The sequence below is a fragment of the Lynx rufus genome, unplaced genomic scaffold (assembly GCF_022079265.1).
Source record: "Lynx rufus isolate CCGP_SWC_20201006 ecotype Redwood Valley unplaced genomic scaffold, mLynRuf1.p SCAF_31, whole genome shotgun sequence".
Taxonomy (NCBI): Eukaryota; Metazoa; Chordata; class Mammalia; order Carnivora; family Felidae; genus Lynx; species Lynx rufus.
In genome coordinates this window covers 2,207,838-2,351,532 of record NW_025814847.1, presented here as the reverse complement: position 1 = coordinate 2,351,532, position 143,695 = coordinate 2,207,838, and the positions used below count along the sequence as shown (strand labels likewise).

The 143,695-nt window shown below is 43.4% G+C and overlaps 10 protein-coding genes across 11 annotated transcripts in view; 5 read left to right on the top strand and 5 right to left on the bottom strand.

Annotated features, from left to right (window-relative positions):
• Window positions 1-2,567, top strand: part of LOC124521726 (T-cell surface glycoprotein CD1b-like) — a 3,772-nt gene extending 1,205 nt beyond the window's left edge. For both annotated transcript variants that reach the window (XM_047092802.1, XM_047092803.1), the window contains exons 3-6: window positions 241-519; window positions 737-1,015; window positions 1,257-1,350; window positions 2,265-2,567. In XM_047092802.1, coding sequence (XP_046948758.1) covers window positions 241-519; window positions 737-1,015; window positions 1,257-1,350; window positions 2,265-2,283 — 671 coding nt within the window. In that variant the 3' untranslated portion in view covers window positions 2,284-2,567. The remainder of the gene's footprint in view (window positions 1-240; window positions 520-736; window positions 1,016-1,256; window positions 1,351-2,264) is intronic.
• Window positions 2,568-15,526: 12,959 nt separating this feature from the next.
• On the top strand, window positions 15,527-18,992 carry LOC124521720 (T-cell surface glycoprotein CD1e, membrane-associated-like). The gene is made up of 6 exons (XM_047092793.1): window positions 15,527-15,662; window positions 15,929-16,225; window positions 16,840-17,118; window positions 17,336-17,614; window positions 18,034-18,127; window positions 18,252-18,992. Exons 1-6 carry the CDS (start codon window positions 15,527-15,529, stop codon window positions 18,424-18,426), a joined length of 1,260 nt encoding a protein of 419 aa, XP_046948749.1. The 3' UTR covers window positions 18,427-18,992.
• An 11,283-nt stretch (window positions 18,993-30,275) lies between these two features.
• On the bottom strand, window positions 30,276-33,058 carry LOC124521648 (olfactory receptor 10T2-like). Its single transcript, XM_047092627.1, is given in 3 exon segments — window positions 30,276-30,602; window positions 30,604-31,323; window positions 33,026-33,058. Coding segments are annotated over 3 exon segments (1,080 nt in total).
• Window positions 33,059-50,996: 17,938 nt separating this feature from the next.
• On the bottom strand, window positions 50,997-51,941 carry LOC124521919 (olfactory receptor 10K2). The gene has a single exon (XM_047093109.1). The coding sequence runs from the start codon at window positions 51,939-51,941 to the stop codon at window positions 50,997-50,999; it is 945 nt and encodes a 314-aa protein (XP_046949065.1).
• A 13,248-nt stretch (window positions 51,942-65,189) lies between these two features.
• On the bottom strand, window positions 65,190-66,134 carry LOC124521912 (olfactory receptor 10T2-like). Its single transcript, XM_047093103.1, has one exon. It carries the CDS (start codon window positions 66,132-66,134, stop codon window positions 65,190-65,192), a length of 945 nt encoding a protein of 314 aa, XP_046949059.1.
• A 16,585-nt stretch (window positions 66,135-82,719) lies between these two features.
• LOC124521890 (olfactory receptor 10K1-like) lies at window positions 82,720-83,661 on the top strand. The gene has a single exon (XM_047093056.1). It carries the CDS (start codon window positions 82,720-82,722, stop codon window positions 83,659-83,661), a length of 942 nt encoding a protein of 313 aa, XP_046949012.1.
• A 6,919-nt stretch (window positions 83,662-90,580) lies between these two features.
• Window positions 90,581-91,524, top strand: LOC124521686 (olfactory receptor 10R2-like). Its single transcript, XM_047092697.1, is given in 3 exon segments — window positions 90,581-90,676; window positions 90,678-90,755; window positions 90,757-91,524. Coding segments are annotated over 3 exon segments (942 nt in total).
• Window positions 91,525-92,487: 963 nt separating this feature from the next.
• On the top strand, window positions 92,488-115,165 carry LOC124521647 (olfactory receptor 10R2-like). The gene is given in 8 exon segments (XM_047092626.1): window positions 92,488-92,610; window positions 94,403-94,600; window positions 106,457-106,535; window positions 106,752-106,878; window positions 109,806-109,893; window positions 109,896-110,280; window positions 110,283-110,766; window positions 115,021-115,165. Coding segments are annotated over 8 exon segments (1,629 nt in total).
• Window positions 115,166-123,178: 8,013 nt separating this feature from the next.
• LOC124521665 (olfactory receptor 6Y1) lies at window positions 123,179-124,156 on the bottom strand. The gene has a single exon (XM_047092646.1). It carries the CDS (start codon window positions 124,154-124,156, stop codon window positions 123,179-123,181), a length of 978 nt encoding a protein of 325 aa, XP_046948602.1.
• An 8,971-nt stretch (window positions 124,157-133,127) lies between these two features.
• On the bottom strand, window positions 133,128-134,081 carry LOC124521895 (olfactory receptor 6P1). Its single transcript, XM_047093064.1, has one exon. It carries the CDS (start codon window positions 134,079-134,081, stop codon window positions 133,128-133,130), a length of 954 nt encoding a protein of 317 aa, XP_046949020.1.
• Between the last annotated feature and the right edge of the window lie 9,614 nt (window positions 134,082-143,695).

Sequence of the window (143,695 nt, the reverse complement as noted above, 5' to 3'; positions counted from 1 at the left end):
TCCCCCCGTTCACCCAGCCCAGCTGCCCCCCTTTCTCTGTTCACACACACACCATCACAACTGCCTCTCCACCGTTGGTGACACGTGTGCCTCTCCCTGGTCCTAAGCTCTCCGAGACCCTGGCTCATCCTTTTACGCCTCACACCTTTTGCCCCACCCGAATCGCAAATCCCAGGTTCTTCTCCCGTCTCTCTCTTGGGTGCGGCTTAATAACCGTTTCTCTGTTTTCCTTCTCTCCAGATCCCTTTGAGATCCAGGGGATAGCAGGCTGTAGCCTGCATTCCGGTGGGGGCACGGTGAGCTTCCTGCGGGGAGCGTTAGGAGGAGTGGACTTTCTGAGCCTCAAGAATCACTCCTGTGTGCCCGCCCCGGAGGGTGGAAGGCGGGCACAACGCATCTGCGCGCTCATCCATCAGTACGCGGGCATCCGGGACATCGCGGGGAAGCTCCTCTTTGAAACCTGCCCTCAGTATCTCCTGGGTGTCCTCGATGTGGGGAAGGCAGAACTGCAGAGACAAGGTCAGTCCTGTCCCCCCCCCTCCCCCCCCACTGAGGCTTTTCTGTTTCACCTGCCACCATTTCCTTTAAGTTCAGGAGTAGGATGTACCCAAGAGAGGGCTTAATAAATTATTTGGTTTCCAAAGGAGGAGAAAGGGCCACCGTCCAAACTTGAGTTTCCAAATCCCTCTAGACTAGAGTCATAATCCTTTGCTCTCCCTGTTCCTTCCCGCCCCAGTGAAGCCCGAGGCCTGGCTGTCCACTGGCCCCAGTCCCGGTCCTGGCCGTCTGCTCCTTGTGTGCCATGTGTCCGGCTTCTACCCGAAGCCAGTGTGGGTGACGTGGATGCGGGGTGACCAGGAGCAGCCGGGCACCCGGCGTGGCGACGTCCTGCCCCACGCTGACGAGACGTGGTATCTTCGGGTGACCCTGGACGTGGCGGCCGGGGAGGCGGCCGGCCTGTCTTGCCGAGTGAGGCACAGCAGTCTAGGAGGCAGGGACATGGTCCTCCACTGGGGTGAGAAAGGGCTGGTGCCCCGCAGGGCCCGGAGAAGAGGGTCCTCAGGCATAGAGGGAGGCACTGGCCGGGGGTGGGGCTTGATCCATGACCAGGAGGGAGAGGGAAGGAGGGACACGGTGGGGGAGGCATGGAGGGCTTGAGCATCAGAAGCACATGACCATCAAGTAGGCAAAGGAAGGTCAGGAGAATCAGAGAATGGGTTTTCAAGGGACGTCCTGTGTCCTTCCCCCATTTTCAGGAAACCCCGTCTCCATCGGCTTGATATCTTTGGCGATAATAGTGCCCTTGTTCATCCTTTTGACAATTCCTACATTGTGGTTTTTGAGGCGCCGGTGAGTTTTTACTTTTAGTCTTTCTTTTCTGTGCATCTGTCCATCCTCCCATTTTATTGATTTACACATTAGCCTCAGTTCTTTTCCACCAGACCCTCCCCTTTCTCCCCAGTCCCATCTCCTTTATGTAAATCCATTGTTTAAGTTGTGGTGAAATGTGCACGACACAAAACCTGCCTTCTCGGGACGCCGGGAGAGGGAGGGTGGTGGTCAGTGGGTTGGCGTCCGACTGCAGCTCAGGTCAGGATCCCACAGGTCTTGGGTTCGAGCCCCACGTCAGGCTCTGTGCCGACAGCTCGGAGCCTGGAGCCTGCTTCCGATTCTGTGTCTTCCTCTCTCTCTGCCCCTCCCCTACTTGCACTCTCTCTCTCTCTCTCTCTTAAAAATAAATAAACATTAAGAAAAAAAATTTTAAAAAAATCTGCCTTCTTCACCATCTCCAAATGCACAGCTTAGAATGTATGAAGTGTGCTCGCGTTTTTGTGCAAGCAATTTCTAGAGCTCTTTTCACCTTGAAAAATGAAACCTTTACCCAATGAACAAGCCCTTCTCAGCGCCTGCTCCCCAGGCCCGGGCAAACACCATTTTGTGCTGTGTCTCTATGAATTTGGTGACTCTGGGGACCTCACCTAAGTGAAGTCATTAGTCGTTGTTCTTTTGTAACTGGCTTCTTTCTCTCAGCACAACACCCTCACGGTTCATGCGTGTGGTTGCACGCGTCAGAATTTCCTTCCTCTTCAAGGCTGAGGAATGATGTTCTGGGGCACGAACAGGACACATTCTGTTTGTCATTCATCTGTCGACAGACACGGGGGTTGATGTCACGTTCTGGCTACTGGTGAACAATGTGGCTATGAACATGGGAGTGTGAGTACCTCTCACGTAGAGCTAAGTTTTGGTTGTGTTCTTCATAGGTCGTATCAGAGTATCTAATGGACTCCTCTTCCATTTGGAATAAACGCTCAGAAGCCCAGAAGCTCAAGTTGTCAGCCTGGGAGATGATCGCGTCGTATTTCATCAAATAATCCTCTTGGTTGGTCACATCAGAGTTCCCGTAGGATGCGAGATAAATCACTATTCATAACTGGCAGACAAATAATAGAAAACCACAAATTTATTACGAGATGGTGTCAATAGTACGATTCACCCTGATCTCCTACGTGTGAGACGTGGGAAAGAATGTGTTTCAGAATAAATGACACATGGTATACTCCTTACTGGTGACGTCCCTTTGGTTTCTTATTATAAAACTTTTTTTCTGCTTCTGCTGAAATGTCATTTGCCAAAGGAAGCTAACGACAATTATGCTGGGATCATCGTATTTGCAGAGATGCTGAGCATGTTTAACACCGTTTCTCTGTCTCCGCCTGGATGACTTTCTAACCCTCAAGGTCCAGCTGGGACGTCTCTTCCTCTAGGAAGCTTTCCTTAGCAGTAGAGTGGAAATGACCCTCCCTTGTCCGGTGTCATGCAGTGACCTACTTCACTCTGTACCCACAACATTGAGTTATTTTTGGTTTTCTTCCCCCTTTACTTGTGAGTTCTTTGGGAGAAGGGCTTGCTCCAGACGGATCTCTGGCACGATCTCTTCTGTGCCTACGCATTTGCTCAGTAAAAATGGTCTAAGTGGATATAACTGCCATGTTGATGGTCTTTTCCCCATGCTTGTCCCCAACCCCGTAGTTAATATTCTGGATTTCCCTCTTTCTAAGATATTTCTCAGTGAGCAATCCTCTCATCTGCGCCGAAGCCTTCTAGCGAAAACCCCTTGCTCCCTTGCCGTGACTATAGCCCACCGGCAAAGCTTCATCTGGACACGATCCTGCTCCTCGATTTTCCAGTGAGAAGGATTAGGCAGGATGGGGGGAGGGTAATAGCACAGAGGGGCTGTTAAATATTCATGCAAAACGATCAAGAGGGCTTTTTAAAAATACCTGCGCTGTCACAATTTAGTCATATTTCTATTTACTTTTATACTTACTCATTCTTTTGCTTATTCCATAGTTTTCAAGAAACTCCATTAAGAAAAAGATTAAACTCATTTTGATTAAAACAGCAGGAGGAGGAGGGGGAGATTTTGAGGATATTTTTATTTTATCATGTTTATTTATTTTTTAAAGGTTTATTTTTTCTTGAGAGAGAGAGAGAGAGAGAGAGAGCATGAGCAGGGAAGGGGCAGAGAGAGAGGGACAGAGGAGTCAAAGCACAAGCCAGATGCAGGGCTCCAATGCATGAACTGTGAGAGCATGACCTGAGCTGAAGTCAGACACTCAACTGACTGAGCCACCCAGGTGCCCCGAGGATATTTAAAAAAAAATGTTTATTTATTGATTTACTTTGAGATAGAGGGCGTGAGTGGGGTGGGTGGAGAGGGAGAGAGAGAGAATTCCAAGCAGGCTCTGGGCTGTCAGTGCAGAGACCCACATGAGGCTCGATCTCATGAACTGCAAGACCATGACCTGAGCTGAAATCAAGAGTCAGATGCTCAACAGGTTGGGCCACCCAGGTGCCCCAAGGATATATATACATATTTTTAGGACTTTGGGAGGGGAGGTCAGAGCAAGCAGAGACCTTGGCGAAGTGGAAGGTACTGGAAGCAATTCTCCCATATGGAAATGTTAGGACAATACAAACTTTAGGATTGAGCAAGGATAGGAAATGGCTGAGGTATATAGCTGTCTCTCCTCTCCTTTAGCACAACTGGTTACTTCTCCAGAATGCATTAAACCTTACCTCACCTTAGAGCAGAGGCACCTTCAGCTATCACCCAGGGCCCTGATGCATGTGTTTTTGGTGTGGACTGTGAATCAGCAGCAGGAATAGTGCCTATGAGCTTGTTAGGCAAAAGAGGTTCTCAGACCCACCCTAAATCTATTGAATCAGCAAAGCCAGGAATGGGAACCAGATTATCTGTATTTTCAACAAGCCTTTCTGGTTATTCTGGTGTATATATTTAAGTTTGAAAAATCCTTCTCTAAAGGTTTCTCAACCTTTGCGCTATTGACATTTTGGGCCAGATAATTCTTTGTTATGGAGGGTTGTCCTGTGCACGGTGGGATTTTGAGTACCATCTCTGGCCTCTACCGGGTAGATGCCAGTAAAAAATCCCCACTTTTAATGACCAAATGCATCTTCAGACATTGCCAAATGACTCCTATGGGGCAAAACTGACTATAGATGAGAACCGAGGTCTAAGATAATGAATACAATTTCATCCCCCTGCTTAGTTAGAATAATTGGCTTATAGTGTGTATGTGACCTAATCTCATCCAATCCAACTGAAGCCTCAGTTTCTGTTTGGTGGTTGAGCGAAGAGGGGCTCTCTCTTTGTCTGGATGGTACGTTGCCTGCAAAGCTCAAGGTTGCAATGGAGTTTTCTTCCCAAAGTTAGGCTGGCCCAGGGTTGAAGTTCACAAATAAAACTGAACAATGAAAACAGGGCCAAAGACCAGATCAGCTGTGCCTGCAGATTGACCTCCCTCTGGGTATGACACCTGTAGGAGAAGACAATGGTCCCGAATGCTGGGTTTACCTCCCAGGACTTCTTTCCTTTCATGGATCATAGTCTTTCCATGCTTCACTGTCTTGAGAGTTCTCAGATGTCTGTAAATAGATTATATTTTTCAAAATCTGTCTTATGAGCTGTTCTTACGAGCAGGGTAATTTTCCCTAAACAATATAACTCATCATTGCCAGTGTTATTCTAGAAGTCAATAAAATTGGTTAGGATTGACCTTGAAAGAACAAAGATTTGGTAATCAGGGAGGCAAATGGAAACTGATTGATTCATGACATGATCACATTTGGGGGAGGAATTATTGTTTTCTCAAGCTGCAGAGATCATCGCTGATGATGACTGTGATGGTGATGACGATGATGATGATGGTGATGGTGACAGTGATGGTGATGATGGTGATGGCGATGATGACGATGATGGTGTCAGTGACAGTGATGGTGACGGTGACAGTGACGGTGATGGTGGTGATGGTGATGGTGATGATCATGATGGTGATGGTGATGATGATAATGGTGATGATGGTGATGATGATGATGATGATGGTGGTGATCATGATGATAATGACGGTGATGTTGATGGTGATGATGATGATGATGGTGATGATGGTGACGGTGGTGATGGTGGTGATGGTGATGATCATGATCACGATCAAGATGGTCCTGATAATTTTTATTGTTTCATGTGTGCTTTTTGCCCCCCACATTCCTCATTTAATCCTTACAATAGCCCCATGAGGGCAGTAATGTAATTGTTCTCATTTCACGTGTGGATGCTGTAATTCACGGAATTGTGCAATTTATTCACGTTACATCCACACGGAGCAAGATGGCCTAATAATTCTCTTATTTCAATTCTTTTTTTTAATGACTCTTGGGGAAAAGATGAACTTACAACATGTTTAATGTAGGATTGGAATAAGGATAGAGATGGTTCTAGAGCTTTAATCACTCTCAATTTGGGAAGATGGTTTACAAGGAAAAGTATGGAAATGGATAACAGAGACAGGAGTGGTCACTGACATGGGTAGGAGAAGAGGTGATAGCAGGTCTTAAAAATCCTAGTGAAACCCAGGGTGTCTGGGTGGCTCAGTCAGTCAAGCATCCAACTCTTGGTTTCAGCTCAGGCCATGATCTCATGGCTCATGAATTTGAGCCCTACTTTGGACTCTGCACTGGCAGCATGGAGTCTGTTTGGGATTGTCTCTCTCTCTCTCTCTCTGCCCCTCCCCACTCATGATCTGTCTCTAAAAATAAACAAATAAACATTGAAAAATTCCTGGTGAAATCCAAAGTGCAAAATAAATATGCACAAGGCCCAGAAACATAAAAAGTTATGAATAAAATTTTAAATGGGAGAAAAGGGATGCATCTTCCTTCCAGAAGAATTCCAAATTATCTATGTAGATATTTCCTTTCCAGAAGGTGGGGCTTGGTTCCCTGCCCTGGAACATGGGCTGGACTCACTTCCAATGGACAGAGTGTGGACAGGTAAAAGGGTAACTTTACAGTGGAAAAACCTGGCAGATGACCTTAGTCAAGTGATCAACGTGAACATTACCAGTCACAAGTCATGTTGATAGCACATTCCTCTAAGATCACGTGAAGACAAGGGCATGCCGCCTCTGTGGTAGTCTTCCTTCAAACCCACAAACCCAAACTGGTCACGAGAAAAACATCCAATATTCCCAAAGTGAGGGAAATTCTACAAAATCTGACCAGTACTTTCATCAAAGTCGTGAAAACAAGACCAGTCTGAGAAGACTAAGGAGATGTGACATTGAATGCAGTGTGGCTCCCTGGATTGAAACTTTGAACAGAAAATAGAAATTAGTGGGAAACTTGGTGAAATCTGAGTAAATCTGCCCTTTATTAATTGGGAAATTAATTAGGTTAATTTCTTAGTTTAGGCAAATTTACCACGGTTACGTAAGATGCTCATTTTAGAGGAAAACAGGTAAAAGATATATAGGAACACTCCATATGATCTTTACACCTTTTCATTAAATCTGAAATTATTCTGAAATAAAACATTAAAGAAAGTTCTAGTACAGTCTTAGGAAAGCCCTGAGAAATCCAGAGTTCAGTTCCTAAAGTATATTCACTGATAAGATGTCTTACACAAGTGTGTGTCTCATGAAATAGCACTTGCTTGGAGAGTGTATATACTCTGGGTTATAAAAACTAAGAACAACTGAAAAAAAATTTCCTAAAGCATGACCAGTAAAAAGAAAAATTTAAATTAGAAATAGATGGACAACACATTGAATTAATTGGGACAAAAACCACACAAGTTGAAATTCAGTATTAAACCTGTTATTCAAGTATTTTGTCATTGGAGGGGTGCCTGAGTGGCTCAGTCAGTTGAGTGTCCAACTCTTGATTTTGGTTTATGTCATGCTCTCACAGTCGTGAGATCAAGCCCTGCATCAGGCTTTGTGCTGAGTGTGAAACCTAAGATTATCTCTCTCTGTCCTTGCCCCCCACTAACATGCTCTCTTTCTCTTTCTCTCTAAAATATAAATAAATAGGGGCGCCTGGGTGGCTCAACTGGTCAAGCATCTAACTTCAGCTCAGATCACGACCTTGTGGATTGTGAGTTTGAGCCCCGCATAGGGCTCTCAGTGCAGAGCCCACTGCGGATCCTCTGTCACCCTCTCTCTCTACCCCTCCCTGCTCTCTCTTGCTCTCAAAAGTGAAAAAACATTAAAAAAAACCCACTAAAACAGGGGCGCCTGGGTGGCTCAGTCGGTTAATCGTCCGACTTTGGCTCAGGTCGTGATCTCATGGTTTGTGAGTTTGAGCCCCGCGTCGGGCTCTGTGCTGATGGCTCGGGGGCCTGGAGCCTGTTTCGGATTGTGTCTCCCTCTCTCTCTGCCCCTCCCCACCTTGTGCTCTGTCTCTCTATGTCTCTCAAAAAAATAAATAAATGTAAAATAAAATAAAATAGCACTAAAACAATAAAAATACAAAAATAAGAATAAATAAATGAATGAAATTTTGTCATTGGAAGTGTCATGAGCCTACTGAGAAGTATCAGTTGTCCTGGCTGGAGATGGTCAGAGAAGCAGGAACGAAAGCAGGGTCACGAAAAACCAGCTTTATGCAATGGTCACTCTGTCTTCTACTCTACTTGACTAACTGTGCAGGGGGTGAAGAAATAGTCGTCGTTAGCTATAGAGTATGAGATATCATGAACGTGGTGGTGGGGATGGAGAAATATAGGATGTTGTGGTGATGAATCCTCCAGACTCCTTAAATGAAGCACTGTGGTTACTGATTAAGTCTGGGGGTGATGTGGGGGGGGGTGTCTGGATCCAACAGCCAAGAAAGAATTCTTGAAGACCTCTTTGGAGCAGAAAGGTGATTTTATTAAAGTACAGGGACAGGACCCTTGGGCGGAAAGAGCTGCACTGGGGTTGTGAAGAGTGTGGTTATATACTGTGGAGCTGGGGGAGGGAGAGGCCAAAGGGAAGCCTCCAGAGGACTTTCTTCTGCTAAAGAGGACTCATAGGATGCCAGGGGCGTTGCTATTATCAGGCTAAGGTTGTTTTCCCTCTAGGAAGGCATTAACATTACGACAGTAGGAGCTTCCTGGAGAAATGTTACGCTCTGCATTTGCCACAAGTATTTGTCAACGGGCTGCAGGTCAGAAGGAAATTTAACTTCACCTGCCATTTCCTTCTAGCCTTTGTTCCCACATCACTATGGAGGGGAGGGTGATGTTGGGGCTCTAGGAAACCGAGTCTATAAGTTCCAGGAGATTCGGCTATTGATAAGATTGCCTTTTTCTTGTCATTTACTAAGACATTTGCAAACTGATGGCGTCTCCTGCATGACTGTGATCTCTGTCAGTTAACCATTTGTTTTCTTTCCTCTCCTTTGTTCTTGGGCAGCTGGGAGTGCCCGAGGAATGTCATGTGTATCCCGCCTGACGGGGAGGGTGTGCTAGCTCGCGCTTTGCCTTCAGCCTGCCTTATGGTCCCCCATCAGTTCCCATGCCTGTCTTCAGGGGGCTCCAGTTTGGGCTGAACAGTGGCAGGATTCAGGATTCAGATGTGAGGGGAAGGTCTGGTTGTTCTGTGAGCTGGACACCTTTGAATCATTGAAAGCCATAGCGATGTGGATAAAAACTGCAAAATCTCACTCACTTTGTACTTTAGACCCTAAAACTGCACTTTCCAGAGTGAAATCAGATAACGTGGCATCCTAGATAGCACAGAGCAGAACACGGCCATTGTGAAAGCAGTTCTATTAGAGACCACTGCTGTAAGATGCGCTTGGCATAACCTAAGACTTCTTAAGATGCATCAATAGAATGCAACTGAACGTGCGGAGAAAGATTTCCATTTGAAGTGAGCACTTGGAGGGCCTCACGGTGTACTGTCCTTTGGAGCGTGTGAGCCCAGTTCGTGTCAATGGCCACCACTGTCTTGGCACATGACAGGTGGTGGCCGAGGGAGACGGGGCTGAGGAGCTTGCACCCAGGTTTTCAAAATGTGGGGGCTACACGGACACATTGGTGAGCTCACAGAAAATCACCACCATGCTCTTGGGAGACCTGAAGGCACAACACCAAGAGGTAAGGGCAGTGATCTGAGCCATGTGGATGAATACGGCCAGGGTCCTTTTCATGTCCTTTTAACTGCGGTTACCTGAGACAATGTCAGCTTCCTCAGTTCATGTGAATGGAATTGCTATCTAGGGGACTCTCTTTGACAAAGAAGCAGACTCAGAGAGAAAATGTCCCTGGGCTTTAGAATTAGATTAGGGAGGAAAAGAGCTGTAAGCTATAAACCTCCTGGAAATTAGCCATCGGAAGGAGCTGGCTGTGTAGGCAGCTAGAAGATTAAGCGTTTGCTGATACATTATAGGTAAAGAAGTCTCAGGAAAGGCTTAGCTAAGTGACCATCTAGGGCAGTCTACACCCTGGTCCACCTTCCTCTTGTAGCTGGGACGGAAAGGCAGCCCCTCAGGATGGAAAGATGAGATTTTGTTACACAAAACTGTGGGTGGCGACAGACATCAGTAAGAATTGATGTTATTTTATACCTTCTGTCAACGTTTTCTTAAGTTTGCATTGCTGATTCCAAAATCACTGAAGTTGTAAATCAGACTTCTTTGCAGGAAAAACAGGAAGGTCATCAGATGTTGGCAGAGTTTCCAGAGTAGATTTAACATTTCCACAAATGTATTCCCAAATACTATTTTAAATCAGTTCTAGGTGATTCCCGCTGCTGCCCTCCAACCATTTTCTTACTTAGGAAGATTAATTTGTCTAGAGCCACATCTTATGGCTTCAAGGGAATGTTTCAGTTTGGGCAAGAAGGTTAACAAAAGGGATCTGGGAGTTTGAGGGACAGACAGAAGTGTAGGAGGGGAAATTTCTTCTTAAAAGGGACCTGGCCACAAACAGTAAGTGTTTTTAGTCAAAAACTGTGGTTACACACTAAGGAAATTTTGTCAAGCGAGGAGGAAATAATTATACCATTTTATGTAGCCCCAAAATAAAATTAATGTTAGATATTTTTCCTGCGGAACTTATCTCCTGCATGATTTCAATTTAGAGGAAATCTCCTTGATAGTTTTGTTAACTGTTGTTGGATTGCTAACAGGAATTTACTTCTGCTATGCTCGGTCCATTGTTGTGACTTGTGGATTTGGTAACCCTCAAATTGCAGACTGGTTTGTGGTTATTTTCACCCATGTAATTGATGAGGTTCTGGAGTGGTGGTGGGGCCCCGAGCTGAGGGCCAACAAAGAATTCCTGAGATGTCCGTGGTGCAAAAAAGGTGATTTTATTAAAGTATGGGGACAGGACCCCTGGGCGGGAAGGGCTGCACTGGGGTTGTGAGGAGTGAGTAGTTACCTACTATGGAGTTGGGGGAAAGAAATGCCAAAGGGAGGCCTCCAGAAGGACCTTCATCTGCTAAAGAGGACTCTTACGATGCCCGGGGCCTTGCTGTGGTCAAGCTAAGGTTGGTTTCCCTCTAGTGAGGCATTAACATTAAGACCAGAAGGGGTTCCTGGAGAAATGTTACCCTCTGCATTTGCCACAAGTATTTGTCAATGGGCTGCAGGTCCTAAAGAAATTTAATTTCGCCTGCCATTTCCTTCTTGCCTTTGTTCCCCACAACACTATGGAGGGGAGGGTGATGTTGGGGCTCCAGGGAACCGAGTCTGTAAGTTCTTGGAGATTTGGCTATTGATACGATCGCCTTTTTCTTGTAATTTACTAAGATATTTGGGAACTGATGGAGACTCCTGTCCCCCATGGCCTCTGTCAGCTAACCATTTTCCCCCCTTTCCTTTGTTCTTGGGCAGCTGGGAGAGCCTGAGGAATGTCACAAATCCCTCCTGGGGGTGGGGGGGCGGCTAGCTTGTGCTTTGCCCTCAGCTTGCCTTATGCTCCCTCATCATAACTGTGAGTTCCAGTGGGATATTGAAATTGTTTTATCTCTAACTTATTTTTGCTTCATTTTACTTTGTAAGTGATCCTAAAATCCCTCAAATTAGTACAGTTACTCATAACACGGGTGGTTGGCATGTCATTCTAACCTCTCAGATGTAGATTTATTTGTATGAGTCTTTTTATTCACACTAAACTCTACCAGTACAAGGAGGTGATAACTTGCTTTCCTGCTCTTTTTTTATTTTTAATTTTTTTTAATGTTTACTTTTGAGAGAGAGAGAGAGAGAGTGAGCAGGGGAGTGGCAGAGAGAGGGGAGACACAGAATCTGAAGCGGGCTCCAGGCTCCGAGCTTTCAGCATAGAGCTCGATGCGGGGCTCGAACCCAGGAAGTGTGAGATCTTGACCTGAGCCAAAGTCGGCCGCTTGACTGATTGAGCCATCCAGGCGCCCCAAGACTTAAAAGATCTTCTAAGACACAGATAATAACACTCATTAAATTTAACTTCAAGATATAATTTGAAAGAGGGACAGATTTCTAGACATCTACACCTCTTCGGATGGCGGCACATGGTCAGCAGGTTTTGTGAGGTCCGAAACCGCCCCGTGCAACAAGGCACACGCTGTGAGCCACCCCAGCACCTGCGTCCCGAGCCTCAGTCTCCACATGCCCCAGACCGAACTGTGCACCTCCACATGGTCCGTCACACCTGCGTCGTCTGCCTTCGTGAATGGCACTATCTCCCTCCTCCCAATCACATCCCCGGTTTGGTTAATCCTGTCACCCCCAGGCTATCTCTATTATCCCCACGCCTCTCCATACTCACTCTTCCTGCCTGTGTCACTGACATCCTCTGCCATCGTGGTGGCCTCAGGCCCTGATACACTCTCCTGTGACTCTCATTGGGGTTTAGGGAATTTTCCTAAATGCCATTCAACCACATCCCTGTCGCATTCAAAATCCTTCCCTTGCTGGAGAAACAACACAGATCTTCAGTGAGGCACACGTCATAGGGGCTTACCAACCAACGACTGCTGGCTTGGCTCCTTTTGCCCTTTGGTGCCCAAGCTGTAGTACCCACCTGTCTCATGGAACACGTTTCTATACATCTGTGTTGACGCTAACTTTCTAGTACGTGCTACTGTGTGGTAAGGCAAATACGCTCTTCATTACTGTTTAGCAGAAATATGTAGGCTCTTACACTTAAAAAAATTTTTTTTAATGTTTATTTTATTTTTGAGAGAGAGAGACACACACACACAGAGTGTGAGTGGGGGAGGGTCAGAGAGAGAGGGAGACACAGAATCCAAAGCAGGCTCCGGGCTCCGAGCTGTCAGCACAGAGCCCAAGGCGGGGCTCGAACTCACAAACTGTGAAATCATGACCTGAGCCGAAGTTGGCCGTTTAATCGATTGAGCCACCCAGGTGCCCCTAGGAGCTTACATTTTTATTTTTTATTTTTTTTTTAAATTTTTTTTTCAACGTTTATTTATTTTTGGGACAGAGAGAGACAGAGCATGAACGGGGGAGGGGCAGAGAGAGAGGGAGACACAGAATCGGAAACAGGCTCCAGGCTCTGAGCCATCAGCCCAGAGCCTGACGCGGGGCTCGAACTCCCGGACCGCGAGATCGTGACCTGGCTGAAGTCGGACGCTTAACCGACTGCGCCACCCAGGCGCCCCAATTTTTTAAGATAAAATGTATTAAAATTTGTTTAATGTCTATTTATTTTGGTGGGGCGGTGGGGGGTGGGGGAGACGGAGGGGCAGAGAGAGTGAGAGAAAGAGAATCCCAGTGCGGGACTCAAACTCACGAACCGTGAGATCATGACCTGAGCTGAAAGCAAGGGTGGGACACTTACCCGGCTAAGCCACCCAGACACCCCTACGATAAAATTTAAAATGAACTTGTCAGATCCACCTGACTTTCCATAGAACGAGGAGGCTGCTACTCAGATTACACCCCACCAATTTCCACTTTGCTGCGTTTGTGACGCAACAGATCTTCGGGGTTCTTGAAAGAACAAAGGAGCTGCTGATGGGGGGTCTAGTTACCCTTGTCCCCAAAGAGCTTGTGCGGTGCCCCTGCGCCTCCCCGGGCAGACACGTGGCTCTGCTAAGAGAGCAGGTCCTGGGTCACTGTCCTACGACCAAGTGCTTCTCCAGCAGGAAGGCTCAAGAAAGCTGGTGTTAGGAATTCTCTGTCAAGTACGATCAAGTCCTGTGTTAGTTACCACATTTTGCAGACACGTTCTTCCAGGTGTGTTGTGTTTCTTCCGCGTGTGTCTTAGGCTTGGCACGTTGAACCCCTTTCTCTTGCTTTCTTTTTCAAAGGACTTTCAAGTTTCTCTTCGGAAGCTGGGCCTTTTCAGCATTTTCCAGCATGATAATGGATTTATGTGTCTTCTCCTTACATACATTTTTTCAACATTTTAAGTGTCTCGGGACTAGGAGCTAAGAGTTCGTGCTCCCTGCCACTCGACGCAATCTAGTTTCCCATAAATGTCATGATTTCCCCAACTTTTCTGACTCCATTTTGCATTGTGCTCTTGGCCAATAAGATATGATTTGAAATAAGCCTGTTTCCCTCTTTCTTTTCATCTCTCTGTCCCGGTTTTGGTGAGGTAATATGGAACTTGATCCTTTGATTATTACCAACTTTTTTTCTGAAATATTCCACGGAGGTGTTAAGTTTTGCAATCACGTTTTAAGCAATTATTTAAAGTTCAGTATATATTTTTAACACACTTTGACACTGGTATGTCTTGCATGATTTCTTGGGTTTTCCATTCAGGTTGATTGTGGTTTTACTCAGACAACTGGTTTTATGAAAGGAGTATGTGGCATATTTTTTGCGTTTTTGAGTGTTCAAATATGGGTTAACTTTGGCCTTGTCAGAGAATGGTAATTTACCTCAGTAAAAAAAAAAAAACTTTTGGGTGATCTTATTACCTCAGAGTTCTGAAGTATTTCCCCGTGGCCTTGCGTGTGACGTATCTGAAGCCAGGACGAGTCTTCTATGAAAGTAGCAAGCATTTTGTCTGAAACTTTGCCAGATTTTTCTTCACCCTTAGAATTCAGAAATAATACCAGGATGAAAGGGTGTGTGTGTGGGGGTGGGGGGCCTTTTCCAATCATTGGCGACTATTCTCTGGTCCTCTCTATAAGAAAAGTAGAGCTTTTAGGTTGCGTTTGTTTTGTTTCCTCCAAAGGACTTCTATCTCCAACATCTTTGTGCCTGGCACATTTCTTGGCCCCAGCTGTGCTCTGACACAAAGTCAGTTGACGAATATAGGAAAACCAAACAGAGGAACAGAATTCCAACTGCCTCCAGGCTGCCCCAGCAAACATCAATGCAGGCAACAAAAACAGAGACCGCACACGGTAGTCAATTCTCCCAGTAACACGCCAGGCCCCTAGCGTTCCTTCCCTGCTCTCGTCAGACTCCTCCCAGGGATCACCAGTGCTCCCAGGCCATGAGCTGAGAGCCCTTCACACCCAGAGTGAGGCTTGCCACAGACCTGTAGACTAATCTGGAGTGTGGGAGGGCTCCAAGGCCCCTGTGTGTTCCCTCCAGACCCACTCACTCCCCAGTGCCTAGGGCAAGCCCACCCTCAGACCCCCGTCAACAGCCACCGATGGTCTGATGGCGGAAGCTGAGCACGAGGGCCTTCTCTTAGGTTATTGGGTCGCCTGCATTGGCACTGATGCCCCTCTTCATGGTGGTGGTACAGCTGCACCCGAGGTGCCCTGTGTCTTCTGACAGTGGCTTGAGAAGAGCGGAAGGTGGAGACAGAAAGGGAGAGCGGGCAGGGCAGCAAGAGGGGCGAGAGCAGACTGGAGAGGGGAAACCGGGGTTAATAGAAGATGGGGGTCGGGGGTCATGAAGAGGGAGAAGCTGCAGCCGCAGGACAAGGGGCTGAAGGCCACGGCCGCTCAGATCACCTGCCATGCCCTCTCTCCACAGGGGTGGGGGGGGGGGACACACAGAGCCCAAGTGTGGACTGGGTTTCTGCAAGGCCAGAAAGGTCTACGTTCTCCAGCGGGACCACAGGCTGCAGCCTGGAGTCCCGTGACGGTGGCTGTGCCCAGGGGTGGGGAACTCGGGGAGAAAAATCTGGAAGCCAGAGAGTGGCAGAGAGGGAGGGGAAATGAGAGCCCCGTGGGCCCACAGTGGGGAGGCGGGAGGGTTTCTCTGACAGGGAAGTGGGCAGAGGGTGAGGGTTGCCTGTGCGGGCGGCAGGGGAAGTCAGATGAAGGCGGGAGGGCCTGGAGGGCAGCGCCACCCGGGTCCTGCTGAGGCATCCTTCTCCTTCCGCGCCGCAATGCTGCTCCCGCTGCTCCTGACTTTCCAGGGACTTCTTCTCCACCATGCAGCAGCCACCGGGGGTAGGAAGGGCCCTGGGAAGATCCCGGGGCCCGGGGGCTGCAGGGTGACCTTCGGGGGGGCCCTGCGGGTGGGGCTTGTGCTCCCACAAGATGCCCTGGGCGTCGCGTGCCAGGCTGGCTCCTGACACCTTCTGTTGCCCCACCTCGCTCTCTCCTTCTGGTTTTGGGGAGGGCTGGCTGGCCCGGGGAGCGGCTGGGGTAAGGGAGTGCGTGCCATCCGTGCAACGGTCTCCATCCCTCCCCCCCATCCCCATCCGCATCCCCAGCGTCCCAGGCCCCCCGTCCCCCTGGTCCGGCCGCAGAGGAGCCGCTGTCCTTCCACGTACTCCAGGCCTCCTCGTTTGCCAACCACAGCTGGGCACACTCGCAGGGCTCGGGCTGGCTGGGCGACGTGCAGACGCACGGCTGGGACACGGCCTTGGACACCATCCGCTTCCTGTGGCCCTGGTCGCGGGGGAACTTCAGCACCCAGGAGCTGAACAACCTCCAGAGCCTGTTCCGGCTCTACTTCCACGGCTTCACCATTGAGGTTCAGGCCTTTGCACACGAGTTCCAGTTTGAATGTGAGTTCGGGGTTCCCAGCTGGGATTTGCCTCAAGGCTCCGGCCCCCTTGCAGAGGGGCTCCGACCTCCTCCGACCTTCCAGACTTGTTCCCTATCCCTGCCCCCTCCCCCGGGGGGTGTGGGGGGGCTCATGCTCTCCCTTCTGTGCCCCCCCAGCATATGCACCTGACGCCTTGCAAGGACACAGCCCGTCCCACCACCGCACACACCTTTGTGTTCTGCTTCCTTGGATGGCTGTCTCCTTGTGATCTTCTGCCCTACACCCCTCCCATCCCCACCCCCCACCCTCAGAAGACTTTCCCAGCCAGAACTCTGCCCTCTTTTCTCTCTGGCCTGAGAGTCCACCAGGCCCGGGTGTATCTAACCCCTTCCAAGTGAGCCCTCCCAGCCCAGCCCCCAACTTCCAGCACCTTCCCATCAGGCACCTGCATGTTCGTCCTTCCTCAAGACCTTCTCACCTTCACGTTTTCTTCCCACGACTGCCCTCCCTTCCCCGACCCAACTGATTCCCCAGCAGATTCCCCTTCCCTTGAATCCCTTTACTTCTAGACGGCTTACGCTTCCTCCCTGGGACGCTTTCCACATAGGTTCTGTCCTCCTTGTCCACCCCCAGACCCCTTCGAGCTCCAGGTGTTAGCTGGCTGTACATGGCGCGCTGGGAAGCCCTCGGGAAGCTTCTTCAACGGGGCCTATCAAGGCTCAGACTTCCTGAGTTTCCAAGGAAACTCCTGGCAGCCATCTCCAGGAGCGGGGAGTCGGGCTCAGAAGGTCTGTGCCGTGCTCAACCGCTACCGAGATATCAAGGAGATCGTGCTGAGCCTTCTCAGCCACACCTGCCCCCGGTTTCTGGCGGGAATCCTTGAAGCAGGGAAGTCCGAGCTGGGACGACAAGGTGAGCATCCCCAGCGCTTAGAGCTTCCTATGGGACTTTGCACTCTTTACCGTCCCTTCGAAACGTATGGCAAGAGGCTAGAGAGTGGGCCATGTGGGGTTCAGGTTGTTTCCCAGACGAGAGAAGGAAGTGATCAGTCCACCTGCTACGACCACTGAGTCGCTCAGCTCGGTCCCAGGTGCCCCCTAAGAGCCACGTCTCCTTGTCTTCTCTCTAGTGAAGCCCGAGGCCTGGCTGTCCACTGGCCCCAGTCCCGGTCCTGGCCGTCTGCTCCTTGTGTGCCATGTGTCCGGCTTCCACCCGAAGCCCGTGTGGGTCATGTGGATGCGGGGTGACCAGGAGCAACGGGGCACCCGGCGAGGCGACGTCCTGCCCCACGCTGACGACACGTGGTATCTTCGGGTGACCCTGGACGTGGCGGCCGGGCAGGCGGCCGGTCTGTCTTGCCGAGTCAAGCACAGCAGCCTAGGAGGCCGGGACATAATCATCCACTGGGGTGAGAAGGAGCCGGGGCCTGGCTGGGAAGTGACAGTCGTCCCCGGGTCCTGGGGCCGCTGAGTGAGGTGCTTGGGAGACAGGTGGGGATGCCACGCACAAGAGAACAGAAGCAGGAGGATGGATCCAAACACGGGCAGAGAAAGGCTGCTGTTAAATTCCAAGCAAAATGGAAGTAGAGAATTTGAGGCACTAAAGAGACAAAGAAGGACCTGGCGATTTGGGGGAAGAGATGTGGCAGGACGGTGGGGGCACAGACGTAGGAGGAGCTGAGTTGAGAGCTCCAGAAAATGCAGAGGGAAGTTTCAGGAAGGACCGCGCCCCCGCGGCCCCGTGGAATGAGTGGCATCCACGGTGGCCGCTGCATAGAGAACCTCGAGGCCTGCGACTGACTGACGTCCTTGTTTTACCCCCAACGAGGTGGAGAATGGGCCCCGTTGACACTGACGTGTCTCGCCGTGCTGGTCACCCTGCCCCTGCTGCTGGTCCTGTGCTCCCGGCTTAAAAAGCTCAGGTGAACCTCTTCTTCTCCTGCTGTCTCGTCCTCTTCTTGTCAACCCATTCTTCTTGCCCCCATCTTCCCCTCTTTCTCTCGGATTTCCCTTCATCGGGATCAATACCCTCTTCCTGTCCTACAGCTCAAATGGGAAAGCCGTGGCGCCCGGTGCACCCAGTCCTGACTCCGCCGCAGCGGCCAGCGCCTGGGGACCCGGAACTTCTGGACGCCAGCTCCACGTGCCCCGGGAATCCTGGATCAAGAACAGACTTTTCAAGAAACTGAAAGCAAGCCTAAACCCACTCTGGCAACGTTAGCTTTCCCTCCCACAGAAAACCCGTTTCTGCTGCTTCTTATGCATGGTTCATACCTATAAACAAAGCATAATTTTGATTAAAAAAGGCTTATTGTGGCGGGCATCTTGACCCCTTCACAAATCTTTATTTTATTTTATGTTTTGCTTTTTCCTGTCTGCCAGCAATATCTTTTTCTTCATTGGCCGTGTCTTCATTGCTTTGGATTCTTTGAACTCTAATTGAGAAGCTTCTTTCTCATAGAAGTTTCCCTAGATTGCCCAATTGAAAGATCTTCCAAGATTGGAAAGATGGACCCAAATACGTTCATCTCTTCCTGCTCTGAACAGTGATTACTGAGGCTTTTGCTTTTCTGTTTTTTTGTTTTTTTTTCTCAGTTGCTTGAAAGCAGGATACAGGTGTTTGTACTGGTACCTGTGACCAAAATTCAGGGCCTGCTCCGTGGGCGTTGCAGTCTTGAAATCCTTAGTAAAACTTGGAGAGACTGTATTTTCATTTTGTACTGGCCCCACAAATCATGTATCTGGTTTAGAGCAAGATGTTTGTCAGTAAATGTTGATTGAAATGAATCCGTTGTCAAGTTGAATGATGCTTTCTTAATCTATTCCCCGTTGACATCACTGCATCGCCTGGCCGTGTTCTTATTAAAACTCCTTCTGTCTTCCTGTGTCTCGCACCATAGCTGAGGGAGGCAGGCGAGGGCTCCAGACTTCACAGTGATTGGGGTGTCTGTGCGTCTTCAGAGATTTTTCAAGAAAATAATAACACAGGAGATGTCGCCCGTCAGAATGAGGGCGGGGCTGGCCTGCCGTTCCCATTTCTCGGAGACTGTGTTGTGACTACGTGTGTCTTCGTGTTGTATGTACCCAGGGAAGAAATTCCTACTTTGAGTGGTCGGTCAGTAAGAGGACATGGGGACCGAGGATGGGCAGAGCCAAGGTAGAGAAGGAAGAGAGTGATCAGACACTACGTGTTTAGTTTTCTTTATTAGTTTGGTTTATAATTATTGTCATCGTTATTTATAGTTTTCCCCTCACTTTTTAAAATACGGATTTTAAAATTATCTACTTACTTTGAGACCCCTGTGGCCGAGCCCGTTGGGATGCGGGAAGCTGTTCAGGCACTGAGTTCACGCAGCTGTCCGGCCGGCCGACACCTTCCCGTAGGTAATTGAGCAGATTGTGCAGATTTCTTAGTGGACACGTGTCTCTCTTTATATGGGGGCATTTTCAAGTTAAGAGACAGGGTTCTGTGACCCTGTGCCCAGGCTGTACTCTTACGCATGAACAAGGTCTCAGGGTCAGGCCATCACCTTCTGCATCGCATGCTCAGACGGCTTATACACAAAGTGTCTGGGGAGGAAGGCAGAATTTCACAGGGCTGTTTGGAGCCCTCTGTGATGAACTTCAAGGTTCCCTCACATGGCAGAAGGCCATAGGCGGTGGCCTCTATTGAAATGAAGAGGCTCATGTAAGGATTTGTCAGTTTCTAACTCAAGTGCACGGTGCAAATAAATATACAGTAAAATCTTGGATTGCTAGTGACTTGTTCCACAAGGTGAGCAAACATTTCTGATAAAGTTTAACTTGATAAAAGAGTGATGTCTTGCAATATGAATAGTACAGGACGCCACAACGTCACATGATTACAACTGAGCCATTGGTTCTTGAAATTCACTTTGATATACAAGCGCTTTGGATTACAAGCATGTTTCTGGAACATATTATGCTCTCAAACCAAGGTCTTACTGTATTTCCGATGTTTCCTATCTGGGAGGACTACTCCCCACTACTCTAATTTTGTGGTCACAATAATTCTTGAACTCCTACGATGCCTCGAGCTAACTTGCCTGGCCTCTCACCCAATCTTCACCCAACTGTGTGTTGTGCCTCCGTGACACATTTCTTCTTTCTGTCCTTTCCTTGAGCCGAGCTTTTTCTCAGCCCAAGGCCGTTATAGTTACTCTTTCCTCCACCCGGGACATTCTTCATTCACCGTGATCTCCTACGGATGATTTTGGGACAGCTGTTGGCTCTGAGCTCAAGCATCGCCTTCATGGAGAGGACTTCTGCGGTCAGTGTGGTCAAGGTGGCCACTCTATCTCCATCACATTCTAGTTGAACGTTCTTTATTTGTTTTGAATACTGGAGTTGGCTGCAATTCTCTCATTTGCTTTTAGGTACTTAGTGTCCTTTCCATCTAAAATGTGAGCACTGTGACATCATGTGTATTATCTGTCTTGATCACACGTGTGTCACAATGCCTAGATTGTAGCTAGACATATAGTGGGCGACTAAAATTATTTTTGTTGAATGAACAAATGGTATAAACTTTGGCTTTCCAGGAAACATCTTAGAGACGCCAGTTCCCTATTTTGGCCATAGGTTTTCAGGAACTGACATGTTTCCATTGTGCTGGTGTCGCTGAAGGATGCAGATTGATCATTGATATTGTGCAAATTGATATCGTGGTAAGATACATTACATATTGTGGCAATACGGTCACTGGAAGTTCTCTCTTTCTTTCAGGCTATTGTCTTTATAAGTGTGGCTAGACCCTAAAATGCCGATAGAAAGGAAGGAAGGAGGGAGGAGATATCAGTAAATCTGGCCAGAGTCCTTTATACTGTAGGCAAAGACCCCCGTTAACCACAAAGGTTTGCTCTCGGTTTCTCTGCTGCTGAATTGTAGTGAGGCTGAGGGAATCTCTTAGGGAAGGATGATTGTGGAGCACAGCAATTTTCAGGAAACTCTGGGTTCCTGAACATGATACCCTAACATGTCCTCGCTCTACTTCTGACAAGATACTGTAGTTGAGAAGTGAGTGTATATTTGGGTGAGACACAAGATATACCCCCAAAGAAGATGGATCTGGGCCACCTATACACATGCATCCTCTTCCCCCAAATTGGCATAAGTGGGTTCAACGTGGCCAGAAATGCCAGGATTTAGGGAAGTTTTAAGGATTGGTTCAGGAGGTTGTCAGAAAATCTCTGTGTCATCCCTGTGGTGTAGACCTTTGGGCTGGGTAGTTTAATAGAATTTGAGCACAGGGTGAGGATCTAGTTAGTATCCAAGACCAAAGTGTGCCACTAAATCACCCCAGACGAGAGTTGTCACCTAGTACTGTTAACCGTGTCATTCTGGCTGAAACCCTGGAACATAAGCTTATTTCTATAAAGGGCCAGGGTGGTGTTTTCAACAGTTCAGGATAACACGTTCCATCCCGTGAGCTATGAAACCAGGAAGGAAATCTGCTTTGCTGTTGGTACAAACCCAGAGCTTACTGTATTCTGTTATGTACACAAATGCAGTAGAAACACTAGGTGATCTTTTGAAAAAAGAAAATGAAGGCGCTACTCTGGGTTGTTACTGACTTCTCCAGAAGTGCTAGCGATTGTTGGAGCTTCAGTAGGACGGGAGGGATCGGTACATGCTGGGCCAGGCCTGGCGGAGCTCAGGAGTCATATGCCCTTGGCCAACCATGACTGAGAGGATGCCCGTCTGCCATCTTTCACCTAATGCATGGACAAAGCTCAGCATGTGCACCACTTGATTAGGTGGAGTGAGGTAAAGTGGGACAGAGATCCAGGCTCCAAGAATATCCCCTGCGGGGGAAGAAAGATATTTGTGCACAACCTGCTTTGGAGCCTGCGTTTGGGGGAGAGGCCATGTTGAAGGCTTCTTCGGGTTACCCACAGGAGGGACCTATAGATTTTGGGGACTTAGCCTTTGCCCCTAAGGAATTAAAATTAGTTTATGATCTTTTCTTTGTTGACTCCTCCCCCTCTCTCACTTTCTTCTGTAAATGGGCCCGTGATTTATTGGTTCCTAAGATCTAAACTTTCTTCTCTTTGCCTCATCGTTGTTCCTGAACAGTGAGGCAGCAAAACCTTCTTTATGACTTCTCTTACATGCCATTCCCCTTTCCATGACCCTGGTCCAAGTGTGAACAAAATGTAATGTAAGTTAACAATCCCGTTGTTGATAATGCGATAATGACCACACACTGACCATAAGCTCAATTCTTACAGCGAACAGGAGAAGTAGCTATTTTATGGTATGGTTAAAACTGAAAAATAATAAACATTTAAATGGATCCCGCTGGAGAGAAGACACTCTCCTACATGCTTTATACATATTAACTCACGCAATCCTCACGACAATTCTCAGGTAGACACCGTCATTCCCATTTTGTTTTATTTTGTTATCATTTTGTAACATTTATTTATGTATATTTGAGCAATAGAGAGAGAGTGGGGGCTGGGGCTGGGGAACAGAGAGAGAAAGGGGGAGACAGAGGATCCAAAGCAAGCTCTGCACCATCAGTGGAGAGCCTCATGCGGGGCTCACACTCATGAGCCATGATATCATGACCTGAGCCAGAGCCGGGCATTTAGCCACCTGAGCCACCCAGGTGTCCCCATTCTTCCCATTTTATAGGGGAGGAGACAAAGGTCACATAACTAGTAAGCGTTGTAAGTTCTGCTCCCAAACCCATGCTTAAACACTATACTCCACATTCAACAAATAATTATTGGAAGCCTACTTCATGATAGGTAATGACATTCAGCAGAGACACAGGGTCTCTTACACCTAGAACATACATGAGAGTGGAGGGCTGGGAGGCAGACAGTAAGCGGATAAAAATACTTCACGGGAGACAGCAACATCTAGTAGGATCCCAGACTGATTCGGGGAAGGAAATCAAAGAGGAAAATGGGCTACTATTGCAAAGATGGTGGACAGAATGGGCCGCTCTGAGAAGGTGGCTTTGGGGAGAAGACCTAAAACAGGAACAAGAACCATGCCACGCAGTGTCTGGGAGGAGCGCGTTCATTCCAAGCAAAGGAACGAGACGAAAGCAGGGTTGTACTGGCTGTGTTCTGGAAACTCCCACATGGCTGGCTACGATGGAATAAATAGGGGAACATGGCAGGAGGTGAGGCCCGTGAGTTGGGGTCAGATCATAAAGGGGCCTCACAGGCCACTCCACCGGGACTGAAAGTCATCGGAGAGTTCAGAATGAATGAAGAGCAGCTATTCGGTAAAGGGAGATGAACTCGTAAGCACAGGTGGTGTGTGGCCTCAACATTGGATGACTACAAAATGGCGCCCACTTGCACACCCACTCACAGCACAGTGACCCTGGTCTGCTTGTCTGCACTGGCACTAATTGAAAGTATGCCTCACACATGCTCACAAACCGTTGTTCAGCATTGCTTACCAAGTGGCACCGAGCCAGTTGCCCTCTCCAGTTCACGCCCCCCATTGGCTAACTGTCTGTGGCCCACGGGGTTGCTTGGAACAGCTTCGGGACTTCCACTGCTGCTGGTACCCAATGCCTCCAACCAGTTGTCAGGTGCCTGTACAGAGGGGTGTTCCACGTGGAGGCAAGGGCGATGACTCCCTCCCAGTTCTTTGTCTCAGCTGATAGTTCCAAATTGGCTAGTTACATCATCGCAGCGAAGGAAATCGTATAGGTTACGGGGGATTCACATAAACTCAGTGTGAACTCGGTACGTTCGAAGACGTAGAAAGTATTCTTAATCTCTATCACAATAAAACTATCGCCCATGTATTAGTAGTGACATCTTTGCTTACCACTGAAATGCCATATGTGCCTCAGAACCCATTTTTACATTTAAGGGGAAAAAAAGGAAATTCCTATGGGAGAGGTAGTTACTTCCATTTCCTGTGTCAAGACAAAAGTAGGCTACCAATATTCTTTAAATGAAGAACAACGATTTTCAAAATGTGAAATGAAAGTGGGACTCCTGGGTGGCTCAGTTAGTTAAGTCTCCAACTCTTGGTTTCTGCTCAGGTCACAATACCAGGGGTTTGTGAGTTTGAGTCCTGCATTGGGCCCTGGGTTGACAATGCAGAGTCGACTTGGGATTCTCCTCTCCCTCTCTCTCTCTGCCCCTCCCCTGCTAGGGCACGCTCTCTCTCTCTCAAAATAAATAAATTTTAAAAATGTGTTTAGTTACAAAGCGAAATATGTTTGAATGTTATAGTATATATTTAACCTTTTATTGACTTTAATGAGTGGTAGTGTTAGATACATGCATATCTACTAATTATAGTTTCATTTGTGCGCATGTCTATTTGCGTAAACAGGCAAGACTGAACAAAAGGCATAATAAGCCAGGTTATCACAGAAAAACTATACACTAAATCAAATATAGGAAAGATTGTTTACCAATAATAATCGCCACATAATAACCAGGTGGAAAAAGGGTCCTACAGTTAATCATTGTAGATGGTCACACATAATAACGAAGCATTAAGAAAGTTGGGAAGTGTGTTCCAACAAGATGATTGAGTCAAAATTTTAAAAAGGAGAAGTAACTCTTCAAACCCAGTTTTCATATCCCTGGAGACATATTTTAGATATCTCTGAAATCTATTAATTATATTATTTTAAATATGTTTTATTAAATTATAATTTCTGTTATATTAAATACTAGGAACTTCTGTATAATAACTGTAATGAATGTTGTAATGTATAAACTTAACCAATGCTAACAGACTAAGTAAATACCCCACAATGATAGTGTAATAGCTCCTCGCAAGTTAAAGAATGATGATTTCATTAAAAACATTAAAATCAGTATGGCAGTTACAGACTTGAAACCCCCCTGGTAAAATAATTCGATTTTTATTCTCGGGTGTACTCAGCTGAGTCTTCATTTCTTTAATCCTTGTTCTTACTCATATTTTTATTCTTAGTGATTTCCTTCTTCCATTTTTATTACAGAAGAAAGTATAAATAACAAATCGAAGTGCTACCATTTTATTAAAGGAGAAACACACAAACACAATTTTATGGAAACTCCTAGGCAATTTTCCTCTTGGATTTGCCTTCCTAGGGTTTCATTAATTTTACTAATTTCACATATTTTCTGCTCCATAATTAGTTGTGTATTTAATGCTTAAATATAGAAAGATTGAGAGGGTTTAATGTTTGGGGAAAACAGTTTGATGTATTTATGTTGTCACTAAAGCCGGTGCGCATTTCAGTTTTTCCATCCACACACAAGAACCTCCCTGGACAATAAAAGTACACGTATCAACAGGTTGAAATTCAAACTTAGGCAAGGAAGCAGGTGAGGATCAGATGTGAAGCCTTCCTTCCCAATGCCCTGTGGTCCCCTCTTGTCCCCTGTTGTCCCCTGCAGATCTCTGCTCTGAGAGTGGCCAGAGGGAGCCTCCAGATACCTGTTGGCACTGCAGGTGACTCCGAGGCGGATTCCCTTCCCTGACGAGGACGGGAACCGCGGGGAGGCTTTGACCTGAGGAGAGATAGACTCTGGACTGTTTTTCAGAGGATCATCCCGACCGTTTTGTGGCAAACAGACGTGGGAACAGGGGCCAGGTTGGAAGTAGCAATGTGCGTGTTCAAAACACATTTAGGAATCACTCTGGGTTTTTTTTGTCCCGAGAAGCTGGAATCCCAGTCGCAATTACGATGAACTAAGAGAGGTAGGAATATGAAAGGAACAGAGTTGGAGTACAGACTGAGAATTTGGTTTGGGATGTTTAATTTGAAATGTCCGGGGGGGGGGGGGGCGTCTGGGTGGCTCAGTCGGTTGAGCGTCCGACTTGGGCTCAGGTCATGATCTCGCGGTCTGTGAATTCGAGCCCCGCGTCTGGCTCTGGGATGACAGCTTGGAGCCTGGAGCCTGCTTGGGATTCTGTGTCTCCCCCTCTCTCTGCCCCTCCCCCATTCTCTCTCTCTCTTTATTAAAAAAATTTTTTTTTTATTTGAAATGTTTGTGAAAATACTCTGCAGTGAGGTAACGGTATGATCAGAGGGCTGGAAGCCAGTGCTGGGGCTGCGGGGCAGAAGCAGGTTCTCTGTGCTGTGGGCTGGGCTGGGGGCAGGAGGGAGGGAGTGGCATTTTTTCCTGCTGGATTACGAGAGACGTGGTAGAGATTTCACCGAAACTGAGAGCTGGCTGACTCGTGGGGGGACTCCAAGCCGAAAAATTACAGGCCCACAGATGGGCAATACTTCAGTTTTGAATGTTGTGGGATTCCAAGTATTTTGGAAATACCAGCAATGCCATTCAAAGCGGGGTGGAAGGAACCGGATGAGAGCAAGAAACATTGTTACTTATCTCTGACAAAAGAAGCATAGAAACTGAAAGCAAATACCTAGAAAATTTTACAACAATTCAACTGAGTAATTTTATGTGTGTTAATCTAACAGTAAGACAAGAAAAGTTCTTGTGCGTCCTTTTGATTTCGAGTTTACATCATTCATTTTCACTGTATTTTACAAAGTCGCTGGCACATAATAAATTTGGGGGGAAATTAGTCTTTTGCCTCAGAGAGATTGAAAAGCACAGTCGTGGAATTTTAAGGGAGCACTTGGCCATAAAATAGACTGGAAATAAAGGTCTTTGCGGGTCATGTTGCATTACTTGGATGTGATCTCATGAGAAATATACTTGAAAAAACTCCCAGAAACATTTAAAAATTTTGTTTTTACATTTATTCATTTTTGAGAGACAGAGCACAATCGGGGGGGGGCAGAGAGAGAGAGGGAGACACAGAATCCAAAGCAGGCTCCGGGCTATCAGCACAGAGCCCGACCCGGGCCCCAAACCCACAAACTGAGATCATGACCTGAGTCAAAGTCCAAAGCTCAACCAACTGAGCCACGCAGGTGCCCCATCTCTTATCTCAAGCATGTGTTAAAATTCACTAATGTACTAACAAGTAAGTCAGCAAGTGGTTCAAACACTAAGGAGTGTGAGTTTCAGGGGTGTTGTGGCCCTGGAGGAGAGACCAGTTTGGGAACCAGAATATTCACAAAGTCAGGGTGGTTGCAATTTTGTTTCAAATGTTCGTGAAAATACTGTGGCCAAGTGGGTTTTTGGTTTTGGTTTTTTACAAGAAAGTCTGCAGGGGGATGATCTGAGGGGCAGGTGTGCAGACACTAGGTCAGAAGAAGAAAAACAGAGAAGCAGCTTCAACTGGAAATGGGGTAACAGGCTGGCTAACAGGCAAGCAAACCACAGGGGCGCCCTGAGTCCTGAAAGAACGCAGCTTCTGATTTTCAACATCCCCCGGGGGTTGCCCCTCGCAAGCTGCGGACAGATCATGCGGGTGACCCACTTCACCCATTTCTCACTTTGAGGCTATTTTATTTTACTTTTTGACCCGGGCAGGAGTGTTTGGTCGGGATGAGCTACAAGGTTTCATTTGAGAAAGTTAAGGGGGTCTGCAATGTCGGGGATGGAGTCAAGGACGTGTTTTCAGGGGTTCCTGTGTGAGTTGAGGGCTCAGCTAGAGCGAGGAGAGAAGGTAAATCCTAGCCGCACACTCGAACCCAAACCAGAAGTGAAGCCGCACGCTTCTGGGTCAAAAGCCAGTTTGCTTCAGGACGAAGAAGAAACCCCGTCTGTGCGCCTTGGTTCCCTCGTCTCCGGACCTTGGCGGGGGTCATGCCAACGGTTACGGGGCAGGGTTGTGACTGTGAATTAAAGAGGGACAGGGCTAGGACCCGGGGAGTACACGTGTCGGGAGCCTCCACTAATGTGGGGGATGCGGAATAACATCCTTCCAAGAGCCACGTCTCCCAGGAAGCCCTCTGCAGTGGCGCGGGCACCAGCCCTGCCCAGTCCTGCCGCATCAGCTCCGGAAGGGCACGGCGCAGGCAGGGGACCCGCAGCACAGCGAACCCGCCTGTGCTCCGCTTTGTCTGGAGACCATTCGGACCCTCTCTCTTTTTAGTTTCTATTTTTTTCTATTTAAGATTTATTTATTTTAAGAAAGAGAGAGAGAGAGGAGGGGAAGGACAGAGAGAGGAGAGAGAGAATCCCAAGTAGGCTCTGCACGGTCAGCGCAGAACCCAACGCAGGGCCCCGACCCACCAACCGTGAGACCATGACCTGAGCTGGAATCAAGAGTCAGATGCTCAATCGACTGAGCCGCCCAGGCACCCCCTGACCCTCTTGTTAAATGTCCCCGGGTTACTGAAAAATCCAGCTTAAGTAACCTCAAGAAGGCAGTGGCGAATTTCTGGCTAACCAGGCATGTGTGAATTTGGGCTACAACTTGGGGAAACAAGGGCTGTAACTACAAACACGCCTGAAGCTAGGGCACTTCTAAGGTTGTACGGCCTTAAATAGCATTCAAGGACAATTGACCAACTCTGCGCCCCTCCCCCCCTTTTTTGGCTTATCATGTCTCTGTATCATCCAGAAGAAAAAAAGGCTTTACATCATTGAAAACACAAAAGAGAAACTCTCTCACCCGACCCCAATAGGGTCAGACAGTTGGTTGATTAATTCAAAAAAGTCTGTCAGGGCAGAAAAGTGGAAAAAAAAATGATGCTGATATAATTGAACTGCTTTATGTAGGCTCAAAATGCTTAAATATACACATATTTATAAATATTTTCATTTAGGGTTAAGGCTGTTACTTTCAGCATTGGCCCCTTTAGAGCATATGTAGCAGAAGTCTACCCATAATTCATTAGAAAACTTGTCATGAATTTACAGATGAACAGGAACTTAGAGACTTGCAAACTAATCTGGGCAAATAACACTTCTGGATTTTCATGATTTCCTTTTCTTCTATGATTTTCTTGCTCATACTTAATTTTTCCAGAATACTCCATCTAGGTGTATTAGAAATGAATAACCTTTGCAGTCATACTTCACCAGGTTCTCCTACAAATTACATTCCACAAGCAGAATAATTGAAGCAATAAATAGAACCGTCACAGATGGTTTGGGGACGAACAGACAATTTCACTTGTAAGGGCTGAAACATACACACACCCCGGAAAGTAATGTAACAGACATAAGCGTTTATTACACTAAGGGAATGAGCCAGGGGACTTTCCACAGGGAAGAGAGTATGTTTGTTATATAAAAATATAAACTCATGTTCCCTGTTTTAATTGTATGATGTAATTTGCACAGTCATACAATTAATGATAAGTGTTTTTCCTTTGGGTGATGAAACACAATTTGAACAAATCAAGAGATTAAAAAAAATTTTTTTTAATGTTTATTTATTTTTGAGAGAGAGAGAGAGAGAGAGAGAGCATGAGTGGGGCAGGGGCAGAGAGAGAGAGGGAGGCACAGAATCCGAAGCAGGCTCCAGGGTCAGAGCTGAGAGCACAGAGCCCGACGCAGGGCTTGAACTCATGAATGGCGAGATCATGACCTGAGCCAAAGTCGAATGCTCGACTGACTGAGCCACTCAGGTGCCCCTGGGAGATTTTTATTCTAGTATAAGTTGGGCCACTGGTCAGAAAGAAAAGGTTTAATTAACAGTAATCAGCTCTCCCAATCAGAAGACAAGCTCTGTGTTCACTAGATAATTCACATGTACATAGGGAAAAACAAACAAACAAACAAACAAACAAACAAACAGTGGTTCAGATGAAAAAAGAAATCCAAGGCTCATCAGTTTGAAGAGTTTTAAATACCATCGCAAATTACATGGCTTGAAATAATAGATTTAAAATAATAAAATAAAATAATAGATTTAAAATCAGTTCTGTTTAGTATTTGTAGGTCCAATCATTACAATAAAGTGTTAGGTTCATGTAAGTTTCACGTTATGACCATTGCAGGGTCGGCCAGCTGCAAGATCTGGGCCATTTCCAACTGCGGCCACCTTTCAACTTGAGTATTATCTGCCCTTAGAAAAAATTATGCTTTTTTTCTTTTGGCCAAGTGTGAATTTTTTTTTAATTATTATTTTTTTTTAACCAGGTGTTGGACAATGTAGCCTGTAGATTCACTCGTGTTTTTTTTTTTTTTTTTTCTGGAATGGGAGGAAAGAAACAGGGAATAGTGGTCCCGGTCCTTGGAAACACTGTCCACATCAGGACTGGATTGGTAAAAAGACAGAGAAAGCGTCCCGCCTTTGATTTCTCCTGTAACTTCCCTCGTTAATTTTAGGGTTTTTTGTTAGATCACCTTGGTGGTTCCAGGGCTTTCCCAAAAATCTTTTCGGGGCAGACTTCACCTCCTGATTCCTCAGAGTGTAGACCAGAGGATTGAGCAGGGGAGTGACCACAGTGTAGGTCACTGCCACCAACTGATCCTTGTCTGAGGCAGACTTGGATCTGGGCCTCAGGTAGGTGATGGAGGCACAGCCGTAGTGCACGAAGACTACCGCTAGGTGGAAGACGCGTGTGCAAAGGCCTTCCCTTCCCCTCAGCCCAGGGGATCTTCAGGATGGTGTTAACGATGAAGCCACAGGAGATCAGAATCAGCAGGAAAGGCGCCATGATCGCCAGAATGCTTCGGCTGAATGGAGCCGGTTCTTTCACATGGGTGTCTGCACAGGCCAACTTAATGACGGGCGCCATGTCACAGAAACAGCGGTGGACTCTGTTGGGACCACAAAGAGTCATGTCACAGATGAGTTTGGTGGCCAGCAAAGCAATGAAGAAGCCTGTGACTCCGGACAGGGAAACCAACCCCAACCCTACCCTCTTGCTCATGATGAGCGTGTAGTTCATAGGGTGGCAAATCGCCACCTAACGATCGTACCCCATCACAGCAATGAGAAAGCAATTGGTGCAGGCAAAGCCAAGGAAGAAGAAGAGCTGCGTGGCACAGGCCACAGAGGAGATGCCCTTGGTGGCTGGGAGCAGGTGGGCCAGCAGCTGAGGGATGATACCAAGAGTGTTGCAGGATTCGGAGAAGGAAAGGATGAACAGGAACCCATACGTGGGAGGGTGTAGAGTCCTGCTGCAGCGGATGACAGTCATGGTGGTGGCATCGGCCAGCAGGATGGTCACGTAGAGGAGAAGAAAGAGGACAGACGGCAGCAGTTGGAGTGCCCCCAGGCTAGAGAAGCCCACCAGGGTGAACTGGGTAACCACGGTGGTCCTGTTGAAGCCTTGCGTCTGGATGACTTCCTTCTGTGAATGAGTTTGGGAGAGACAAAATGATAACCATCTGTGTAGTAAGAACATTCTCCCAGTGCCTTCACTTTCAGTATCATATTTCCCAGCTCAGAATATTGATAGATCTCTCTCTCTCTCTCTCTCTCTCTCTCAACAAAGATATTCCTTTTGACAATTTTTAGAAGAAATTTTTAATCTCCAGTAATGGGAGAATGATTATATTAGAGAAATACACAACGGTTAAAAGAACCAACCACAGAAGCAAGTTTGATATTTCGAAAGGCTATATGAGGTTACGAGAACATTCTCCTACTGTAAGAGAAAAAGCAAGATATGAAGCCATATTTATAATAAGATTAGAGGTGATTTGGGTTTGCTTTCTATTTTTTTTTTTTTTAAATTTTTTTTTTCAACGTTTATTTATTTTTGGGACAGAGAGAGACAGAGCATGAACGGGGGAGGGGCAGAGAGAGAGGGAGACACAGAATCCGAAACAGGCTCCAGGCTCTTAGCTGTCAGCCCAGAGCCCGACGCGGGGCTCGAACTCCCGGACCGCGAGATCGTGACCTGGCTGAAGTCGGACGCTTAACCGACTGCGCCACCCAGGCGCCCCTGCTTTCTATTTTTATGTTTTCCAAATATTTAACGAGAAACATATTTTAACTTGATGATTCTAAATATACTTCACTTTTATGTAGCCCAGAATATTTCCACCTCTTTTTGGCTACTGTCCAAACAGAAATAAGAATAATTTGCTACTTCTGAATGTGGTGCTATTATTTTTCCTAAATAAAAAAATGGCTTTTAGGGGCGCCTGGGTGGCTCAGTCGGTTAAGCGTCCGACTTCAGCTCGGGTCATGATCTCGTGGTCCGTGAGTTCAAGCCCCGCGTCGGGCTCTGTGCTGACAGCTCAGAGCCTGGAGCCTGCTTGAGATTCTGTGTCGCCCTCTCTCTCTGCCCCTCGCCCACTCATGCTCTGTCTCTCTCTCTCTCTCTGTCAAAAATAAATAAACATTAAAAAAAAGGCCTTTGAAATATCTAAATATCTAAATTATGCATGTAATTTATAACATCTGCCAGTGCACATGATTATTGGTAGCAGTCGTAATGGATGGCCTGTCCTCTGACAACAGGCAGTCATCGTAGACGGCCTGCTAGGAAGGGGGCAAGCAAGAAAGCATGTCGGTGACCAAATACAATCAGCAGATGGGTGCAATGATAAAGGCGAACATTATTATTATTATTTTAAGTTCAAGAGCAATTCCTGGTGGACAAGAGTCTGAAAATCCAACTCATCATTCGATCTCCATCAGAAGGCACCTTGGGGAGTTGGGAATGGGGGTGGGGAGGTGAGGGGAAGGCAGATTTCTCTTGCTGTGATGAGGAAATGCATTTCCACTGTTCCCGTTGAACACGGCCGTTTATGGCACTTTCGTTATCAGAGGCAGAGCAGTGACCTCACAGGCCCTGGTTCCCTTCAGGCGACGGACCATCTCTCCAGTGCTCTCTCCACATCACACCCTTGGAGATCTTTCTACTGGCGCATAGTTGAGTTAAGACAGCCCCTATTTCACACCGCAATAACATCCAGAGCCCTAATCATCTCACTTTCAGAATCAGTTCAGAAATTTAGGAGAAACCAGGTTTACGCGTACCCCTCGACATCTCTCAGCTTGTTGGCCTCTCTAACGGCTGTACGTGGAAGGAGTGGCTTCACCTGATGCACTCGTACAAGTTCATTCTTTATCATCTCTGCCGAGGCTCCTTCGCTTAGGTGGTTCCACCCACCTGCCGTCATGACCCTTTCTCTTCGTGTGGCACTTTGCAGAAAACAAGAGGGTTTCACGTAAGCCTCACCACCCGGTAGACAGCACAAGTGTCTTTGTGTCCTTGTTACACGCCACGTGAGTGCACGAAGTGCTTTCTCCTGAGCAGAGTAACCTGGAAGGATCCTCATCTTTGCACTTACGGTGTTAAATTGAACTCATCTCCTATGTTTGGCTCCCTCTATAGATTATTAGCTTCTGTTTACAGGCCGGGATGACATTTTTTTATTAATAGCTGAAACCCTAGCATAAAGTGTGTGTCATAGGCTCAACATTTTTTGCCTGAATCGAATAGAAAACAGCTAAATAAGATGCTTGAGTAGTAGGGTCAGTGGCAAAATTTAAGTCTTTGAACTTCTGATCTACTTTCTATTCTCTGTGTCTTATGCCACTGCCATTTTATGTCAGAATCTGCCCCCACTTTTTCCACGGGACTAAAGCAAGCATGATCCCATGCTGCTCATTCAAGTAAAACTCCTTTTGCCGTTTCTGACTTTTCTGGAATAATCTGATTGTAATTTTCAAATTTTCTTCAATTATCAAATTTTATATTTTTATTCTTATTTTTTAAAATGTATTTATTTGTTTTTGAGAGAGAGAGAGAGAGAGAGAGAGCGCAAGCAGGGGAGGGACAGAGAGAGAGGGAGACGCAGAATCGGAAGCAGGCTCCAGACCGTGAGCCGTCAGCACAGAGCCCGACGCGGGGCTGGAACTCACGGACCATGAGATCATGACCTGAGCCAAAGTCGGAAGCTTAACCGACTGAGCCACCCAGGTTCCCCTAACCTGTTGTTTTCTGCATTCAAATCCCTATCATGTCTCACATTCTCCAATAAACCTTCCTATTAGAATCCACATAGATGCTTTTCCTCTTCATAACATTTAGAGATGTTGAAATCATACTTGTATGTTGAATAAGTTGGATATTATCTTGTAGTTCTATCTATCTATCTATCTATCTATCATCTATCTATCGAGTAGTACTATATACTATACATATAGATTATTATATATACCATATATTCTAGACTAAATACTACATATTATATAGTACATTATACTATATTTTATATATAGTATAGAATATATATAGAATACAGTATAATACTACATATAGTATAGGATGTATATAGAACATAGTACATAATACCACATACAGTAGAGAATATATATAGTTTATAGTAACACACACACATTCACACACACACCTTCTATACGCTGTTTCTTTGAGGCAGGGGCCATGGCGATGTCTTCTGAATGGTCTGTAGCACCCACCACACTACAGGGCACATAACAGGCTCTATAAACAAAAGCTTAATAAGTGATGACATGGCTTAATTCTCCTTTTGTTTCTGAGCTTTCTCACAGACTGTGATTTTATTTCCCCTAGAATGTGCTCTCTGCTCTTCTATTATAATCTATATCATTCCTAAGTTTTCTATTATTCTCCAAGTCACCTTTTTTAAAAAAAATCAAAATCTATGCCGATGCACTTTCCTGCCCTGCCTCTGTCACTTGTCTTGCTTCGTTTCTCGGCATTTCATTTTGATGGGAAATGTGCTATGTGTGCATATGTGTTTCTGTGTGTGTGTGCATGCACACGCCATCAGAGTGGATGCTTCCTTCATTCCAAGAAAAAAGCAAATCAAGTTTTACTTTGGTGCAGAATCTTTTCCATAATAATAAAAAATTATTGTGCAAATCCATTCAAATTTGAAATCCTTGGTGGAAAATGTTTCCTTCTTCAGACAGTAACTGACACAGAAGATCCACTTACCCACTTATGTTCAAGTGATCAAGAAAGTTGACATAAGACTTTGAGTTTCATGGCTCACAGTCTTGTAGGTTTTTCGAATGTTGAAAAAGGCAGCAGTAGAAGGTCACTTGTAAAAGCCATGATGTCCGTCCTGAAAGAAGAAGCAATTGGGAAAAAAAATGCCCTGAAACATTTCATAAAGTGTTAATCTAGACACTTAAATGTCCAAACCTTTTTGAGTCTTAAATAAGAGGTTGAAAATGGCCCATTCTATATTCATATGTCAATTCAGATTCTATAATTAAGTTGGAGAATATTTACAACCTTCTGGGATTCTAAGGACTAGGGTCCTCCAGGTCTTAAGGGGAGCTAATGGGAGAAAGAAAACAAATGGCTGAACTTACGCAAGGGCATCTTATCTAATACAGAAGAGAATAATTCAGATTGCAAAAAACGTTCCCACTCTGTAAAGCACTAAAATGGTAAATAAGTATTCTTTTAGCATGGAGGGAGTTTATTTACTTTCTGACAAAAAGGTTACAAAACACTGAGATGTCAAGAGAAAGCAAGTTTTCCAACCCCATGAAGACTGATTTGATAACGTGTAAGAGGTAAAGGCAGGGGTTGGTGATTATGTGGGAAATCTCCATCTCCCTTCTCTACTCAAAGCCTGAATAAAAGTCAGACAACTGGGTTTTTAAATGTCCTTTGGGGAATTATTGCAAGGGAAAGACTTTTATTCAGCAACGACTCATAGAGTGTGGTGATTTGGCAGGCATAACATTGGGCATCACAGTGATTCAAAGATAAATAGATCACACCGATCGTTCTAACTTAGCAGGAAGACTAATACAAACGTAACAAGAGGCGTGCTAAAGCATGTGCCAGTGGACATCAGAAGGGCTAGAAAGATGACAAGGTCCCAGTGAAGATCCACGAACACAATCAGGGCTGAGATTCATCCCATGACTTTATGAACAAAAACACTGGGAGTAGGAAAGCTAACTGGAAACTACTGAATGTCTAGTGCCAGGACGTTCAAGGGAAAACAAGTGAGGAGGAAGGCTGAGCACCCCTATTTCTGGTAGTAGCCAGTCTGGATATTCCAGCAAATCATCCTTCTGAAAACAACTAAAATTGCCGGGGGAATATTTAAAACATATATATAAATATGTTGACAAGCTGACAGCATAGCAGGAACTTTCAGATCAAAATCTGAAACAAAGCAAGAATCTAGAAAGATGAGTGGGATGTTGGAAGTTCCTTCCACACTGAAGACATTGACTTATCTGGAAGGAATGACAAACCCACGATGCTGATTTGAGGGAATCAGAGGAGGAAGATGTTTGCAGTTAAACTCCAGTGCCCACCAAATGTGAGTCAAAAAATAGATCTTCTACTTTAAGCTCTAACTCTGAAGGATGGTGCCTTAGGATAAGCATGAAGCACAACTAAGCCTGCCCCTCAATTCACTGTTCAGAGACACTAATGGCAAAGTTGCCCCCAGGCTGACCAAAGACATGGGACAGGGTGGGGAAAATAAATCCATTTCAGAGAGGTTGTGAGCAGTAGGCCTTCATTCTGATTTGCAGTTCAAGTTTGCATCTCTGCTTGGTCTAAGAAATTTGAGCCCTGAATTTAATTTATAGTGGATCTGAACTGGTGGTCCTTCTAAAGATCCACCGGACAGAAATACAGATTATCTCTGGAGAAAGGAAACCTGCTTAGCTTCTACATAAGAACAAAATAGAAAGTATAAAAATAAAAACAAGAAGAAAAACATCTCTTCACACGTGGCATGATGATCTACATAGAAAATCCCAGACTAAATCCAAAAACCCCTGAAAGTAACAGATGAGATTAAAGCAAGCTGCAGGATACAGAGTTAATATACAAAAGTCCGTCTTATGAAATTATAAAAATATTGATGAAAGAAATAGAAGATTTCAATCAATGGAAAAAGAGTCCATGTTCATGGATAGGAAGACGCAGTATTGTTAAGATGTTAGCTCTCCCCAACTTGATCTATAAATTCAAGGCAATCCTAATCAAAATCATAGCAACTTATTTTAGGTATATCAAGAAACTGACCATAAAGTTTATATGGAAAGGCTAAAGACCCAGGATAGCCAACGCAGTATTGCATGTTAAGTACATTTTCTAGTTTCTATATCTGTTGTTTTAACATTTGGGGCCTTGACCAGGGAGAGACTGCCCTCCTAGGGTTAAAGTCTTCCAATTCCTGGAGATAACAAATGACTTTACTTAGAGCATGACTTTCATGTGCAAACTGAAGAGTCTAGGGCCCTTACTCTCAAAATGTCTGCTTTTTCAGGCTTTACATCATTTCCCTTTGCTGGTTATCCCAAGGCCATGTTTCAGACAACTAGGGATGGCCCCACACTCAGGAGCTCCCTGAAATTATCAAACTGGCCAGTCCTAAACCTGCTTAGCCTGCTTACCCTGCCTTGCCCTTTCCTTCCCATGAAAACCAAATAAAAAGGTGGGGAGGGGGGGCGGGAGGGGAGATCTTTCTCATTTCCCCTTGTCCTCTCTGCCTGTGACCCAACTCAGTGTTCCTTGGTGTATTGACTTGAGTGGCATGGTGTAACTCCCCACCCCCACCCCCGTCATAGGAATTGTAATAAACTATCTTTTCAATGGCAATTAGCTCCTGATCTGTTGGTCTATCTGAATAAAAATGAATCTACATTTTAAAACACGTTAAAAGAGAGCAATCAAGTGGGAGGACTGATGCTACCTGACTTCAAGACTTAGTATAAAATAACAGTAATCAAGACGGCATGGTCTTGGTGAAGGAATAAATAAATAGAAAAAGAAAGAAGCTATCCTATCATGAAAAGACACTGAAGAACCTTAAATGCGTATTGCTAAGTGAAAAAGCCAGTCTGCAAAGGCTACATACTGTGTAACTTCCACTACCTGACACTCTGGGTAAAACCAAATTATAGAGACAGTGAAAAGATCGGTGGTTGTCCGGGGTTCAGGGAAGGTAGAGAGGGATAAAAAGGTGGAGTCTTGGGGATTTTTAGGGGGGCTGAAACTATTCTCTGTGGTATTACAATGGCGGATGTGAGACATTATGCATTTGTGAAAACCTATAGAACCTATATACAATACAAAGTGTGAACCTCAATTTCAACTATAGACTTCAGTTAATACTAACGTGTTGATAGTAGTTCAACAAATCCGACAGATGTGGGCTGCCTGGGTGGCTCGGTCAGTTAAGCATCTGATTCTTGATTTCAGCTTGGGTCATGATTTCACGGTTCCATGCTGTCAGTGAAGAGCCTGCCTGGGATTCCCTCTCTCTCTCTCAAAATAAATAAACATTAAAAAAAACCCTAATTTGACAAATGTAGTCCAACATTTCAAGATGTTAGTCATAGGGGATGCTGGGTATATTGGTTGGGGAGGGTACATACGGGGACTCTGTGTTTTTATGCATTATTTTCTGTAAAGCTAAAGATACTCTGAAAAGATAAAAACATCAAATTCTCACACATGATATCTGGAGAAATTAACCAGACACACATAATTTCATTGTATAATGACCAAAAAAAGGGCGAAAATTATGGTGATAGAAGCCAGGGTAAAGGTTAGGTTTGGGCGATAATGCCTGGGAAGAGTCACAATGGAGCCTTATGAAGTTCTCACAATAATTTATTTATCTGGTGTGTTTAATTAATTAATTATTAAATTTTTTTTTAATGTTTATTTATTTTTGAAAGAGAGACAGAGTGAGAGGCGGAGGGGCAGAGAGAGAAGGAGTCACAGAATCCAAAGCAGGCTCCAGGCTCCGAGCTGTCAGCACAGAGCCCGACGCGGGGCTTGAACTCACGGAGTGTAAGATCATGACCTGAGCTGAAGTCGGACACCTAACCGACTGAGCCACCCAGGCGCCCCTGGTGTGTTTAATTTATAAAAACTCCTCAAACTATACAACTTCTGATCTGTGCACTTTATGCTTTAGAACATCTACTGTAGTTAACAAAAGAAAATAGGAGTTCCTCTTTTGGGAATAATAGATGAGGAAATTTTGACTCAACCCACCCACCAGGAATAACCAGAAAAGCTACAAGAAAATATTGGAGAAAAATTGGTTTGGCGACATCAGGACCCTAAGGAGCAGAATCCAGGAAAAGCCAGAAACCTGGAGAGATTGTTCTAGTACATGGGGAGCGTCCACTCGCCAGAGAACCTGGCAGTTTTGGAAGAGACTACCAAAAAGTCAAGAGATTGAGACTCATGGAGTTGGACGACAAAAGACCACAATGGAGTGGTGAGCTGGTGAACTCCCCAAGCGTTTCAGTTGAGACCCACAAGAGGAACATAATAGGAATGAGGCAAAGAAGCAATAGACCACCAGCCTTCTCAGAGCCTGAGCCCAGTTTCAAAGAGCCTCAAATCCTGGCAGACCTGAACCAAGACTTCACCTAATATCTGCCCCCCATTGGTTTCTACTCTGACCAGTAGATCATAGTGGCATTCTGAGTCTCTCGGGATGTGCCTAAGCGTACGGACGGTATTTAAGAACCTCCACAAGGTCTGAATGTTTTCCTTTATCCAGTGCACAGGCACTTTGGTAAGTGGTGGAGATCTCTCTGGGAATTACTGGGTCAAGATTTTCGGGATACAATTGTGGCCATGTTGTGTGTCCTTCCTCAAAATTATCCATCTTCTTTTACAATCGAGGAGTTTCAGGTTTGGGAATTGGTGTCGTACTGAAATTTAGGTAAGAGGCTATGAATTACCATACTGGTAACTTGCACAGCCATCCATGAGACATAGACTACGATCAAACAGTTCATTGATTGGCTGCTCATCTATTTTGTTGTCAGAAATCCCATGGTCAACTGGCCGTTTCCACAGATCTTTGCAGTTCATAACACTAATCATCATCACATGCTTCAGTTTATATTGTTTATTGTCCACATCGTATCTCTGACAGTTTTGTGTGACCCCCAGGCTTCCATTCTCCAGAATACTATTACCCATCACCTCTAGTCTATAATAGCAACCACCACAGAACTCTTTAAGGATGTTGATATTCACTACTGCATTCTGTAAATGCAGCCAGGTCCCCTGGGTGTTGGTGGTTAGTGTTGTATATGGCAGTTTTCTATAGTGTTTCTATCCCAACACATTCATTTCCCAGAGCTTTTGGATTCATTATGGTGTGTTACAAAAGCTGTGCCCTTTCCAATGTATTAACCATAGGTCAATATTTAGTTCAGGCTTCAATTAGTTATTCTAGCAGACAATGCCTTTTCTGGAGGCATGAGTCCACCTATTAAATTCTGAATCCCAGTTGAGTGCTCCTGTATCGACGAATGTAACAAGATTGAAATTGATGCGTCTTCCCCTTTGGTCTAAGATCTTCATAGTTCTTTTTTTGCATAGGGACATGGCCTCCTGACCCCCACTGATGCAAGTTGGCAGGACTGATAGGTTTTTGTTTTTTCTGTCTAAGCTACCTCAGAGCTGGCCTTCCACCCTTCTACCCAGATCGCGTTGTGATCTTGATCCTGTTGGGGGCCTGTTAGGTGAAGGGGCAACTAGCCCAGGTGCAACCACAGAGTCTTTTATGCAGAGGACGGTTGATTCCCTTAGATGTGTGGGGGTTGGGGTGGTATCTTCTTCAACAGACAAGGGTGGTTCAGGGGAACTGGAGAATCAAGACCTCGGCCTCACTTAGGTCATCTGAAATGTATTCATCCCACGTCTCATGTCTCCTTTAGCATAAGAGCTCTCGTCAGGTTTATGTTTAAAAGCTAAATACACATCCAGACTGCGGACTTCACCCTCCATGATGGCTGTTGTAAGACTCCAGATGATGTGGCCTCCTTCAAATTTGTTAAGAGGGCGTTCTGATTTTCCACGTCTTTTAAATTGTCTATTCATTACTCATAACTTTGTCTGTGTTCACTCACTCTCTATCATCGTAAGAATACCAGGAGCGTAAAAAGTCTGTATAGTCACTGTGACTGGCATGCCATCTGAGCCAAAGCACATGACTGCCTGATGCTGTGGTCTTCCTCCACAATTCAAACTGTGCCACACTGATGCTTATCCGAGCATGAACTCATCCCTTTTCACACTAGTAAGGAGGTTATCTGTGTCTTCTTAGATAGATAAATAACTTCATCCTGGAAACCCATGTTTTTTAGTCATCTCTGTTCCTAGTCATTGCATCAGTCAAGGTCCCAACGGAAAATAAATGGCACATTAAAATCGAGGAAGTTCGAAGCATAGGAGAATTGCATAGACAACGGAGTTACTTGGGATTAGCAGCATCCTAGTTTTGATGTCCTTCATACTTTTATCCAATTACTGTAATTGATAAGTCAGCTTTCTGGGGAAGAAGGTAGGGTCAAAGATCTGGAGTGAATGGGTGTATTTTGAACACCAGCATGATATTAATTCCTGTTCTTGACAAGGGGAAGAATAACAAAAGAAAATATAGCGAAAGAAAATTTCAGATCATTATCTTCACCATAGATTTCGCTTTCCACGTAACGGTATAAACGCCTCGGTGCAAAGCCATTGGATCTGCAGTGCTCCCTGTGGGGAAAGTGTACTTAGCTGTCTCATTGACATCAAGCTTGACCATGAGACTTGCTTTGGCTAGGAAACGTAAAAGCTGGCGTGGACCACATTTTAGCAGAAGCTTTAAGAACCACGGCATAGATCTACCTGCCTCTTTCCCTTCCACAACGGGAATGTCTGGCCACAGATAAGGGCAATTTCTTCAGCCTGGATTACAGAAAAGAGGAAACAGAGCCTGATATCAAAGTGGAACCACCCGGTATCCAAACACACCAGGCTCAAGAAACAAACCTTTGAAGTTGTCAACCACTTAGAATTTAGAAATGTCTATTATTACAGCGCAACTTAGTAAAATTTGGCTAATATGATGCAAAAGAAATACTCAAGGTTTACAAAGACCAAACAAAGAAATATAGTGCTAACTGTATTAAAATGTGATATTTAGGCTCTATGGCAAAAAGCATTACCAATGATAAAGGAGTTTGGTTTATTTTATATATATATATATATATATATACACACACACACATATATATGTGTATATATATATATATATATATATATATAATATGGTTTAATTCATTATTAGGAAGCTACCATAATTTGAATATATATACATATTTATAATATTTATGTAACATGTATATAAATATTAATAGACTTAAGGGAAGAAACAGAAAATCCACAGTCATTGTGGGGAATTTAATACCCCTTTCTTGGTAAGTCATATAAAAAGTAGAGTACAGATTAGTAAGGACACAGAAACACTGAACAATGTTAAAGCTTTTTATTTAGGAAAAAATAGCAAAATCCTTCAGCTAACAATTGCAGAATGTATATCTACACACTGGACAATAAAGAAAATTTCAACTCACATCAAAGGATTAAAATCACATAGAGCATGCTTTTATTTATTTACTTATTTATTTATTTATTATTATTTTTTAAGATATAATTTATTATCAAATTGGCTACCATACAGTGTGTAAAGTGTGCTCTTGGTCTTGGGGTTAGATTCCCGTGGTTCATTCCTTACATTCAACACCCAGTGCTCATCCCAACAAGTGCCCTCCTCAATGCCCATCACCCATTTTCCCCTGTCCCCCATCCACCCTCAGTTTGTTCTCTGTATTTAAGCGTCTCTTATGGTTTGCCTCCCTCCCTCTCTGTTTGTAACTATTTTTTTCCCCTTCCCTTTCCCCACGGTCTTCTGTTAAGTTTCTCAATATCCACATAGGAGTGAAAACATATGGTATCTGTCTTTCTCTGACTGACTTATGTCACCCAGCATAATACCTTCCAGTTCCATCCACATTGCTGCAGATGGCATGATTTCATTCTTTCTCATTGCCGAGTAGTGTTCCATTGTATATATAAATCAGATAGATCCTCTTTATCCATTCGTCAGTTGATGGACATTTGGGTTCCTTCCATAATTTGGCTTTTGCTGAAAGTGCTGCCCTTCAAATCAGCACTCCTCTACCCTTTGGATAAATTCCTAGTAGTGCTACTGCTGAGTCATAGGGTAGTTCTATTTTTAATCTTTTGAGGAACCTCCACACTCTTTTCCAGAGCGGCTGCACCAGTTTGCATTCCCACCAACAGTGCAAGAGGGTTCCCATTACATAGAGCATACTTTTAGCCTACAGTGCCCATATCAATAACAACGCCAAAAACATAAAGCCCACAAAGGTCAGGGATGTTTCTTCACTTTGCTTCTGATCCATATCTGGTCCTAGAATCATGCATGGTACATAGCAATCAATAAATATTTCCCGAATAAACAAATAAATACAAAGTATAGCTAGAAAATTCCCCATATGCTGGGAATTTAGGAAGTATACATAACTGCTAGTTAAAGAAGAATTCTCTAGTGAGAAAATATTTTTAAAATATTGCATCTGAGAGCTTGTGAGATTCAGCTATCATAGCACTTAGAAGGGAATCGACAGCCATAAGTACCTACAATAGGAAGGAAGAAGGACTGAAAGCTACTTGCACAGCCTTGAAATCATGTATTAGAGAAAAGATCTAAAAATAAACATTAGAGGAAAGAAAGGTTACAGTCAAAGTAGGAATTGAAATAGGTGAAACAGAAGAGAAACTTAATATGTAGACAATTAGCAAAGTCAAAAATTGTTCCTCTGAGCAAAACCGATGTGATAAATCTCCAGTAAGCCTGATCAGAAAAAGACAAATTCAATATACATTATTAGAATTGATAAAGGGGATATGACCACAGATGATGTGGGGAATAATATGTTAATAAAAGCACACTGGGGAGAGTGTGATATCTACATCTACAAAAGTTAGATGAAAATCAATGAAGTCTCAGTAAAATAAACCTTCACACGATCCATTCTGGAAAATACGAGTGTTTATTTAAACATTAAACAATTGAATCATTTATAAGCCATTCAATAAAGAAATATCCAGGCCCAGATAGCCTCCACAATTTCAATGACTCACATGAAGAGACAATACTCCTCAAGTCATTTTATGAGGCTGGTGTCATCTTGATATCAAAACTCAATGATAGATTATATAATGCCAAATGGAACTCCTAAGAGAAGTGGAAATTCATACCTTGTGTATATAGATGCACACACACATACATGCATGCATTCATCAGCACGGGCACACACACATGCATGCACACACACACACAAGACCACATAATGAATATTAGCACATGTTTTAAAAGACAAAACAAAATGACCTACAGTGAGTTTAGCTCCAAAATGCAAGGGGCTCTTTTTTGACATTAGGAAAATTGTAATAAAATTTCCCACTTTAACCAATTAAAGAAGGACAATAATATAATCATTCAAAAAAAAAAACTTGTATCAAATGAGAAAGAGAAAGCTATCTCTTAATCTGGTAAAGTTTATACACAAAGAAACTAGAGAAAATTTCAAATTTAATAGCGACACGTTGGAAGTTGTTCCTTTGAGATAAATACCAATAGCCCATCCATCTCACTTCTATTCAATGTTTCACAGGAGGCTCCAGAGAGCAGAATAAAAGGATAAAAAAAAAAAAAAAAGATTGGGAAAGAAGAATCAAATTGTCTTTACTTGCAAATGATGTTATTATGTGTGTAGGAGTCCAAAAGAATTTACAAGAATTTATTTGAAGTAATCACAATATTTAGCAGTTCTGTTAAACTTTAAAACATTGCATTACAGATCTCGTGCATTTCCAAACATTGCAACAAGGGATTTGAAAAAAAAAAAAAAAAAAAAGAAAGATGCTATGTACAAAATCCTCAAAATAGAAATAAGTTTAAAAAATTCATATGCCAGACTTCTGTACGGGGCAATTACAAAATCTCATCACGAGCGGTTGGAGAAGGAGCTACATAAAGGAAGGCAGGGCAGACCCGGTGCACGTGAGGACACAGCACCTGAGTCAAGCCTATTTCCTATCAGCGGGTGACAGGTGGGTCATGCCGTGACGCGTAGGGCAGATGGTTAATATGTGTAGAGTAATTCCAACAGCATTTATACAGAATGCACTATATTTAGGCATTGTTATAACCTTACATTTATTAATGCAATATAATCGTCACTGTAGTTGATCATACAAATAATATCATGTCACAATTTAACGGATGAGGAAGGCGATGAACAGAAAGATGAAGTAATTTGCCTACGGTCACACAGCCGCGAGTGAAGGAGCTAGACTCAGTGAGGCTACGAATCCATGCCCTTACCCAGTACACTGTTCCCCCTTCGCACGCGCGAGAAGAAAACCGAAGAAAAAGGAAAGTATGAGCTAGTGAGACAGTGCAAGATTGCGAACACACACAAGAATAGTCAATCTCTAGGCGGAAAAGGCCAGCAGAACAGGACATGAGTAATAGCAACAGTATAGACTAAATATCTTCTGCCTTTTACTGGCGAAAGTAGCAGCTGCTACTTTTCATTTCCGGCAGGGACGCTGAGCCTTGACTCTCGCCTGTTGCTGGGGGTGGGGCCAGGTGACACTTCTCTGGAGTCAGTCTGGCATCATCAGCTCCCTCAGACCTCGATGACCCTGTTCCTGCACTCAGCAGCCCGGCTGCAGGAACCCCGGCCACTCTGGGGGTGCGGGGCGTGCAGAACACCGGCTGTCGTCTGCTGGCTGCCATGGGTCAGGAGATTACGAACAACTTCGCCCTTGTCGTGTCACGTAATCCTCGTGACCGTCCTCGGTGCTAATTCGGTGCTAATTCAGTTCCTTACTCACTTGCACGTCTTCCTAAATGGGTTTCATAGAGTGCTAGGTTTTCTTTTTTTTGAATTGCTTGTTCACTCATATATTTTATTTTTTGAATTGTTTGGCTTTATATGACCTTTAAATTTTTTCTATATTTATATTGCTATGAATGAGTGATTGCTTTTATAAGTGCTTAAATAGTTTTGCTCATTTGGCCCTTTATTTTGTCAAAACATCTTTTCAAGTTTATTATTGTTTTTGAGACAGACGGAGACAGGGTGAGTGAGAGACAGGGAGATGGAGAGACGAGAGAGAGAGAGAGAGAGAGAGAGAGAGAGAGAGAATCCCAAGCAGCTAGCACAGAGACCGATGCCAGGCTTGAACTCACGAAACCCCAAGATCGTGACCTCAGCCGAAACCAAGAGTTGGATGCTTAACTGGCTGAGCCACCCAGGTGCCCCTGTCCTTTATTTTAATTAACAGCTAAGCGATATTGTATAAATCATTTATACATTAAAATAATTTCCTGTTTACTATTTCCGTTTTCATGTTTAGAGAGCTCCTCAAGATTGACTGTATTTACTTAAGTTTTCTTTTAAATTCACCATATTGTAAAATGTTGTGATAGCTGATCAATTTTTGGAATAAAAAAGTGTGAAATAAAATCTTATTGGCATTCTTTTAATATTAAATGATGTGCATAGCTCCATTTCTTTTAAAGATAACCCTTCCTCAATTATTTGGCTGCATAATAATGTGACTTTTGGATTTTCCGTTCTGTGCTTTGATCCGTGGGTCCGGTTTGCTTTACTGTCACACTAAATTAATGATTGTCCTTTTACGGTGCATTTTACTTTCAGCAGGGCAGTTTGTACCATCATCTGCCATTAGCCTTTCATTAGAGATGCAGGGGTGTTTATCACACTATTGAAAAAGAGATATTGGCATCGATTTGAAGTTAAAGATGCAAAAAGGATGACTTGGTATCTCTACAGAATTGAGACACCTTATCCTGGTACAAAGTGTACATATTTACACAGGTTTTATTCTGTATCCCTCAGAAAAGAGTCTTTCTTTATATTCTAATAAAATAAAAATTTTATTTTACTAGAGCTCGACTAGAAATTGCTAAATATATTGCGAGACGTTTTGCAAGATCAATAATTTATCGTTCCCATTTTTTGCCAACACCTGTTGACCTTCTCACACAGCTGTTTTGAGCTCCCAGAGGGACACATGTATCCCAGACCTGACCCTTTCCTCTTGGTCTCCAGGATGCATGGTGTTTAAGGATTTGCTCTTAACCCTTCAGAGCCCTGTGGACGCACCCAGTGCAGCCATCGACTCCCCCCCCCCCCCCAACCCCGGCGTATCCCCTCTGCAGAGTTCACTCCTCCTATAAATTCATCCTGAGCGGCTGCTCCCCCGGTAGCTGCCAGCGACGTCTCTCTGTCTCTTGCCCAGCACAGACACAACGTCTGCCCTGTTGTTGTGCTATCACACCCCCTGGGAAAGATTCCTGCATCAAAGTCCTTTCCACCTTGCTAATAAAGATTCATCAGGGGGAATGAGCAACTTTCTTGACGGAGACACCGGAGGGAAAAAGCAAACAGCAAAATCATGTTCCGAAAGGTTTTCCTTTTGGCAAGGTCAAGATTAAGTGGAATAGTTCAAGGAAATAGTGCGTAAAGTCATCTCAGGAAGTGCAGACGTTTTTGGGGGGGAAAAGATAGAGGAAGTCATGTCATGGAGCGCTGAGCGAGTTTGAATTAATAAACAGAAGTTGAGCAGGTGCACAAGGCATAGGGATAATGTGCTAGGAGATGGGCATTTCTGGAACCCTGTTTTTGCCGTGAGATGGTCTCTCTCATCCTGTTAGACAGATGTTGCCTGTATGTCTGGTCACTGGGCTCAACCCCTCACTCAGACTGGTGCACTTGGGCCATGGCCACATTTTCATCGCCAGGAGAGCAGGAGGAGGGATTCACGGCTTGGGAGTGTGCAGGACGCTTTTCTGAGCAATTGTCTTCTCAAAGGAAAGATGTCCTATGGAGACGTGCAGAACTGACCTGGGCCACACAGAATCCCATCTTTAATTTCACAATGGCTGGTTTTCTGAAAATGTGTGCACTTGTGATACCTCATTAAAATCATCAAGGGAGATGAGAAAAGGATCAGGAGTTTAGTGTTGAATTTTTTCTCTGAGTGTAAATACCCAGTCAATCTGATCAATTCTCGATCCTTGTGAATGTTAATATTGTTATAGATCAATGAGTAGGAAAACTAAAATTGCATTTAAAAATAATCTTTCACTGACTTATATGGAACAGAACTCCATGAGGTGGGAGAATCTTGTTGGCGGGGCTCACACTAACTCACCCTCCTCAGTGTGGATGCCTCTGTGGTGGGGGTTTAACCGCTGTCTTCCTCCAGCTGTAATTCACTCTCCTCTAATCTTTCTTTCTAATCTGTAAATACTTTAGGTTGACATGCTTAAAGTTATATTTTCTTGAGTTGTGAATTGAATTGTGAATTGAATTGTCATTGGCCTGCTTAGTGCTACTCAGGATCTTAAAAATCAGTCTTGGGGCGCCTGGGTGGCTCAATCAGTTAAGCATTGGACTTTGGCTCAGGTCATGATCTCACAGTTTGTGAGCTCGAGTCCCGCTAGGGTGAGGCCGCTTCTCTCTCCCTCCCTCTCTGCCCCTCGTGGGGTTGTCTCTCTCTCCTCTTCTCTCTGCTCCCTCGCTCACTTGCGCCTTCTCTCTCTCAAAAATTTAAAAAACAGAAAAGTTAAAAAAGAAAATCAGTCTTAATATGCGAGGCCAGCCGAGAGGCCACAAATCCAATCGTATTGCTATATATTGTCTTACCGCCAAGGTCACAGAAATTCCCTGATCCCTAATTCTGCCTTGGTTTAGCCTTCCCCATGATGTATTCATGGATGACAATCCTGAATAGGAAAAAACACCCCATGAATTTATTATTACTGGCTGAACTAATGCGCTCAGCTCGAATAACAGCTTAATCTGAAGGCCTAAGGAGCTTTGTTTCTCACTAAGGCCAACCCCAGATCTGAAGATCTTACCACTTTCCTGCAAGTTACACAGGACTACAGAGAGGAGCTGCAATTAACCAGGAGCGTCTGTGTGTGTGTGCGCGCGTATACATCCGTGTGTGCATATGTGCATGTGTATGAGTGTGTGCACGTGTGTGCATGCATCTATCTGTGTGTGCATGGGTGTGTGAGAGTGGACACACGTGCGCATGTGTTTATACACCACGTGTGCACGTGTATATATGTGTGCACGTGAGTGTGCACACAGGCATCTGTGTGTGTGTGCACGTGTGTGTGTGAGTGCCCATGTGAGTATATGTGTGAAAGAGGAGGATGGAGAGCAGGATGTTCAGTTCTAACCCATGAGGTCAGGCCCAAGGTCAAATGAATTCTCTGGTCGCATAAAAAAAAAAGTAAGGACGAAAAATTATATAGGATTATATAGGGATAATGTGCTAGCAAATTATCCCAGGAAAAGAGTCATTCTAAGACACGTGACCTTTCTACCCACTTATCAGGGTTCTGCTATCTGACTCCAAGTTTCAGTGTCCACGAGTCTTGGACAAGACCAGAGGAAAGCGGGAGAGGTTTTCTTATGCCACGCCCCCACCCTCCACCTATACTCAAATCCCCTTGCGTTTTAGGAAGGGGATTCGCCACACAGTGTGATGTGCAGGCCATTTATCCCATCCGTGAGAGTTCGTCTTACGCCACATGGTGTCGTCTGCTGCTGCCGAAGACGAATACTTAACGCATTTTACCGTGTACTAATTAATTAAAAAGGTCCTTCTTCGCCAGGGGTCACGTGAGAGCACTGAAGGCGAGCCATTAAAGGAGGCAGATGATGGGGGCTCAGCATTGGCCTTACTCACCAGGGGGCAAGACGTTTTAATTCTCCGACAGCTGGTTTCTTACCTACAAAGTACAGATCCTACCGCGTGACCTCTGGGCTGCCCCAAGTGCACACCGAGTAACAACCTTGAAACAGCAGCGCACCCTGCAGGTTTGAACAATTAATGCACGAGGCTGACTCCTGGGGGTTACCAGTTTATTTCCTTTTGCGCGAGTCACTTGATAGGCTGGGCCTTGGCTGCACAACAGACCCAAGGGAGAGAGAACCTGATGGCCAAAGAAATGAACTTCGCTTTAGTCTCTGTGCTTTTCAGGCCCCACCCTCAAGAAATGGAAGAAGCGAAGTTGACCTAACAGCCCTGCAGGCAAGCTCATCATCCCGCAACAAACCGGGAACTGCAAATGAGACATCCGGGTCCCCTCCCTCCTGCTTCAAGCCCGGGCAGGGATATGTCATGGATGAGCATCTGGTGGAAGGAAAAGGAAAAATGCGGAAACAGATAACTCAGTTAGAAGACCTCAACTGACAGGTGCATCTCAACACCTAAAGCCAGAAGGCAGCTTTCTGCCCAGAGCCGAGAGCCCTGTTTGCTCTCACTCCTGCAGGAAGGAGAGAAAACCAAAATGTCCCAGGCAAGTTCTGGTCTCCAGTGCACATGCAGACTCCTGAGCTGCAGGGAGAACAGGAACTGTTTGCTCGTTACACAGGGATTTCTATTTGCCGAAGAGTTAGTGAAAAAGGTTGAAGGTTAGCCTCCTTTTGTTGGCCACGCTGTGACATTTTAGGTGTTCTCTTTAACCCACGCTTCCAATGGTATCTTCAAGAGATACTAACCAAGTTTACGCTTGTGTCAGTGCATAGAAAATTAGAAAAAAGCCAGCTCCCATAATACATCAGAAACACAGAAACAGATCACTTCTTGCAGAATTTTCTTGAACTTTAGTTGGATGCATCTTAGACGCTGAACATGGTCCCGCTCACTGTGCAAACATTACCTCATTGAAACATTGTGGTCTGCCGATATTGAAAAACCGAAATTCAGGAAATACCCAGAAAGGGAGAAATATGGAAACAGGAACTTCCGCGTCCCTGAAACAGAGAACCAGGGCTACGCAGTATTTTTCAGGTCGGCTTCTCATCTGGCTGAGACTGAATGACAGTATTTGCCGTAGCCTAGAGTTCTGGACACACCCAAGTTTTCCTATAATCGCCATCTATTATTTTTCCCTCAGCTGAAAAAACTTCAGTGAGCAATACTTAATGTGATCACAGCAAGAAGTTGCGTTTTTCTGAATTTTATACTTGGAAATGAAGGAAATGATCTCTGCTCTTGAAAACTGTGCTCACTTGCTCAATCATTTCTGCTCTGGGAATTTTTCCTGGTATGCCTTGTGCTTTAATGGCTTGGGAAGAGCAGGAGCTCGGTTAACATCGTGGCAGGGAAATGGTTTTTCCCGCAGCTCTACGAAGAGCTGACTTGAACTCCTTATTTCTCAAGCTGTAAATCAGCGGATTGAACAAGGGAGTCAGGATGGTGTAGGAGACTGATATGAGAGCATCTCGGCTTGAGGAGTAGTTGGACTTGAGCCGTAAGTAGATAAAGGAGGCACAGCCATAATGGATGGTGACAACAATGAGGTGGGACGCACAGGTGGAGAAGGCTTTGTACCTGCCCAATGTGGAAGGAAACTGGAGTATGGCAGAGATGATGTGAATATAGGACACCAAAATCAGTGACAGGGGGATAACCAGGACCAGTGCACAGAGCATGACGATGACAATCTGACTCAGGTAGGTATGATGAGATGCCACCGTGAGGACAGGGGCGATGTCACAGAAGAAATGATGGAGCTGGTTGGAGGCGCGGAAGGGCAGGTGGAATACCACGGAGGTGATAACCTGTGCAATAGTAAAGCCACAGGCACAGGCAGCAGCCACGAGTCCCACACACACCCCGTGTCCCATGAGCTCCGTGTAGCGCAGAGGGTTACAGATGGCCACGTAGCGGTCATACCCCATGGCCGCCAGCAGGAAGGAGTGAGAGCAGCCGAGGAAGAGGAAGGTGAACATCTGGATGGCACAGCCCAGGAAGGAGATGGTCTTCTTCTGGGCCAGGAGGTCAACCAGCATCTTGGGTACGATGACGAAGGTGTAGCAGGTCTCAGAGCAGGAGAGGACAGCGAGGAAGAAGTACATGGGGGTGTGAAGGGCTCTGTCTAGCACGATGGTGGAAACGATGATGGCATTGGTGCCCAGAGTGAACAGGTAGAGGGGCAGGAAGGCAACAAAGAGCAGCTGCTGCAGCCCGGCCAGAGAAGAGAAGCCGAGGAAGACGAACTCTGTCACCAGGGTCCCGTTGCCCCGCTCCATGGAAGGTACATCATTCAGAGACAATCCAAGAGAGGCGGAGATAGTGTCAAGAGAGACCTCTGAAAACAAGTAGAATCACAAGAAATTGGCCACGATAGAGCAGGTGTTAAGATCCGTGCTCTAAATTCATGATTCCCCCTCCATGCGGTTTAATTTTAAGACAAAAAGGTGCCTAAAATCAGCCACGTGGACAACCAGGTGAGTGTCCAGAGTCATCCTAACAGCATAGGCAAACCATTCTTGACATTTCTCAGACCCAGCTCTCCCTCCGTCTTCTCTTGCAGGTTGCGGCTGTTATGCACATTCGTAACTCCGCGCTCTGTTTATCCCACAGACCTTGCCATCGGCTTCCTGTCCCCACCCTCTCCCATACCGTCAGTTGCAACGTGAATCATCTGAACACACTACACGGAGAGGTGAATTTGTCTATGACTCTCAGCACCTTCCCCTTAGCATTCTTCTTACACTCCGACGTTTAGCTCCCACCTCCCCACGACCTGCACCTGCATTCTCCCCGCCCCCGTTGGCCACACTCTCTGGTGTGGTCATTGCCTCCACCTTCTTGTACTCTGATTACTCAGACTCTTGCTTCCAAGCCTTCATTCTGTTCTCCAATCTGGAACAAGTTTTCCAGGATGGAATATACCTCTGCATCCTCCAATGCCCACCTCAGAGTCCTTCCTCCTGCAGAGAGAACTTCCTCGGGACTCTTGTCCATTTCCATCACTTCTCTTAATGCCTACAGATACCCCATTGAACCCATCCTTCCCATCCCACCCCACATCTCTCCAGTCCGTCTTGCCCCTGATGCCCAGTACAACTTCTGAAATATAAATGGTATCATGTTGCTCCCCTCCTCAAAATTTTACTCATGGCTTTATACTCCAACCCCTTGTTTTGGAAACCAAAATGTTTTTGTGATCATCTATGGCTCTGTATGTGATGCCTCACTATCGTACAGACGTGTTGCGTCCTCTCTGCCTCTATTCCTTGCTGATATTAACTTGTTATCCATTTTTTTAATTTAGAAATGTTTTACCATTACTCCGAAGCCCCAGCCAAATCACGAACTTTCTTGATCTCTCCCCATAAAGGAAATGTTTCTGTCTCAGAATTCATATAAGACATTAATTGCCAGTCTGATTTGTTGTTTACTTACTTTTGAAATATTGTATTGCATTTTTCTCATCTCTCTTTTCCATTGGATTTTGTACCCTTGAGGAGATGATGTAAATTGTATGTATTTTCGCCTGAATTCTCCTCAGTATCTAGAACTGTATTAGGTACCTAACGGCTTCTCAATAATTCCTAGTCATACAAATTAAAAAGTTCACTTGACATGTTGTTACTTACCTCATGATGTCAGAAAGCCTTCCTTCCTAGAACTTGCAGAGTAAGAATCCTCACCATTCTTTCATCCTGGGCATGAGGATTGTACAAGACCAATAATGCCTAAGGATTTCTGTGCTACAGGAGCTAAGTTTTATCTTTCAAGCCAAAAAGAGAAATCTCAGTTTACAATAGGAATATAGTACTGAAGAGAGCATCATTAGAATTCTATGTATTCCCAATCCCTTGGACATTTATTACTCTCTAGAGCATACTGGAATGTAAATAAATGGGAGGGGAATTATAAGGTAGACTTGTGTTTATCCCACTTAAAGAAGCATATCATTCAAAATTATTATCTTAGCTAATACTAATGATAAAGATTAATGACAGTGTACCCTACCTTACCCAAGAACTCCCAAATCAAGAATTTCAGGTGCTATACAACAAGTGTTAAGCAATGTGATTATGACCAGATGCTGTGTGTTAGGGACACACATATGAATGAGATCCAGTCCAAGACCTCATGGTTCAGGATGAGACGTTTGCAGAAGAAGAGATTATTATAAAATGATGTAGTGATTGAAATGACAGATACGCCCCTGTGACTGAAAGCACCGAGGGGACAAATCTTTTGTACATCCTTGGAAAAGAATATTTTTTGTGCTTATTTCTGGGTTTCTTTATATCTGTAACAGAAATGTTGAACTACAGAATTCTTGGAGAAGTATCATCAGTTTCTATCATTTTCGTCCAGATGTACAAATAGTTCGAGGAAGGACAGTTTTCCGACCTGCCCCTGAAGTTTCCTGTTTCCATAGTAACCCTTCCCCCCCTCCCCCGCATCAGACCTTCTCTTCCTCTACGGTATTCCCCTGGTTCTTTGTTCGACGCCTGACACAAGGGTTCTTATTGATTAGAAGGTTTATTTATTACTAATATACTCTTATCTAATTGCAGGATCCCCGATTCTCAGGGCTACTAATGAATTTCCATGGGTATGATCTCTTATAAGCACATGTAAAGTTGAGTAATGTAGGAATAAAGTGTGTTTGGAACTTAAACAGCTGTGGACTTTAATCCTGACTCTGGCATATTCTAGTGGCAAGATCTTAAATTCTCTAAGTCTCATTTTCTCCCATGTATGGTGAGAAAAGCAATTCCTGCCTCCCAGGGCTGCAGTGAACATTCATTGAAATTATGTGTATGAAAGGGTCTAATTTAGTAGATAGGAATGCTCAACAAATACTTCCCTTTCATTACTTTATGGTTGTTTGATGGGGGTTGGGACCAGAAATATTTTCATCAGTGAGATCGTGAGCATTTAACTCATGGCAAGTTGGCGACATTGCCTTTTCTATACTTTTCAAGGGAGGGACGATTAAAGAGGGATTATCATTCCCCTGAGGCTCCCCAAGCCTGACTGAAGGTAATCTGGTTTTCTACGCAGTCCTGCCCTGTGCTGGAGGAAGCCAGGGCTAGACCTTGAAGGACGATGCCAGTCCTTCGGTGTCTGGGTGCTCTGTAGCCAGAGTCATCCATGCGGGTTATTTACGCCTAGTAGAAAGCAAAGGAGGTTTCCTAAATTTTCTATTTTGTTGGGGGGCAGTATGAGACCAGCTTAGAAGATAAATTGTGGTTAATCTTTGTCACATATGAATATAAACTCAGGAATTTCTCCTTATGGATGTTTTATAATTATCAATAATGCACATCTTATATGCGTTTTTAGATAACTGTATCTAGGTATTAAACTCAACTACTTATTGAGCTCCTAAAGACTGGAATACATTGTTCCATAATTCTCAAGTTTTATGATGTCATGATTTCTATTATGTCCTAAGCACTGCAGATGTAAACATGAATGTGGGGCGCACCTGGGTGGCTCAGTCAGTTAAGCGTCCGACTTCGGCTCAGGTCATGATCTCACGGTTCACGAGTTTGAGCCCAGCGCCGGGCTCTGTGCTGACAGCTCAGAGCCTGGAGCCTGTTTCTGACTCTGTATCTCCATCTCTCTCTGCCCCTCTCCTGCTCACTCTCTCTCAAAAATAAATAAACATTAAAAAAAATTTTTTTTTAATGTAAACATGAGTGAAGTCATTGTTCCTTTCTCTGGGGAGAGAGAATCACACAGCAGGCATATTACAAGACAGATCATCATAAACATTATGAAAGACGTACAAGCAAAATGTCCTGAAAATACTGAGGAAAAAACAAACAATTTCTGGAAGGCTTTGAAGAACAAACTGTATTTGAATATCACCTGTAAGCATTTTGATAAAAATATGGGCATTACTGGAATTACTCATGTAAACACTGTGATTGAGCTGAATGTTTCCCTTAATGTTGACTGGCCCTTTAGAATTTTTGAACAAACGTGTGCCGTTCTGTTGTATAAACAGACGCAGACTTCCTGTTTCCAAAGGAAATGCATATGTGTATACAGGTCTGTGAAGCGAGAGACACTGCCTTTCTTCTGTTTCTGTACCATAAATTTCACCATGGGGTCACAAATGAACCCCACCCAAAGTCTACTTCAGTTAGTTCCTTGGCGGACCGTCATCCCAATCATTAGTCAACAGTATTCCTTCTCACATTTCCAGGCAGAAAAAAATAGAACATAATTTGGGTAATAGTTTATCAACTGAAATTCAGAGCCATCTTTTAGCGATATAATACGAACTAACATTTGCATGTTCTCCATCTTCTAGAGTGCCAATAGTGTTTTATATGTAATATAAATATACGCAGTCCTATTTGGTATTCATAAGGAACCCATGAGTAGATATTATTTTTAACATCTCCATTATAAATGATAAGCAAAGAGTTTGAGGAATCCTCTCAAGTTCACACAGCCAGTAGAACTAACACTAGGCTAGAGATCTCCTGATTGGCGTAGGGGTATTGCACATGTGTGCGTGTGTGTGTGTGTGTGTGTGTGCACCCGCACATGGGCTGGTGAGAACAGCAGAGCAGTATTCTGTCACCCTCCTTCCATATGAAAGTACTTAAAGACAGGATTTCTGTTACCCTTTTGCTGTGGGCTCCAGTCCTGACCCCACCACATATTAGCTTTGAGACTTTGATGTGTTTGAATCAATTTACTCATCTTTGTATGGGGTTCACTCTGACAATCAGCCAACTTACCTTTCAAGGTTTCTCCAAACTGAGCGAGAAAATACCGTTGCAGTGGCTAAGTATTATGCAGATATTTATTCTGTAATTATCATTTAGAATCAAAATGGGGCAGATGGTTTTGAGACTGTGACTTTGATAACTGCCTGGCCCACTCCACCGGCATCAGAAAAGATTTAATAGGGTAAAGGTGGTTTCCCTTCACGGGAGAGGGAAAGATATGCTGCATTAACCCTGTCTCTTACCCAGGAGCATCTGCAGGAAGTCAGAGTCATAAATGTCATAGTCCCTGGGGATCTTGAAGCCCCCTACCAGCCGTCTCATCTGAGAGATGAAGGAATCGAGCTTCAGAGAATGCTGCGAAGTCCCCAAGACCAGAAGGCACCTGAGTGGCTGTGTTAGCAGCAGAAGAGAGGTCTTCTGCCTTTCAGAATGTGATTCTCACAGTGTTACGAAGCCTCCTCAACATGCTTATTATGTAGGTACTAACTTGCTCTTTGTGTATCTGTGTGTATAGGAGTTAGTTCCGTGTTCTGTTCCTGACCCACCTGGTCTCCAGGAGCTTGTGCTGTAGTCCGTGTTTCTGACTGGGTCTGACTTTGTATTCCTGGGGGTTTCTGTGTCTTCATCTCTGTCAACCATCATTGTTTGCAGGGCACTTACTAAGTTCTAGAACCTGTACCTAGACCCCACTTTATACAACCATTTCTGAAAAAGGTGGTTACTGAAGACTTTGTATACATAAACACACACACACACACACACACACACACACACACACGTGCGCACATGTGCGCGTACGCCATGGATTGTTATTCAGCCTTAAAAAATGGAAATCCTGCCACTTGCAACAACATGGGCCTGGAGCACATTATGCAACGTGAAGTAAGCCAGTCACAACAGAGAAAAGCCTACTCTCAGGAGGGAGCTGAAGAGTCAAACTCTTAGAAACAGCAGAATGGAGATTCCCAGGGCCTGGGGGAGGAGAAGTGGGGAGTGGTTGTTCAATAGGTATGGATTTCAGCCATACAAGAGGAGTGTGTTCTAGAGATCTCCTGTACAGCGTCGTGCGTGTACTTAACACTACGGTATTCTGTGCTTAACATTTATGAAGAGGGTAGATCTCCTGTTAAGTGTTCCTGCTGTAAAGAACAGAGATTGTGTGATTAAAATATTGTTGAGTGCCCTACTGAATTAAATCAGCACCAAGGCAGTGTCTGTGTAAATCTAAGAAACACCAGTGAGTCAGTCGATTTAGAATATCTATAAAATGTACATGCACAGCTTTACAGAAATTCATTTTAAGGCCTGAATCATCCTGGTTAACATTATTTGGAGTTCACATCCTTCCTTGTGACAGTGTCTGTTTCTATTGGCACTGCACCAGCGTGGGCCCATCGCCCTTCTCTGTGTCTTACCTGAGATGTAAAACCATGGGTCCCACTTACTCTCACTTCCTGTCCATTGTCCGGTTTCTCAGCGTGATGGGTGTTCTGTCCAAGAGGATGTCTGTTATTCGTTGATGGGCTCCCGTCTGCCTTCCCTCTTCCTCAGAGGAAGAGAGGCACAGAGGCTGCCAGCGACAGAACCCAAGCAAAGTGGAGAAAGAGGAAAGGTCAAAATGGGGCCGAGGCTACTGATCTCTACTCAGGGGCAGGGATGGGAAGATGGTCTGGGGACTTAGACCCCGACCAAATGTAACCAGTTTCCTCCCGCCATTTGTGCCACTTGACCAAAGTCCACAGCCCACATCGAACGGTGGCCACTGAAGAGTTGGCACTTTCATTGTATTTATTGGCGGCGGGTTGCTCTTCACTGGGTCTCCTGACGCCAGAGTCGTTGTCATGGCGACGTTGCACTGGGTTCAATTAACGGATGAGTTGATTGTGGAAAATAGAGGCAAGTCACTAAATGCCAAATTGCTCAAAATTGGGGCCAGGCATTAGGGCTTGGGGAACAGGAGGCTCCTGGCCACTCACAGATGCAGCATGCTGCAATTTTAGAAAATTTGGCTAATTTTAAGTTGATTTCTCCATTTTACACATTACTGAAAGGGCAAAGGGGAAATTTATGCAGAGAATCCATGATGATAGGTACATTATAAAACATGTTTGTTTTGCCTAAAATGTGCTTTTGTACTTAAAATTAGGGAAGTCTTTTCCTGTCAGGCTGAGAGGGTGGATTGAGCAATGTTGCTTTTTATAGTGAAGGCCCCGGTAGGAGTGAGCTGAGAGGAGATGCGTTTCACCCCTCCAACCACGTTCCTATTTCCTGCCTCTCTCCTCCATAACCCAGAAACTGATATAGCGCACTGTTGTACGTAGGGGATATTGAAGCGATATGTGCTGAGTGTTGGGTGAATCGATGGTCACAAAAAGTGCCACCCCAATGGCACAACGACTTCTCCGTTTACACAAAAATACCTAGAAGTATTTTCTGATCTCCCAAATCTCTGGTTTCCCCCAGACTTGTGGCCATGCTGGGAATGAGGGTGAGTTCAGCCTCACTTTCCAACCACATGTGGATGGATGTTGGAAACCCCAAACAATGACACGGCACAGAGCAGGACCCACCGAGTATCTGGTAGATGAGGAAATAAGGATACGGAGGACAACAGGGAGGGCAAGAAATAGCTGGGAACAAGAAATAATGCCCAGGAAGAAGTAGGAAGTAAGAAAAGTGGAATTCAGTATTTGAATGCTGAACTTTTTTGGTTATCGATGCCTACTGTTCACTTCCATGACTTTGAAGAAACTACTTTATCAACGTATTATTGACATGTGAAAAGCTGTATATATTTAATGTGGACACCTCAGTGACTTTGGGGATAAGTATCCATCCGTGAAAGCATCACCACCACCAAGGCGGTAGACCTTCAGCTCCCGAATTTCCTCCCGTCACTATTATTATCGTCGTTGTCGTCGTCATCATCATTTTGTGGTAAAAAGAGCTAACATAAGGTCTAGCCTCTTAGCCAGCTTTAAGTATCAATATAGTATTGTGAGTTGTAGCACTGTGTGGCATGGTAGACGTCCAGAACTCATCTTGCATAACTGAACTTTTGTACCCTTTGGGCAACATCTCCACTTTTCCTCCTCCCCCTAGCCCCTGGCTACCATCCGTTTGCTCTCTACTCTCTTCTATGAGTTTGACTACTTTAGACTCCCTTATAAGGAAATTACGGTATTTGTCCTTCCGTGACTGGTTGATTTCACTTACCATAATGTCCTCTAGGCCCATCTGGGTTGTTGCAAATGACAGGATTTCCTTCCTTTTTAAGGCTGAATAATATTCCATTGTACATATATGCTATATTTGCTTTATCCATTCATCCTTCCATGTGGACCTTTAGTTTTCATATCTTGATTCTTATGAATAGTGCTGCAATGAATATGGGAGTGCAGTATCTCTTTGATATCCCCAGTTTGATTCCTTTGGATAAATACTCAGAAGCGGGATTGCTGGACCATATGATTGCTCTGTTTTTAATTTTTTGAGGAACCTCTATTCTGCTTTTTGCAATGGCTATACCAAGTAACATCCTGCCAACAGTGTACCAGAGTTCCTTTTTCTCCACATCCTTGCCAGTACTTATCTTTTGTCTTTTTGGTAAAATTCATTCTTTTAGACATTTAGTTTAGGTGTGAGGTGATATCTCATCATGCTTTTAATTTGCATTTCCCTGATGATTAGTAATGTTGAGCAATTTTTCATACACCTATTGACTTTTTTGTGTATCTTCAAAATGGGAAAAGAATAGTCTCTTCAAAAGATGGTGTTAAGAGGGGCCCCTGGGTGGCTCCGTCGGTTAAGCATCTAACTCTTGACTTTGGCTCAGGTCATGATTTCACGGTTCATGGGTTTGAGCCCCATGTTGGGCTCCACACTGATGGCGCCGAGCCTGCTTGGGATTCTTTCTCTCCTTTCTCTGCCCCCTTCCTCCAAATAAATAAATAAACTTAAAAAAGATGGTGTTGAGGGGCGCCTGGGTGGCTCAGTCGGTTGAGCGTCCGACTTCGGCTCAGGTCACGATCTCGCGGTCTGTGAGTTCGAGCCCCGCGCCGGGCTCTAGGCTGATGGCTCAGAGCCTGGAGCCTGTTTCCGATTCTGTGTCTCCCTCTCTCTCTGCCCCTCCCCTGTTCATGCTCTGTCTCTCTCTGTCTCAAAAATAAATAAACGTTAAAAAAAATGGTGTTGAGAAAAACTGGCTATCTATATATGAAAGAATGAAATTGAACCCATATATAACACCACACACATTGACCAACTCAAAATGGATTCAAAACGTAAACATAAAACCTGAAACTCTAAACTTCTCAAAGAAAACAGGGAGAATATTATCTTGGTATTGATCTTGGCAATAATTTTTTGGGTATGACACCAAAAGCACAAGCAGCAAAAACAAAAATCAGATATATCAAACTAAAAAGCTTCTGCACAGCAAAGAAACAATCCACAGCACCAAAGGGCGATTTACAGACTAGGAGAAAATTTTTGCAAACAATGTATCTGATAAGCGATTAATCAAAATGCATAAAGAACTCACACAACTCAAAAGCAAAACACCAAAAGCCAAATAACTTCATTAAAAAATGGGTCAAGGACCTGAATAGACATTTCTCCAGACAAGATATTTTAATGGCCACTGTTACTACCTTTAGTTTTTCAAATTTTGGCCTCACTTTCATTCATTTGCTTCATTTTAAAGTTCCTGTGGGGAACTATGAGCTGGAGGTGTCGGGAGACTTGAGTTTAGGCTAAAAATGAAGCCACGTCTGAAGAAGCAGAGCTCTGAGACACATCTTGAAGACAGTTTGAGGACGACCTTCTGGAACTCTGCGCCAGCCTGTGCCCGAAAGCATTGCGACACTGGACTTTTCAACTTACCTGAGCCAATAGGTTTATTTTTCATTAATATTAGTTTGAGTTGGATTACTTTTTATTTATAACCCAAAGATCTTAAATTATAAGACCTTGTCACATTCCCGGATGGAGTTGAGATGACTTAAGTATGTGCTATTCAGGCAGGCATAGCTATATTAACATATAAGAAATTAGGGCAAAAATAAAATAACAACACATTAATAAAGTGAACTGGCGAGAGGGAGTCATTAAGGACTCATTTGAAAGGAGGGCACAGAAATGTATACACTGAGGCCACATGTATGTATTAAGTTTGGTTTCAGAATTAAGCACCAAAGTTTACACTGGGTCACTCAAGAGACGATGAAAATAACTAAGCATCATGTTATTCACAAGACATGAAACACATGAGCCCTGTGGTTTCCAACATGGGGGTACTGATCATATTAACAAAGCCATAATTAATTACTGGACATCTAAGCAGAATAGAAGAAGGTCTTTAAAACAATGAGACCATATCACACCTAAAACCTCAGAGTTGGAGCCTAAATGAAAAACGGAACTGTATTTTCTTCATCTCAGCCCACCTGGGTCATGAGTCTAGACTAAGACTGTCCAGACCCTCGCCTGTGCAGTTTACACTCAACTACCTATTCAGGGCCTGGGAGTGAGGGACGACAAAAGGAAACATCCCTGCTCACTTCCTGTCTGTCTTGACCCTGCCATACCTCTCACCCCGCTTCACCCCTTTCGCTCATCCCGTTCACCCTTTCCCACCCACAAGATCATAAATATATTTTTAAATATAAATATATTTTTAAATATTCTAGAAAATGTACCGCTTAACCTTAAACACTTACTTCTAATATGCATGTGGAATTGACTTTGTGTACGATACGTGACACAGATTCTCTTTTTCTGTGGCTATCCACCGATCCTGCACTATTTTTGCAAAGATCATCTTTCATTCCAGATATGAGAGGATGCACTTGAACTTTTGCCATATCACCTTTGCCATCATAGGATGAATATACAGATATGGGCTTATTTCTGAGTGATCTTTTCTCTTCCATTGTTCAAGGCATGTGTTTTTGCACCAGCGTTAGACTATCTTTATCACTGCAACATTATTATATAGGTTTGTTCATTGGAAATGTAAGTCTTCTAGACCAGTGCTTTTTAACGATTGCTTCGACTTTTTGTTCTTTTGCATTTCTGTATTTCATATTCCTAGGTATAGGGATTTTCTTTTCCGCTGATTCAGAGAAATACAATTATTATTTTTTTGTATGATTGACTTTGTAGCAGGTAACCTTGTAAATAGGTTCATTTATTAATTCTCATTTTCATCTGTATATTCTTATGTAATTTCTATGTTCCTAAGAATATTTTCGATGCACACTTTAATTTCTTCCTTTCAAACTACTATTATTTTATTTGTTTCCCTTACACTAGGAAAGACCTCTAGTACAGTATTGACTAGAAGTAGAGAGAGTGGGCATTGTTGTTTTATTTGTGAAATCAAAGGCACATTTCCTCCTCTTTCATCATTAAAAATGAAATTTGCTATCAATTTTTAAACATTATCAGATTAAGAAAGTCTGTTTTTAGTTTTATATATTTTTATTTATAATTGCATGTTAACTGCTATTGAATTTTTCTGCATCTATCCAATTATATCATAAATATGCAAATCATATTTTAAAATAAATTATATATAGAATTGCCTTGACAAACACAAAAAATTACATATATACAACTTATATCCTGTATCTACTCCTATCTGTTCTATATACCTATCTAATTTAATCAATAAATCTACTATTCTGTTGGTCCTTTTTTGGTATGAATGTAGTCATTTTGAAATGTAAAGTATGTTAAGTCAAGCAACCTTTGGATAAACCCCATTTGTTCATATAATTGGGTTCAATATGGCTGCCTTAATTTAATCTGCAAAGTCCTTCCTAATAGGATTCCGTTTCTGCCTTATTTTTGTCACCTCGGTCTGTCACCTTGGAGGTCTATTTCTGGCACACGGAACACATAAATGTACTCATCTAAGCTATACAATCCTTCTCTGAGTCTGTGCACCGGCCCAAAACACTCGTTGCCACTCTTCACTTCCTTAGTTTTTACTTATTTTTCAGGCCTCAATTTCAATAGTACTTACTCCAAGATTGAGTTAGATCTTATTATTATTTGTATTTTTATTTCTCCAAGATTGAGTTAGATCACACATATGCAGCCACTGCGTCCCAAGTAATTATCGCACCGCGCTGTAATTCTCTTTTTTTTGTCTACAATGTTTTTCACCTCTCTGTCTTGATTACCCTCACTGTGCCTATTGAGTGGCAGATGCCAAATAATTCATTGTTTGATAAATGAATGAAAGTAGAAAACACATTCTGAGTCGAGCGGATATAATGAATCTTTATTCAGTATCTCATTAAATCAATAGTAAAGGTACTACTGAAGATCCGGAAAAAAATCCATTCAGTGATGCGATTATTTATATTTACAGGTAAATTAGAAGGCCTCAACGACCTGCCTGTTACTATCGTTTATTAATTGAATAAACATTTTTGAAAGCCTAGTGTGTGCTCAAGTGAAAGGCTGAGAAATGAAAATTTGTGAAATTATTAAATAAAATTCACTTGTTTTATTGAAACTCGCCTTCAACCAAAACCACAGTAAATTCAGTGGAATATGTATGAGGTACTGAAACAGGTGACTGAAAGTTGGTCACTTCCTATAATAGGACATGAAGGAAAGAAGGGTGCACCTCATTCTTTGCCCACAACACTTTACTGCTTTGCACACAGTAGCAGGTGCATCAACAGAGCTTTCATTTCATTTAAAAATTTTTTTTAAATGTTTCTTCATTTTTGAGAGACAAAGACAGAGACAGAGCGCGAGTGGGGAAGGGGCAGAGAGAGAGAGAGGGGGGGGGGAGACACAGAACCCAAAGCAGGCTCCAGGCTCTGAGCTGTCAGCACAGAGCCCGACGCGGGGCTTGAACTCACGAGTCGTGAGACTGTGACCTGACCTGAGCCGAAGTGGACACTCAACCGACTGAGCCACCCAGGTGCCCCAACAGAGCTTTTGAGTGTTCAACTAAAATTCCCACTGTATCTGACATTTAGTACAATCATAGTTTATGGAAGTAAGAAAGGAAAAGGAAGGAGAGGTGAAAGAGAAGGAAAAATGTGAATACCCATGCCTTCTATCAGACAAGCATGGGATTGCTTTGCATTTTTAATTTATTGAGTTCTTAAAATGCCCCACTGAAGAGGTGCTAGGAGTCTCATGTTACCCAGGGGATAAATGACCATAAGAGAGGTTAAACCTGCCTCAGGGCATTTAGCTGGAAAATTATCCAAATCAAGATTCAAATCCAGGATTTTGTGAGTCCAAAGGCTGTGTTTTCTACTCTACCATTGGTCATTTATCTATAAGTGAATTCATTTCTTTTTACCTATAAATTTTTCTTTGTAAACCCCAAAATATATAGAAAAGCATCCAGAAACTTAAAAGACCTTTGCCACTGGTTCCTTCAGTGTGAGGAGAATATCACAAGGCTGGGCATTCTCAGAAGGATAATGTATCATTTGTCATGAAAGCCAAGAAAACCGACATTTCCAGTGCACAAAAATTGCATGACTTGAGTGCTTAAGAGTTTCCACATTCACATAACTTTCTGGGGACCGATTGGCATAACCTCCACAGTGGATAGAGGCTAACCATGAAGAAGGACTTTCCAATAAAGAATCAAGGTACCTTGAAGTCCTCATTTCTTCCTTTTTTTGTCTTTTGGTTTATCTGTTCCTGTTTTGTTTGACCAAGGAGAGTGACGGATCTGTTTATGAAGTTAAATTTCTGTCCAGGACACTTTCACGAATATAACTTTCCTGATTTACCAACTCATACAGTTTTGGGAAATGAGTACCTGCTGAGAACTTTACTCAGAGACATCTTTACTTCTTTATTTCTCAGTGCGTACACAAGAGGATTGAGCAGTGGAGTGATCACAGTGTAGGTCACTGCCACGAGCCGGTCCTTATCTGAGGAGTACAGGGACGTGGGCCTCAGGTAGATAAAGGAGGCGCAGCCGTAGTGGACGACGACCACCGTGAGGTGGGAGGCGCAGGTGGCAAAGGTCTTCTTCCGGCCCTCAGCCGAGGCCATCTTGAGGATGGTGGAGACGATCAGGACGTAGGAGATGAAGATCAGCACAGAGGGAACCAGCAATACCAGAATACTGAGGAAGAAGATGACCATCTCCTTTCGGTTGGTGTCCGTGCAGCCTAGTTTTATGACCGGGGAAATGTCACAGAAAAAGTGGTTGATCCGATGGGAGGCACAGAAAGGCACGCTAAACACCAAGGCATTGACCACCGCAGAGATGAGGAAGCCACAGAAGCCGGAGGCGAGGACCAGCTGAATGCAGGTGGCTCGGCCGACAACCAGTGCGTAGTTGAGAGGGTTGCAGATGGCAACGTAGCGATCATAGCCCATGACAGCAATTAGAAAACAGTTGGTACAGGCAAAGCCCACAAAGAAGTAGAGCTGAGCAGCACATCCGGAGAAAGAAATAGTCTGGCTTGCGGAAAGCAGGTTGGTCAGCATTTTTGGTACAATGACCAAGGTGTAGCAGGTTTCAGAGCAGGAGAGGACAAAGAGAAAGAAGTACATTGGGGTGTGCAGAGTCCTGTCCAGACGGATGACGATCATGATGGTGGCATTGGCCATCAGAGTGGTCAGGTAAACCAGGAGGAAGACGAAGAAGAGAAGGATCTGCAGATTCCCCTGATTTGAGAAGCCTACGAGGATGAACTCAGTGGTCATGCTCTGGTTCTGTCTCTTCATTGGTCAATGGGAATCTGATCCAGACGTCCTGAAATTGCGAACAAAGAATTCAACAAAAGAGAAATGCCCCCAAAGAGGCGATGCGTTTCTGCACAAAGCTGAAAACACTAGTTTGGAAAAACGAGTAACAAACCCTAATCACACTGATCATGGGGTCGGGGAAAGCAGGAGGTGTGAGGAGAAGTGACCTAAGATGTCCCACTTCAAGGACATCTGACGGTTCACACACAGCGTGTTAAATCAAGAGGTGATGATTGAGAGCTCATCTCACCTAATCCTGTCATTTTATGGAAGAAGAAATCGAGGCTCAAAAAGATTAAGCCATTTACTTAACCCACATGAGAGCAATAGCCTTCGAAAAAATCACTTACCTGAAGAATCATCTTATGAGAATCTGATTCAGAAAAAAACCCAAAAACCAATGAAAACAGTTCTGTCCAGTCCCTCAGATGTTTAGCTCAAATACTGTTTGCTTACATGTGATATTTCTCATTTATTTAGAAGTGTAGAGATTTATTGATGATAAATAATCAACTGCGAAACCTTTGGGATGGGCTTAGAATGATCCCACATACTGGTGTTTTCCTTGCCATGAGTGCATGGGAATTTGGGATTAAGAGCCTAAGTATACAGCTCATACTCTGCACAGAGGGTGATGAAGCCTCCATTCCTCCAGCACTGCCTTGGTCTCTATTGCCTCCAGAATGTTCTAAGAACAGCTCTCACCATTATTTGGGGGTAGACCTGTCGTTCGATCTAAGAGCACATAGTACTGAAACGCGAGACAACCAGACAGACAGTCTTTATGTCAGAGAAAGCTCAGGGGGCACCTGGCAGCGGGGCTCAGTCAGTTGAGCATCTGTCTGCCTCTTGATTTCGGCTCAGATCGTGATCCCAGGGTCGTGGGATCGAGCCTTGAGTTGGGCTCTGTGTCGAGCGTGGAGCCTCCTTAAGATTTTCTCTCTCTCTCTCTCTCACTGCCCCTCTCCTCCACTTGCGCACTCTCTCTCTCTAAAAATATAAAATAAATTAAAAAAAAAAAAAAAGCTCGGGAACCTCCTTGGCCAATTTGCACGCAATTCTGTGAATGTTTTGTGGAAATCTGGGAAGTATGTCCTGTCACTACAGTCGAGCTCCAGTTGTAAGAAGCCCCCACAGCCACAGGGCAGGCTGCTCTCTGGCTAGGCGCCTTAATCGTCGAGAACCTCCGGATTCATAGATGAACCAGATATTCCTCCTCGACTCAGCCACCTGTGGGTCTGGATGTGTCCTCTGCAGACACTTGCAAGGGGCTTAATCAGTTTTCATCAAGGATAGCCCTTTAGTTACTTCAGCAGAGCCATCATAATCCTCTTCCGGGTCTTATTATTCTCTTGACTAACACTCCTAGTTCTCTCAATTATTTCTCCTGACGTTGTTTCTGGAATTCTCTGTCTGGATCGTCATCTCAGGTGCTTTGGTCCTGAGCATTAGATCACACTTCTGGCCTCAACTGTAAGACCAGCTGGCTGGTCCACGGCCATCACACATCACTAACTTCTGTCCCTCCGTCTTTACAAATAACATCACATTTCCTTTCCCACCGTCCTTTATCCCCCCGCAGTCAATATTTCTGAGTGGCTAAGAAGGCTTTGATTACCGTGCACGTCTACTTCTCTGTCAGTTGTTCTGGGACCATTGGTTGGAACGGAAGCAAAGAGACACAGGAGCTAGGCCGTGAGGCTGAGACCATGGCTCTGACACCGACCGGCTTTGTGACTCCGCGGAAATCCCATCTTCGTGCCTCGGGCTTCCATCTGAAATGGCAGTGATAAGGGCAGAAACCGTTACGTGAGCACCAAATGGTCACAATCAATTCCCTGACTCATAGTGAATATTGAGGAAGTGTCCGCTCTATCTAATCCACCTGCCTCACGTGACAAGTCGGGAAGCTGAAGCCCGTAGAGGCACCATGTAAAGATCTAGGTGGCTTCGCAGCAGAAATGAGACTGGGTGTCACACATCGTGAGCTCCCCCATCCAGGGCTCTGTCCTGTCATTAACCTGGGTCCTGTGTTTGCCATCTCCTCTGTGCTGTGTGCCTACGTACCGGTGGCTGAGGAGACAGATCAGCGTGTTCCTGACTCTGTGCGGCCCCGTAAGGCAGCCTGCCCCCCACCCCCTCCCGCCTCTTGTTCTCCCACCTTTACGGTGCCACCGATGCTTTCCATCAGCTCAAGTGTAGATCTGTCCTGTCATCCAGGATGTTTCCTCCTACATCTTGGTTTCAGTCTGTTTTGGAAAGCTTGCTGGTTTACATTCGTAATGCTTCCCTCCCTCTGCTCTCTCCATGTTCAGGTGGCAGGACCCGTTCCCCGGCCCGTTTTGTCTTCGTCCCTGTATCTCCCCCTGGATCCCGATGCTCTGACCCGCTTCACCTGTGCATGGTGTCCACCAGCTATGCTGCCTCTGAGTCCTTCTTTGGTGCCCAGGACGTTTGTAGCGTGACTGACGGACGATGCCGCTCAGAGGAAAGGCTGGTGCTGCAGCCCCAATGCAAGAGAAACACTTACATTTAGAGGCAGGGTTCCTGCCCAATCCCCGGTTCCCTTCTAGACCCTGGCAAAGTATAAACGGAGAGACGAATAGGTAAACTGTAAACACATCCCGCAGAATTTTTTCCCCCCAGAACTGATTGCGGGAAGTCCGGGGCTATAAGCCTTTAAAAAGGAAAGACAGCTTTGTGAGCTGGATGGGCGGGAGCCAAGCGGACAGCCTTGACTTCACCAGCTCTGTGTGCCTGATGGCAGACACCCCAGTGAAATCCCTGGGTCTTAGAAAGGTAGAGCAGATACTCTAGGGGGTGAGGCCTCGGGGGGAGGTAGTTTGGGGAACGTGGGCATTAAAACCTTGAGAAAAAAATCAAATACATTCTGTGCTTGACTTGATCTGTGTAAAGGATGGAGAGCTCTGAATCTTATGATTTCCCCCCCCCCCCATAGGTCATTCATTTTGGCTCAAGGTTCCACTTGCTGAATGAAGTAATGAACTGTAACTCTCTTAATCACTGGCCTTGTAGAGTCTAGATAGAGATGAACTGCTTTAAGGGGTTACATAAATGCCATCCTTGACAAATCTCATATGGTTTCTTCCTCCTTCAAGGATGCTAGTTGAACAAACCAGATAATTGTTCCCGTGTCTCTGCTGCTTCAGTGCATCTCAGCTACGCCCGCAACCCAAAGGGGCGGAAATTCTAACCTTTGCGACGCTTCTCTGCTAGATCAATCTTTTCAAATACATGAGTGAATGCAGACCTCCTTTTACGCACCCATCAGTTCGTTGCTTTAATCCTTACGCATTGAGTACTGATGTCGTTCCAGGCACTCTGGTGATTGTTTCCATTGTTCCGGTGCGGAGGGCTTCACAAAGTAGGGAATGGCGGAGTCCACGATGGTGGTGGTTTACAGGCCACCTATCGCGGGATTGCACCCAGGATCCTCTGAGTGAGGACTCTTTGGGGTAGGTGCTGGGACTCTTGAAATTGGCTCCAGGGATCTCTATCATTCTTTTTTTTTTTTTTTTTTTAATTTTTTTTTTTCCAACGTCTATTTATTTTTGGGACAGAGAGAGACAGAGCATGAACGGGCAAGGGGCAGAGAGAGAGGGAGACACAGAATCGGAAACAGGCTCCAGGCTCCGAGCCATCAGCCCAGAGCCCGACGCGGGGCTCGAACTCACGGACCGCGAGATCGTGACCTGGCTGAAGTCGGACGCTTAACCGACTGCGCCACCCAGGCGCCCCATCTCTATCATTCTTAAGTTTAGAGCTACAGCTCTGTGTCTGAAAAGAGGTTGGTGTTTAGAAGGGCAGATGTAGAAGTGAGGCAAAGAGGGCTAAGCCTGAGGTGCTCTCAGGACACTGCACTGGATCGTTACTCATGCTTGGGGTCTCCAACTCCTCACGTTCCTCTTCCGCGTCTCTCCCTGACAACACATCTCTTTCTGAAGGACTCAGGATTTTTGTGCTATTTAAGGAGGGAAGAAATCATGGATTTCTCTCTCATGTTTTAGTTTTGAATTCTGAGAAATATGAGGTTCTCATTGATAGATGTGTGCTACGGGTTAATACAAATGAGAGGGGTGCCTGGGTGGCTCAGTCGATTGAGCGTCTGACTTCAGCTCGGGTCATGATTTTGTGGTTCATGGGTTCAAGCCCCACAACGGGCTCACTGCTGTCAACACAGAGACGGCTCCAGGTTCTCTGTCCCCCTCTCCCTGCTTGCACTCTCTCTCAAAATTAAATAAACATGAAAAAAGAAAGGAAGAAATCGGGCTACTACAAGTAAGAGTCTAAAAGGAAGAATTGTTGGGGCGCCTGGGTGGCTCAGTCGGTTGAGCGGCCGGCTTCGGCTCAGGTCATGATCTCACAGTCTGTGAGTTCGAGCCCCGCGTCAGGCTCTGTGCGGACAGCTCGAAGCCTGGAGCCTGCTGCGGATTCTGCGTCTCCCTCTCTCTCTCTGCCCCTCCCCAGCTTGCACTCTGTCTCTCCCTCTCTCAAAAATAAATAAACATTAAACAAAAATTTAAAAAAAGGTAAGAATTGTTTAAATTCATAGGTCATTTCAGAGAGAGAGGGGTGAAGGACTGTACCAGCAAGGCTTTCTTTCCACTCATTTCCATACTGTAGCTCCGATATTATGAGCACCTTTCTGCGCATCTACTAGGCAAGCATCGGTATCCATTCATCAGTGCATTTAGCTCAATAATGAGCTCATCGGTTGAGACCATATTATGTGCATTTACCGAAGGAACCCAAGGAGAGCACGGTGGTCCTGCTGAGCTGACGAGTGTAAATTGAAGCAAAGTAAGAAAAGCTTGAGAAGGTCAAGCATCTGTCCTCTGAAGGGAGGATACCAGAGAGATGGGCCAGTTTAGGGCAAGTGTAGTCACCCCCTGTCACCCTACAGGGCTATTGCAGTAGGGCCGACTCTCTTCCCCATGCTGTGCTTTTCATCCTTATGAATTACTTATTTCATAACTGGAAGCTTGAATCTCTTAATCCGTTTCACTTATTTCACCCCTCTCTCACCCCCTCCCCTCTGGCAGCCTCCAGTTTGTTCTCTGTATGTATGAGTCTGTTTCCGTTTCTTTTCGTTTGTTTGTTTGTTTTGTGTTGTTTTTATATTCCAGATACTAAATAATTAAAAAATTTAAAATATCATACATGATGAACCCAATTTAGAAACAGAGGACCCGGATACCAAGAAAAGCTACTGAGCAACACTGACCATGTGATATTGGCATAAGACTGAACACTTGAATCAATGGAACGGACGCAAACTGTAGAAATGGCACCATGCACATATGCCCGACTGATTTTCGGCAAAATGCTAAGGTTTTTCAATGAAGAAAAGACAGTCTTTTTAATGCACTGTGATGGAAATATTGGATGTACATATTAAAAAATACAAACCTTGACCTTTACCAAAAGTCATACACAATTTAACCTACAAATATCAAAGGTATGCAAATTTGGGGGGAAAAACTCAGAAATTCTGCAACTTTGAGTAGACAAATAATTAGATCGACAGAAGATAGAAAACATGAATCACGAAAGGAAAAAAAAGTGATGAATTGAACTACACCTACATCAAAAATGTTGCTATTCCAAAATTAGATAATGTTGATGGTTGCAAAACTCTGATTATATGGTCAACTACTGAGCTGTGTACTTTAAAGCTGTAAATAAAATGGCTTGCAAGTTATAGTTCTTTTTTATATTATTTAAAAATTTTTTATTGTTTTTTAATTTATTTTTTGAGAGAGAGACAGAGAGGAAACTGGGGGGTGGGGGCAGAGACGGAGAGGGAGACACAGAATCCAAAGCAGGCTCCAGTCTCTGAGCTAGTAACACAGAGCCTGACGCGGGGCTCGAACTCACGAACTGTGAGATCATGACCTGAGCTGAAGTCAGAGGCTTAACCAATTGAGCCACCCAGGCGCCTCTACAAATTACATTTCATTAAAACTAGTATAGCAGGGGCGCCTGGGTGGCGCAGTCGGTTAAGCGTCCGACTTCAGCCAGGTCACGATCTCGCGGTCCGGGAGTTCGAGCCCCGCGTCAGGCTCTGGGCTCATGGCTCGGAGCCTGGAGCCTGTTTCCGATTCTGTGTCTCCCTCTCTCTCTGCCCCTCCCCCGTTCATGCTCTGCCTCTCTCTGTCCCAAAAATAAATAAAAACGTTGAAAAAAGAAAAAAAATTAAAAAAAAAAATAAAACTAGTATAGCAAAGGCATAATCAATGAAATTGAAAGGTAAACCACATAGTAGGAGAACATATTTGCAAAATCTATATCTAATAATAGACTCTTATCCAAAATACAAACGTATCTCTTACAGAAGAAAAAATAGAAAGGCAGACCAATTAATGAAAATTCAGTCAAAGCTTTGAACACGTACTTGGTTCACAAGAAATTACAAATAGCCAGAAGCACATGAAAAACTGCCCAGCACACTTAATCTTCAAGTACATGCATAATCAAGGTACCGTGAAATGTCACTACCCTTGTGGGCTGTTGAAAAGATGAACAGTAGAAGAAGCAGACAGGATGTGAGGGTGCTGGAGCTCTCCTGCCTTGCTGGTAGAAATTAGTCACCATATAGCCTTTCTGGAAAACAGTTTGACACTTTATAAATGGTTAGATTTACCTCTACCAGCTGGCACAGCCATCCCCTCGTAGATACTTACCAAAGACAAATGAACATATATGTCTGCATAATGAATTGGAGACTCATTTCATAAGAGTTTTACTCTGATTAGCCTCAAACTGGAAATAAGCCAAATGTCCTCCAACAGTTCAACAAATGAATAAATTGTGGTGTATTTGTAAATGGAATGCTGTTAAGCAATAAACAGAAAACGATAAATGCAACAAAATAAGTGAGTCTCAAAAACCTTACGCTCAGTGAAAGATAGAAGACACAAAAATGAACATACTATTTGATTTCATTTTTATGAAATTATGGAAAAGATCAAACCATATCAATAAAAACAAGTTTAGTGTTTTTCTACAGGCGTGGGTTGAGTGGAATTGACCATAAACAGATGGGAAGGAACTTTTGGGGGTTGTAGAAATGTTTTATATCTTGATGGGGTGGTTATTGCTTGGGTATATGCATCTTTCAAAACTCACCAAACTGTACATTTAAATTGGAAACATTTTATGGCATATAAAGGAATCTCTGTAAGGTTAGTTTTCAATGGCAGAAAATATTTTAATAAAAATTTAAAAAACTAGTTGGAACCCTTTTAATTCAAAGTCAAAATGTAATTTGTGAACCACGTAGTCTTACAAATCCATAAAGACCAAAAGCAAAAGAAAAATAAGAAAGTGTTATAAGTAGAAAAATTCCAAAAGTTGAAGGAATACCTGATAAATTTTTGTGAAATGTTTTACCCCTACTAAGATGTAATCAAAGGAATGTCAAAAGAGGCAAATAACATTTTTATCTTTCATCTTGACTAGAACTGAAAGGTTAAAAAAAGCATTATATATATATATATATGTATATACATATATGTATATATGCATATGTATATGGGTACATGCATATGTATATGTATATACATATATGTGTGTGTGTGTATATATATATATATATATATATATATATATGTATGTATGTCATGGAGAAATTGACTTGTCCACAGATAATTAGTGAAAGTATACATTTATAACAATATTATAAAGCTCCCGCATCTACTGCAAAGATTGATGTCAGATCATACATAGCTGTTTTCTGAGAGCAAATCCACTTGAGGTATTTAAAGTAATGAAAGATTTGATAGAGGACTTAGAGATATATATCTGTTGAAGGCCAAGAGAAGGAATGTCAGGAGGGTTGTTCTTGACTTTCAGCATTTAAAAGGATTATAGGGAGGCCCCACCTATGGTTTTGGCTGACGCAGCCCTAGAGAGTGATTCTCAGGAAATCCAAATGCCAAGGGCAAAAGCCCGTACCTACCATCTGCTGGCATAACATGTTCCCAGAAAACACTGCCTTTCCTTCTCTTCCATTATCTATACAGCTCTAAATGTGTCTCAAATTCTCCTGGCAAGTGAAGGGATTCAGGGCAGTCTCCCCCTTCCCTTCACTCCCCCAGAATGTACCACTTTGGCATGTGAGTTATTTTGAGCTGAAGGCACTTGAGACCTTGTGGGCTCAATAGAAACTTTTGTCCTGCCTTAACCACACAGAAGAATCTAAACTGGTGGTGATTCCCCCAAATAAAGGTTATTAACAGATAAATTTGATCTGAGTGACCCATCTACCTGGTAGGGCAAACATATAATTACCAAACATCTGCTCTTTTTATTTCCTTCTGACGTGCATTCCTTTTTTCTGAAATCCCAGACCCCTACCCCTTCTCCTTAGTTGGGAATGACATTATAGACCTCATTTTGCCTAACTGTCTTTGGAATTTCCATGTCTTTGGGGATTCTCCATATGTATACCTATTAATTTCAATTGATTTTCTCCTGTTAATCTATCTCATGTCAATTCTTTAGTCCAGTTAGAAGGACCTTTGAGGTATAGGAATTCTTGCTCCTTGACACAAAGAATCTGGACAGACTCCAGGAATTTGAGGATTTCTGTCCTTCTAGAAGAGTACAGTAAAGAGAGCCTTAGAATTATAACTATGATATGAAGTATCAACAAAATATAACCAGCCCAATTTTTCCTTTTGGATATTCAACATCCATACATAACCTTCTTTTCTTGTTTCCATTTCCAAACAGTAGTAACTAATGTGATGCAAATATACCTCACACAGTATGTCCACATTCATCTTCAAAAAAAGGGGACACGGTGCCACTGGTTAAGTATTCCCTGATGGCCTTGTTTTAAATATTGAATTATGATGTTTATCACCAGCAGCACACCTTATACATACTAGTCTATTAAGAAAAGGGGGAGTATGGTTAACATATACAGATATATACATCATTAGGCAAGCAAGAAAATAAAACACAGCTACTGCAACCCTCATTTCTGGAATTTATCACAAGACTGTCATAGTTATTTATGATTTTTTTCTTTCACCTATTGAACAGTCTTTTGAACTTAGCCAACACCTCAACATTTCCAAACAAACTAGCCATTGTGACTTTGCCTAATTTAGGTTGTTTCAATCAAAATTTGTATATGAAGTAATAAAAGATGTCCTATCTTCTCTCCTAGATTCCAGACACACTCTTCCCTGCCTTAGTAGTGTTCCTTAAAAAACAGTAGCCATAAAGGAAGACAGCGAGCGAGGAAGAAAGGAAGAAAGAAACAAACCACAAAACAATCAGAAGACAATGAACAAAATGGCAAGAGTAAGTCCTTCACTAGTCACTTTAAATGTCAATGGAGTAAATTCTCCAAATAAGAGACAGAATGACTGAATAAATAAAAACACAAGATCCAATAATGTCTTGCCTGCAAATGACTCGCTTTAGCTTTTTAGGACACATATAGGCTGAAAGTGAGGGATGGAAAAAAGATATTCCATGAAAATGGTAAACAGAAAAAGAACAGGGGTGGCTCTCTTCATATCAGACAAGATACACTGAAGTCAAAACTGCTACAAGAGACAAAAAATACCTATTGTATCATTATCGTTACATAATGATAAAAGTGCCAATTTAATAGGAAGATATAACAATTATGGATATATATGCATCCTACATCAAAGCACCTAAATATGTAAAACAAATATTGACAGCTCTGAAGGGAGAAACAATAGCAATCCAATAATAGGAGGAGATTTCAAAGTGTCACCTTCCATAAAAGGATCATTCAGACAGAAAGTTGGTCAAGAAAACGAAGAATGGAACAACAGTATAGAACAAATGGATCTAACAGACATATACAGAACGCTCCATCCAATTGCAGAAGAATGCATTGCCTTTTCAAGTGCACACAGGACATCCTCCAGGATAGATCACATGCTAGGACACAAAACGAGTCTCAACAAATTCAAAATCAACGTCATTCCAAGTAACTTTTCTGACTACAATGGAATGAAATCAGAAATCACTGACAGCAAGAACATGCGAAAATTCACAAATAGATGGAAGCTAAACGAGCACACTCTTGATAATCACTGGGGCAAAGAGGAATTTAAAAGAGCATTTAAAGAATATCTTGAGACAAACAAAAAATGAAAATACAACATAGTAGGGTGTACAGGATGCAGCATAAGTAGAATTAAGAGGAAAGTTTGTAGCCATAAATGCCTAAAGAAGTACAGATCTCAAATAAACAAACTGACACTATACTTTTAGGAAGAAGAAAAAAGAGAACAAACTAAGCCCAAAGTTAACAGGAGTGGAATAATAATTATTAGAGAAGAAACACACCAAAAGGATACTAGAAAGCCAGTATAAAAGAATGATCAACCAAACCAAGTCTACTCTTTTTGAAAACAAAAATAAAAACAAAATTGACAAAACTTTCACCAGAGTAATTGAAGTAAAAGACAGAAGACTCAAATAAATAAAATAAAAAATGAAAGAAGAGACATGCACAACGTATGCCTGAGAATCAGAAAGGATCATAGGGGGCTATTATGAACAATCGTACTGCTACAAATTGGATAAATTCCTAAAAACATATAATCCACCGAAATTGTATCAAGAAGAAACAGAAAGCTTGACAAGCCCAATTACAAATAAAGAAATTGATCTGTAATCAAAAATTTCCCAGCAAGGAAAAGCCCAGACCAGATAGTATCACGGGTACTTTCTACCAAACGTGTGACGAAAAATTAACACCAATCCTTTTAATCTCTTCCAAAAAAGAGAAGAGGGAACAATTTCAAACTCTTTTCATGAGGGTAATATTACCCTGACACCAAAGGCAAAGACAGCACAGAAATATCATGGGCCAGTATCTCTGATAAACACAGATGCAGAAGTCCTCAGCAATTCAGTTTCCTGGGAAACTGAATGCAAGGACCATTACAATTATTACACATTATGATCAAGTGAGATTTACTCTTGAAATGCAGAAAGTTCAAAGTGCACCAATCAGTGTGATAGACCACACTAACAAAAGGAGAGAAAAAACATGATCAAAACAAAAATGCGGAGAAAGCATTTGACAAAGTACAACATCCATTCATGATTAAAACTCTCAACAAATTGGGTAGAGTAGGAATTTACTAGGACATAATAAAGGCCATAGATGAAAAGCCCACAGCTAAATTATATTATCAATGGATGAATAGGTGAAGAAAACATATGTGTGTGTATATATATACAGATATATGTATATATGAAGAAAAAATATATATTGTATATGCTAATCACAAGTGTTCTCACCACACACACAGGTTGTAACTATGTGACATGACTGATATGTTAAGGGGCTTTATTGTGATAACCATTTCACAGTGTATACGTATATCAAGGCATCATATTGTATATCTTAAATACGTACAGTTTTTTGTGAAGTTGGAAAAAGTTTCCAAATCAAAAGTGAAAATAGATTAAAAATGTTTTAAAGAGAGAAAAAATACCTATTGTTTCTGTCATGGGGGAAACAAATGACAGGTAACCTCTGGAACTGATAAGCCTAAACACTGAGGAGTGTATCTTTCAAAAAATCTACATATTCATTGAAATATGTAGCTATGTTCCTCTGCTAAAGGATACTCGCAAAAATCATCTATCTGTAACTTACAGATAGATAAGCTAAGTTTAAATTCTCAGATTGAGGAAACGCGTCCCGAAAAATAAAATCGATTCTGTGGCAAGCATAAGGAAATCGGACCAATTACCCCAGCTAGAGGAATAAACCCCTTTCTGCCTCTAGATCGTTTGTAGACCAAAGCGGACTGAAGCGGCCAAGGGCAAGTCTCAATTTCCCGTCTCGAGTTTCCTGGCACAGGTAACACTCCTGGGAGAAATCATGGCTCTGAACTACAAAGCCCAACCTTATGGGTGTCGGTCAGGGTGCAAAGGAAGGAACTCTTTCCGTCTCCTCTCACACGGATTCCCAGACTCACACGTGCTGGCTGCTGGCCCAGGGGCACGGTTCGTTGTTTGCGAGTTCGGAAGAGACTCACAACTCCATCCAGGGTGGTCACACTGTTGGTGCTGCTAGTGAGGCTGCAGGAAGCCACTTCTTTGTTCTACCAGGACACCTCCTTTGAGTGGTGGGGTACAGAGAGGGAGCCTGCTTGCCAGTATGATTCACTAAATAATCACCGTTTTCTTACTGACGTGAGAGGTCACTTCTGTCAAAGCCCGACTTTCAAATATGCACACATTAATTCCTGAGCGGTCCTCTCTGGGTCTCTGTATTATTGGTTTCTTCCTGTTCCCACAGCACGCTCTTTTTATTTCTAAGGCGGCTTACTCCGGGGAAGGGTGAGCCTCCATATTACCCGTCGTTTCTCAACAGTGTCTTATTCTTCCGTGGTAAACCTTAGAACTTTGATGGTCAGTCTACCTTCACAGTTCGTGCTGGGAGTTTGCCTGGAACTATACTCACTTTGGATTCACTTGGTTGAAAGTGACAACTTTGTTTAGTCACTCCAGTAAAAAAACATTTGTAGACAACAAACAATTTAATGATAGAACTCAAGTACGCTGAAGATACGTGCCAAAAACTTAGGTTTTGGCAGAATATCTCAATGTCTCTAATTAGAATATCTATGGGCAAGAACCCGAGAAGATGAATTTGTAATTAAGTCCTATTTTGACTCTTACAAACACTAAAGTTGAGAAGTAACTTTATATACTGTTATTCCCGACATAAGATACTCTTTTCCCTGACAGAAATTCAATGAAACATTTCCACATGGTCCCTGCAATACATGTTTTATTATGGTGGTTTCTCCTTCACAATCTATCACAGATGGACTGAACTTCCAATGAAGACACGGGCTAATTTTGCTCATGGCTCCTTCTCCCCAGGTTCCTCGGCAAAGGGTACCTTTAAGAAATTGGTGACATTAGTTTTCCCAAACAGGCTTGATGTTCTAATTAACCCCAAGACGATGTCTCCAGTAGTAGATACAGCCTCAGGAGTCCAACGATCACAGTACATGTTGCTAATAACCACACTGCCTGCTGGTCACCAGAATGTCTACAGAGAGTGACTTTGGCTGGAGAGGTCGAGGGTCCTGATGGGTGAAAGAGGCTTCCTATATTGATGCAGATAAGAGCTTCTACGTAGGGCAGGTTCACTCTCTCTGCTTTCCTTTCTTCAGATTCTAATCTTTGGCTTAGGATCTAGTTGTCAAGGGTTCCCACATACCGAACAGCTCCTTCTGTCTGAATTGAAAGGAAGAGGGCAATGTAGGTACTTACTGAACAGCGGGGATGTTGACGTAGTCTGGGGCTTTGTGGTGCATGAACCTGAGTGATGAGTGGTGCTTGTGAACATCAACCCCACCCCCGACAAAGGAGATCAAGTGATGGCAGCTCCTGTAAGTGGCAGGCTTGAGAAGGAGAATCAGGGGCTACTTTTAACTCAAAGTCCTAAGAGTGATTCAGTACGCTCCATAAAGTTCTCTGAATTTTCTTAATGACCAGACTGGGTCAGTCTTGTTCCTAGCTAGATTTTCTTTTCCTTTCTTTTCGATTGGATGGCTCATGGATTAAAAGAAACAGATACTGACCCTCCACTTGTCTCTCTGCCGTGTACTCATGGATGACTGTTGTTGGCTATATTGGAAATCTGATGCTTAGACTCCATTTTAATAGGGCAAGTTCAGGTTTTTCATGTGTATCTAAGAAGATAAAATCTTACTTCTTTACTATCTGATGCTGCCTCCATAGTTTCTCTCAGTTTATTCATTGGGGCTTTTCCTAAAATAAATATCTGAATGTCTCAAAAGTTTTGCGTCCAAACTTTATGTAGAATTGTCCTCTTTTTTGAGGTATCCAGTACCCTCATGTGTCGAGTCACTATTTAAATCCAAGTTACATAATATCCCAAGGAGGCATCTAAGGAGTTAGAAAGATAAGCTGTGCGAGTGTCATATCCTAGAATCATAACCTGAATTCCATCCATAAGTTCTAGAATATAAGGGCACTTTAGGGATCACCATTGAGAGAATCTTGGATTCCCTGAGTGGAAAGGACTCTTAGGGGTCGGTACTCCACTCTCACCTTAAGTCAAAAGTCCTTCTGCAAGACACTGTTCAAGGAATTTCTGCTTAAATACTTTTCCATGCATCCTGACAGTTCATTACAGTGACTGCTTACTCCAGCCCCTTTAATTTTAAAGAGACCAAATATCCAAATGACGTGCCTTGCCCAAAGTCACACAAAGCTAGACCTAACATATAGGTCTTCTCACATCAAATGGAAGGATCTTTTACCTTAATTTTATAGCGTGCTGGTGGTATTGGGCTGGAAAACCTTCTTAAAATTTTTCTACTCTTATATCTTTCCATCCATAGTATAGACCTAACTCACTGTGGTGGTCTCTGATGTTTTCTTGGGCGGACGAGCACTGCTTTCTCAGATGGACTGTGCCTCTGGGTCCCCAGACACCACAAAAAGGGCATATATACTGATCACACAACTCACTTAGATGGTGCAGTTATATTCATAGTATATAAGAAAAGTCCACTTGACTGAAATTAGCTGTTCTCATGGGTCTGAGTGACGAATAACCCAAAATATTATTTTGGTGTTGGGTAGATACCAAAAATTATCTCGTTATTTGTAATTAGGTAGATTATTTGGTATTGGGTACTGGGCATTTGGTATTGAATATTTTGGTATTGGGTACCCTTTCACAATCAAGGAAATTCAAGCCTCCAGAATTCTACATATCATATGAGTGGAGTGAGGGTATAGTGGGAATTCAGCATGGATTAGGTGAAAGAAGATCCAGAAAGATCTTTGAAAGGGGCTAAGACAAGGATAACTAATGAGCATAAATTCAGATTTGCCTCAGTGTCTTGAAATAGATGGAAATCCATTTGTCCTGGTGAGGCTGTCATGTACAGATATCGTCTCATTGTTTTGTTTTTCTTAGTATAGTAAACATACAACTATTACATACATATGTATATAGTGGGGATAGATGGGGTATATACATATTTCATATTTTATTTAACAGAAATATCCTTATAATTGCAGAATTAAAAATTCCTCTTATTTGTTAAAGAAATTTAAAACCAGCGTATGTGAGTATCCTAACTTCAAATGAATGAATGATTATATCTATTGAAGTTTAGAACCAGTTTCTATCATGTAAGAAAGAACAAAAATGTATTATCTCTAAATTCTAGGCATAGATACAATGAGTTTCAGAAATTTCCCATCATTTACCTTAAAATCTAAGAATCTAAGGTTTTCTCTTGGCTAAAAGAACACAAAAACAAACAATTCTGGTGGCAGATGGAAATAATTCCTCAACCTAAAAGTATATAAATACACCGAAAGGTGTGTAAATAAAGATTGGATGCAATCTAAATAAAGGCTAGGTGATTTTGCTTCCTGAGAACACTTTCTTCACTCACTAGGCTTAGAAAGTTGGGAAATACACCCAGTAAAAAATGATCTGATATAAGCGCTAAAAATGACTTTAGAAATGCTCCTTTCTAGTAGTTTGCAGACCATGTTTAGTAGCCAAATATTCAAAAGGAATCTTGTTGACAATAACATATAAAAGACATAAAGCCTGTGAGTTATGACGGGACACAGGAACCTGGAAAACAGACCAATTGTTGCATTCTTTTTCATGCTCTGTGACAAGCTCTGCACCATTTTGGGGAGAACTCTCTTCTCTGAGTTTCTCTGAGGCATGGAAAATGGGAAAAGGGAGGCGAGCTGCAAATGCCACAAAGGTAGTGAATCTCTTTTCACCACCCTGGTGACTCTTCTCTTCCTAGGAAAGGAGACCTTCTTTAAAGCAGTGCTGTCTTCTGTTCCCCCCTTGGCTCAGGGGTCCAGTGTGGAGCCTCCAGTAATGTCCGTAATCGCTGGCTTAGTCTGCCAGAGATAACACTAAAGGTGTTTCTTTCCTTATTGTTTGGGGTACTGCCATAGATTGTTGTAATGAATAATCGACATGGATATATGCAGTGCTTACCACATATCCTAGCATATAGTAAGTCATCAACAAACACAATTCCCCTCACACGTTTGCTGGACATCATCTAATTCTTCCTCTCCCTGCCTATGGTTGGATAAACTGAGGTTCGTACGCTGTGTCCCAACGCCACTCATTCCTTCATTCCACATTCCAAGTTCAGATGGCTGAAGTTAAACTTAGTTTTTCCTTTTGGAGAGCTAGTTTCCTTGGGCTTGGAGTGGGCAAGAGAAACACAATAATCCCTAAGGAAGATGCAAAAGGAAACAGACAGTTCCTTAATCCTTGGCTAGAGAGATAACATGGTCTTAGTCTTAGAGAATGCCTCCTAGTTGGCCGTCAGTTGGTTGGTTGTATATTTCGCCTTAATCCTTTTCTTAGCAGAGCTTTCCGAGGAGGAATGAAGTTCTTGCTGCCTGCAGACTTTGTGCTGAGCTTCCCATACATTTCCCGGATCCTGGCCTCTGTCTCTGTCCATGACTCTCCTTTCTGCAGGTGCTGTCCATGGAGCGGGGCAACGGGACCCTGGTGACAGAGTTCGTCTTCCTCGGCTTCTCTTCTCTGGCCGGGCTGCAGCAGCTGCTCTTTGTTGCCTTCCTGCCCCTCTACCTGTTCACTCTGGGCACCAATGCCATCATCGTTTCCACCATCGTGCTAGACAGAGCCCTTCACACCCCCATGTACTTCTTCCTCGCTGTCCTCTCCTGCTCTGAGACCTGCTACACCTTCGTCATCGTACCCAAGATGCTGGTTGACCTCCTGGCCCAGAAGAAGACCATCTCCTTCCTGGGCTGTGCCATCCAGATGTTCACCTTCCTCTTCCTCGGCTGCTCTCACTCCTTCCTGCTGGCGGCCATGGGGTATGACCGCTACGTGGCCATCTGTAACCCTCTGCGCTACACGGAGCTCATGGGACACGGGGTGTGTGTGGGACTCGTGGCTGCTGCCTGTGCCTGTGGCTTTACTATTGCACAGGTTATCACGTCCATGGTATTCCACCTGCCCTTCCGCGCCTCCAACCAGCTCCGTCACTACTTTTGTGACATCGCCCCTGTCCTCGCGGTGGCATCGCACCACTCACGCCTCAGCCAGTTGGTCATATTCATGATTGGTGTGTTTGTCTTGGTCGTTCCCCTGCTACTTATCCTGATCTCCTACATTCGTATCATTTCCGCCATTCTGAAGATCCCATCCTCCACCGGCAGGTACAAGGCTTTCTCCACCTGTGCCTCTCATCTCATCGTGGTAACTGTTCATTATGGTTGTGCCTCTTTCATCTACTTAAGGCCCAAGTCCAGCTACTCATCAAGTCAAGACACCCTCATATCTGTGTCCTACACCATCCTGACTCCGCTATTCAATCCAATGATTTATAGTCTGAGAAATCAGGAGTTCAAGTCAGCCCTTCGAAGGGTAATGGGCCATACTTCATATCCTATTAACTAAACTATTTCATTAAAATTAAATTTGAACTGTTCAGTGAATTGTATGCCTTTTGTGCAACTTTTATTTTATAAATGGGATGCCTAGAATCATTTCATACTTTACAGTTCTAGTCATTTTATCCATCAGCTTGTAATAAGTTTGTATTCACATTTTAATTATTTTTGAGGAATTTTTCATTTGTTGGTTCTCTAATATTTTCCATCGTGCTTTTGTTTCAAGGACATTTTTCATTTTACAGTCAAAGTTTCGGTTACTTGCTACTCTGAGAATCTGTCATTATCTTTAAGCTTAGTTTCCAAGTTTTTCATTCAGTGATATGTATTGTTTCTAAGCATTTAGCTTTTTGCATTTTACTGACATATCCACAAGATTTTTTAGCATTACATAAGTTGAAAATTAAAACGGGGTTTTCCCTGTTTGTTAAAGAAGTATTTATTGAATTGTTATTGTATGTTAGCTGAGATCACCTCATGTTTGAACGTTTGTTGAAATTCTGTGAAAGATACAGGTAGAGTGTCTTTTCTGAGGGAAAGCGCCATAGTCATATTCCTTGTAAGAAAATTGACCTCTAAGGCCATTTTTATTTTGAGCGGATCACATCTGGAATTCAGTTTTCTACAAAATTATTCATCTCAGCTAGGCTTTGAAAATTATAAAATTTGTGCACAAATGTTCTGACTTTTGAAAATATCTTAGAAATGGTTATTTTCTGTGTCATTTTATACTATGTATATTTGGGTTTAATTTTTTTTTTCTGGTTCATATAGTAGTTTGTAAGTTTTGTGTATTGTTTTCAAAGAGCTAATGTATGTGTGAATAAATGGATGAATTCTAGGGTTGTTTCTCCCCCCATATCGTTATTTGAAATTTTATTTGTATTATTATTCTTTTGAATTTTCCTGTAAATTGTTGTTTTATTTCTAACTTTCTGATCCTTTCTATGTACTTTTATTTTTTGATTTATTTTTTATATATAATTAGGCTGTGAAATTTCCTCTTATCACTGCTTTAAACTTAACCCATGTAGGGGCGCCTGGGTGGCTCAGTCAGTTAAATATCTGACTTCAGCTCAGGTCATGATCTTGTGGTCTGTGAGTTCAAGTCCCACATTGGGCTCTGTGCTGACAGCTCAGAGCCTGAAGTCTGCTTTGGATTCTGTGTCCCTCGACCCCCACCCCCCTCCCCTCCCCTGCTTGTACTCTGTCTCTCTCCCTCTCTCTCAAAAATAAGTAAGTAAAATGTTAAAAAAACATTTAAAGTTAACCCATGTATTCTACTAAACAGTATGTAGTTGGTATTATTTATGGGACCTTATTTCCTTTTGCTTTGTATTTCCCTTTTGACCAATAATTATTTAATAGATTTTTAAATTCTCAGATGGAAGAGGCTTTTAACTTTGTTTTTCATTAACAGTGTATTATGCTGGGATTAAGGAATATTGTTTGTATTCTTACCACTTTATGACCCTCGTTCAAGGTTTTATTGTGGCTTAGTACACAGCCAATATACCTACTCACTTCATGTGCCTTGAAATGAACATGTGTACTTTTTCATTAGAACATAAAGTACAATAAATGCTCTTCAGATGTACTTCACTAATTTGCTGCTTAGGCCTTCTAAATTCTTAGCTATATTTTTCTTCCTGACCTGTTTGAATAGAGTGGTATATGAAAGTTACCCATTATTAGTGTGTGTCCTTGTAAATATTGTATAGTTTCTTTCTTATGAAGTTTGCATCAGTGTTTTTTGGAGAGGACATAACTTCACATCTATTACAATTTCACTGTGAATTGTACTTGCTGGCATTAAAAGTATTTTTGTTTTGTTTTATTACTCTCTTTCGTTGTTAATTTAATACTCCCGGCCTGAACCTTAAATTGTCAAACGTGGAGATACCTCTCTTGCTTGTTTGGTTTGTGAGTGCTGTACATAATTTCCCAACTCTGTATTTTTAGTCTTTCTGAATCACTTTCGTCAGTCTCTAGCATGGGCCCTATTTCCAGCCCAAGTGTTTGGACTCGCTGGCAGAGGGAATAAATATGCAATCTGAAATTAGGAGGAAGTTCTACCAAAGGAGACGTCTTAACAAAAACCTACCTACACCAAGGCACTACCACATTCTTCTCCGTAATCCAAATTTAATTAATTTATTTATTGAACAAATACTGATCATGTTCACATTGTATTCTAGGAACACGTATGTTTAACAGGTGTCTGAAACACTTATGTTACCTGTTCCGTTCCAATATTGTCCTTAATTTGTATCTCTCTTCAACTCTTACAGATGTCAGAAATGCAAATGTAAAATTTACATTTTTATTCCACCTAAGAATGAAAATTTAGAGTCATTAGAGAAGGAACCTCCATGGAAGCCATTCCATTGATGTTTGTTTTAACAAATGGCTCCCGGAAAACTTCCAGCTTTCAATAAGTCCCCCGAGAATTTCTAAGAGAAAACTGACTAATCCCTATGGGGTATTAGAAAAGACCTTCTCTTTGGCCAACAAACTCTCATAGTGTATTACTATAGTTGCTAATGGGGGAAATTATGGACAAGCATCGGGCACAACGTGGTAATTAGCTCCCTGTGGAGGAGAGGATCTTAATTACCACCAAGGCACTGAGGCCAATGTAGAAAGAAAAGACCATCGGTGATACTCATTGAGGCATTAGCTAAACTACCCACAGAGAAGAGGCAAAGGTTATATTTTTCTGTGGAGTCAGGTAGAGAGTCTTCTCATGTTGGTCCAGAGAGTTTATGGAAAATGGAAGAAGACCTCTGGCACATTATGACAGAGAAGATAGTTTTGGCAAATTTCACCTAGAAACCTTTATAGACATTTCAAGGAAGTGTCTGAGAATGAAGACACCAGGATGTCACTGGGAAAGAGCCCTCTGACTTGAGGGATTGTAAAATTTTTATCTTTATTTAGAGACCTCGACTTCCTTATTGAAAAGAGCAGTGACACGCCAGTCATTTCTTGTATGTAAATATTTAAATCGTGGCATTGTCTCATGAATCTTTGACCGAGTTTCCCCCATCATCAGTAGTAGGAAATGTGATCAAATGACAGAAAGGATAAGTGGATAGTGGAAACTGGGGATAAAGGTGGAGGTCAACAGGGAAACAATTCATTAATGGACTATTCAATTTATTTATTCATCAGGCACTTATGTCTCATTTAAATATTGGGTTAAGTTTCAAGGATACAGAAGGAATAAGACATGGTCCTTATCCCTGAGGGTTTCAAATCTACTGGAGACAAAATCAAGATGAAATAGTTTGGATATAACAGGTTGAGTATTTTGATAAAGACACAGGAAACAAGCTTGAAATATACTAAATATTAAATATAGTAGAAACAGCAAACTCTCCCTATATATATTAGAGGAAGTTCAGTGACTTTAAAAAATATGAGGGGTGCCTGGGTGGCGCAGTCGGTTAAGCGTCCGACTTCAGCCAGGTCACGATCTCGTGGTCCGTGAGTTCGAGCCCCGCGTCGGGCTCTGGGCTGATGGCTCGGAGCCTGGAGCCTGTTTCCGATTCTGTGTCTCCCTCTCTCTCTGCCCCTCCCCCGTTCATGCTCTGTCTCTCTCTGTCCCAAAAATAAATAAACGTTGAAAAAAAAATATGAATGATGGGAGGGCCACAGATGAAGGTGAGAGAATATTAGAGGCTGAGATTTCCTTCTTTCTCTCTCTCTCTCCTTCCCTCCCTCTTTGTTTCTATGTCCTGCACACCCACTGTCTCAGCATAAAGTCTTGAAACGCAAAAGTGTATATAGAAAACTGTAAGTATGTCAGTTAATTCCTGTGTGATGGAAATTTAGAAAAGGAGGCTGTAAATGGAATTAAGAGTGGAGAATTAGCTGTCTTTTTAACCCGCTCAAGGAATTGGCTTCACCGACACTGATGAAGTCCTTGAACAAAGTAATGAAAAATCAATTCACCTTTTCCACTTGTTAAGAATACAATTGAATTACCCACTTCTTCCTTGTATTTATTGCCACCCCCCACACTCCTTATCTTCCCAATGCTCTTCTCTGAACTCATAGCATCCTTCTTTCCAAGCTCAGGGCGCTGTCTTTTATTTATCAAATATTGTATGCTGCATCACCAACCAGGATAAAGAGAAATGAAGTTTTTTATAGTGAATTTATTTTCAAATTTCAGTTCAGGCATAGGTTCCAAGGATGAGTCTGAAAAAGCAGATGATGTCTTGTGAGTGCTACGGGGGAGGGTCTTGGCATGGTCACCCAGTAATGTGGCCTTTCGTTCCTTTCAGAACCCCAACCGTCTTCGGCTAACTAGTCACTGCTCTTCCTGGGGATGGTCCCATAAAAGAGAAAGCACTAAAGAATGGAGCCTGGGCATTGGAAAAGTGGAGTTGACATTTCACTTTTGACTGGACTTTGTTCCAGTGAAAGCTCCTGATTTTAGTCCCGTTTCACATTTTTGCCACTGTGTCTAAGCAAAAGAGCAAACCATGATAGAAATTTTAGTATTTGAAAAGATCTTCAAGACTAAGTGTTATTTAAATGAAAATCAAAACGTTTAGCTAATTGAGATAATGGGAAAAATCACTTGATAAACCAAAAAGCAACAATTTTTAATGGCTCTTTTGTCTCTGCATTTAGAGAATGGCTTCAGAGACATTTTTCATCCCAAAATGTTGAAGCCGAAGGTTAATAATATATGTTAAATCAATATTAAGGGAACAAGTTTGGAAGACGCCTGAAATCAAACCTCCTGGGCATTCTGAAATAATTCAGAAGAAAACCTGGGATCACGACTATTTATTTTTTCAGTAAGCTCTCAAGCCCCTGCTGTAAACTAGACATTGCTGTATGCATAGAGAGGCAAGTTCTGGTCTCTGATAAGTTGCAGTTTGTGAAATCAAAGATGACCTCATAACGGTGGTGACAATCAGGTTCTAGGGATAGCTGAAGAGACAAAGACAAAGTGATAATAAAGCATGACTAGGAAGTTGTAGGGAGAAGTCAATGTGTGCATGTTACTTTAACTGAGAATTTCATACAATTAAAAGAAGAAGAAAACAATCCCCACAAACATAAAGTATGCACGATTTCCAGATTTAGAAGGTAGATTGAAAAATGACCTGATTGTTCAAAGTTCCTCAATGCTGAAGTGCATGTGGGGGAATACGGTGGCAGTTACGAGTGGAAAGTTACATTTGGGAAAAGTATGAGAGACAGAATATGATTGTCTTAACTTCATAGATAATTGGGGGTCATCTAATTTTGGTAAGAGGTTAGGATTTGTCCTGTATGAAGACAACTCTGGGGCCATAGTGGAGGATGGCTTAGAGCGGAACAAGATAAAATCCAGAGGGTCGGTTTATCATGTTCTTGGAGCAGTCCAGACAGGTGGTAAGTTCCTAAAGAAAGGAAGAAATGGATCCTAGAAGTATTGCAGAACAAAAATAGATTGGATGTGGCCGAGGAGAAAAGTTACGTGTTTCAATATGTCTCACAAATCCACAGCGGATGTGATTAGCAGGATTTTGAAACTCATTATTGAGATACAGGATCCAGGTGAAGGACCAGATCTGGGAGAGAGAGGGGAAAGGGCAAGAATATTTTAATGAAAATGTATGTAATCTAGCATCAGGGACAATAAGTTATCAGAAGCATCAGGGGAAGTATCTAAGCCTCCCTACTAGGAATTCAGGGACATCCGGGGAACGTTGGTCTGTTGAGTCTCCAAGTTAGGTGTAGCAGGGTAAGATGTGCAACCAAATGTGCCGCCAGGGAATGTGAATGTTGAAGCAAAACTAAATTCTTCCAGCTGCATATTTTCTGCTAGGGAAATCAGCCCCTACTGTCCTACAAGAGTGTGTGGAAGAATCATAAAGCTATTTCTGAGACGGCAACAGTGGTTCTACACCAAATTAACAATTTTTTTTTAATGTTTATTTTTGAAGGAGAGAGAGACAGAGTCACAGAATCAGAAGCAGGCTCCAGGCTCCAAGCCGTCCGCATAGAGCCTGACACGGGGCTCGAACCCGCGAACTGTGAGACCACGACCTGAGACAAAGTAGGCCGCTTAACCAACTGAGCCACCTAGGTGCCCCTCAATCAAATTAACTTTTAATGAATAACTGCATGGAAAGAGAGTAAGAGGCTACTCATGAAAAGGAACTGTAGGGGCGCCTGGGTGGTGCAGTCGGTTAAGCGTCCGACTTCAGCCAGGTCACGATCTCGCGGTCCGTGAGTTCGAGCCCTGCGTCAGGCTCCAGGCTGATGGCTCGGAGCCTGGAGCCTGTTTCCGATTCTGTGTCTCCCTCTCTCTCTGCCCCTCCCCCGTTCATGCTCTGTCTCTCTCTGTCTCAAAAATAAATAAACATTGAAAAAAAAAAAAGGAACTGTATTCTTCAGAGGCCAACCACACAAAGACAGGCAAGAGTGCTTCCTCAGCTGAGGAATGTGTTAGAGGCAGGTGAGAGGTGGACCCTCAGACATTGGTACCATTGCTGGTGGAATCCATGGATTAGTAATATGGATGAAATGGCGACCACTTGAAACCATAGCTAGCGGGAAGTTTCTTTGGAATATTAGATTACCAAAAAATCAAGTGGAAACTACATAAGTCTGCAAGAGCAGAGTCGGGGGGCGGGGGGCTATAGGATAGGCTTTATTGGAGCAAATGTCTGTGCCTTCATGTGGACACTTGTTCCCAGATTCACTGCCAAAACCACTGGCAGAAAAACAGCGCTGTGGGTGCATATCTGTTTAGGATAATTTTTGGTTGACTTACAATCCTTTTTCGCTCTTTCTTGCCAGTTGTTTCCCATTCGCCCCAGACTGGTGCTGGCTACGGTATGAAGGGTAAGTCTCCCTGGTTCCTCCATCCCAAGGGTCTCTGGACCTGATTACACTGGCTGTGGCATCTGCTCTCCATGGCCAATTCCTCCCGGGTCACTGAATTCCTGCTGCTGGGTTTCTCCAGCCTCGGCGAATTTCAGCCTGTCCTGTTTGTCCTCTTTCTCGGCCTCTAATTTGATCATCCCGAGTGGGAACCGCACCCTCTTGTCCGTCATCCGGCTGGACCGCAGCCTCCACACCCCCATGTCCTTTTTTCCTCTGTGTCCTTTCAACCTCGGAGGTCTTCTACACCATTGTTACCCTGCCCAGGATGCTTATCAACCTGCTCTCTGTCCTCAGGACACTCTCCTTCGTGGGCTGTGCCACCCAGATGTTCTTCTTCCTTGGCTTTGCCGTCACCAACTGCCTGCTTCTGGGAGTTATGGGTTATGACTGCTATGCCGCCATCTGCCAGCCTTTGCGCTACCTGGTTCTCGTGAACTGGAGGGTATGTGCCCAGCGGGCAGCAATCTGTATTGTTAGTGGCTTCCTAGTATCTCTGGTGGGAACAACTTTGTTCTTCAGCCTCCCTCTCTGTGGCTCCAACAAGGTCAACTACTACTTTTGCGACATCTCACCAGTCATCCGACTTGCCTGTGCTGAAACGTACACCAATGAGCTGGTCTTCTTCATCTGTGGCGCCTTGGTGCTAGTTGTACCCTTGCTCTTCTTCCACACCTCTTACGGCTTCGTTGTCCACACCATCCTGAAGATCCCGTCGGCTGACGGCAAGCGGAAAGCCCTCCCCACCTGTGCCTCCCACCTCACTGTGGTCATCGTCCACCATGGCTGTGCCTCCTCTGTCTACCTGCGGCCCTCAGCCAAATACTCAACAGGCAAAGACAGACTAGTGACAGCGACCTACACCATCGTCACCCCACTGTTGAACCCTATGGTGTACAGCCTTAGGAACAGAGGTGTGCAGCTGGCCATTCGGGAAATGATCGCAAAGACGGGGTTTTCTCTTAAGACTTTATAATTGGAATGTTTTATACGGTACGCCCACATTTGGGCCAAATGTGCCACTGAGTCATAAAGTTTCTAGTAATATTCACCTATATAAGTGTGTGGTTTTGGTCGAGTTGTTTGACGTTGCAGGGCCTATCTGTTCTCTTATGTAAAGCAGGCATGGTAATCTATGCCTCTCAAGGTGGTTGGAAAGATTACTGGAGACAGCACAGTGTGTGTCGCTAGAGGTTAAGTCTCCTCCTCCTGTTCTTTCTTCCAATTTACAGTTCTCAAAGGCTCCTAGAAACCTTTACCTCTTCTCTCTTTGGCTTGTTTGCCCCAAAGCTCTGATTATACTCTTTGTTTAAGGTTATGTCTAGCTTAAAACAAGGTGCTTGGGTTTGAAGGCGGCTTAGATGTGGGGGTGTGACATGATGGGGAAATCATTTACTGTACTAGGAATTATAAGGTTTCAGCCTGACACTGGTTAAGTCTCGACTCTAAGAAGGTTGTGATTATTGGGGCGCCCGGGCGGCTCAGTCGGTTGAGCTTCCGACTCTGGCTCAGGTCATGATCTCACACTCTGTGAGTTCGAGCCCCGCGTCGGGCTCTGCTGACAGCTCAGAGCCTGGAGCCCGCTTCCGATTCTGTGTCTCCCCCTCTCTCTGCCCCTCCCCTGCTCATGCTCTCTCTCTGTCTCAAAAATAAATAAAAACATTAAAAAAACTTAAAAAAAAGAAAGTTATGATTGTTTTCTGAATCTAAATTTTAAAATATGGAAAATAAAGATAACTTTCCTCTTCTACTTCACAGGTTTTTTGACCACCCCTTTGAACCATTTCTTATTTAGCATAGAAGTGCTATGTAAATGCGTGGAAAAAACAGTCAACCATCCAGTTCCATGAAGAAGTTGGAGGAGAGGGGTCTATGTGGCCTTGCACACTGAATCCATTAAGGAGAGGAAGCTACCCAGTGTCAAAGTTGTCATCAGACTATGTACTTCAAGAGAATGACTTGGGTAGCCATCGTGTCCTACGTCTCACCTGTTCAGAGGTCCTTCCTCAGTACCTCCTGGGGAACCCAGTACCTCCTGGGGAACCAAGCCTGCACTGACTGGGTACCTGTTGTTTCCTCATCGTTGTAGTGGATACTCACCTTTCTATGATTTTCACGTTCTCTGTCTCTCGTGTCATACCCCGAGTCAAATCTTGGCTCCCAGATGTTGGAGATAGTTACAATCGGGACATTTCCCACTGCCCACCTGAATTTCAGACACCGTGCCTCCTTGGGTGCAGGCTTCTGGACACACAGCAGCTTATCAGTATTCTCTTTAAAGCATACCGAATGAAAGGGACGTTCATAGTTCACGTGTGACTGCATTTTCAGGTGAAACGTTAACTGTGTTCTCTCTTGTTAAGTTTACTTAGACTTTCAAATTAGAGTGTATAATCATCAATAATTCTATTTCAAAATTACTATCTCTCTCCCTGGTTTTGTTTCCCATTTTTCAGGTTTTGGATTAGGTCTTGTATTATTTTCATTCTTACTAGTTAAATAACCAAGGCCTTTAAAGCACAACATATCCCTAAGTATGGGATGGTCCGTCTCTGTTATTTCATGCCATTCTTTTTTCTTTTCTTCCTAACACATTTGCAACTGTCATTGATTGACCAAATATTATTTACAAATGGAATATTTGCTAATTTATTATAGATATGTCCTGGCTAATATTTAAATAACTTCTGTTATTTATTTTTAGCTTTTGTGTGTGTTATGTGAGACCATGTGACTGGTATTAAGTTCTATGTTTACAATTCATTGTGTTTTATTATTAGTTTTTTTCTGAATTATTCCCTATGAAGTATTTTTATTTAGGTTGAAATAGGACGCATAGTATGGGTGTTATCTTAATTTTGTAATTAAACCCTTTTAGTATGCAAAATCATTATTTGCTGTGTGTGTATACGATTTGTCATGGTTTCATTGGGCTGATTTCAAATACTTCCCTATTCTATTTCTAGCGATACTGACTTGGGGATTTTGTTACGGAATCTGTTTTTTATTTTCATTTTAAATTCACAAAACTTTTGTGAGAGACAGAGTGCAAGCAGGGGACAGGGAGGGAGAATCTTAAGTAGGCCTCACACCCAGCACAGAGCCTGACATGGGGCTTGATCTCATGACCCTGGGATCACGACCTCAACTGAAATCAAGAGTCAGATGCTCCACCTACTGAGCCACCCAGACACCCCTGGAATCTGTGTGTTTCGAATGCTAAGTAAACCTTTTGGAATCCAACGTATATATTCTATTCCAGAACCCACTAGAATGGTAAACACGAAAGCACTCGTCGAGAAGCAAACAGGAGAGAATAATATACACGAGGGGTAAAAAAGTGATAGAGGCCAAAGAAACAGCGGTTCTAAGCAGAAAGGTGGTGGGAAACCTGCAGAAGGTGGGAAACCGTCGGACAGCAACCAGTGACAGCACAGACCTGTGTGCGGACTCTCTCCTCGCAATCAGGCCTCCCTGCTGCTGCGGGAAAGAGCAAGATTGGTTCATGTCCCAGGAAGGAGAGCGGCTTCTCAGCCGATGCGGCTCAGAGGATCTGCAGGAAGGACCGGTTTCTTTCCTTGGTCCATATCATCACCAGCTGATACTTCAGTGAACACAGTAAAAACAAAGTACTTGAAAAATGAAAGGGAAAACATCTGAGTGTCCCGTTCTGTCTCCTGAAAGGTGTGTCCACTGATGGGATGTCTCAGTGATATCACGTTCTGGAACACTTGCCCAACCTGTCGCATTTCATACCCGTCTCACCACCAGTTGGTAACAAAGAGCTCAGGGACTAGACTGCAGACGCTTCACCTGAGAGTGTTGGCCTCTAGTCCTTTCTGTTCCGTGCCAAGGTCAGACGGGAAGGTTTCCCTTCCGGAGCAGAGACACCAGGCCTCACTCGAGGAGCTCCACTTGAAGCCGCGGTGAGCGTGAGCCTGAGTGTGATCACAGCACAGGGTGTCGCCGGCCTCTCCTCCCTCAACTCCCAGAAGGTGACAGCTATCCTAAACAAGTCCCTTAAGAAACGGGATGATTTCTTTCCGCCCAAGGTGACTGGATGTTATCACTTAGCTCAAAATAAATGACTGACTCTGCTCTGCCTGGCTCTCCTGCTGGGCACTCCCCCAGTCTTAGTTTCGCCCACGCACGGAGAGCTTCTAGAAGCTTTTTGGTGCCACAGCCCAGAGTAGATTTCAACATCCAAGGCTTGCCAGACATTTGAAGAAGGCTTGAACGTGAAACACAGAGGTCAAAACAGAAGAGCAAAACATTTTCAGAGGAAATCTAAAAGTGCACAGGACCAAAAAATATTAACACTGACACCTCTATGTAAAACATATTGCATTCATGAAAGGACGGTGTATCATGTTCACTTTTTACAGAAACAAAACTCACTAACAGAAAAAAACGTACAAATCGCGACTGGCATATCAACGCATTTTCAGAGTGAACCTACACAGGTCAAAAATAGACCATCGGAAACATCTGGTTGCCCTGCCTTCTCCACGAGAAACACCTCCTGTGGCTTCTCCTCCCAGCCTCAGGGTTTGCCTGGCTTCACACTTTATAAGGATAGAATTTAGAGGATGCGGTCTCTACACTTCTTTTCATCCTTTCTCTAGTTTTCCCTCTTTCACATCTGCTTTTCCGGTTATGGCCCCATCCGTCACGTTCATTCACGCGTATGCCCTTTCAAGGTTAGACCTCATTAATGAAGTGGTTTTTCATTCATTTCTAGCTGCTTCCTAATCTGTCCTTTCGCTTTCCGAGACTTCTCTTCCTCCAGTCACCCGTAATGGAATTCTTTTAAATGCCGATCTTGACTATTATTTTGCACATTCTATTACTTCTTTAATTCTTTCCAGCGTATTCTGAAATATTGGGTGTAAGTCTCCATCCGTTCTGTGGACGTCCAGGCTCTTGCACGGCGAGTTCCCCAGGAAGCACACTGGGAAAGGGTGCGGCCATGTATGATGCTTATTAGTAAACGCATGGAATTAACACCTGTGGGATGGGACTCTTGGGCTGAGGAAGAGGTCAGGCTGGGGGACTCCCAGTGACAGCGTCAGCCATCCCTGAGAGTGTGTGTGTGTGTGTGTGTGTGTGTGTGAACTCTGTGGTACAATGGCCATGCAAGGGGGGCCCCCTGCATTGGGCCAAGATGGCCAGGACTTTATGAACCCACATCAGTCAGGGTTTGGCTGTGCGTTGCTGCAGGAGACGTTGTTACTTAGGGTGAGGTGTCTAAGCTGCTGATGAAATGCCCGGAGAGGCACACAGCTGAAGTCTGCCCACCCACAGCACGGCCCTCACCCGGGTCACCAAGCCTTTGTGGAGAGAATCTGCATCCGGGTCATCCCTACAAGCCTTTAGTTGGAGGGGAATCTGCATCCGGGTCATCTCTACAAACCTTTCTATGGAGGAGAATCTGCATCCGGGTCATCCCTACAAGCCTTTAGTTGGAGGAGAATCTGCATCTGGGTTGTCACTACACAGGCACTCCGCTAATGCCTCCAGGGATGTTGTTCTGCTGGGTTTTTCCGTGTGATCTTTGTCTGAGTTCATTGGTGTGAGACTGGTTTACCTGCCCTCCCAAAGGGGAGGCTGGGCCGCCATTATCCTCCTAGTCTTGTAACAAGAGCTCCTTCTGTGCTGCCATCGCAAAGGATCCAACTGTTAACACAGCAATAAGCTTTCCTTGTTTGGTATCATGTTTTCACGTTGGCCAGTTGGTTTTTAGGTTCTTACCATTGGTGGCTGTTTTTTGTTCTTGTTCTCACGATACTAGGACTACCAGAAACAAACAAAAAAACAACAACAAAAAAAACCCACAATCATTCTTTTCCTCTGCTGTTTCAAAAATTTTGATGCTGTATTTTGAGTTTCTTGAGTATATTTTGTGGGTTGAGTTTTTTAAAATGTGGTCATGGGAGTTTTAACGTCCTTTTGCATTCACTTTTCCCTTAACTTACTTTTAAATTGAGGAATAATTTACATAAATAAAATGCAAATTTTTTAAGTGTAAAGTTATTTATGAATTTTTGCAAATACATCCACCCACTTAACCACCAGAGCAACCAAGAAATAGGACAGATCTGTCACCCTCAACGTTATTCCATGCCGTTTTCCAACTGGCTTCCTGCCCTGCGACAGCAGAGTAGTAATGTTGTTTTTTCCAGCTTTATTGAGCTGTGTTGACATGCAGCATTGTGTAAGGTAAAGGTATATAATGCAATGATATATACGTGTATATTGAGAAATGCTTACCACCGTCAGATTAGCTAACGCCTCCATCACCTCACAAATTACTTTTATTTTTGTGGTGAGGTGAAAACATTTAAGATCAACTCTCTCAGTGACTTTCAAGTATATGATACAGCGGTGTTAATTAAGGTCATCAAGCTGTACCTTGGACCCTAGAACTTACCCATAACTGCAGGGGTGCGTCCTTTGACCAACAACTCCCTCCTCCCCACCCTCCTGGCCCTGGCTCCCACCCTCCTACTCTCTGACTCTGTTACCTCAGCTTTTTGGGATTCCACATACAAGTGAGGCCATATGGTACTTGTCTCTGTCTGACTTTATTTAGTGTAATGTCCTCAAGGTCCATCCACATTGTTGTAAATGGCAGGATCTCCTTTTTCATTGCTGAAAAAAAATCTCATGGCATTCATTGCTGTTTAGAATTCTCTGGTAAGAATATGCCAGAATAGGTTTATCCATTTATCTGTTGGTAGACATTTAGGTTGTTGCCTCTTCTTGCTATTATGAATAAACCTGCCATGAACATATTTTGTAAAAGTCTTTGGTGGATATTCCCTTTTTTCCTCTCTCTTATGTCTGGGTAGATATATATTTAATTTTATAAGATGTTGCCCAGTGTTTTTCAAAGTGGGTGTGGCACGTGATACTCCTACTAGTTGCTTCACATTCTTTCCAACTTTTGGTATTGACAGGGGTTTTGTTTTGCTCTTGTTTTGTTTTTCTAAACATAGGTAGTTTTAGTGGGGCAAGTACCATCTCATTTAGTTTTATTTTGTATCACCTTGATATCTAATTATGCTGAATGCTTTTTTTTTCATTTCCTGATTGGCTATTTATATCTTTTTAGTACATTGTTCTAGTCTTCTATGTTGATAAGACTGGCTTTTTAATTATTGAGTTCCAGGAGTTATTGACAGACACTGGGTAAAAGTTTTTTTTTGTAAGATACATGTATTGTGAATATTCTCCACAAGTCTGTAGCCAGCATTTCTATTTTCTCAGTAATGTTTTGAATGCGAGTGAGCTTTTTCATTTTGCTTAAATTTACTCATAAATTTATTCTTTCATTTTTAGTGCTTCTTGGGTCTTGTCTAAAAAACATTTTCCTAAACCAAGGTTGGGGAAAACTCCTCTTGCATTTGCTGGTAGCAAGTTTCTACCATGAGTTTTTATACATGGTGTTGGGTTCATTTATGTTCCATCTCTTAACCAGAGATATTGAGACATAATTTATGTATAATAAAAGACACGCACTTTAAGTGTATGGTTTTAGGTGTTTTGACAAATATATATACCATGTAACCACCGGCATGATCCATAGGAAACATTCTGTCACCCCAACATTGTCCCTCATGCCCCCTCCTGGTCAGTCTCCTAGACACCACTGCATTCGCTGATACTAGAATTTCATATGAATGGAATCACATAGTGCGTACTTTTTTGCTTTTTTGGTCTCTTCCATGAAGCACATTTTTTGAAATGTAGCCACACTGTGTGTGACCTAGGAATTCATTGTTTCTGCTCCTTTGTGTAAATACACTGCAGAGTGTCTGTGCAGGCACCCGATCATGGTGACCTTCTCAATTTTCACACATTTCCGTAACATATGGGATGTTGTTATTCTGTGGAACAAATATCTAGGCGTGGAATTGCCGAGTCATGTAGCACATATAAGTTAGCTTTCTAAAAGATTGCCCAACAATTAGGCAAAGAAGTTTGCCGTCCGACTTTCTCCACAGCAATGTGTGAGAGGTACCAGCTGCCCGTCACACTCAACACAATGGATCGGTCTTAATTTCATCCATCGGGTAGATCCGTAATGGAACTGGCTGTGGCTGAATTTGAATTTCCTTCACGACTAAAGATGCCGAATATCTTTTTGTGTGTCCATCGGCTATTTCTGTGTTTTCTGTAGTTGAGCCTCTTTCTAACATCTTGTACTCATTTCTGAACTGGAACACATCTGCCTTTCCAATTTTTGGATTGGATTCCTTGTCTCCTAATTGAATTGTGCAAGTTCTTTCTATTTTCCACGTACTTTGGTCACATATTTATTATCAAAATATTTCAGTCATGTTGTGGTTTACTTTTCATTTTTTTTAATTAAAAAAATTTTTTTAGTGTTTATTTCTTTTTATTTTTATTATTTTTTATTTTTTTATTTTTTTTCAACGTTTTATTTATTTTTGGGACAGAGAGAGACAGAGCATGAACGGGGGAGGGGCAGAGAGAGAGGGAGACACAGAATCGGAAACAGGCTCCAGGCTCTGAGCCATCAGCCCAGAGCCCGACGCGGGGCTCGAACTCCCGGACCGCGAGATCGTGACCTGGCTGAAGTCAGACGTTTAACCGACTGCGCCACCCAGGCGCCCCAGTGTTTATTTATTTCTGAGACAGAGAGAGACAGAGCATGAGTGGGGGAGGGGCAGAGAGAGAGGGAGACACAGAATCCGAAGCAGGCTCCAGGCTCCCAGCTGTCAGCACAGAGCCCGACGCGGGGCTTGAACTCACCAACCCTGAGATCATGACCTGAGCCGAAGTCAGTCACTCAACCGACTGAGCCACCCAGGCACCCCTATTTTCATTTTTTTTACCAGTGTCTTTTGAAGAACAGAGTTTTGTTTTGATAAGGTCTAATTTATTGATTTTGAATTTTATAGCTCATATGTTTTGAGTCTTATTTAAGAAATGTTTACAAAACCCAATTTCACTAAGATTTTTTTTCCCATGTGATTTTTTTATAAGTTTTATAATATCAGCTCTTCCAGGCAGGGTATGATTCATTTCCAGTTAAATGTTTATATGGTAAGAGAAGACGGCAAGATTCTTTCTCTACCCAAATGCATCATTGTTGGAAAGATTATTGAACTGAATTCCTGGCAGTCTTGCAGAATATTAATTGCCTACACAAACGTGGATCCATTTCTGGACACTCTATTTGGATCTGTTTGCCTAAATGTATTAATACCAAACTGTCTTTTTAGAGGTAGCTTTGGAATCAGTGCAATTCCCTCTGGATCCTGCCCTCCAGGTTTCTCAGGGAAGCCATCCATGGGAAGGGCTATACCTCTGAACCTGCTGGGGAGCCACTGTTGGTGGCACTGCAGAAGCCACTCATGTGAAGTGCCTCGCTATGGAAATTTCTGGGAGAATTGCTGGTGGGGACAGTGCAGCTGAAATGGTGGGAGGGAATACCACTGGGTGTCCCTTGCACTGTAGGCCTCCAAGCTAAAGAGAGCACAGCAGAACCAGGGACAGGGTCCCCATCTAGTGCTGCTGTCCCCTCAGCGTCTTCTACTGACAAAACTTAGTGTCATGTTGGCTGACAAGGGACAAGTGTTCCAGTATCGCAATGAGAGCAATTAGAGGAAGTTTTAGAGCTGAAACACAATTCCATCCATAATTTTCACAGCCCACTAGAGTTAATGGTGTGGCTACACTTGAAATGGAGAAGCTTTGGAATCACTTGGATCCATTTATCCCCACCCCATCCCTTATGCTAGTCTATTACTTCTGTGTGCATTAAAAACTCATAGGAAAATGTAGTAATTTTTGCTTTATTCATAAGTATTCTAAAGACATTAAGAAGAAAAAAATCATCTTTTGTGTTTACTCAAATATTTATAATTGTAATATTGATTTCTTTTTGATGATAGATCTTTAATATCTATATTTGTTCATATTATCCTTTAGGAAGTTTTGGAGGATGAATAGATGATTACTTACAGCACTAACTGACGAGTTTCCTATTGACCTAATCCTTCTGGGTTGTGTGATGAGAGCCAGATGTTGACGAACACACATTAAGGTCTGTACTGCATAGGAATAACCCTGAAGTTAGGAATCTGGGAGCTTATTTGGAGTGGAACAGTTCTTACCCTCCCAACCTAACAGAGGGAGAAGAACATTTGTTCCCTTGTTATTTGCAGTCCTTTGGAAGATGAACACCCAGTTCCAAGGTCGGGAAACACATACTTCCAAGAAGGCCAATCTGTCACTAATTATTTAGCATATTCTAGATTTCAAGCCTTGTCCCTCAAGCTAGGTGCCAGGTTTATTCACTGAGGGAAAATTCACATATGTACTTTCTAACACCCCGCTACTTGAGTTTCTGTCTTGTACAATTTCCCTTTAGCTTGAAAACCTTCCTTCTGTATTTAAGCTAGCCCAATCCAAGCTTATTGGGACAAATTCTCTTATTTTCCCATTATGTAAACATGTCTTTATTTTACCTTCAGTCCTAAAGAGTATTTTCAATGGAAATATAATTCCAAACTAGTAGTTTTATTAATTTTTTTTTCTCTTACCATTTTTACGTTTCTGTTCCACTGTTTTCTGGCCCTAATTTTTTTTTGGGTGGGAGGAGGGATTGGCTTTCAAGATATGCTTCCCCCCCTCTCTGCTGCCACAGTTTGGCTCTGATGCACCAAGGTATGGATTTCTTCATATTTATCCTGCTTGAGATTTGTTGGGATTCTTGAATCTGTAAATTCATGTCTTGAAAAATATTTGTGGAATTTCTGGCCTTTATTTTTTTCAAATAATTTTTCTGCCTTATTCTCTAGCTCATTCTTTTCTAGAATGCGAATTACACATGAGTCAGACTGATCTGTGTGGTTCCCCATATGCTTGGGGTTCTGTGTGTCTGTTTTCATTGTTTTCTTGTCTTGTTCGCACTGAGTCATTTTTTTTTTCATTTATTTTGAGAGAGAGTATGAGCAGGGGAGGAGGGGCAGAGAGAGAGAAGGAGACAGAGGATGCCAAGCAGGTTCTGTGATGTCAGTGAGGAGCCTAACCTGGGGCTTGAACTCAAGAACTGTGAGATCATGACCTGAGCCAAAGTTGGACGCTTAACCAACTGAGCCACCCAGGCGCCCCCATCAAGTCACACTTTAAATCCAAAATTACTTTCCATATACAAGACCAGGAAAATATGGCCATTCTTGAGAAAGAAGACAATCAATATAGACTTACTGAGATGTAACTCAGTGTTGAAATTAGTAGGCCAGGATTTTAAATCAGCTATGATAACTATGTCCAGTAACGTACATAAAATGTTCTTGTGATGTTGACCATCCAACAAGTCTCAGAGGAAAAACAGAAACTACAAAAAAAAGACCCCCCCCAAAAAAAAGGTAGAACTGAAAATACATTATCTGAAAAAAAGAAAAAAAAAATTCAAAGGATGAAATTAACATCAGAATGGAGGTAACAGAGGAAGGAAGCAGTGAACATTATTACTGAGCGATAGAAATAACTCTGTGATTGGATGCTTGCATGGCTCAGTCGGTTAAGTGTCTGACTCTTGATTTCAGCTCAGGTCATGATCTCGCGGTTCTTGCGTTCAAGCCCCGCGTCAGGCTCTGTGCTGACAACTCAGAGCCTGGAGCCTGCTTCAGTTTCTGTGTCTCTCTTTCTGCCTCTTCCCCGCTCATGCTCTGTCTCTCTCCCTTTCAAAAACAAATAAATATTAAATTTTTTATGAAGCGTGACCTGATGAATATTATGTTGTAGAGACTCGGCTAAAATAGTTTGACAATTGCTGGTGTTTTTAGTTTTAGGAGGCAAGTAACTTGGTTGGACTAAAACTCAACACTTGTTCTCTGGGGTGGTGGTCCAAATCTCTGTTTAATCCTTTCAGACTCTGGGCTGCTTTGAGTCTTTCCCACACATACGGACTTCAGGGACCAGCTAGACATTTGGGCAGAACATATATGTGGAAGGAAGCTCTCTCTCTGGTTCTCCCATTTCCAGGATTTTATCTTCACCTCCCAGCATTCTGGTTACCCCAAACGCTATCCCCTGGTTCTTTGTGCTGGGAAACCTGTTGGTTTCCTTTTTGAGCCTTAATCTTTTCACAAACAGTGCTGACTGTGGCCTTCATTAAAACTGAAAACTTACGCTGTGTACTTACCTACTTCCAAGTGTTGACTACACTCTGGATCTGCCTGCTGTTATCCTGTCTTTAGTGCCTTCAGCTAGTTGCCCTTTGTGTTTTTTCCAGATTTTGTAGTAATTGTCTTCAGGAGGGTTGGTCTTGTAGGGACTTACTCAGTGAGACCAGAAGCAGAATTGCTGCTTGCCTTTACTTTTAAGAAAGTTTTAACCTCATAATAGAAATGAAATGTTTTTATGTAATAAAATTATTCCCTAATTACTACTTAATCAGTGATTCAGTTGGAAATTAACGCAGGAAATAGGAAATTATGTAAGTGTTGTTAGAAGAAAATTTAATTAAAAAACTATAAATGATCGGAATGTTTGAAAAGGTCAGGAGTCTGTCACTGGCATCATTGATTCAAGGACACAGGACAATAGCTGCAATCTGTAGCCAAGGAAATGCTGCTGTCACTATTTAACTGCTTTCTCTGAGTACAACACTTGGGAGCAGAAACTGAATCTAATTCCTACAATATACTCAGATTCTTACTATTTTGCTTCTCTGTACAAGCAATATAAAAGAAAGATGGCCTCAGTTTTGCCTCCCGTTTTCAGTATAATGAGGAAAACCCCAGGGAGGGTGAAGTTGAAATAGAGAAAAAAGGAGAGCTAGGAAAACAGACTGAGTTCTGATGACTTCACGGTCTGATGACATCATGGTCTGTGACTCACAGTTTGCCTGAGCTAATCTCCTGATGTGCTGATGTATGTTCAGATATGGGTGTGATGGATGGTTCTTCGTTTTTATGTAGTGAATCCAATTTAAATTGGATTTTATTTTTCACTTTTTTCAGTACAACAAAACAATTTATCTAGGAACCATTTCAAGAGTTCCTGTTGAGACAAACCCTACCCCCTCCATTCCTCAGCATAGGGCTGGTTAAAAAGGTCCATGAAATCGATCACACAGTGTCCCGCCTTCTCTTCTATAGAGGAAGAACATTGATTAAATTCCATATATAGCTGTGTAGACTGAATCTCTCAGTCTTTTGAATTGCATCACTAAAAATGGAGGTTTAAGACTTTTGTCTCCATTGTTATCCTGTTATTTGGATAAAGCCAGCTCACGGAGTAAGAAATCTAGCACAAAGGGGCACCTGGGTGCTTCAGTCAGTTAAGCATCTGACTCTTGATTTGACTTGGGTCAAGATCTCACGGTTTGTGAGTTTGAGCCCAATATCAGGCTCTGTGCTGCTTGGGATTCTTTCTCTCCCTCTCTCTACGCCCTTCCCCAGCTCTCTCTGCCCCTCCCTAGCTCTCTCTCTCTCTCTCAAAATAAATAAACATTAAATTTTTTTAAAGAAATCTAGCACAAGGAGTAAAGCTAGGTCAAGTGAAAGAGAATGGGAAAAAGATTTTTTCAATCAAAATGCATTCACTCAACAAATATTTATTGAATGTCTATTGTGTATCAGGCAATATCTTAGATATGGAGTTTAAACATTTAGTAGAACAGAGGGAGAGATCCCCACAGGGTTGGAAAAGAGAGATATAATCACAGACATTATATTGTCTATTTAATAGACAATAATCATAAATTGTGGGACACGCTAAAGAGAAGTAAATTATGGATAAAGACATTTCTCTGAGGTTGGCCTCTGAGTCAAGACTCAGAATAACCCATAATGCAAGTTCCCGAATTGAGCCATATCTGATCAGGTTTGTCATGAACTTCCCCATTGTTTAAGCTAACAGATTCCCTTTCCTTATGCTAAATCATGTTTTACTTCTTTCTCTTGAAAGCCAAAGGTACTAACATAACACAGTCTTCTTTTTATAGTGTAGTTTGAAAGATTTTTTTCTTTTTTCTTTCTATTTTTATTTCTATGATTTATGTGCATAGCCTGTTTTGTGCATTGGTCTGGAGTCTCCAGAGGAACAGAATCAGTAGAATATCCATATATCTTATATAGATAGATCATCTAGATGCATCAAATAGATGAATACGTAGGTATTTATTATAAGGATTTGGCTGAAGCAATTATGGAGGCTGAGAATTCCCAAGATCTTCAGTCAGCAGATTGGAAAACCAAGAGAACCAGTGGTATCATTCCAGTACAAGTCTGAACATCTGAGAACCAGGAAAGCCAGTGGTGTGAATTCCAGTCCATGTGCAGATGCTAAGGCTGGAGACTAATGTCCTAGCTCTATGGTAGCCAGGCTCAGAGAAAGAAACCTCTTCTACTCAGCCTTTTTGTTCAATTCAGACGTTCACCTGACTAGTTGAGGCCCACCCACGTAGGGGAGTGCAATCTGTTTTTCTCAGTCTACTGACTCAAATGTTATTCTCATCCAGAAAAAAACTCACAGACCCACCCAGAATAATATACAACTAAATATCTGGGTACCACGTGGCCCAGTCAAATTTACATAGAAAAAAGTAACCATCATATCCTGTTAGTTTTTATATTACATAGTAATTTTAAAGTTTAACAGCTTTGGGGAACCCGAATGGCTCAGCCAGTTAGGCGTCCCACTTCAGCTCAGGTCATGCTCTCATTATTCATGAGTTCAAGCCCCGCATCGACATCAGGCTCTGTGCTGATGGCTCAGAGCCTGGAGCCTGTTTTGTATTCTGTGTCTCTTCTCTCTCTGCCCCTCCCCCACTCATGTGTGTTCACACGCTCTCTCTCTCAAATAAATAAACATTAAAAAAGTAAAAATTAAAAAAAAGTTTAACAGCTTCTTCTAACAGCTGCTTTTATTATATAAAACACAGATGTCTTTCTTAGTTCAAAACTGTTTACAACTTTATGTATTAGAAATTCTCATTTTGGGGCACCTGGGTGGCTTGGTCGGTTAAGCGTCCGACTTCGGCTCAGGTCATGATCTCACGGTCCGTGAGTTCGAGCCCCGCGTCGGGCTCTGTGCTGACAGCTCAGAGCCTGGAGCCTGTTTCAGATTCTGTGTCTCCCTCTCTCTCTGCTCCTCCCCTGTTCATGCTCTGTCTCTCTCTGTCTCAAAAATAAATAAACATTATAAAAAAAAATAAAAAAAAAAGAAATTCTCATTTTACTTTTTCTTCTTTGAGATCCCATATTTTAAAAAGATTTTAAATTGTACCTTTGTTATATACTATCCTCTTTTTCTTCACTTAGTATCTTTTCCCTTTACTTTAATACAAGGCAAGGTGCAGAGAGAGAAGCAACAGAAATGCAGATTCTTGAGAGCTTTCGTCTCACAGAATCCTAAAGAATGTAAATATAAAAATTAGAAGTAATTTCCTACAGCAGTTGCTGGAAAATATAACTGAAACCTATGCTTCCTATGTTCACATTGTTCAAACTTGGGATTGGTGCCTGATAACAGTGTCTCCATGGCCACGAAAGCCACCATTGTAGTCGCGAGGATCTAGAGCCTTGGGGATGAAGTCAGTGGGGGTGATACACAGCATTTGCAAACAAAACTTTCCTCAAGACGAAGTGTCTCCATTTGAATTTAGTTGATAATCTTTCCTGTGAATGTGCAACTAGCCTGTCCAGGGCTATTGCTTTGATTGCATGCATGGACCATACTGAAATATTTGAGATGGAGTATGTTTCCTCTACGTTTGCTGGAAACCTGAGTTTAAGCTCTAATAAAAAATAACGGCTAATTTTAACTTCCTGAAAACGTATCTTCCAGTGCCTGAGGGAGGGACTAAATCCATAACTGTGTCCAAAACTGACCCCGGAAATGTGACTAACTGCGGTATTTTTCAGATTTCTTCCCGCTTGGAAACCTTGGAGGTCTTTGAACAGGTGTTGTGCCGCAGCGAGGCCCCCGTCCCTGTGCAGAAACGTTTATTCAGGAAGATGCACTGAGCGGACCAGATGTCCCAGGAACCCTGGGATTCAGCAGCTCTTGCCAGGGGCTCATGTGCACATTTGACGATTACTGGAAGCAGCAGTAGCTGTTGTCAGATCTCAGCTGGTAGCCTCTGAAAATGATCTAACTGGAAAGACGAGGAGTCTGAGTCAGGAATGAGCTCACTTAGGAATTTCTGCTGCTCTGCAGGCTGGGACCTGCCAATAGGAACATCTCTGCCCAGGGCCACTCCCGAACCTGCAGCAACACTCCCTGTCAAGTGCACTCAGTGCTCTCAGACATCCCTGTGTGACTCAGTCATGATTCATGAGGGAAGGTACAGACGGTGGAATTTTTATATTATGTCACTGAAGAGGAAGAATAATGATTCCCAAGGAACTTGTCTGTCTTGGGTCAGGCTATCAGAGAATCGCAGGGAAGATGGGGTGCCTGGGTGGGCTTAGTCCGTTAAGCGTCGACTCTTGATTTCTGGTCATTCGGCTCAGGTCGCGATCTCACCGTTGGTGAGTTCAAGCCCCACGTTGGGCTCTGTGCTGACGGTGTGGACCCTGCTTGGATTCTCTGTCTCCCTTTCTCTCTGCCTCTCTCTCTCTCTCTCTCTCAAAATAAAAAAATACATTTTAAAAAAAAGAGAGAGAGTTACAGGGAAGAATGAAGACCACTGGGCTCGCCAAGCCCTGGAAGGTATTACCCACAGGTTTTGGTCCTATTCCCTACCCTTGGGGCTGACACTGATTAGAGACCTTGTCATCTCCAGGAAGCTAGGAAAAGTGTGGTGTCACATATGTGACCTGCGTGTAAACACCCCACCCCTTCCCTCGGTCCTCAAATCTACTCCTCACTGCTGCTCGTGGAGGTCTCAGTTCTGCCAGCTAAGACACCACGCCGTGCTCCCACACCCTCTCCTTGGTGCAGAAACGTAATTTGAGAGGTTCAGAGGAACCTTGACTGACAGAGAGAGCTTTGTTTCTTCTTTTGCAATGCCAGAACAAGACTTGATTTGTCCTGGGGATGTCCAAGGAAGGGGCTTCTCCCTCACGCGAAAGACCCCGGAAGAGACAGCCCTGCGTCGCCTCCTACCATATGGGTTTTCACATGCACGTCTCTGTCCTTCACCTGCCACGGCTTTCAGCTCCTAATGAGCTACGAGGCAACCTGGGACTAACTGCCAACTAATTGCCAACGTCAGGGTTTGTTTCCTGTTCTCTTTTTATCCAACTGGCCCTGTGAGATTTGAGTCCACGGGGTTGCCTGCATCCTCTTTCCTCATTGTAAGGATTGGAACCGTGCCAAAAATAAAATTGTAATAATGGCTCCCAGGAGCTTGGGAAAGTATAAATATAAACCAGCATGTCGGAACCACAGCTAATGAGAGACAAAAGAAAAGTTCTTCTATGATGCTTCAGGGGATACTTTCCAGAATTCTCAGTAGAAGAAGTAGGAGTACACAGTTTGGCGCATGGAGATGTCCGTAGTAGAAAGGAAGAGAATAAAGCCATTTCAGGATAGAAACGATTATAGCAACATTAATTTTTGTAGTCTCCTTTGATGAGATTTCTGGGTGTTACTGGATTCCACTCGCTGTGTGCTAAGGGAGCAAAGGGAAATAACCCCCGTTGGGTTACTTTACGTGGGGAATCAAGTGAAGATAGTGTATAGGGCATCACTCAACATTTTTAGTTCATTCAGCTTCCATTCTCAAATGTCTCATGAAACTATTCTCTAGCGACAGTGGTATACCAGAAAAGCCTAATGGGTGACCAAAGAGTGAAAGAAGCAAGTGTCTGAGATGTCTTTCCTTACAGACCTTCTGCTGTCTTTAGACCTCACCACCCAAATGTTGTGTGGACAAAGCATCTAAGCGTCAGAGATGGGAACTGAGGAGGTAGATGAGTTACGTTCCGCAGGGAAGACCCTGGTGGTGATCTTTTGTTAGCCATCAGGTGATGCATAAAGGGTTTTGAGGATCCAGAATCATAGATGGAAAAATAAAGCGGACACTCGCACTTCCAGTGCTCTCGTGAAAGCAAGGGAACCCAACACGAATGCACTCAGAGCTGACGTGGGTGAAGGCACGATCCTCCAGAGGTGTGGAATCAGCAGTCAGCCGGGCTCTGGAATTGAGCTACATTAGCTAAAGAATGTCGTTTTGCAATCTATTCTGTGCTTTTATTGTTTTCAATTATTTGGTTGGTCCGGATGTTTCTTTATTACTTTATTAAATTCATACTTGCTTTCAGTTGAATGGAGGGGCAAGGATCTGTCCATCCTTTAGCAAGGAGAAATTACAGGGAGCTGAACCCCTCGAGGACAGGTGTGCCCAACGCAGAGGTGAGCTCTGTTGGAAATCCAAGGAAAACGTGCAGAAATAGAATGGTTCAGATCGAGGAGAGGTCTGATGGGTTGGATGGATTTCTGTTTGAAGCTTCAAATTACTTCTAGGAGAACTCTAAATCAGTTTGCTCTTCCTGGCAAAGTGGTAAGCAGGGGGTAAGACCAATGCCCCGCGTGACCGTAAGAACCTGAAATGGTCTTAGAGCTATTTTGGTGCACGAAGCCTCCTTCCAACACCCCTCTCTCCAGTGGGTCGAACAGGTTGCGGGATTCGGTCCAAAGATACACTAATGTCAACGCATTATTATCATCACTAAAAATATGCACAAATAGGAGTTGGGTTTGAATGTTGGCTCAGTAGTTATTTTAAAAATAAAACTGTAAAAAAAACACACAAAATAGGTGGAGATACACTTAAAGCACATCCAAAAGGAAACTTAAGAAGGACTAGCAACCATTTCCTGAAGATTAAACAACATATGTAGCAGAGGCTGACATTTACTAACAGTTTACAATGTGCATGTGCTGCGCAAAGTGCTTTCACTTCCATAAGAGCCCTGGGAGAGAGGTGCCGTTGACATCTTTACGTTACAGATGGGAAGACAGGCACAGACGAAAAATGACAGAGTTGGGATTGTCACACAGGAACTCCTCAGATGCCTCCGTTTGAACTAGGCAGTGTGAAAACATTACCTAGACTTAAGCACCGTAAGAGATGCCAAAATGTCCCTGGAAACAGGTGTAATTCTACATTTTTTGAAACAGTTCTATAAACTGACATGATCGTTTGGGCATTTCCTGCCTGCCTTCGCCTTCCTCCTTCTATTTGTGGTTCCTCTATCATAGTGGGACAAGCCGCCCGCCTCTCTCAGAGTGAACAATCTGCTTCTTCATTCCTGTTCTCTGTAGGTCAATCTTGGGGACCAAGTCAACCAAGCTAATTTCTCCTCTGTCACAGAGGTTGCTGCTGGGCTTCTCCAACCTCGGAGAAATCCAAAGCTCATCCTCTTTGCTGTATTTCTGTGCCTGTATCTGATCGTTCTCAGTGGGAACATCACCATTGTCACGGTCGTATGCCTGGCTCGCAGCCTCCACATACCTATGTGCTTCTTCCTGGGGATCCTTCCCATCTCTGAGAGATGCTACACTCTGGCCATCCTGCCCAAGATGCTCATAAATCTGTTGTCCCCGCTCAGAACAACCTCATTTGTCGACGGTGCCACTCGGATGCTTTCCTTCTTTGGTTTTGCTGTCACTAATTGCATGCTGCTGGGGGTCATGGGTTATGACCACTATGCTGCCATCTGTCATCCACTCCGGTACCCTATCCTCATGAGCTGGCAGATATGCGGACAGCTGGCGGCCACTTGTGCTGTGATTGGCTTTTGTTCTCACTGATAGGCTCCTTCTTAGTCTTTGAACTCCCTTTCTGTGGCCCCAGTAAGATCAACCACTGCTTCTGTGACATCTTGTCAGTTATCCAACTTGCATGTACTGAAACCTACATCCATGAGCTGATCATCTTCATTGGTGGGGTTCCAACACTCATGATCTCCCTGACTTTTTTCTGCATCTCGTATGGCTTCATTGTCCACACCATCTTGAAGATCCCATCCACTGACGGCAAGCGGAAAGCCCTCCCCACCTGTGCCTCCCACCCCACTGTGGTCATCGTCCACCATGGCCGTGCCTCCTCTGTCTACCTGCGGCCCTCAGCCAAGTTCTCATCCAGCAAAGACAGGCTTGTGACAGTGGCCTACACAGTTGTGACTCCGCTGTTGAACCCCGTGGTGTATAGCCTCAGAAACAAGGCTGTCGAGATGGCCATTTGGAAAGTGATTGGCAGAAGAGAATTTTATCCTAAAGCTTTGTTTTTATTAAAAAAATTGTTTTTACATTTATTTATTTTTGAGACACAGAGAGAGACGGAGCACAAGTCAGGGAGGAGCAGAGAGAGAGGGAGACACAGAATCCAAAGCAGGCCCAGGCCCTGAGCCGTCAGCAAAGAGCCCGACATGGGGCTCGAACTCACAAACTGTGAGATCATGACGTGAGCCAAAGTCAGACACTTAACTGACTGAGCCACCCAGCGCCCCGATCCTAAAGCGTTGTGATGACAACACTTCGTGTCTGTGCAACCACCGTTTCTGAGGGCACGGCTATAATTATGAAGCTGATGGCACTGTCATCTTCCATTTACACAGCACGGTGTAACCTCACAGTACAAGCTTCCCCAGGATATTATTTTGGTAGGCATTGTGGAGTGCAGCCGTAAACCTGGGCTGATTGTTAGTCAGATACAAGCCTCAAATACTTTTTTTTCAAGTCTTATTTATTTATTTTGAGGGAGACAGAGTGCGAGTGGGGGAGAGGCCAAAAGAGAGGGAGAGAGAGAACCCCAAGCAGGCCCCGTGCCCAGCACGGAACCTGCTTGGGGTTGCATCCCACAAACTATGCAATCGTGCATGAACCTGAGCTGGAATCAAGAGTTGGACACTCAACCGGCTGAGCCACCCAACCACCCCTCAAACACTCTTACACTTGCACAAGTAAGTATTGTGTTTTTTTCAGAATATTTAATTGGGACTGATTTTATTCCATCCCAGGAAAGATAGGTAACTTGGGTTAGGAGGTTCGACCATCAGAGCTTCTCAGTGATTTAAGAAAATCTCAGTAGGACCCTTCACAAAAATCGTGGGTAAATAGGATACATGTAATGGAGAAGCATTACTACAGCCATGAGCCACCGGTGTTGGAAAGGATCCAAGGCTGTAGCTTCCACTGCCCTGTCATTCCGGAGTCCCACCTGCAGTAACCTGGCTCTGCCTGACTGCTAAACAGGGGCCAGACACTGTCCAACATCCCTAAGTGTTATCAAGTCCCACCTTTGTGTATCTTCCTCCTTCCGGTCCCAGTTATTACCTCTGGAGATGCGTATCTTGTACCTAATATCTCACGTACACAGCAGCAACTCAGATATTTGAAGACGATAGCACGTGTTTCCTTTGCAGCACCTTTAACTCAGCGGGTGACTCTTTTGACCTTCATGGCAAATCACAGGTTACAGACCCCTCAAAATCCTGGTCCTCGTTCTCTGGGTTATTCTCAAGGTATTTCCCATTTTGTCAATAGTATTCTTCAAATGGGTCACCAGGAAATGGGTGCACCATTCCAGGTGGCAGTATAGTCATCTGCCTTGTCCTGGAAGTCAATTTTATATTAATACAGTGTAGATTTTTTCCCCCTCTCATTTCCTGGTAATTTCTGTCACATATGTGCTCTTCCTGGACTCATGTGTCCTTTAGGTTAAGGGGTTTTATGTTGTATTATCCCCAGTCCTATCCTTGCGAAGCCTATTTTGGTTAGTTTGGTTTAGTTGTATTATTCTTTAAGGCAAGCTCATAGTTCATATTTTTCCCCTTAAATCTCTGCCTTTGACTTTAGGCCAGAATATCCAGTTCTTTTCATACTTTATAACATCAAGCCGACTGCTTATCTCTCTTATAACTCCGTTCTGTTCCTTCTTCTGGATTTGAAGGCTAAAGAGTATATGTATTGTGTAGAAACACAATTAACAGTGGCTGCATGGATTCCAATACCGATTTATGCCCAACGTATCTATGACTAGATACAAATGGCGGCCAAGCGCCCGCCGTCATGGTTCACATGCTCAGATGTTTCCCATCTCCGTCCTGGGTGCTTCACAGAACAGAATCATTTGCTTGATCTCCAGAAGTCCCATGTAGGAGCCCTCACACTTGACTTCTGCTCCACGGGGATCACAGAATACATGCTCTCCTCCAACATCTGTGAGTCCTAAAAAGGAATAGTTCTTCCCTTTCTCAAAGTACACTCTGGGAAAGAATGCCAGATTGGTGGGCAGGCAGGCGAGATGATTTGGGACGCGGTACAAGTTTCCTCTGTTGCAACAGAGCTTGGGCAATCTTATAAAGTCAGCTGGTAGAAGCAGAAGCCTGAGGGAAATTGGACATGACTTTCTGAAGTGGGATCAGGAAGTCTTTTGAGGTTCTTGAAAAGTCCCCTCTATGGTCACAGAGACAGGTGGTCACAGTTTTGTTCCCTGTCCAGTCTCTCATATCCCCACCACATCCCTCTTACAAGTCACTGTCATGGCAACGATGCCCCAATAACATTGATGCTATTTAGAACTGCCCTTAAGCTTGTGGTGTTTGCTTTATCGTCAGGACTTCCCTTTCTTACCCATTTTAACAAAACCCCACTAGGATTTATATTAATTCAGCATAGATTTTTTTTTTTTAGATTAAGAGGGCATAAAAGGTGCAGAGGGTAGAGTTTCTAGATCCAGAGATGATGCGGAAGACCGGCTCTTCCCTACAAGACTCTCCGTGCTCATCAGACTTTTTTCCCTAATTCTACAGTCAGAACTTCAAGCGATCTCACCTGATTATTCTCCTCAGAGTTTCACTATAGACACTTGTCATTTTTAAATGTTAGTTTATATAATAAAAGAGGAGAGGAATATCTTAAAAATCTAGCTATTTAACTGACTTCATCATCATTACCTTTGCAGTTAAATGTTGCTGGAGAAAATTGTGTAATAAATCAGATTATTACAATAAAGTGATAATCGACATCTTCAAATGAATGTCCAAAACTACTTGGTAAAATTTTTACATTTTTTAATGAAAAAAAAAGTCAACCTAGTCGCCGCAGAAGCTGTTGTACATATGCTCACTTCTAATTAAAACATCCATTAACTGCTCTCCTCCGCAGCCCTCTCTCTCAGTCCTGCCAAACATCTTGCTGCCCCAGGACATTGCATCATACTTTGGGAAAAACACCAGGTAGCAGATTGAATCTCCCTGTTCCTCTTGTCACCGGCTTTACACACGTCCTTGCCCCACAATTATTCCAATACCTTTTTTCATTCCTGTTACAGCACAAGGCACCCCCTTCAGTGTTCTCAAACATACTTCCTTTTCATATTCCCTGTGTTCTCTTTGTTCCCTATTTGGTGCTCCAGTATCCCTCTCTATGTAATCAGGGCTTCCCCCCGCCCATGTTGGACAACAGGGATCGAGGAACTGACATTATGTGAATAGACACAAAATAAGACTGTGTTGAAGTTTTTGCAGATTGGATGCTTTCAGCGTAGTTATGCCAAAGCACACACGCCCTTCAAAACGTGGAGAGAACTGGAGCAGTTTGGAAGGAACTCAGACAGCTGATCCCAGAAAAGACCTGTTCCCTTCCCCTCGATTTGTGAAGTTTTAGGCAGGAAAAGTGGCCTTAGGAAAGATCTTGGAAAATGAGGGAAGGAGTCAATTGAGTGATATCAATGCAGTAAATTAACACACCAGCTTTCAGACTCCATCCGTGATTTACTTTTTTTTTTTTTAAGTCTATTTATTTACTTTGAGAAAGACAGAGAGAGCAGGGGAGGGGCAGAGAGAGAGAGACAATCCGAAGCAGGCTCCACACTGTCGCACAGAGCCTGACCCGGGACTGGATCCCATGAACTGAGAGATCACCACCTGAGCCGAAATCAAGAGTCAGACGCTTAACCCCCTGAACCACCCAGGCGCCCCGGTGACGTACTGTTTCCTCACCTACTTACTAAGCACCTGCTACGTGGGGAAAGATACAGAGGTGAAAGGAACATCATTCCTGCTTTCCAAATGTTAAATCTGCACTTAGTGCCCCAAACTCCTCACGTAGAGAAGGGGCGATCCCCTTCCTACACATTTGTAAATGAAAATATCATGTGTATGTATACCTACACACACACACACACACACACACACACATATATATATTCATATGAACATATATATTCATTAAGTTACTCAACATCATATCTATCTATATCTACATATATATCTACATATATATGTACATATATATCTACATATATGTACATATATATCTACATATATGTACACATATATCTACACATATATGTACATATATATCTACATATATATACATGTAGATATAGATAGATAGATAGATATGATGTTGAGTAACTTAATGAATATCAATGAGGGAAATAAGTCTTGCTCCTACCAAGAGGGGTTAACATAAAGTGGCTTGGACTCCACCGTAACAAACTAAATACTGGAAAAAACACGTGGAACTGCAGTTTTCAGACATCGGGCAACAGGCAGGGTAACGTCCCCCGAGAGTGGAGGAGTGAACGATTTCGCCTCCGTGTGACCGGCCACAGTGTCCAGAGTGTGAAACGCAGAACCCGGACCCCAATCACAGGCCCCCAAGGGAAAGCCTAATTTGGTTTTTAAAAATGCTGCACGTGGGGAGCAACGCAGGATCTCTGACCCACCTGCCCTGGGCGCCGTGTTATTCTCACATGTAGGTTTGGGGGTTAAGCAGTTGAAGTTAAATAATTTTACAGAACGCTCACGGTGGACGTTACTCCGCGATCATGATGGAAGCGAGACAAAAATATGCTTTGAAATCTTAAGTACTAGAAGTGAGAGGTTCTGTTACTAAACCTTTCAAACGAGAGAAACCGCAGAGGGCCCTCCGGTGCCTTGGGGTTCAGGAGGCACGACCGGGGCCCCAGGACCGTGAGGCCGTTTCCCAGACACCGAGGACAGGGTTGGGCACAGAGGGCTCTGCCGTGCACGGAGGGACCCCAGCAAGCCTGTGGCACAGAGCTGACTTGTGCACCTACGAGAGAAAACTCGGGAACGATGCCGGGAGCGAGCGGTAAGCCAGGTCCCCGGGCGCCCCCTCGGGGCGTAGGTCCCCGGGCGCCCCCTCGGGGCGCGCGTCCCGCGGCAGGTGCAGGCACCTGGCACGCTTGCGCTCAGGGTGACTCGGTCATCCAGCGGGGGGATGACAGCTCCTTTCCGCACCCTAAGACACTTGAAACCCGGCGTGAGGGCATGGAACTGATTTGAAAAGCGAGTGCAGTAAGAGACCGCAAATACCACGTGGCGAGGTGGCCGTCACTAGACTAAAACTGGACAAAAACCCGAGAAGGATCCTTGAATGGGAAGCCCAGTCTCACCAAGTAGGAATGGAAAAGGGAAAAGACAAGGAAGAAACCATTGAGAAGATGCAGGAATGAAGTGATCTTATACACGACTTCAAATCAAAACTGTGAAGATGAGAAAAATAAATAAAGGAAACACCATCCCAGCAAAAAGGGATACAGTCACACTTCATGCAACAAAATCTAGCAGCAGAAATCATAAAATCTAGAGTTTCTGACATCCGGTTCAAAGGTACTGGGCATTCAGAGACGCAGGAGAAAAACTGTCCAGTAGACACAGATCCAGAAATGTCAGAGATGAGAGGATCTGCAGGAAAGGACATTGAAATGGTCATTATAAATGTATTCTATATGATCGAGAAGGTAGAGGAAAATAATGAGCATGATAAGGACCTGCATGGAACATGTAAAACAGACAAATTATAAATTACAATGATGAAAATACATACTAGAGTGAAAAAAATACAGTGAAAAGAATACAGTGCGTAGCATGAACTGCAGACCGTTTGGAAGAAAAATCAGTCACCTTGACCACAAAGCAATAGGAGCTGTCCCTCCCACAGCACACGCAGAAGTAAAACTGAAGACAAGAACCCAGGGACTCGGTGATGATGTGTGGGAAACTCTCAGGCTGTCAAACACCCATTGCAGCTGAGGTCCCAGGAGGAGGAGAGAGAAGGGCGTCAGAATAATACTTGATGAAGTAAAGGCTGGGACTTTTCTAAATCGGTAACACTATAAACTCACAGACCCAAGCTCAACACCTCTCGAGCAGAATGAAAAAGAAAATCACACCAAAGTATATAGGAATCCAGTTGTTGCAAATCAATGATAAAACCCGTAAAAATAGCGAGGAAAGAAAGGAACATTACCTACAGAGCAACCCAGTTAAGAACAGATGACTTACTGGAAATTCTGGAAATTAGACCATAATGGAACATGTGGAAAATCTGTCAGCTCAGGCTCGTCACCCAGGGGAACGATCTTCAGAGACCAAGGTGAAGAAAGCCTTGTCCAGACTGTCAAAGCTGTGAAAATGTATCATTAGCATACCTGCACCATAAATAAATATTAAAGATACAGCTTCAGGCATAAAAAAAAAAAAAAGGTTACCAGATAAAAATTTGGATCCTCACAAAGTTTAGATAGGAAAATAAAATGCTAAGTATATGGGTAAAGTTTATTTTCCTTTACTTTTTAGTCTCCCTGAAATATAGTTGCTTAAAGCAAAAAAGTAATATCAGTGAATTGTAGATTTTAGAATAAGAGAGGTAAGATATATGGTAATGTAGTTCAAAGAATGGATTAAGAAGCTTTTCAGTATACATGTCATCATATAATATTTTTAGAATAATGACACTGGTAAGTTAGAGATGTATATTGTGTGCCTAGAGCTGTGCTATCAATAAGACAGCTTTTAGGGGCACCTGGGTGGTTCAGTCGGTTAAGCGTCTGACTTCAGCTCAGGTCATGATCTCACACTCTGTGAGTTTGAGCCGGGGGTCGGGCTCTGTGTGGACAGCTCAGAGCCTGGAGCCTGTTTCAGATTCTGTGTCTCCCTCTCTCTCTCTGCCCCTCCCCTGCTCAGGCTCTGTCTCTGTCTGTCTCTCAAAAATAAATAAAAAACATTAAAATAAGACAGCTTTTAGCTCCGTGTGGATATTGAATTTTTAATTCAATTAAGATTCAATACAATTAAAAGTTCTATTTTCCTGCCCCAGTGGTCACATCGTAATGTTTGATAACCTCATGTTCTTGTGTCCCCTGTCTTGGGCAGCACAGATATAACGTTTCCATTATCACAGAAACTTGCCCCGAAACAAACACTTGTAAGCCAAAGTGAGACAAAATGGAACTGTTAGAATGTACTCAATTTAAAAAGGCAGTAAAAATGGGATAAGAATTTAAGACCAGGGATTATCCAACTGGATAAAATATATCTACTTATACACAGTCTGTAAAGTACTTACTTTAATTATGAGCCACAGGTAGGTTGAAGGTAAAAAGACAGGAAAAATATATACCAGGACACCCAAATGAAATAAAAGCTATAGTGACCCTATTAATATCAGCTGCAGTTAGTTTTAGAACAAGGAACATTCCTTGAGATAAAGGGTGACATTTCAGAATAGTTAAGTGTTCAATTCAGAAAAAAAAAACCATAAAAATCCCAAATGTATATGCATATAATTACAAAAATAGAAAATGTATTAAGTAAAACACTGATGAAAATTAACGAGAAATAGATGAATCCACTGTGATAGTTGAGGTGTTCAATACTTTAGTCTTGGTAACTGGAAGAACAAGAGGACCTAAAATAAAGATATAGAAGGATAGGGATGTGCCATATCTATATCTACAAAATGTATAATATAAGGACAAAATTAAAACGTGGAAGATTTTAACGATACTGTTAACCAATATGATCTAACTGATAGGTGTTGGAAATCCTACGCCCGAACAGACGACATATTCTTTTCAAGTGTGCAAGATAGATCACGTGCGTGACCATAAACAAGTCTCAGAATATTTTGTAAGATTTAATTAACATGTAAGGATGTTCATTGATTATAATTAAGTTAAACAAGAAAACAAGGACGAAGAGATATCTAGAACAGACCAGATGATTAACACTTGAAATTACACACTTCTAAATAGCTGGTAGGCCAAAGGTGGGGTGGGGAATCAAAAAGGAAATTAGAGTTAGTTTAAACTGAATAAAGTGAGGGGCGCCTGGGTGGCTCAGTCGGTTAAGCGTCCGACTTCAGCTCAGGTCACGATCTCGCGGTCCGTGAGTTCGAGCCCCGCGTCAGGCTCTGGGCTGATGGCTCAGAGCCTGGAGCCTGTTTCAGATTCTGTGTCTCCCTCTCTCTGCCCCTCCCCCATTCATGCTCTGTCTCTCTCTGTCTCAAAAATAAATAAACGTTAAAAAAAAAATTAAAAAATAAAATAAAAAAAATAAACTGAATAAAGTGAAAACATGATGTATCAAAATTATTTGGGGGATACAGCTAGATCAGTATTCAAGGGAACATTTATAGCATTAAATGCTTACAGTACAAAAGAGACTCAAGTCTATAGGCTCAACTTTTGTCTTAAGAAACAAGAGAAAGAACAGATTACAATAAATCAAATGTAAGCAGAAGAAAGGCTATTATATATTTTCCTCACACAATAAAATAGTAAAGAGAAAAGGAACCCAAAACCAACAGACTCCAGCAATTTTATTGATTTTTAAAAAATAAAATTGATAAATCTCTAGGGAGATGGAACAGGTTAAAAGAAAGAAGACACAAGTTACCCAAATATTAAACAATAAATAAGTACCTCCTTACATATGCTGTGGACATTTCAGGGAATACCATGAACAACGTTATGCTAACAAATTTGACAAATCAAAGGGCATGTTACTTGAAAGACATCCTTTCAAAGCTCACTCGAGAATAAGCCAATAAAAAAAGAGAATAAACCAATAACCTGATTGTTCCTATATCTATTAAAAAACATAGGTGGTACAGTTAATAACTTCTCACAAATAAACTTCCCTAGTCCCGATTAGTTCATTGGTGAATTTTATCAAATGTTTAAGGGGAAAGTGATGTCAATTCTACATACTCTTTCTTATGGACTCAATGTTTCTGGTCCCTCAAACTCACATTGGAGTCTCACCCCCTGAGGTGGCTGTATCTGGAGACGGGACCTTTATGCAGGTCATTAAGGCTGAAGGTGGTTGTGCTTGCTCTCTCTCTCTCTCTCTCTCTCTCCCTCTCTCCTCACATGGTGAGTAGGTGCTCATCTGCAAGCCAAGAGGAGTCCTCACCAGGACCTGAACTGGCTGGGACGTTGATCTGGGATTTCTAGCCTCCAAAACTATGAAAAATTAAATGGCTTTTCAAAAGACCCTCCTCCAAGTGGGAGAACATATTAGCAAATTGTATAACTGACAAATAATTGCATCTGAGTATCTGAAACATTCTTAAAGATTGATAATAACAAGACAAAAAACTTAGTTTAAAAATGGGGGAAAATGCGTGATTAGACACTTGCACAAAGAAGTTTAAAAATTATTTTTAATGTTTATTTTTGAGAGAGAGAGAGAGACAGAAAGCAAGCAGGGGAAGGGGCAGAGAGAGAGGGAGACACAGAATCCAAAGCAGGATCTGGGCTCTGAGCTCTTAGCATACAGCCCGACACGGGGCTCGAACCCACAACCACGGGATCATGACCTGAGCTGAAGTTGGAGGCTTAACTGACTGAGCCACCCAGGCACTCCAGCACGAAGTTTTCAAAATTGCAACTAAGTAAATGAAAAGGTGCTCAACATTAGGACAATGCAAGTTAAAGCACTGGGAATGACCAATGGGAATGACCATTGGTGGGATGAATGACCACGTGGGAACGTTGACATTACCAACCACTGATGATGTTGTAAATGACTGGAATTCTCATACATTGCTTGCAGAATGTAGAATAGTTGGGCCACTTTGGGAAATTGGATCATCTTTGCATAAACTTAACCTAACCCGGTAACGATACTGTAACAACCCTCATCTCCCGAAGAGAAATTAAAGTCTACCATCACAACAAAACTTATGTTAAATATTCACAGTAGCTTTATTGATAACAGTAGCGTTCCAAACTAGAAAGGGCCTAAATGTCTGTCGACCGGTGCCTACAAAAACAAACTGTGCTCTGTCTGGACAGCACTCAGCCGTTCCATGTAACCCATACGTGCGACAATATGCAAGGATCTTCAGGGCACCTGTGGGCTTGTAGCTGGGTGGGGTCAGCAGTCAGATGGGTGACTGTCCTCATTGCCCCTGTGGGAATACCGCACTGAGAGGCTGTCGTTGGTGGGTGGGACTGGTAACAGCCTGGTTGGCCCTGGAGGGAATACCTCGAAATGAACCAAGTCCGACAGAGAGAGAGACAAATACCATATGATTTCACTTGTACGTGGAACTTAAGAGACGAAACAAGTGAACAAACAGAGACAAACAAGCAAAAATGCTCTTAAATCTAGAGAGCAAACTGGTGTGTGTGTGCCAGAGAGGAAATGGGTGGGAGTTTGGGGGACACAGATATAGGGGATTAAGAGTCCACCTATCAGGGGGGCCTGAGTGGCTCGGTTGGTTACGCATCCAACTCATGATTTCATCTCAGGTCATGGTCCCAGGGTCGTGAGACCCATGGCCCCACGTTGAGCTCTGTGCCGAGCCTGGAGCCTGCTTGGGATTCTCTGTCTCCCTCTCTCTCTGCTCCTCCTCTTTTCTCTCTCTCTCTCTCTCTCTCTCAAAATAAATAGATAAAACTTAAAAAAAAAAAAGGCTTAAAACAGAGTCCACTTATCATGATGAGCACTGAGTAATACATAGAATTGTTGAGTCTATTGTACACTTGAAACGGATTTAAAAGCCTAAGAGACTCTTAAAAACTGAGAACAAACTGAGGGTTGATGGGGGGTGGGAGGGAGGGGAGGGTGGGTGATGGGTATTGAGGAGGGCACCTTTTGGGATGAGCACTGGGTGTTGTATGGAGACCAATTTGACAATAATTTTCATATTAAAAAAAAATAAACGCAATATAATGGAAAAAAAGAAACTGATCTAAAACTGTATGTTAATTATACTTCAGTGAAAAAAATTTTTTGAGAAACTTAAAGGCATTATGATAAGTGAGCCTGACATAAAAGACCACAGATTGTATGATTCTATTTATGTGAATTTCTAGAAAAGGCAAAGCGAAAGTGACAAAAAGCATACCACTCCCCAGTAGCTAGGTCTGGGGGTATGAGCAGGAGATTTAATGAAAAAAGGTGCAAGAAAACTTTGGGGGATGACGGAAATGTTCTATCTAGTGAATGTTGTTGTTTGACAACTTGCCCATTTTTCCAAAATTCAGCACCATTTAAAAAGGTGACATTTAGGGGTTCCTAATTTAGGAGTGACTCAGTCAGTTAAGTGTCTGACACTTGGTTTTGGCTCAGGTCATGATCTCAGGTCATAAGATCTCATGATCTCATACATGATCTCAGGTTCGAGGGTTCAAGCCCTGCATCAGGCTCTGTGCTGATGGTGTGGAGCCTGCTTGGGATTTTCTCTCTCTCCCTCTCTCTGTATCCCTCCCGCATTCTCTCTCTCTCCCTCCCTCTCTCTATTGGATAAATAAACTTTAAGAAAAAATAAAAAATAAAAATAAAAAGGTGAAATTTATTGAATGGAATTATACTTTACAAAGCTGATTTTATTTTATTTTTTATTTTATTTTTTTAATGTTTATTTATTTCTGAGGCAGAGAGAGACAGAGCATGAGTGGGGGAAGGGGAGAGAGACAGGGAGACACAGAATCCGAAGCAGGCTCCAGGGTCCGAGCTGTCAGCACAGAGCCCGATGCGGGGCTTGAGCTCACAAACCCTGAGATCATGACCTGAGCCGAAGCCGGTCGCTCAACCGACTGAGCCACCCAGGTGCCCCACAAAGCTGATTTTAAAAAAGCTAACCGTAAAATAAGAAGTGAAAAGTAATTGCTACTAAAATCCGTGCTCCGGAAATACAGAAAAGCTTTTGGTTTTTAATGCTTAACATCTTGAAAACACAAGGTATGCCTCCTAAAGTTTTGCTGAGGTTTTCACAAAGCTTGGGCCGCTCATTGGCTTTGTGCTCTTGAATCAGCAAACGAGTCAGGTAAGATGAGGTGGTGACTTTATTTGGGTGAACGCATGCCAGCGTCTCTGTGGAAAAATAGGGGGTGGGGAGAGGAAGTGAGGAGGGAAGGAGGACGGGAAGGAGGAGGGCAGAGAGCGAGCACATCTATGAGTCTGTAAGAGGAAAGAACAGAGAAAAGTGAGGAAGAAAAAGAAATGACAATGAGCAGGTGGAACAGAGGCCATCAACACGTATTCACAATTCCCCTCTTCATCTTCAGTGTTTTCACTCAATGTATTTATTCAGCGATCCTTTCAACAGTATGTAGTAAGCACCTACTGTGTGACAGACGCATCTGTCCTCTCGTGGGGTTTGTATCTTAGTGGGAGAGAAAAACCTGCCCTCGTTTCAAGGAAGTTTGGGGAAATGTCTAAAACTGGTCTGCTGAGCTAGAGGTAGAGGCTGCCGCTCGCGAATATAGTTCTTTAGCCACATTTGTGTCTACACACGCACACACGCACACACAGGGGAGCAGGGTTAAAGTACTGGATGTGGATAGGTAAGCAAAGGCCAGAGTGTGGGGTGTGGATGTGGAACCATCACCTCCTGACTCAGGCCTGAAGGGAGTCTATAAGTGTTTAATTGCTCAAAGCCACATCCCCTCTGGAACGACTTCCTTTGCACAGTATGGTCTTCTTGAGGGCTGCCTTTACTTCCTGGTTCCTCAGACAATAGATGATGGGGTTGAGGAGGGGGACGATGACCGTGTAGAGCACAGATACCACTTTGTTGGAACTGTAGGTGTACATGAGCTTGGGGCGGGCATAGGTGAAAAGGGTTGTGGAATAGAAGAGAATTACAACAGTCAGGTGAGAGGCACAGGTGGAAAACGCCTTTTGGCGGCCTTGTGAAGAAGGGATCCTAAGGATGGCACTGACAATGGTGGCATAAGACGCCACCACCGCACAAAGGGGGACGGCAATAACCACGAGGGCCAGAAAGAAGTCTACTCGCTCCACCTGCGAGGAGTCTTCGCAGGGGATGCTGAGGAGCGGAGAAATATCGCAGAAATAATGGTTGATGTGAGGTTTGCCACAGTAGTGGAGTCGGGCTATGAAAACCATCTTAATCGTGGCAGTTGTGAGCCCACAGAGCCAGCATCCCCCCGCCAGGGTACCACAGAGCTGGTTGGTCACGATGACTGGGTAGCGTAGTGGGTTACAAATGGCCACGTGGCGGTCAAAGGCCATAACAGCGAGGAGGAGGTACTCTGCGCAGACAAAGGTCACAAAGAAGTAAAGTTGAGTCATGCAGCCATTGAAGGAAATGGTCTTGTCATGGCTGAGGAAGTCCACCAGCATCTTGGGGCTGATGACGGTGACATACCACATCTCCAGGAAGGAGAGGTGGCTCAGAAAGAAGTACATGGGCTTGTGCAGTTGTGTGTCACCACGAATGGCCAGGATGATGAGAGCGTTCTCCAGCAGAGTTAGTAGGTAGGTTGCCAGGAACACGAAGAAGAGGAAAAGCTGGAAGGCTGGCCGTGTTGGAAATCCCAGAAGAACGAAATGTATGGTTGCTGTGTGGTTACCTGCTTCCAGAACTTTGGTGATCATAACTGGCTGTGGGCACAGACAGAATCAGAGTTTTCCACTTCCTGAGCACGAGCCAACCACCAATGATAGAACCCCCCAGCGGCAAAGTCATCACAAGAGAAGTTCTCCTGCCTTCATACCTTACTTCGTCCTAAATTATGATCAAACCAGAACTTTTGAGCCATCATGTATGTTGGGGAGCTTATATTCTAATTTTTGTCAACTTAAGCCAAGAGAGAGAACTCATCCAAGGTACACACAAGTGAAATTGGAAACTTCTGACTCCAAATTAATTCTGTGCCTTTCCAGTATATCCCTGTTGGTCATAGGAGGATGGCCTTCCTATCACCCCTTCACCATAAGCAAGAAATCCCATCTGCTATGTATGTAAAGAAGCCGGAAACTCAGGTATTCACTGCGGGCTCCCCCCCAACCCCCGCCCCAGGCATAATTGGCATAACTTCCAGAGAAGTCTTCTGACTCCACTTATCTCTATGGAAAGAATTCTTCTGTTTGTGTGTTTGTTTCCTATTTAACAAGGTTGTAAATCTTGAATGAAGCAATATTTGAGCAAACACACAGGGTTAATAGCAAACATGATATGAATGTTTGCCAGCTTCTTGGAGAACAAAATCGAATGGGTAATCTAAAAGATAATGTTTTCTTTGATCTGATCCATTGTATGGAGTGCTGGATTAGGAGTTTAGGAAAAGTACATCAAATCCCACTTTTGTCTAACTCCACCTAAGTGAGCTTACTACTTAATGTTCAGAATGTCAGTTCTTTTATTTCTAAGGTGGATATAATATAATTTCACCACATCCGTAAACATCTAATGAACTTTAGATTTTAAATTAAATTCCTATGGACATTTGCTGTGACCTTTCGAGGATACACTGCTAAATTCTCCCAAAATCCTGCCAACAAAGTCAACACAGATCTACATGGTGGAAACAACAGCCATTGTGTATTATTATTATTAAATATTATTATTATTATTGTTATTATTTTAGAGAGAAAGAGAGAGCACAAGCATGAGCAGGGAGAGGGGAAGAGGGACAGAGAATCTCAAGCAGACTCCACACCCAGTAAAGAGCTCAATGTGGGACTCGATTCCACGACCCTGGGACCATGACCTAAGCTGAAATCTAGAGTCAGACACTCAGCCGACTGAGCCACCCAGGCACCCTTAAACAACAGTCATTGTTAATCAGAAAAGAGGGGACTGTAGGACCTTTCCAGGGGTATTAGAGTAAAGGAGGCGCAAGTTGCTTGAAAATAATACCAGAAAAAATGGAGGACCCAGATGCCTTCTGCCATCACTGAGCCTTCTGCATTCCCGCCCAGGGTACAGTCTCCAACCAGCCGTCTGAGAATCACTCTGAACCTCCCATGCTGAGTGCCTTACCCTTCCCAGACTTTCTCTGTGACCTACAGCTTGATTCCTCCCTTTTGCATTTCTCCAGAGCCTGTCCCCCCTACTCTCCTTTTCTCAACAGCCTTGCCCATGCGTAGGACATAGGGGTGCAGCCGGGGCAGGCTCTCTGCTTTTCCTGAGGAAATGGTCCTAGGGTGACAGCTGGAAAATGGCCGCCCACCCCATCCACTTCCCTCTTGCTGCTCGGACCTCGCTCTAGGACCCTAAAGGAAGGCAGAATAGCCACCTCTTAGAGAAGAACACAGACGCAGATAAACAAAAAAGCAAATAAGGTCTGATAATGCCAATTCGACAAACAATTTTGTTTGTTTGTTGGAACTCAGCCTTTAAGCTACACACACACACACACACACACACACACACCCAATGCAAGGTCCCTGTGTGCCATGGTCTAAGATTCAGGAGGCAGTGGGGGTTGGTGGAACTTGAAAAAAAGGCAAGGTCTGTGAGCCCCAAGCTCCCTCAGCAGCTTTCCTCTCTTCTCTTGAGTCTGAAAGTCCAACCAACCTGAAGCCCATTAATGAACAGCTTAGACACCCCCTCCAGCCGGGCTTTTCCTCAGCACCTCTGTCCCTGCCAATGGACACGTGGAATCGACATGTCTTCAGCTACTGGAGGAGGGGGGGTAGCATTTCCATTTGGGAGGCACTTCCTTCACGGTAACAGGACACCAGTCTCCACAGCTGTGTCCTTGGGTTCATTCCCTCGTGCGTTTTTATATTCCAGAAATATGTAAGGAGGGAATCACACCCAGAAGTCCTTTCTTCCTGGAATAGGTCCCCCTCCTCCTCAGTGCCCCCCAGCACTGCGACAATGCAATATATTTTCAGGATTTCAGCAACAGACACTGTCCTTCTCAGAAGGCATGCCTCAGACCTGAAGCTGGAAATCAATGTGGCCCATGGAATTTAAGACTAAGAATTAGGAGGGCGCCTGGGTGGCTCAGTAAGTTAAGTGTTTGACTTCAGCTCAGGTCACCATCTCACGGTTTGTAGGTCCCAGCGTCACATCAGGCTCTGCACTGACAGCATGGAGCCTGCTTGGCGTTCTTCCTCTCCCTCTTTCTCTTCCCCTCCCCTGCTTCTCTCTCTCTCTCTCTCTCTCTCTCTCTCTCTCTCTCTCAAAAAGAAATATTTTGGAGTGAAATTAATCTATATATGTCCTAAATTCACTCCCCAACTATGCCCTGTAGCTACACTTCCCATAGTAAGCTCAAAGAAGACAAACTATTTTAAAATATCAATACAATGAAAGCTCCCAAGAATCAGTGATTTAAATGAAAATGATGTTCAACCATCCCCTGGAAATACCTGAGAGTCTTTTCAACCCACCATCGTCTCAGTGACGTAACTTATGGCTCTTCTCCCAGCCTCGTCAGGCATGGCCACCTTGAACCGAGGAAAGAGGAGAGGTCATGTAGACCAAGAGGAGGAAGGCGGTGTCCTTAAGCTCGAAGAGGTGTTGGGCCAGACTGGTTGTGTCTCTTCTCAGCTTGAAGACGGGCACAGAATGAGCTATTTGTTCTCTGCCTGTCTCCAAGCTACTGGAGGGGCAGGTACCAACTCCCACCCACAGGGGACCTCCCCACGGATACTGCCCTCAGGAATGTATTTGGCCTTTCCAGGGCCCAAGGGGGCCCCAGGGGAATACTAAGGGAAGAGCTGGCAAGGTAAATGACACAAGAGGGACCTTAGGCTTGGAGCACACTGCTTTCCTCCCTGCCAGACTCTGGGGCAGAGGAAGGTGAGGGAAAATTGTGTGTGTGCGGGCTCTTCTCTTTCTGAGGAATGGTCTCACAAATAATAGGATCCTCTGGGGGAAGAGAGCGCTATAACCAAAGTCATTCAGCAGAAAATCAGAATGGCATTTACCTGCTCTTATTCGGGGACCCAAGCATGTGCACACACACGTATACAAACCCCAAACACCCTTAGATGTTGTGCACACAAGTGTCAGCTGTATACATCTACACGACTCTCATGTGTCAGTAACTCAGTAGATACAAAAGATACATGTATTTCAAAGAGATATATACCCTCGTGTTCATGACAGCATTATTCACAGGAGTCAAGACACAAAAACAGCTCGAATGCCCATCAATGGATGAGCAGGTAAGAAAGAGGAGGTGGGTATACACAGCGGGATTCAGCTATGAGAAAGGAGGGAATCCCGCCATTTGAGAAAACATGGATGGACCTTGAGTACCTTATGCTAAGTGAGAGGAGGCAGAGAAAGACAAGCACTTATATGTGGAATCTTAAAAAAAAGTCCAAGTCATAAAAGGCAGATTACAAAATGGTTGTTACCAAGGAGTGGAGAATCAAGAAATAGAACTGAGGGTGTTTAAGGATATACGCTTGGAACGGAAAACAAAAAAGCCATAGTTTTCAATGCACTGTATGATGAATATAGACAGCAATATGGTTCTGTATGTATGTAATGTGATCAACACAGCTACAAAGACAGTTATATTACCATGCATAAACGTGTCAAAGTAACACATTGTACACCTTAAATCTGATAAATAAATTGCTATCAATTTGACAATGTTATATGTCAAATATATTCAAGAAAAAAAAAAAAAGAAAAACATGAGTTTTTATTGTTCCTGGTAGCTCTGTGAGGCAAATAAATTCCCAAGTCTCTCTAAGTACTGCACTCCTCATCTTTAAAAGGCGATGGTAACATTACCTTTGGTATGATGGTAACCCAGAAGTTAGTAAAACAAAATACAATCTTTTTTTGGTGATAACTGTTTGCAATCATTCCTTGGTACAAAGGAAAAAAGCAGTAGTTAAAACGCTGAGTGCTTAAAGCAAAAATGGAATTCTAAGTTCACCCTTGACTATTTCTTGTCCTGGAAGAAAAGAACACAGTAAATTTAAGGATCTTATTGAACAAACGGGCAGAGACTACAGCTCTGAGCTGAGTGAGGAAAAGGGCAGAGCTTACAAATTGTAATATGTCTGAGTCTGGAAAAATATTCCAGATCAATACACACTTAGCTTGGGTAAGGAGAAATAGAGTAATTTTTAAATGTAGAAGTTAAAGTTACCGGGGAAACTCACATTTTTCTTTGTATCCTTATAATTATTTCTGAAAATTGTGTGTTTCCCATTTCCTCTCAAGTTATTTAAAAATTTGAGGCAGATAATCACATTTTGTGCTTTCTATGTGGCGTTTTATGAATAAAAAATCACATAATTTATGTTTCCTTTTTAAATGCAAGGACCTTCTTAGTTAATCGTGACGAATGGCACCCCTGTTTTGAAACGAATTAATTGTATTTAAAGAATCGTAATTGACTTGAACACATGCTCCTTCCTTACTTCCCTTCTGGTATGCCTCTCTGGTGAAAAGTTGGCTCCACTGAGTACATGTTCATAACCAAAAAAAAAATAAATAAATGAAACAAAATAAAGTATGAGAAAATAAGAGAATACAAGACTGACTTGCAGGAGCTATTTGAATCGCAGGTGTAGCGTCTGAGAAATAACCAGCCTCTCTCTGGCTAACCTGTGAATTACAGCTTTAAAGGCACAGTGACTCTTTCGTCTCCCGGAATGGCAAGATAGGAGCTTTGGCAGGAGGGGGTGGGTGGGTCCTGATCTTTCTCTGGCAACGTACAAAAATAGATTTCATTTGACAAACTTAAGAGACCCTAAAACTAAAAACCGTTTGAAAATTCTAAAACGATGCAAGGCAAAAGTTAGGTAAATGTATCACATCAGGCATATTAGGTTGCAAATAAGAAGGAAGCACAAATTACAGGGCCTCCAACAAATGGGAATTACTTTTTATCATTTGATAAAAAATAAACATGGATGTAGGTGTTTGCTCGTGTTGGTTCAACTTCTCAAGCGTGCTATCGAAGACCCACGATTTTTATGCATTTCTGTGCCTCCGGCCTCAGTGCTGAACTTCCTTCCTCATGTCTGTTACCTCATGGACGGCTGCTGGAGCTCCGGGCATCAAAGCCAAGTTCAACAGAAGGAAAGCCGAAGCACCAGTGCCAGCTACATCTTTCTCTGAAAAGGAGATCCTCTCCAGCAGACTTCTCCTTACGTTTATTGGACAAAAACGAGATATACGACCATTCCCAGCCAGATACAAGAAAAGCTGACGAATCAAACATGTGACACAGAGATGTGGATTTACTGCCGGGGCTGGGCATATTTTCAGCTTGAAAAGATGGGCTGTCACAGCAAAGAAAAGTGAGCTATCTACGCCAATGAACACACTGGGAACCTCTCACACGAGGGGAAAAACAAATTAGGAGGGCTACTGCCCCCCACCCCCCGGGAAAGAGTGTGATATGACAAGGGCCCTAATGGTGGCATTTGTACCAGCTGACATTCTCTAGCTCCTCCCTCGGTACAATGTAGATACCCAGAGGGTCAGTATCAAGCCCAAAATCCAAGACTAAAATCCCAGGAGGACATTTATGTTCTATGTTAACATCCAAAAAAAGAGTTAAGATACATTCTGATCATTTAAAAAATTTTTAATGTTTATTTTTTATTTATTTTGAGAGAGAGAAAGAGGAGAGAGAGAGAGACAGAGAGAGACAGAGAGAGAGACAGAGAGAGAATGAATTCCAAGCAGGCTCTGTGCTGTCAGCCCAGAACCCGACATGGGGCTTGAACTCACAATGAGATCATGATCTGACCCCAAATCAAGAGTCAGTCGGTCAACCAACTAAGCCACCCAGATGCCCCCATCCTGATCATTTTTAAAAGGAGCGTGAACCTCACTGAGTCTACCCAATGGCACGCTGGCGTGCTGTAATAGTTTTAGGTCGGATCAGTGGAAACGCTAAACTTTCTGGTTAACATAGCACCTTCTCCACATGATTACGAAGGGTGATCAGAGCCCAGCTTTCCACGTACGTTCTAGGGAACCCGGTCAGTCCTCCAATCTCAGTTTGCATAAGAGTGAGTTTGAGGCGTGGTTAGTAGAACAGGCACATTGGTTAGAAGCCCATAGTCATATTATTTTTGACAAAATGATAATACAGACAGGGCTTCGCATTTATTGACTATTTATGTGATTAGCTATTATATGCCCGAAGATCTTAGGAATCACCAAATAATCCAACCCACACCCCCCCCAAAGGACACACTTGGCATCAGTTTCCCCTAGAGAAATATAGGACAGAGCCACAACATCCCAGCACGGCAGCATCGGGAATTTCTCGTCTGTGGAAGGGGTGCTGAAAACAGACAAGGAGCTGGTCTCTGGGATTCAAAGTCACAGGGCAGGAGTGAGGACATGAGATTCACACACAAGGGCACAGGGTCCCCCTCGACTTGGACCCCTGAAGTCCCCAAAGAGCCATCGTCTCTTCTAACAGGTCCCTGGCATCCTTGGCTTCCAGGGCTCCCAGCAAAGGGCGTGCCAAGTCACAAAAGTCGCCTGAAGCTGTGACTTCTCCCCAGATACTTAGAATACTTGCATTATTCTCCGGTCCAGAGGACTTTTACTCATCAGGGGCCGTTTGTACCCCAAGCCGTGTTGCCTAATAACATTTATCAGGCTTCCAAGAGTCCGGAGCTGGAGAGTTAACCAAAGGTGAACGCTTTCACGGTGTATGTTCATATGCGTCTCAGACCGTCACGTGGTACACTTTACGTACCTTAGAGTTTTATCCATCTGCTATACTTCGATAAAGCTGGGGAGGAAAAGGAAGTGCATCCACAGCAAAATTGATCTTTCAAGAGAAAAGATTTTAACACTTTACTCACACAGACATCGTTTATGTAATGTTCACAGCAAGCACATGAGGTAGGTGAAAATGTTTTCATTACAACAGGGACTCACTAGAGTGAAAGTAGTGAAATTTCTTGGCTCGGGGAGCAGAATTCTTACAGTAAAAGGCCATGCCTTCCATAACTCCAGGAAAGGAAAAGAGAATACACTGAGGGGAGGGTAAACAGAGACAGTCTCAGAGACGGTTCTTTAAAAGACTATTTAGACATTTTATAAACATCAAGCAACTTATACTTTTAAAAGCGTCAAATGCCTTGGCTCTTTTTGTTTTTGCTGTTGTTTCCTTTTACCCCCTGGAAACCCTAAAATGATTATTGACCCAGTAGTTTTCTTTAATACAACATCATTTTTGTTTCTTCCCCAAAGCCTAGTTCAGAATAAGCTAATGCATCGGTCGTGACAGTTTGTTTCTGAGTATTTGCTCAACGGCACTTTCTTTATTATGTTTCTACAAAAGCCTACAACTAAAGAAACACAGAACACGGTTCAAATGTGCAGAAAGTAACCTTAAGTCGGGCTGCGAAAATCTCCCTAAGCAATTCAAGCAAGTTCCCAGAACTCAGAGGAACTTGGAAGAATGTCTATAATTCAGCCTTTGAATCTGAGACATCTCACTCATTCTAGAGATACCTGCATCCCACCTCTCATTCTTTTATTTTGTCTCCAAAAACAGAGAGGGAGGCAAACCAGAAGAGACTCTTAAATACAGAGAACAAACTGAGGGTTGCCGGAGGGGAGGTGGGTGGGGGGCATGGGCTAAATGGGTGACGGGCATTAAGGAGGGCACCCATTGGGATGAGCACGGGGTGTTGTATGTAAGTGATGAGTCATTAAATTCTACTCCTGAAACCAATACTACAGTGTATGTTAACTAACGTGGGTTTAAGGAAAAAAAGGCATTTTCTGTTCTTGCATCATTTGCCCCAGAAACAAAACTTAAAATATTTCACAACTGGTATAACCCAGGCACCAACTAATTAAAACAGAAGCTGCCCATAGTGCTGGCGAAGATTCTGGGACCAATCGATAGAAACGCTTTCTAAGGCATTTCACTTACTACTGAATCAACCCTCATTAGGTCAACCAGCTTGGTAACCCACTGGAGTCAAAGAAGGGAGATTCAGATGAATATTTAGCCATGTTCTCTGGTGCACACATAGGTGAATACCAGCACTACGTTTTCCTCTTCCTTGACTTGCAGTGGGTGGAAGACTGGGAGAGGCACAAAATATTGTTTAGGGAGGTGACATGACTTTCAGTTCTTGGGGTATCATGGTACTTTGGTGATTTCTTATTGGGAGCAGGGTTGGAGAAGTTTGATCTCTGACATTGCTGCAATACAGCCCACATCACTTTGACATATCCACCAGTAAATCCCCTCTCGTCTACTTTCTCAGTTATAAAATAAAAGGCTTTGATCGAGAGTTGGGAACTTCAAACTGGCTATGAAGCATGAGTTCCTAGGAAGTTGAAAGTGACGCACAGCCGAGTTGCAACTTAGACACGCCCTATCGGACCCTCTACAGATTTTCTTTTCGGGGAATTTGCATTTTAACAGCCCCCGGGGGGAGAGACTCTTCTGCAGCCAGTTCAAACTCAGTATGGAAACCCTGTACAAGATCAATGGTTCACAAATTTTTGTTTGTATCGGGAGATTCCCAGACACGATTCAGCCAAACTGTGTACTAACTGATACGTATGTTCCCTTTGAGCCTATTTCTATCATTCTTTCAGGTGGTATTATCGCCACCTTGTTTCTTCCTGCCTCCTAGGTTCTGCTGCACGTCAATCTGGGACGTCCCTCGGATAGTGGCATCTGCCCAGGACTGACTTCCTGAGAGCATCCTTCACCTCCTTGTTCCTCAGGCAGTAGATGGCTGGATTGAGGAACGGTACAATGACTGTATAGAGCACAGAGATGACCTTGTTATGGTTGAAGGTGTACATGGCCTGGGGCCGTGCATAGGTGAAGAGGGTGGAGGAGTAGTAGATAACAACCACTGCCAGGTGAGAGGCACAGGTGGAGAAGGCTTTGCGACGTCCCTGGGCAGTAGGAATCCTGAGGATGGCAGCCATTATGGCAGCATATGATGAAACCACGGCCAACAGAGGGAGCAGAATCATCACCAGGGCCAAGAGGAAGTCTACTAGTTCTGCTTGCTCTTTGTCAGAGCAGGTGAGGTTGAGTAGTGGGGAGATATCGCAGAAAAAGTGGTTGATGACGTTGGGTCCACAGTAGGACAGCCGGGAAATGAAAAGAAGCTTCATCATGGAGCTCAAGAAGCCGCTACCCCAAGAGGAAGCAGCGAGGCGAATGGCCAGGCTGGATGGCATGAGACTAGGGTAACGGAGGGGCTCACAGATGGCCAGGTAGCGGTCATAGGCCATGACCGCCAGCAGGACACATTCGGTGCAGGCTAGGGCAATAAAGAAGTAGAGCTGAGTCATGCAGCCTACGTAGGAGACTCTACGCTCCTGGGTAAGAAATGCTCCCAAAAGCCGGGGAACTGTGACATTGATGTACCACAGCTCCAGGAAGGAGAGATGGCCAAGGAAAAAGTACATTGGGCGGTGAAGGCTTGGCGTGAGCCAGACTGTGGAAACGATGAGTGCGTTCTCCAACAATGTCAACAGGTAAATTGCCAGGAAGAGGACAAAGAGGAGGCACTGGAGGGGTGGAGAGGTAGGGAAGCCCACCAACACAAACTCTGCTATGTGGCCTCTGCTCCAATTTCCCATTGTCTCTGTCCACGCGACCACCTGAAAAAAGAACAGGAAGAACGAGAAAGCCATTCCCAACCACACACACACACAAACCCAAAATGAAATAAAATGAAGTAAATAAAATAAAATAATAAAAGAAAAAAAATAAAATGAAGTAAATAAAATAATAAAATAAATTAAATTAAAAAATAAAATAAAATAAAATGAAATAAATAAAATAATAACATAAAATAAATAAAACAAAATAAAATGAAATACAATGGAATAAATAAAATAATAAAATAAATAAAATAAAATAAATAAAATAAAATTAATAAAACAATAAAATAAAATAAACAAAATAATAAAAGAAATAAAATAAAATAATAAAATAAATAAAATAAAATAAATAAAATAAAATTAATAAAACAATAAAATAAAATAAACAAAATAATAAAAGAAATAAAATAAAATAATAAAATAAATAAAATAAAATTAAAATTAAATAAAATAAAATGAAATAAATAAAATAAATAAAATAAAATAAAATAAAAAAATAAAATAAATAAAATAAAATGAAATAAATAAAATAAAATAATAAAAGAAAATAAATAAAATGAAATAAATAAAATAATAACAAAATAAATAAAACAAAATAAAATGAAATACAATGGAATAAAATAATAAAATAAATAAAATTAAATTAATAAAATAAAATTGATAAAATAAAATTAATAAAACAATAAAATAAAATAAACAAAATAATAAAATAAATAAAATTAAATTAATAAAATAAAATTGATAAAATAAAATTAATAAAACAATAAAATAAAATAAACAAAATAATAAAATAAATAAAATTAAATTTATAAAATAAAATTGATAAAATAAAATTAATAAAACAATAAAATAAAATAAACAATATAATAAAATAAATAAAATAAAATAATAAATAAAATAAAAATAAAATAAAATAAAATGAAATGAAATAAATAAAATAAAATAAAATAATAAAATAAATAAAATAAAACAAAATAAATAAAATAAAATAACAATACATTAGCTTGCATAGTGTAAACTTGACATGTACTTTTGGTCATGCATTTAAATAGTTGCCTGGAATCTAATTTTCACTGCGTGTGAGTACTGACGTTTTAAATGAAATTGCTATGTCACTCTTTTATATGTTCAGTGAAATCTAAATATTGGTGCTATGATACCCACCAATACCTGTTTCAAAAATTATATAAGCACATGTGTCTTTAAACTATGGACATTTTACATTGTCTCACTGAACTCGTAATTCAAAGTATTGTAATAATTTTTATAATTACAAGCCTTTTATTGACTTCTCTGTATCTATCTGCATGTTTTGGGGTTTCCTGTACTTTTGAGGCTGTGTTTTGAAAAGACTTTCTATTAGATTTTATTCGGTAATCAGCATACATTTCACCAAAGCAATAAAAATACGTGACAAATTTTACAATGTTGGGGTTTTTTTGCGGATGGTTTTATAACACGTACTGCCCTTGTTCTCAATTCTTGTGTGCATCTGTGAAGACTACTTATCATCAGAATGAGAGTGGTTTCAGCATCCACTGTTTCTTATTTTTATTTGGGAGAGATAAACACTGAGGAAGCCAGTTCCCAGAAATAAATGGCACTGACACACTGCAGCTCGGGGAATGGAAGCTGCTTTGTTGTAGCAATAACGCTAAATTATGTGCACTTTCTACTAGTTATGTGCCAGAAATTGCACAGTCATCTCTCATCGAGATGATTTTTATTGATCTATTAGCTGACAACTCAGTCAGTGTTCATTCAGTTGTGCTGAAAGGAACAGGCTGGAAACGGCAGACTTTGAAAAGGCCGTGTGGCCCAGGACAGGTCGCTCCGTCTCCCCGCGGGGACACTGGCACCTGCACTAACTTCCCTGTGCGGCACTTTGGCACAGTGAGTGGGCCATGCCTCGCCTTGCACAGAGGGTTTGAAAAGGAGAGTGGGAAAGGGAGAGTCCACTTTGACTAGTGGACTAATTCTAAAAAGATCTGATAAGACAGTGGAGGACCAGGGACTGATCCCTTTAGAACGAACGATTCCAACTTGGATCTTGGAAAGCCTTTTTGTATCCTCCTGGACATAAACCTGGGTTTGGGAAGTGGACTTCATGCGTCAGAGACTTTTCTGAGAGCAAGTTTGCAGAGGACTGGGCAGCAGGTAGGGGGGAGGGGAGGGGAGGGGAGCAGGACAGGAAGGAAGGGCAGCAGCCCTGGGGCTAAATGTAATAGAGGACGGGGAAAACTCAAACGGGGTGGCTGGAAATGCCCGAGAGCCAAGTCAAGGGCATTAGATGCTGCCCTAGACTGAGCAAGGACAGAGAGTCTGAAAAGGAAACTGTCCTCACCCTCTCTTCTCAGTAGACAGGGCGGTGCCTAGAACCCTAAAATATCAGTGGACTGAGTTCCAGCCTTGGTCTGTATGATCTTGAATCACCTACTCCGTTTGGATACGTATTTTGTAACGTACACATACTGAATACAAACTAGAGTTCTTTCTAGCTGCAGCGCCTGAGGGTCCTGGGAAAGAAGCGGTTAGAAACGGGGTGCAGAGCGGGGGGCAGGCTGAAAAATACACTGGTTTCAAGTATGTTTCAGGCCAGACTTGCTCTGCAGCCCTAAGCTGTCCGCTGGTTCCAGCGCAAGCCCGCAAGTTGTGCCTCTTGCCCCCGGAGGTGCCCAGACCCTAGCTCCTGCCCACTCCTCAATATCCCTTCCATCATCCTGGTTTCCAGGATGGAAACAAAATGCTCTTTGCTCCGCAGACCGGCCTGCTGTTGCCAAGGACTTTCTCCTGCAGCCAGAGCAACTCTGGCCCCTCATCCCTGCAGGACCCCACCTTTCTGTTCCCTGCTCCAAACCTGCCTTCCCGTTCCGAGGAGTTTGTTCTACATTGACGGCTTCTGACTCTGGACACTCAGCTTTCTCAGGTAGCTCTGAGTTACCCGTGTGCTGTGTGCACTGATCTCCTGTGTCCTTTGTTCCCTGACCTCCCCACCCCTTTTCCTCTAACTTCTGGGCTATGTCTTGTCCCCGTGGTGAGTCTTGGAACAACTGTCCTCCTCTGCTGCTATCTCCATGTTTTCATGAGGTCAGGGCAGCATTCTACCATGAAGACAGAATGGGACAGATGAGCCCGAAATGTCAGCGTTCACAGCGATAAGTTCTTTAAACACGCCCTTCTCATTTGAGAGCAGAGCTTCCAGAAAATAACTAATGAGGAAGATCTCTAGGATGATTCCATTGCATTTCCCCTTAGAACCAAGATTAGCTCGTTACCCATCGATCTTCTCAGAACTGGGTGACGTTGTACATTCATCTTCCCTTTGCTCCTCTGATCCCTTCTACGTCCCCTCCCTCATCCAGCACCTGTCACCCCCTCCAGGTAAGCCAGAGCCCTTTAAGACACCTGTGTGCTCTACCCCTGGTCTTTTGCACATGAGTAGACACCACTCACATCAGTTATTCTGTGAAGACTTTGTCCAGGAGTCCCTCACTTCTCCTACTGAGACTACAAATCTATGACCAGATCTACTAACAGATTGGGCTCGTTTTGCATTTACCTGGATTCTCCTTCCTCAAGAGCAGAAACTCTCACTGGTTTCTCTACCCTCATTAAGTCCAGTACTTGGCACATAAAAGATACAAATAAATCTCTATTGACCGAGTTAGTAGATAAATAAAGTAATAGTTTAGGAGCTTGGGAAATTGACGCTTCTCTGTTTCGGAGGTAGAAGGCTCAACCTGCTTTCTGGTCTATCCAACAGGGATGCTGGTATCTCCTGCTGGTGACATCTGCCATCCTGACTTTGCTAGGCTGTGTGACAATCAAAGACATGATCTGTGTGAGAAGGATCTGCCCACAGTGTGAAACATACTTATTATTTTAAAACACATTGGTGATCCCAGAGGTCTGTGGGCTTAAAACCATGCAGACGTCACTGGGACAACCCCACTGGCTATTTATAGCAGCATCACTGTCTGGACTCCTGGCTACCCCCGCCCCCCCACCCCTCACCACCTCCTCGGTGCTATATACGTGGAAGCAGACTGGCACCTGCCTGGTCCCCAGTGGCCCCCCTAGGGAGCCACACAAACCATCGGCCAGGGCCCTGCACACAGTCATCTCCCATTTTTAGAGAAAATTCTTTCTTCTGTTTTCCTTGAAATCCACTGGATTATCACAGATTGAATAACCGTAACTCACTTAGTAAAGAATTTGGTGAATCAAAAGCTGAGTTCCGTCTGGAATCGTAATTCCTGTCTCGGTCTGTGTCCACATGACTCGTAGACAAGACATAACAAAACTGATAAGATGTGCAAGGCATTGAGAACTTTCCGTGTGCTGGCTTAGTCCCCCCAACAGTCCCAGTGAGTGAAAGCATCTTTGTCCCCATTGATAGATGGCACAGAGAGATGAGAGATTTTTTTCCCTTCAAGATCACAGATCTAGGAAATTGTGGAGCTGGGATAGGATATACCCAGAAAATCTGGCCACGGAGATACGGCAGCAGACTGAGTTACCATCCCACACACGTCCCCTGGGTCTAAGTCACTGTCCACTGGTACGGCCAGAGGGACTCGATTGGGCAAACACAGAGGTTTGTGTTGGCTCATCTGTGCTCGAGCAGTCAAATTCAAACAATAGTTTCTAAGCATCATTTGAACTTGGGTTGGGAAGCTCTGGACGGAATATGGTAGCTACAGCTTTGGTCCTGCTGTAGGGTAAGGAGAGGACTACTCTCCAAACATATGAGACAGGTCCCCACCCGTCCTCCCATCAGCCTCTGCTCTCAGGATTCCCCGTTTCCAGACACAGTTTCCTGTCCTTTCCAACACATCCACAGAGCCCTAGCATGTCACTTTAATGGAACTGAGTAACGTTCCTTATACTCGTGAACATTTTAAATGGCCTTCTCGGGCATCAACTCCATAACCATAAACATTTGGGTATGATTCAAACAGCAGCGGACTCAATATGAGATGTTTGCGTGGCTACACTTCTTTTTTCAGATGGTAAGCCAATGGAACAACTGGAGAAAATGCAGAGATTTTCAGGATTGGGAGGGATCTGGAAGCCATAGGAAATGAATGGAGGATCCCGCACCTCTAACCTGGATGAGGCAAAAATTTCTCATGGAGGTTTGCCTAGCTCCTTGCTTGCCTCACCTCTGCATCCATTCATCTGCTCTTTCTTTGGATGTTTGTCGGGCTGGTTACCTGTTGCTTCTGGACAGGTGCAGTCAGCCCCAGAGTCAGTAAAGCTGGTCCCTGCGTCTTCTGTGGTGTGACAGGACAGAGGCTTGGCAGATGAGCCCTGAAGCAGATGGGGGCAGCCGTAACCAGCCCTTATCCACCTCATCATTGGGGACATAGCCCCTTAGGACACATTGTCATGGCGACCTGAGTCTCCCCAACAAGACTGGGTCCAAGTCAGTCAGAGGCCATACAGGATACAATGAAAGAGGGACGTCTGGAGGGCAGAGCCCTGGAGGCAAGCAGAATAAAGTTCTTGAGTTCACCCAGGTACTGCCCCTATTCTCAGGGGAGCTAAGGAGGCTGTCTGTCTAAACAGTGGATACAATGATAATTCAAGTTTAAAATTCCGTGGAGGAAATAGAACAATAAAGTAAGAAAGCTACAGACAAATGAATTGACTCTTTTTTAGAGGCTATTTTTTTTTTTTTTTTTTTGGAGAATTTGTCAAACTCTGACAACCTCTACCTCAGTATCACTTGTCTGTTAATGTGCGAGGAAGAGACGCTTCGTCTCTGGTCCATAAATCCGCAGGCTCCAATGGGGGAAGCAACTTTCCCCGCTCGTCCCTTTTTATGCCCCTTTGTGAATAGCACTGGGCTAGAAGAGGGCACAGGGGAGACCGCCTGACGGTGGGACTAAGGCCATGCAGGGGAGTCATCTCAGATGCTGGATTCCGGGCTCAAATCCGTATCTGCTTCTGAAAATGAGGGGTGTTCCTTGTCCCACAACTCTGGGTTCCGGCCTACCTTTCATGCCCAGGCAGCTCCTGAGCCTCTCTGCCTACTGGAGCTGTCACAAAGGGACAGGTTACCTCACTGGAAATGTTCCAGCAGAGGTCAAGGGGCCTTCTGTTCAGGACGCGATATTGGGAAGGGAGCACACTGCGATATTTCCCACTTTTCCCTGCAAATCAATAGGGTTACAAACAACAGTACTTTGCAAAAGAGTAGATGATGCTGGGGGCGCCTGGGGGGGCTCAGTCGGTTGGGCGTCCCACTTCGGCTCAGGGCATGATCTCGCGGTCTGTGGGTTCGAGCCCCACGTGGGGCTCTGTGCTGACAGCTCAGAGCCTGGAGCCTGCTTCAGATTCTGTGTCTCCCTCTCTCTCTGCCCCTCCCCTGCTCACACTGTCTCTGTCTCTCAAAAATGAATGAATGTTAAAAAAAAATTAAAGAAAGAGCAGTTGATGCTGTAAGTAACAAGGGAGCAGAAGGTGAGCTGACATCTGCAAACACCAGCACTCCAGGTGGGATATACGTGACATTTCTCAGACACTCCCAGTGTCCAAGAACAAAGGAAAGGAAAGAAAACAAGTGGCTAACTGATAGAGATCACAGTCATGAGGGCTAGGAGTCTCCATCAGCTTGCAAATGTCTTTGTAATTTACAAGGAAAAGGCAATCTTATCAACAGTGGAATCTCCAGAAACCTACAGACTCAGTTTCCTGGAGCCCCAGCATCACCCTCCCTTCCATAGTGTTGTGGGGAACAAAGGCAAGAAGGAAGTGGCAGGCAAAATTAAATTTCTTTAGGACCTGCAGGCAGCCCCTTGACAAATACTTGAGGCAAATGCAGAGTATAACATTTCTCCAGGAACCCCCTCTGGTCTTAATGTTAACGCGTCACTAGAGGGAAAACAACCTTAGCTTGACAATAGCAAGCCCCCTGGCATCTTAGGAGTCCTCTTTAGCATATGAAAGGAGGTCTCTCTTTCTAAAAGGCAGGTATATGCGGCAATATTAGAAATAGTGTCTTTAGACAGAAATGCTGTCTTTACGTCTGTCTTTAGAGTATAAACCCGGAAGTAATAAAAGGCAGTCATAAATATGATAGAAATACATTTGATAGATTTAACCAGAGGAACAGAATCTAGAGAAAGAAAGGAAGATGAACAGAAATGCTTGAGGAATGGCCACTGGCAGACCAAAGAAGGAAAGAGACCAAAAACCCGGCCAAGAAAGGAATCACAGGCAGACAGTTCTGGAGGGTAAGGGGCCAGATAGTTTCAGAAAGGGGAGGGGTGAGGAAAAACCAGAGAACGTACTTTTCGTAGTGAAAAGAAACAGAAGGAGGTGCTCTTACACTTTTTCCTATGGATCAGGGAAAAAATGCCCAGTTGCCATGTAGAGAGCACTTACTATATAGTGGGCACTTCGTTAGGCATTTTGTCAAAGCTCAATTATATTAATAACTATGCCATGTGGCTACAGTTTCGACTACCGAAACCCCCAAATTAAAATGGCTTAAATAAGATAGAATTTTACTTCTCTCTCATATAACAGCACGGTGACCAGCAGCTGTGATCGGCAGGGTTGGCTGGGCAGTTCGGCTTCACAAGGTTGCACGAGCCGCGGGGCAGGGGGATTGGCTCCGCCATCCTCAAAATAAGGCTTCTGTTGCGGGGTCCAAGACACCCCGTTTTCTTACTTTGTCCTTTTCCTGACCTCGCCCAGCTTTCAGGCTCCCGACTGCTCCACTGTTTTCAACCTGCCTGGAAACAAACAAGGCTCCACAGAATTGTAACAAATACGGGCTCCTTTGAAGGGACAGCTCCAGAGGCCAGTGTTGGAGATTTGTTCTGACCCCCAGGACTCCTCCGGCCTGGCTCTTTCCCATGTTTCTCAGGGGCTTCTTCCGTGATGCGGGGACATTGAGGCAGAGAGGTCTTGTCTGGGAACAATGGCCCACAATATGGCTGACACCATCTAGTTAGTCATCTTTTTTTTTTTTTTTCAATATATGAAATTTATTGTCAAATTGGTTTCCATACAACACCCAGTGCTCATCCCAAAAGGTGCCCTCCTCAATACCCATCACTCACCCGCCCCTCCCTCCCACCCCCCATCAACCCTCAGTTTGTTCTCAGTTTTTAACAGTCTCTTATGCTTTGGCTCTCTCCCACTCTAACGTCCTTTTTTTTTTTTTTTTTCCTTCCCCTCCCCCATGGGTTCCTGTTAAGTTTCTCAGGATCCACATAAGAGTGAAACCATATGGTATCTGTCTTTCTCTGTATGGCTTATTTCACTTAGCATCACACTCTCCAGTTCCGTCCACGTTGCTACAAAAGGCCATATTTCATTCTTTCTCATTGCCACGTAGTATTCCATTGTGTATATAAACCACAATTTCTTGATCCATTCATCAGTTGATGGACATTTAGGCTCTTTCCACAATTTGGCTATTGTTGAGAGTGCTGCTGTAAACATTGGGGTACAAGTGCCCCTATGCATCAGCACTCCTGTATCCCTTGGGTAAATTCCTAGCAGTGCTATTGCTGGGTCATAGGGTAGGTCTATTTTTAATTTTCTGAGGAACCTCCACACTGCTTTCCAGAGCGGCTGCACCAATTTGCATTCCCACCAACAGTGCAAGAGGGTTCCCGTTTCTCCACATCCTCTCCAGCATCTATAGTCTCCTGATTTGTTCATTTTGGCCACTCTGACTGGCGTGAGGTGATATCTGAGTGTGGTTTTGATTTGTATTTCCCTGATAAGGAGCGACGTTGAACATCTTTTCATGTGCCTGTTGGCCATCCGGATGTCTTCTTTAGAGAAGTGTCTATTCGTGTTTTCTGCCCATTTCTTCACTGGGTTATTTGTTTTTCGGGTGTGGAGTTTGGTGAGCTCTTTATAGATTTGGGATACTAGCCCTTTGTCCGATATGTCATTTGCAAATATCTTTTCCCATTCTGTTGGTTGCCTTTTAGTTTTGTTGGTTGTTTCCTTTGCTGTGCAGAAGATTTTTATCTTCATAAGGTCCCAGTAATTCATTTTTGCTTTTAATTCCCTTGCCTTTGGGGATGTGTCGAGTAAGAGATTGCTATGGCTGAGGTCAGAGAGGTCTTTTTCTGCTTTCTCCTCTAGGGTTTTGATGGTTTCCTGTCTCACATTCAGGTCCTTTATCCATTTTGAATTTATTTTTGTGAATGGTGTGAGAAAGTGGTCTAGTTTCAACCTTCTGCATGTTGCTGTCCAGTTCTCCCAGCACCATTTGTTAAAGAGACTGTCTTTTTTCCATTGGATGTTCTTTCCTGCTTTGTCAAAGATGAGTTGGCCATACGTTTGTGGGTCTAGTTCTGGGGTTTCTATTCCATTCCATTGGTCTATGTGTCTGTTTTTGTGCCAATACCATGCTGTCTTGATGATGACAGCTTTATAATAGAGGCTAAAGTCTGGGATTGTGATGCCTCCTGCTTTGGTCTTCTTCTTCAAAATTCCTTTGGCTATTCGGGGCCTTTTGTGGTTCCATATGAATTTTAGGATTGCTTGTTCTAGTTTTGAGAAGAATGCTGGTGCAATTTTGATTGGGATTGCATTGAATGTGTAGATAGCTTTGG

What these genes read in the sequence shown, in the direction of transcription:
- LOC124521720 (XM_047092793.1), top strand. Translation starts at nt 15,527, where the DNA reads ATGAAGGCGGGAGGGCCTGGAGGGCAGCGCCACCCGGGTCCTGCTGAG. An exon ending in GGACATAATCATCCACTGGG is followed by an intron (nt 17,615 to 18,033) that starts GTGAGAAGGAGC and finishes ACCCCCAACGAG; the next exon opens with GTGGAGAATGGGCCCCGTTG. An exon ending in TCCCGGCTTAAAAAGCTCAG is followed by an intron (nt 18,128 to 18,251) that starts GTGAACCTCTTC and finishes CCTGTCCTACAG; the next exon opens with CTCAAATGGGAAAGCCGTGG.
- LOC124521890 (XM_047093056.1), top strand. Translation starts at nt 82,720, where the DNA reads ATGGAGCGGGGCAACGGGACCCTGGTGACAGAGTTCGTCTTCCTCGGC.
- LOC124521895 (XM_047093064.1), bottom strand. Translation starts at nt 134,081, where the DNA reads ATGGGAAATTGGAGCAGAGGCCACATAGCAGAGTTTGTGTTGGTGGGC.
- LOC124521919 (XM_047093109.1), bottom strand. Translation starts at nt 51,941, where the DNA reads ATGGAGCGGGGCAACGGGACCCTGGTGACAGAGTTCGTCTTCCTCGGC.
- LOC124521665 (XM_047092646.1), bottom strand. Translation starts at nt 124,156, where the DNA reads ATGATCACCAAAGTTCTGGAAGCAGGTAACCACACAGCAACCATACAT.
- LOC124521912 (XM_047093103.1), bottom strand. Translation starts at nt 66,134, where the DNA reads ATGAAGAGACAGAACCAGAGCATGACCACTGAGTTCATCCTCGTAGGC.